The sequence below is a fragment of the Notamacropus eugenii genome, chromosome 3 (assembly GCF_028372415.1).
Source record: "Notamacropus eugenii isolate mMacEug1 chromosome 3, mMacEug1.pri_v2, whole genome shotgun sequence".
NCBI lineage: Eukaryota > Metazoa > Chordata > Mammalia > Diprotodontia > Macropodidae > Notamacropus > Notamacropus eugenii.
Genome location: NC_092874.1, coordinates 296,743,503 through 296,885,297, shown reverse-complemented (window position 1 = coordinate 296,885,297; position 141,795 = coordinate 296,743,503). Strand labels below are relative to the sequence as shown.

The 141,795-nt window shown below is 47.7% G+C and overlaps 3 protein-coding genes across 3 annotated transcripts; all 3 read left to right on the top strand.

Moving 5' to 3' along the window:
• Positions 1–10,869: 10,869 nt before the first annotated feature.
• On the top strand, positions 10,870–29,231 carry LOC140532069 (SUN domain-containing protein 2-like). Its single transcript, XM_072650617.1, has 17 exons — positions 10,870–11,000; positions 11,678–11,877; positions 12,434–12,568; positions 12,818–12,913; positions 13,184–13,277; positions 14,743–14,839; positions 15,484–15,579; positions 24,011–24,262; positions 24,417–24,494; positions 25,219–25,262; positions 25,614–25,779; positions 26,094–26,315; positions 26,497–26,581; positions 26,791–26,906; positions 27,058–27,225; positions 28,045–28,137; positions 28,381–29,231. The coding sequence occupies exons 1-17, from the start codon at positions 10,870–10,872 to the stop codon at positions 28,492–28,494; spliced, it is 2,187 nt and encodes a 728-aa protein (XP_072506718.1). The 3' UTR covers positions 28,495–29,231.
• A 48,503-nt stretch (positions 29,232–77,734) lies between these two features.
• LOC140532068 (SUN domain-containing protein 2-like) lies at positions 77,735–96,102 on the top strand. Its single transcript, XM_072650616.1, has 17 exons — positions 77,735–77,865; positions 78,543–78,742; positions 79,299–79,433; positions 79,683–79,778; positions 80,049–80,142; positions 81,608–81,704; positions 82,349–82,444; positions 90,883–91,134; positions 91,289–91,366; positions 92,091–92,134; positions 92,486–92,651; positions 92,966–93,187; positions 93,369–93,453; positions 93,660–93,775; positions 93,927–94,094; positions 94,914–95,006; positions 95,250–96,102. The coding sequence occupies exons 1-17, from the start codon at positions 77,735–77,737 to the stop codon at positions 95,361–95,363; spliced, it is 2,187 nt and encodes a 728-aa protein (XP_072506717.1). The 3' UTR covers positions 95,364–96,102.
• A 16,612-nt stretch (positions 96,103–112,714) lies between these two features.
• LOC140532067 (SUN domain-containing protein 2-like) lies at positions 112,715–127,529 on the top strand. Its single transcript, XM_072650615.1, has 13 exons — positions 112,715–112,862; positions 113,112–113,207; positions 113,478–113,571; positions 115,037–115,133; positions 115,778–115,873; positions 124,306–124,557; positions 124,712–124,789; positions 125,511–125,554; positions 125,906–126,071; positions 126,386–126,607; positions 126,789–126,873; positions 127,083–127,198; positions 127,350–127,529. The coding sequence occupies exons 1-13, from the start codon at positions 112,715–112,717 to the stop codon at positions 127,527–127,529; spliced, it is 1,674 nt and encodes a 557-aa protein (XP_072506716.1).
• The last annotated feature ends 14,266 nt before the right edge of the window (positions 127,530–141,795 follow it).

Sequence of the window (141,795 nt, the reverse complement as noted above, 5' to 3'; positions counted from 1 at the left end):
GGATGCTTAGTGGCCATCTTGTGGCCAGCATGCTGGGCACTCGCCTCAGGGATCTTAGCCCTAAGAAGTTTGACCTCGAAGGCCTTGGTGGCTTCATGGCTTCTGCTTGGACCTTGGGAATTGTTTGGTTTTTTTGGTTTACATCTTCTTCAGCTCCTTCTTGTGTTTCTTGGCAAAGCATGTGTTTCTCAGAAACTTGGAGTTGACCCATCTCAGAGACATGTATCACCGTGACTTAGGTTTCCTGATGCCATTTCTGTGCCATTTTTGTGATTGGTTGTGGCTGGTATGGTTCTTAGACTTAGCCATCTTTACACAACAACCTTCACTAACAGGCATTCCACCCACTAGAAGAAGTCAAAGCTAGAGACAGGAAAGGTCATGCCTGCACTACTGCAGTATTTCCCGGTGGATGTGCCTCCCTCAAGTCTCTCCCTCCTCCTTCCAGTTGTCAAACTGATTTTCCTGAGGTGCAGGTCTATGCCACTCAACTCCTCAATAAACCTGTGACTCTCTATTGCCTCCAGGATCAAATACAGAATCCTCTCTGAACGAGAGTTCAAAACCCTCCCTAACCTAGCCCTCTCCTGCCTTTCCACTCGTCTCCCACTTCACTCCCCACTTCTTCAATCCAGTGACACTGGCCTCCTGACTCTTCCTTGCACATGACCGTCCATCTTCCATGCTGGGAATGTTGTCCCTCCTTTTCTCTGCTTCCCTAGCTCCCTTCAAGCACCAGTTAAAATCTTACCTTCTACAAGAAGCCTCCCCCAACTCGCCTTCATTCTGTCTTCTGCTGACTTTTTCCTCTTTTTCAGTACATTCTTTGTACTCATATTTTGCACGTTGTCTCTCTCATCAGATTGTGAGGCCCTTGAGGGCAGGCACCCTGTTTTTGTCTTTCTTTCTATTCCTACCTTTTAACACACCTGGTGCATGATAAGTATTTAATAAATATTTATTGACTGAATGATCCTATTAAAAGCTGCAGAGCGATGGATGGAGGATGAGGACTGAGAGAGGACTGAGAGAGGATCGGACAGTCAAGAAGTCACCAGTTTGGGTGGAATAATGAGGTTGGAGGCCAGACTACAGAGGGTAAAGAGAGTGAAAGAAAGGAAGTGAATGTGCCTCTTGTAGACAATGTACCCAATCAATAAACATTCCTCAATCCGGCAGAGTACATGAGGGACAGAAACATCCAAATGTGGTCAATGGTAACCTCATTTCTTACAGAAACACCAACACATCTGTTGCATTTTTAGTATTTTTGTTGTCTCCTTGGCAGTTTCGTTTTTGATATATACTCTCAGGGTGGTTCAATCTCACACCTAGATTGCTGGAAATTTAGCTTTTCCTTCCACAATTTTTCTCCGTTTTTATAAAGGCAGAGGGGATCTTTCTTCATGATCTTCCATCGCCCTAATTCAGGTTTTGGGAACGAGGTCATGTTCTAAACCTGTGTTGCCCTTGGTTGCCACATTTCTCTATTTGATAATGGGATCAGGTGGTGCTTGGCTAAATATTTTCTAGGATATTTTGACCTCCTCTAGGTGGCAATTGCTTTATGTTGATTCAATTTCTGCCCTTTCCTTCCTCTGTTTCCTACTTTTCACCACTTTTCACTTACTTGAGTGGGTCAAGTTGAAGCTATTTGGATTGCATGCCATCTTATCTTTCTCTCTAATTTGGGGGTTTTGTCCTCTGCTTTAACAAGATGATTTGACTGCAAAGATTATTCAGAAATGATTCCCACATCGATAACCAATCATTTCTTATCCATTAAGATACATTTTAGGCTGAGATTGTTTGGCATTTGCCACATCCAGGGATTTCCTACACTCATGTTTTTTGTTTTTGTGTTTTAAATTAATTTATTTATTTAACTTTTAACATTCATTTTCACAAAATTTTGGGTTCCAAATTTTCTCCCCATTTCTCCCCTTCCCCCTAAAACGCCAAGCATTCTAATTGCCCCAATCACCAGTCTGCCCTCTCTTCTTGCCCTTCCCTTGTCCCCATCTTCTCTTTTGTCCTGTAGGGCCAGATAACTTTCTATACCCCATTACCTGTATTTCTTATTTCCTAGTAGCAAGAAAAATACTTGACAGTTGTTCCTAAAACTTTGAATTCCAACTTCTCTTCATCCCTCCCTCCCCAACCATTCCCTTTGGGAAGGCAAGCAATTCAATATAGGCCATATCTGTGTAGTTTTGCAAGTGACTTCCATAATAGTCGTGTTGTGTAAGACTAACTATATTTCCCTCCATCCTATCCTGCCCCGCATTGCTTCTATTCTCTCTTTTGATCCTGTCCCTCCCTAAGTGTTGACTTCAAATTGCTCCCTCCTTCCACTGCCCTCCCTTCTACCATCCCTCCCACCCTGCTGATTCCATTCTCCCCCACTTTCCTGTATTGTAGGATAGGTTTTCATACCAAAACGAGTGTGCATTTTATTCCTTCCTTTAGTCGAATGTGATGAGAGTAAGCTTCATGTTTTTCTCTCTCCTCCTCTCTTTTTCCCTCCACTGAAAAGTCTTTTGCTTGCCTCTTTTATGAGAAATAATTTGCCCCATTCCATTTCTCCCTTTCTCCTCCCAATATATTTCTCTCTTGCTGCTTAATTTCATTTCTTTAAGATATGATCCCATCCTATTTAATTCACTCTGTGCTCTGTGTGTGTGTGCGTGCATGTGTCTGTGTGTGTGTGTGTGTGTGTGTGTAATCCTACCAACTCCCCAAATACTGAAAAGTTTCAAGAGTTACAAATATTGTCTTTCCATGTAGGAATGTAAACAGTTCAACTTTAGTAAGTCCCTTTGACTTCTCTTTGCTGTTTACCTTTTCATGCTTCTCTTCATTCTTGTGTTTGAAAGTCAGATTTTCTTTTCAGCTCTGGTCTTTTCATCAAGAATGCTTGAAAGTCCTCTATTTTGTTGAAAGACCATTGTTTCCCCTGAAGTATTATACTCAGTTTTGCTGGGTAGGTGATTCTTGGTTTTGGTCCTACTTCCTTTGACTTTGGGAATATCATATTCCACGCCCTTTGATCCCTTAATGTAGAAGCTGCTAGATCTTGTGTTATCCTGATTGTATTGCCACAATATTTGAATTGTTTCTTTCCAGCTGCTTGCAATATTTTCTCCTTGACCTGGGAACTCTGGAATTTGGCCACAATGTTCCTAGGAGTTTCTCTTTTTGGATGTCTTTCAGGTGGTGATGGGTGGATTCTTTCAATATTTATTTTGCCCTCTCATTCGAGAATATCAGGGCAGTTTTCCTTGATAATTTCATGAAAGATGATGTCCAGGCTCTTGTTTTGATCACGGCTTTCAGGTAGTCCCATAATTTTTAAATTGTCTCTCCTGGATCTATTTTCTAGGTCAGTGTTTTTCCAATGAGGTATTTCATGTTATCTTCCATTTGTTCATTCTTTTGGTTTTGTTTTGTGATTTCTTGGTTTCTCATAAAGTCATTAGCCTCCATCTGTTCCATTCTAATTTTGAAAGAACTATTTTCTTCAGTGAGCTTTTGGACATCCTTTTCCATTTGACTGATTCTGCTTTTTCAAGCATTCTTCTCCTCATTGGCTTGTTGAACCTCTTTTGCCAATTGAGTTAGGCTATTTTTAAAGGTGTTATTTTCTTCAGCATCTTTTTGGGTCTCTTTTAGCAAGGTGTTGACCTGCTTTTCCTGTTTTTCTTGCATCTCTCTCATTTCTCTTCCCAGTTTTCCCTCCACCTCTCTAACTTGATTTTCAAAATCCTTTTTGAGCTCTTCCATGGCCTCAGCCCATTGAATGTTGATTTTGGATGTTTGGGATACAGAAGCCTTGACTTCTATGTCTTTCCCTGATGGTAAGCCTCGTTCTTCCTCATCTGAAAGGATGGGAAGAGATGTCTGTTCACCAAGAAAGTAACCTTCTCTGGTCTTATCTTTTTTTCCATTTTTTGGGCATTTTCCCAACCAGTTACTTGACTCTTGGGTCCTTTGTCAAGAGTAGGGTATACTTTGAGAATCTGTGAGATCTCAGTTGCTCCAAGGTGGCACGATCAAGCATGTGCTGCTCTGGACGCAGAAAGGGATTTTTATGTCCAGAATCTTAGCAATTACCTCTCCACAGCCACCTAGCCTCCAGTTCCATCAAGTCAGCACTGGGGGCTGATTTTCAGATAAGCTGTATGGGCAGGTGTAACGGGACGAGTTAGAGCCAACCCCTATCCATTTCAGGACGCCACACTGAGAGCCTGCCTAGATAACCTAGGGGCTTGTCAGTAGGGGTGGAACTAGATGGATTTCAGGAGGAAGGGTCTCGTCTTTGTTTGCAACGTGGCAGTTCTTTGTCCTGGCTCCGGATGTCCAGTGGAGAAGACACCCATATAAGGAAAGGTGATAGGTGATAGGTTCAATGTGAAAGGTGATAGCTGATAGGTTCAACGTAAGGCTTAGGAATGTTTTACATAAAGACTACATATGCATGTGAATGAGATGAAATACACGGAGTCTTCACCACCTTTGTCTCCCGCCCCATTTCATTACTCACGAGATCAAGGCCTCTTGCTGGACAAGAGCCTTGGGTCGCGGTCAGGGGTTCCCGTAAATGGTCTAGGGGACCCCAACAGGCAGGGCCGCCATTCAGTGTGAGACAAAGACCAGCTAGGCCAGGTCCTCCACCCAGGGCTGAGGTAAGACTCAGCTCTTCAGTGCCCCCAGGGGTTTTTACGCTGTATGGGCTGCTGTGCACCCTCTGTGGCTGCTGCCTGCTGCTGGAGCTATAGGAAGGCCCTGCTCCCTTCCTGGCCAACTGAATAAACCACATCACAGATCTTTGGCGCCTGTGGGTTGAGGGATCTGAGAACCTGCTGCTGCAACTGGAGATTCCACAACTGGAAATTCCACTCCTGAGGTGTCCTCCTTCCAGAGTCTCATCATGTTGCTCCACGCCACATCAGGCGGGCAAGGCCAGGCTGGGCTCCACGCTCCGCTCAGCGTCCAGCATAAACGATGTTTCTGTGGGCCTTTCAGGTCACCGTCGGCTGAAAATCTCCTCCACTCTGTTGTTCTCCACTTCTGCTGCTCCATGATTTGTTGAGAGTCCCTCTCTACAGGTATTTTGTGGGCTGTGTGGGGAGACCCTACATAAGTGTGTTTTTCTAGTCCCCCATCTTGGCTCCGCCCCCCCACTCATGCGTTTTCATATTAACGAAAATCCATCTCTGGTCTCCCTTATCTATGGGAAAAAAAACCCTTATAATAAATATATACAATTCAAATTCCTGCAATTAAATTTTTTTCAATTCTTCTAACTCTTCCAGAAACAAGTATTTCTGCTACATAGATGACTGAACTCTTTCCTTTCCTAATCCTAGGTTACACTTCGCAATGTCTTTTTTGCCATTTTCTCTGCCCACCTTTGCACTGAAATCACCAAATATCAAGATGTATATTGACTTCATCTGGAGAAATCTACCGTTTTTTTTCATAGAATTTCTTGACCTCATCTTTTGCTTTGATGTTGACTCCAAAGCTCCAAGGAGGTTTCGGGAGCTGCTGTATTTGTGTTTGGCTAATGAGATCTGTAAAGTAAGTAGGCTGAATCACCTGAGTCACTTCTTGTTTGTTAGATCCAATGATATCAATCCTTTTCTTGATTTCTCAAAGAGCCTGTGAGCCATCCTTCCATTTCCTGATTTCTGTGGCTTCATTTATAGCAAAAATGTCAATATTGATACACATGCTATCCTCCAATGGAATGCTGAATAGGAATCAATGGAGAAGGATCTCACATTTAAGGAAGTGCAGTTCAACTGAAGTTCAAACTATACCCAAAGGACTATACAACTGTGTTATATGTACCCTTTGACCCAGCAATACCACTACTAGGTCTGTATTCCAAAGAGATCATAAAGAAGGGAAAGGACCCACATGCACAAAAATGTTTATAGCAGCTTTTTGTGAGAGCAAAGTATTGGAAATTGAAGGGATGCTCATCGATTGGGAAATGGCTGAACAAGCTGGGGTGTATGAATGGAGTGGAATACTACTGTGCTATGAGAGTCATGAGTAGGCTGATTTCAGAAAAACCTGGAAAGGCTCACATGAACTCATGCTGAGTGAAGTGAGCAGAACTACGAGAACATTGTACACAGTAACAGCCACTTTGTGTGATAAGTAACTTTGATAGACTTCGTTCTTCTGAGAAGTACAAGGCTCTAAGACAATTCCAAAAGACTCGTTGGAAGAAATGACATCGACCTCCAGACAAAGAACTGTGAAGTCTGACTGCAGATTTAAGAGCACTATTTTTCTCTGTTTTTCTTTCTCGTTTTTCCCTTTTCTTCTGATTCTTCTTTCACAACATGACTAATGTGGAAACGCGCATAATATGATTGTCCACATATAGCCTATATCAGAGCGTTTTCTGTCTTGGGGAAAGGGAAGGGGAGACGAAAGGAGAAAATGATTCTGGAACTCAAAACCTTATAAAAGTGAATGCTGAAAAGAAGTATTTTTTTAAATAGAAAAGAAAATGAGGTTCAAAGCTGCAATTTCATAGCCACCTTCTGCTTCCTTTTCTGACACTGTCTGTTATCACTGGAGTCCTGCAAGAGGGATGCCCACAAATTTTGTCTTTTTGTTTTAGGAATTGCCATGGCCAAAAGTCACCACCTGGTGGCGAGCCCATAGCTAAGACTGCTCAGGATCCTCATGCTCCTATCTCAGCAGCCTCCTCTTGTCCGATGCCTTCCCTGCCCCAGTTGTCAGGGTTCTCGCCATCCTCATACTGACTCATTCATGTACACGGAACAGAAGAGACGCTCTCTGAGGACAGAGGCCACTTCACTGCTCTTTCTGTATCTCAGTCCCTACAATGTAGCAAGAACTTCTCAGATTATACAGAGCTGAATGGACTTACCACCTTCACACTGATCTGGGGCTTCCATTCCCCATTATCCATTGTGGTGTCCGATCCTTCCTATCCCAAAGATCATTCTCCTCAAAAGAGAAAATAGAAGTAAAGGAGAAGATTGTATCAGCTCATTTATGCCAATCCCTTCCTTGTACTTTCTCTTACCTGCAACATAGCTTGCTTGCAATGCACTCGCACGCACGCACACACACACACACACACACACGCAGAAATTTACACTTGAATCTAAAATATTGAAGCGAGTTAGACCTAATTATGGGAAATCGAATGATTCCAACCATTCTCAAGTTATTTCCATTTTTTTAAGAGCTGGAGTGGGAGGATAAGAAGGTAGTCTAATCTGCACCCAAATAAAGGATGTTGAGAAATAAAACAGATATTAAGGTACTTGTGGAATTCACACACGAGGTTTACGTGGACCCACTCCCCGCGCGCGCCCCCGCCTCAGCTCGCCACCGCTTTGCCCCCGCGCCCCATTGTCCGCCCGCCCCACGTTCGCCCCGCGTTCCCCCAATGTTCCTCCCGCGTGTCCACGGTAGCGTCCGACGCGGACGCGATCGCGGCTGGCGGGCGGGGGAGGGTCGGAGCCGTTTCTGCAGGTACCTTCTCTGCATGTACCCGGGCGGGTCAGGGCCGGGAGAGGAGGGGGCGGGGGAGGGGCCAGGGCTCGGGCACGGTGCCCTCCTCTGTGCCAGGACACGGCCGCCCCCCCAAACCTGGGCACAGAGGCGGCCCCTCCCCTTGTCTGCCCCCCAAACCTGGGCACAGCTCTCCCGCCAGAGTTGCCCCTGGTGCAGCTGCCTCTGGTTCATCCCCTAACCTCTCCCCCAAATCCCCAGCATCCAGGGATGTCGGTAACTGAGTTGGGTCCCTCGGTGCCAGGCCTGCTTGCTCCCTTGCTTCCTCTCCCCACAAACAACCCCAAAATGGAGTTGCCCAGGCCCGGACTCACTTCCCAGTGCCAAGGCCTGGCATGCCTTTCCACCTCCCTCTGGGCCAAAGTTGTGTTGATTTTCCCAGTGAGTGTGTGCATACACGTGTCTGTGTGACTTGTGTGTATTTGGAGAGAGTGGGAGAGCTGGCAACAGTCCCGTGCCCAGACCTGATGCACCCTGTCCCCTGGCCCCAGATGCCCCCCTTGGCTGGCCAGACTGGGACTCATCACCCACTCTTTGCCTGGTCTTGGCCAGGCTCATCCTCCCAGTGCCAGAGGCCAGCTGCCCTCCAGCTTACCCTCTAACGTGGGGCATCCCCAGCCCGGGGATGATCCTCCCAGGATGAAGGCCCTGCTGCCCCTGGCTCACTGGGTGACCCTGCCAGAGCATCATGGCCCCCTTCCTAGTTCCTCCCTGAAGGAAATCCTCTCAGGCCACTGGCCACTTCCCTCCACTTCCCCTGAACTTTGCAGAGCTGAACCAAACTCAGACTCCCGGCACGTGCAAGTGATCCCTTTTCTTTGGGTTAGCAGCTCCTGAAAAGGACTGTGGAGGGTGTTGTGGGTCATCGCTGGGCAGATGAGAGAAGGCCAGGCTGCTCCACGCTGGAGCTATTGAAAAGTGTCAATGTTTGTGGATGAAACCTTGCCAATCCCCCAGGCCCTTTCTGGGCAGCCTGGAAGAGTCTGTCCATCTCTGGCCCTGCAAATTCTGTTCACAGTCTGGGCAGATCCTGTGTGCTCACCAGCCTGAGCCAACAGGAGTCCATCCCTGTGGGTCAGTGACTGCCAGAGCAAGACAGTAGGTGGCCTTCAGATGAAAGTCACTTGGCTGGGGAGGCATGTGAAGGTTCAAGGCAGGGGGATGGTAGCATCTTGGCCTGACAGTCCCCAGGAGACTGTGGGAGACTAGTGAGATTCTGCGTAAAATCAGCTCTCATTTGCACATAACAGGATGGAGTGGGGTGAGTCAGGATAAAGCAGAGGGATGTAGGGGGCAGGTGCCCCAGGTTCTAACACCACCCTGGCCCTGCTGGTGACCATGTGATGGCAGATGAGGCAGTATCTTTCTAAACTGGGCTTTTATCCTCTCACATGAAAACAAAGGACTCTTCTTGATGAGCGCCACCTTATTGGGGGCCAGTACTGTGACTGCCTCTGAAATCTCCAAGGGCCCTTTCAATACTCATATTCTATGGTTGTAGGTCAGCATAGGAAGTAGTAGCAGAGAGAGAGTTCTGCCTTTACTGGGCCTGCAACCATGCCTTGTGCTGTTCAAAACATGGGGGTTTTTTGAGGGGGGGAGGGCAGAGCAGGGATTAGATTATGATGACAGAGGGTAGGGTTGGCTTTTCCCTTTGACTGTAGAATTCAGAATAGTCAAGAGCTTAGATTCTCTGTCTTTATGATACTGGAATGCTGAAGATAAGGCTACCTGGCAGACCGGGGGCTTTCCTTGGCAATTTGGGGGGTGCCCATACAGCCTTTTCAGGCCTCCCCTGGGATGTGGTTAGGTTTGTATCCACAACAGCCTGACTACTAGCTGTACTGCTTTGTTTGAGGCCTCGGGCAAAGACTCCACCCAAGCATGGGGGAGGGAGGGTGAGAGCTGATGCTGATGCCCGAGTGGGTGGGCATTCAAAGACTCCAGTGGGGCAGACTTGATTACCATGTGGGGGTGGAAGCTAGCAAGGGACATCAGGCCAGCTGTCTGCCTTGGCTGCTGCCGATTTCCCTCTTCCTGTCCTTGCCAAGTGGGCACCCCATCTTCAGAGAAGCTCACGGGTCGACCAAATGGGCTTCCTTAGCCAGGGAGACATGTGGTTTCTTGCTTTTTAGGACAAGTCTAGTAGGAACTCTCCCTGCTAGCCAAACCAGGCCTTCTTGTTCTCCCAACTGGCAGAGACATCCATTGGGGTCTCTGTCCCACGACCCAAGCAAGCATCTTGGAAATGAAAGCAGTAACCCCCAGAATACAGCTTCTGGCAAAGGTCACAGGCCCTCCAAAATCAAGGTTGGGTATATTAGAGATGGTTTTATAGCATGGATAGACTAGGAAACCAAGCTGAGATCCCCTACAACCTGGTCTCGTCTGTAATCTGAGTTAGGGGTGGTCTAATTCATGTTCATGACATCCATGTCTCCTAAGGCTGGGACAGCCTCCCTTTTGTATCAGCCCTCTGTCACTGAAACTTTGCTTGTGCAATCCTTGACAATTCAGAAATCCCTGAGGAGGCAGTGAGGTTGGAGCTGAGGGAGCTGGGGGACAGGAAGGCCCAGGGCCTGCTTTGGAGGCTCTTCCTCCAAAGAGGTATGGGGACCCCTGGAGAATTTACCACTTGTCTGTTTACTCATTTGTAAAATGAGTTCAATAATCCAGTTGTCCATTGAGGGCTCTTACTAAAGAAACACATGACCTAAGGGGTGGGGTTAGTATCTGATGGTTAGCTTGGACCCCATCCACCCTCCAGAATGATCACAGAACTGGGTGCTGTTGGGGATGAGGGGAAACAAAGACATGGAAGGGAAAGCAGGCCTTTCCCTCAGAGTTAACAACTATGGCGAGAAGGAAATTGTGTGTGTGCGAAGCGACCTGAGAACAATCCCAAGGCAAGTGTCAAAACCCCAGATTCAGTAAAGACACCAAGGGAGACATTCCAAATGGAGGCTGGAGAGAGAGTGGGGGCAGCGCTTCACCAGGGAAGCCACCTGCAAGAAGATGTCACGGCCAGCTCAGGCACAAAGCTGGCAGGCTTGGCCCTGGTGAGCAGCCACCCTCAGCGTCTGGGAGACACTTCAGAAACTCTTTAGGAAAGCGCCTCTCTGTCCCAGTGCAGCCAGCTTTCCTTTTGGAGGAATCCATCCCTCCCCTTCAACGTCTCCCCCATCAGGCTCTTCTCAGGGGGTCCCAGAAAATCACACCTAGTCAGTCAGTAAGCACAGCTTCTCATTACTTTTTGCTTCTTCCAGGAATTTCTAGCACTTCTAGAGTGAGATTTTGATGATGTCTCGACGCAGTCAGCGCCTGAGCCATCGTTACCATGTTGATGATGATGGAGGCAGCAGCAGCAGCAGCAGTGGAGGAAGTTCCCTGGTGGCTGGTCAGCACACTGCCTTCAAGGACAGTCCCTTAAGGTAAGCCACTCCACAGCGACCCTAGGTCATCTTCCAGATCACAACCACTCAGGGCAGCCAAGGGCCTGGCCAGCTTCCATGTGCACCTTTCTTTCCTGCCCCCATCTTTGGTGGAAACATCACTCTAGTGCTTTCTTTCCCCACAAATGCGAGAATTTCCTGTCCCCAGCACCGTCTCTTCCCCTTCTACCCCAACCTGGGCTGCTGCTGCCTTCACTCTCTGAGAACAGGAACTAGGGAGGGGTGACTTTGAGCATTGAGAGGGCCAGAAACTGAGGCTTAAAGCTGGGCAGGGAACAACCACCCTGTGGCCCAGTACCCACGGTTTCTGGGGTGAGCTGCAGGGCCTAGCAAGAGCATAGGAAGCCATGGGGGTGATGGACCTGTGGGGGAGGAGACAGGTTCAGGTGGCTTTAGCTCCTCTTGTACCTCATCATGGTGGTTCCATTTGGAAAGAGGCCCTGCCTGGCCCATGGGAGCTGGGGATTTGTTCCAATGTTATAAAGGATTCATCTGTTGAAGGAATAAGAACAGAAGAGGGCTTTGGGGATCATTTCTTTTCATCCTAGAAGCTCCTTGAAAGTCTCTTCCTCCTCCAGGCCTTTCTCCCCCTGTTTTTCTCCTGCTTCATCTCCTTCACCCTCTTTCCTTTGCTCTTCATGCTTGGCGCCCCCCAGGACTCTGAAGAGGAAATCTGGCAGTGTGAAACGCCTCTCACCAGCCCCTCACCTGGGCCCTGCTTCCAATCCTCACACTACCTACTACAGTGAATCAGTGGTCAGCGAGTCCTACGTCAGGGGCCCCCGGGTCGCCTCGGTGGACAAAAGCTCCATCCTACAAGATCAGCTGGACAGCGATGTCTACTGGAGTGAACGTGGTGAGCTCTGGCCAGAGCTTGACAAACCCGAGGGCTTGGGCTGGGGAGAAGGAAGGAAGCTCCTCCCTGTCTTCTAAAGATTCCTAAGGAGGCTAGTGTCTGTTGGGAGTTACCTTACTCCTCCAGGTTGGCTCATCTCCCTGGATCCTCCCAGGTGGGAGATCCTTCCATTCTCCTGAAGCCCCTCAGTCCCATAGATGGCACTTTTCCAGATCTGGGTGACAATAACCATGCCTCCTAAGGCAGAAGGCCACCTGGTTTTGTGCAGCCAATGAGCTAAAAATCATCTTTACATGTTTCAGTAAAGTTCCATTACACTTAAAAACATAAAAAGTGTTCTTACCTCATACAGAAATAGGAAGGGGGCCAGATTTTGCCCTTGTGCAGAACTCCATTCCTGCCCTAAACCACATGGGGGGGGCTTCTGGGTTCAGACCCCCAAAGGGGTGGGAAGTCTGAATTCTGAAAAGTTCTGCCAGGTGTTCCACCTCTGGCAGCTGCTGTTGCTGGAAGCCTGAAGCTCCCTGCTTATCAGGCACCTCCATGCTCTGTGCAGGTGGGGACTTGGTGAGGAGGAGGAGAGGCCTGGGAGGTGCTGAGAAGAGTAAGATCAATGGACTGAATGAGGGCAAAGTCACCTATGATATCTATGGATCTTCCTCAGGATACTCCTCGGAGGATGACTCTGCAGGTAGGCAGCACTTCCTGCCTACTGGAACTCCATCCCCTGGACGCTGCCCCGTGTACTTTGAAGGGTGCCCCATCCAGGGGGGATGGGGAGAACATAGATTTCAGATAAAAGGAGAGAGAGCTCTGCAGTCTGGCTCCAGGTTGGGGTTTGGAGGTTGGGAGGGCCCAAGCCTCAGCATGGTAATGGGGATGCCTGAGGCCCACTTGTGTCTCCTTCTGGGTGGCTCCTCATGTCTTCACTTTCCTGCAGGGCACACACTTATGGACCAGCCTGGCTCAGCATCCTCATTAAGGAATGCTGCCTCCCAAGTTGGCGCTTTCTTGTGGGTGGCCATCACTTTTCCAGGTGGGTTCTGGGAGTGGGTGGGCACACTGCCCAGGGCAGTCCCTGCTGTGGGCCCATAAGAGCTTCCTCATTCCTATGCTGGGGCACACCAGGCCTGGGTGCTAACCCTAGGACAGTGTGTGGAGACAGGCTTTTATGGCAGGATCCCCAGGCACAGCTAGAAAGCCTTGGGAGATTCAAGGAGCAGCTGCAGAGTGGGCAGGCTGGGAGCAAGCTAACTCTGGGATAGGAGGGCGAAGCCTTTGAACCCCTCTGCTGGGACTTTTACAGGTTGGCTCTTTGGCCTGTTCTACTGGTGGCTGGGCACTACCTGCTACCGCCTGACCACAGCTGCCTCCCTGCTGGACGTCTTTGTCTTAACCAGGTCAGTGAGGCCTCCCTGGGCTCTGCCAGAACCAAAGAACCCATGCTTGAAAAAGCTTCACCACCCTTGAGCTCAGTTCAGCTTTTGAGACTTTTGTGCCATGAATCTTATGACAGAAGGTCAGGTCAGGGTCAGGGGTGTGCTGGAATCAGCTGGAACCAGCTTGAACCTGCTCCTGAGTGTCAGCTACCAGTCAGGGCTCCTCTGGGTATCTAGACTGAAGAAGAAGATGGGACAAGTTGTGTGTGCCTTCACCTCCTTCAGAACTGCTTGTTAACCCTTCCCCAGCACATGCCAATCCCCATGAGCACAGGTGCTGCTCTATTCCTGAGTATCTTGGAGGAGCTGTCCCCTCAGTAGTTCCTGCCTCTCATCTCCACTGACTCTGGTGGCTTCACCTTGGCCAGTTGGAAAGTCCTGAGCTCCCAGGGGTTGTAGTCTCTTCCCAGTCCTTCGGGTAGCCAGGCCATCCTTACAGTTTCTCTGTGGGGGGTCATGTCCAGGTTTCCAGGCAGCCTCCAGGGCTGTGTCCAGGAGCCTCTAGAGCAGGGGTAGGGAACCTGCGCTCTCCAGGCCACATGTAGCCTTCTAGGTCCTGGGGTGCAACCTTTGGACTGAGGCCAAGTTTTACAGAACAAATCCTTTTCTTAAGGAGATTTGTTCTTGGAAGTCTAGATTCAGTCAAAGGGCCACCCTTGAGGACCTCAAGTGCCACATGTGATCTCCAGGCTGCAGGTTCCCTATCTAGCTCTGGATTCTTGGGGCCACAGGCTAGGCCCAGGGAGACTAGCCAACCTTGTCAGGGCTTACTCCTTCCAAGTCCCAATTTGACAAGCACTGAAATGATTTAGCCAAAAGAAGCCTGCCCAATTCACTAGCATATAAGCACATTCCTGAGAGCCCTGGGAGGGAGATGCCTTCCACCAGCCCTGTCACCTTTCATAACAACATTCACACATTTGACCAAGGTCAAATTTTCTCCTTCCACTTGACCTCGAGGGCTGTCCATAAAAGCCCAGAGCTCCCCATCGTAGCTGTCCCAGGGTGGGGGCACACCCTTTGTTGGTTTCCTCAGCAGCTCAGGGAGGGTCGCACAGGAATCTGGTGGGGAAGACCAGGCACTAATGTCTCCTCCTTCATCCCCATGAAATCCAGGAGCTTTTCAACTCTGAAGAAGTTGTTTCTGCTTCTCTTGATGCTGTTGCTTCTGGCTTCGCTGGCTTACGGTGAGCCTTGCTGAGTCCCCAGGGCACCCTGCCAGCCCAGACAGACAAGGGCTTGGGGGCAGGGCTGCTGAACGCAAGTCTGGAAGACAGAGCTTTGAAGGGGAGCCTTTAGCCTTTAGGGGAAAAGGGACCCAGGCCTTGTATGGGAAAGTTCTTGTGCCTGAAATGGGATAGACGGCCTGTGTCTCCTCCTCTTGATCCAATCCCACAAGCCTTTCTTGTGCATCTTCTGTATGCAGGCCTCCCAGACTCATGCTGCATGCCTACTATGACAGTGCTGGCTTTACATGGGTGTTTGATCTGCCCCCTCAGTGGTCACTGTCAAGGCACTTGAGGGTGGGGGAACTGGTAGAAGAGCTGAGTCCACAATGAATGGGTTAGCTGGGCAGGACACAGCCAATGCCAGCTCTGGAGGCCTTTGCCCCTTCTCACTGGGGAGAATGGACAGGGTGGTCCTCCCTGGATGGTCCCAAAAGAGCTGTACTCTGTTCAGGAACCATGACATCACTTACCCCCTACTATGAGATGAAGCCCAGCTTGGGAATGGTGACACCACAAGCTGTCAGTTACCAGGACCTCTATTCAGCTGGCATCTCCTGAAAGCACTCTGATCCTCCAGAAGAGACAGGGCTGTATGTGGACCAGGCTTGGGACCAGGAGGCAGGACTTCTCCATGTCCTCTCCCCAGCTGCTTCTTGTCCCTCATTTTTCTCATAATCCAAAAGTGTGTAATGACTCCTGAAAGGATCATGAGAGATGCCTTTCCTGAAGGGTCTTGCCTTCCAGATCATGGGGCCCATAATGCATGCACCTTCCTTGGGCCAGGGTCTGAGCCCATGTGGATGTGACACTGCCAGACACAGTCCAGGTGTAGGTCCTCATCCTGGACATGTTTCCCTTCTGGTGCCTCAGCCTCTGCCTTCATTAGCCTTTCCTCCCATGTGCTAGGTGCTTGGTATTTTTACCCCTATGGACTACAGACATTCCACCCTGCTATGCTGTCCTGGTGGGCAGCAAAGGGCAGCAACAGGAGAGAGGAGGTGTGGGAAGCAGGAGAATCCACCCCATATTTCCAGGTGAGTGCCTGGGTGAGTGCCAGGAACACTTTGTGCAGGACAGGCAGACAGTCTGCTCACAACCAAGTCTGTTCCAATCAACCCCAGAATCACTCAGTCCACTACCATTTCTTAAGTGTGGCCTACTGTGTGTCAGGCACTGTGCTAAGGGATGGGAATTCAAAGAAAGAATTCAAACCCAAACAAACAAGCCCACAGTCCCTGCCCTGAAGGAGTCCCCGAGTCATGAGGAAACAACTAGGTACAATGGAGATCTACCAGGACAGATGGGAGTGAAGCAGTAGAGGGAGTTGGCTATGCTGTTTCTTCTATGGCAGCCATACAGACTATTACCATACCATCTTTGAAGACAGTTCTGGCCTGGCAGGATCTTCCAGGTGGTGTCCTCTCCTAGCGCTGTCTTTGAAACAGCTCTGCAGCACTATGAGGCATCAGAGGAGGGGGAAGCAGGATTAGCCAGAGGAAGCTGCTTTTGTTTCCATTTTGTAATGAACAAAAGTCTGTTTTATTTCCCTTCTCCCTCTCCCACCCATTCAGAAAAATGAAAAGCAAACCACTTGTAACAAATGTGCAGAGTTAAGCAAACCAGTCCCTTTTTGGCCATGTCTAAAAGATCTATGTCTCCTTCTGCCTCCTGAGGCCATCTCTCCGTCAGAAGTTGGGTCATTTTCCAGAAAAGTACTTGGTCACTGCATCGATCAGAGTTCTAAAGTCTTTCAAAGTTGCTTCTTTGTGGTTCTTCTCACGCTGCTCTGCACCAGTTCATACAAAGTCTTCTCAGGTTTCTCTCAATACCACCTATTTCATTGTTTCTTAGAGCACGGTTGTATTCAATCCTTACACCATAATTTATTCAGCTCTTGCCCAGTTCGGGGGCAAGCCAGTAGTTTCCATTTCTTTGTCTTTGCTGTTTGGGTGCCAAGTGTGTGTCATGCAGAAGATAGGTCATTCATCTCAGTGGTGACAGTCTCTTCTTAATGGTCTGTGCTGTGGGGCAAGAGATGAGAATATAAATCCAGGCTATAATGAAGCCTTCATTTAGTAACCTCGATTTATCCATGGATTTCCATCTCCAAACTCATCAATCTTTGCACCAGGGCCACTCACAAGCAGCATTAGGAGACTCTCTCACCTTGGATATGCAGATCCCTGGGGAGCCAGGGTCAGAAAACCTGGGCTCAAGTTTGAGCTTTGCCACTTGCTAGCTTTGGGACCTGGGGCAGTTCAATGCCAACCTCTCAAGACTCAGCCTCCCGCGTTCCCCCGCTGCCTTCAACTGAAATCATAGTTGCCTCCCCCAAAAGGCCTTCCCTAACACCTTGTCACACAGTGAAGTGATTCTGGAGGGGGGGGGGGGTCTCCAGAAATTGGTAGCAGAGCCCAGACTATCAGAGTTGATCAAGCTGGGAAGACTTGAAGGCTGTGTGCAGATCCTGGTGTCTGCCCACCAGAAGCTTGGCCACCAGGTGATTGGATTTGGGGAGTCATGATGACTTGGGAAGCAGATAAAAAGACCAAACAACCTTTGCCTTCTGCAGCCACCTTCTGTTTGTGGACAGAGGTCAGGGGACCTCAGAGAAGGACAAAGAGTACTTGGTCTCCCTCAGTCCTCACACAGTCCAACCACAGTCTAAGTGGTTGACATTATTCCTGTGTAATCTGAGGGGTGACATGGAGTGGTGGGATAAAGGACATGGCTCTAGAAACAGCAACAGATGAGGTGCTGGATGTCAGATGCACAATGAGGTCCACGATTTTGGACACAGCCAGTGTCAGAATTTGATTTGTCTGACTTCTCATGTCAGCTGCAAGGAGTTTTTTTTTCAGATGTGGGGGGGAAACAATCAGTGGAATGATCACTCACAGGCAGAAGAATTTGGAGGAGGCAAATCAGCCTCAAGGATTAGATTTCATCACATTTTTAAAGGCAACTAAAAAACCCCATAGTTGCTATTCCAAATGAGCATAAGGCAACAGAGGGCAAAGGAAGTCCAGGAGGAAGCTGAGAAGATCATTTTGTCCTTGTGACCCCAACACTCGGCATAGCCTGTTACACTTAGTGGGAGTGTATCAGTGTTTGTTGGCTGTCATTGTACTAAGTCCACAAAACAACGTGCAAGGGAAGAAGACACAACTATTATTTGTCAGTAAGAAAGTCCCCAGGCACAGGATACATGATCAGCACCAAAAGATGTCACAACGAAACCAAAGGACCATCTTCACGGAATGAGAAATGCTGGTTACACGAATCATTTCAGCATCAAGGACCAGATCAGTGACTGGGCCCCACAAAGGTCAAAATCCAGCAAGTTAGAAGAAAGGGGGACAAAAGGGGAAAAAACATACCGTACAGCTCCAACAGCTCCAGTCCTTCCTCTTCAGATGTGTCAACCACTCAGGCACGGCAAAAGGAACACTGACTCATAGCATCGTTTCCTAAGGATGTTTGACTGCTGCCCCAAAACATCACATTCCAGTGAGAAGGCCAGCAATCCTAGAGGCTGCCTCCCTCAGAGACCAGCGGCTCTTGGCAAGCAAAGAAACCAAAGGCAACACTGGATCTGAAAATAGGCCACTGGCGCAAGAGAAGAAGAGGGTGGTGACTAAAGGATACAAACAGTGGCCCCGTGAAACGGCAAACATCAGGAAGGGCCCTCAGCCTCCCTCTTCAGCTCACTCCTGAGAGTGGAGGCCCCCAAATTCTTGAGGCAGCTCCTTCCCCTCTCAGTGACTCACCTTGTTAGGAAGCTGTTCCTGCCTCTGAAATGTGCCACAACTTCGACCTTGCCAGGACAAGCAAAGCAACTCTAACCCTGTCCATGTCCACAAAGTCTGAAAACCATTTTCATGTCTCCTCATCGTGTTGTGTGTTTCCAAAAGTTTTCTTGATATCATTGGTTTTTACTTAACCTACCTTTCCCAGTGTGTCTTCTCAGAAAGAGAAGCAAGGAATTTGGAAAAACCCTGCAAAGCTTGTGTGATCTACTAGTGAAAATCATTTTGAATTAGGTACATCTTTACACACACACACACACACACACACACACACACACACACACGCACACACATCCCACTGACTTTGAAGACTTGTCTCTAGCTTTTGCTTTCATGTGACCCACCTTGCTCAGTGTATCCTTCCCATTTTGCCCTCCCACAGAGCCAGCCCTTAAGCAAAAGAATAAACCAAAAAGGGGAAGAAAAGTTCAGCAGAACACAGCAGGCGAGCCCAGCATTAGATGCAGGTTCCCTGCCAGTATTTCCCACCCTAGCCAGGACGGGAAGGGAAGAAGATCCTCATGTGTCATCTCTGTTCTTTCCATTTCCATGGTTGTCTGTGGTGCTTGTTTTCTTGTTCTCCTCATTCATTTATTCCACTTTTCCCCAGTTCATGTAAGTCTTCTAATTAAGCAGAGTTGTGGCTTCGTACAGCATAGTCATATTTCCTTGTATCCATAAGCCACTCCTCTGTCAATGAGTTCTTTGCTACCAAAGAACTTTCTTAGTGGTTCAGTTGGTATGGCACTGAATAAGTTAATTTAGGTAGTTTTATCATTTTTATGCTACTGGCTTGACCTACCCACGAGGAGTGAGTACATCTCCAACTGTTGAGATCTCTACGTATGAAGAATGTTTTGTAATTGTGTTCATATAGTTCCTGTGTGTGTCTTGGCAGGCAAACTCTCAGGTTGTATACAGTATACAATTGTATACAGTTATTTTCAATGGAATTTCTCTTTCTATCTCTTCCTGCTGGATTTTCTTGATTAATATATAGAAATGCTGATGGTTTTGATGGGCTTCCAACTTTCTTTAAGTAATTGTTTGAACTGGTTTTGTTTTAAACTGGTTTTTTAGATGACTCTCTAGGGTTCTCTTGGTAAACCATTGTATCATCTACCAAAAGAGATAGTTTTGGTTCCTCATTGCAGTTTTTTCCCTTCAGTTTCTTTTCTGCCTTATTGCTATATCTAGCAGTTGCTGTAACTGGTACAACACTGAATAGCAATGGTTGGCAATGGACTTTCTTCCTTTACCGTGATCTTACTGGGAAGGCTTATCCCCATTACATATCATGCTTGCTCTTGGTTTCAGTTAGATAATACTTATTTTAAAGAAGACTCCATTTATTCCTGTGCTTTCTAGTGTTTTTCAACAGGGATGAGGCATTTTGTCAAAAGCTTTGTCTGCACCTGTTGAAATCATATAAATTTGTTGTTTATGTTATTGATATAATCAGTTACATTTATAGTTTTCCTAATAATTGACCCAGGCCCAACTTCTTGGTATCAATCCAGCTTGGTCACAGTGTCACAATATATCTTTGTGATATATTCCTGTAATCTCCTTTCTTAGCATTTAATATTTTTCATCAATATTCATTAAGGAAATTGATCTATAGTTCCCTTTCTTGGGGAGACGTGACTCTCCTTGGTTTGGGTATCAAGATTATATTTTTGTCATAGAAAGAATTTGATAAGATTCTATCTTTACCTGTTTTTCAAATCGTTTATTTAGTGTTGGAATTGATTACTTTTTAATCATTTGGAAAAATTTGATTTAGTCCTGGGGTTTTTTCTTAGAGAGATCATTTATAGCTTGTTTCGTTCCTTTTTCTAAGATGGGGTTATTTAAGGGCTCTGTTAAACAGGACTATTTATATTTGTAAAATTCATTTCATTTAGATTTTCATTTTTATTATTGGCATGTAGTTGGGCAACAAAGCTCCTAGTAATTACTTTTATTTTCTCTTCATAGATTGTAAATTCACTGTTTTCATTTTCTGATGTAATAATTTGGTTTTCTTTTGTAAAAATTAAATTAGCCAAGGATTTATCTATTTAATTGTTTTTCTCACAGCTTATAGTTTTATTTATTAGTTCATTGGGGTTTTGTTCTTTCAATTTCGTTCATCTTTCTATCGATTCAAGATTTTAATTTTGGTGTTTAATTGGGAAGGGATTAATCTGTTGGTTTTCTAAATATTTTAGTTGCATGTCTAATTCTTTAATCTGTTTCTTTGTCTCTTTGATTGATGTAAGCATTTGAAAATATACATTTCCCTCTAAGTCCTGCATTGACTGCATCCCCAAAATTTAGTTATGTCATTGTCACCATGAAATTGTTAACCATTTCTATGATTTGTTCTTTGACTCATCCATTCTTTAGGATCCATTCTGTAAGATCCATTCTTTTTCTCCAACTCCTCTATTTGTGTATCTTTCTGTTTCAAGCATATTTCTTGTAAATAACATATTGTTGGATTCTGGTTTCTAATCCATTCAACTGTATTCTTCCATTTTATGAGTGAGTTCATCCCATTCCCATTCACAGTTGTGTTCATTAAATGTATATTTTTTTCCATGCTATTCTTTTACACTCATCCTTTTGTTTTTTACTCTGTCCCTTCTTCAGTAGTCTTTTGTTTCTGACCTTTGCCTCCCTTAATCTATCCCGTCATTCTTCCCTCCCCCTCACCTTTCTCTTAGACGCTTTTCCTCCTACTTCTCCTTGGGTAAAATGAATCTCTCCATCTCATTGTGTGTGTATGTGTATTCTTCCCTCTTTCAACCAGTTCAGATGAGAATAAGGTTCGTGTTGCCTGTTCCCCTCTTCTGTCCCTCCCATTGTATAAACTCTTTCTAGTGCACCCCATTTATGAGATAACTTTCCCCATTCTTTCTCTCCTTCCCCACAACCTTCCAGTGCATTTCTCTTCTCCACCCTTCCATTCTTTTGAGATCCTCACAACATAATACAGTCATTCAGGTCGCTATCTATTTAGACTGCTTCTAGGACCCGTGGTGATCATAAAATTCTGAAGTGGTTACATGTATCATCTTGCCACACAAGGGATCTAAACAATTTGCCCTTTTTTAGTGACTTGTGATTTCTCACTCATGTTCACCTTATTATTCTTCTCCTGAGTTCTGTGTTTGAATGTCAAATTTTCTATTCTGTTCTGGTCTTTTCATCAGGAATGCTTGAAAGTTCTCTATTTCAGGAAGGGTCCTTATTCCCCTGTAGGACGATACACAGTTTTGCTGGGTAGTTTAATCTTATTGTGGGCTCTAATCCTAGATCTTTTCCACTCCAGAATATGATATCCCAAGCCCTGTACTCCTTTAATGTGGAAGCTTCTAAATCTCATGTGTCCTGACAGTACTGGATTATTTCTCTCTGGCTATTTGCAGAATTTTCTCCTTGACCTGGCAGTTCTGGATTTAGAACAGTTGCTGGGAGTTTTCATGTAGGGGTTTCTTTCAGGAAATGATTTGTGGTTTCAAGTTCTACTTTGCCCTCTGATTCTAACACATCTGGGCATTTTCCTTTGTAATATCTTAAAATATTATGTTGAGCTCCTTTTTTGTTCCTGGCTTTTGGATAGACAAATGACTCTCCAATTCTCTCTCCTCAATCCATTTCTAGGTCATTGGAGTTTTGTATGAGATCCTATACATTTTCTCTTGAATTGATTTTATTTTTTGTTGTTGTCTCCTAGAGTTATTAGCTTCTATTTGCTCAGTTCTAATTTTTAAGGAATTCAGTATTTTTGTGCCTCTTTTACTAATTATTCATTCTTTTCTCATATCTTTCTTGTACCGCTTTTTAAAAATTTTTCCTCTTCCACTCTTAAAATCACTTTTTGTTCATTTTTATCTCATTCTTTAACTCTTCTAGGAATTCTTGTTCAACTCTTATCCAATCTACCCTTTTTCTTGGAGGATTTGCTTAAAGATATCTTCAAGTCATTGGCTTCTTCTGTCTTTCTGTCTTGAGCCATAGTAGCCCTTTGTGGTCAGGTTCAGTTTTGTTTACTCATTCTTCCAGCCTATTTCTTGACTATGAACTTGATGTTGGCATTGGGCTCAGCTCACCTCTGGGCTTTCTTAGTTCAGTCCGCAAACTTTCAGTGCTTCCATAGTGGTGATATCTGTTCACTGCTATTCTTGTCTGAGTTGTGCAAGTTCCTGACTCAGGTTTAGGTCTTCTGGCTTGCGGGTGCTGGAGTTTCTGTAGAATGTTATTGGACTCAGTCATTGTTAGCACACTTTGAGGTTCTGCAGGTTCAGAGGGACCGAACTTATTGACTCTTCTTGCGTCTGGGTCTCCTACCCGAGGTATCCCACTGCAGGACTAAAAGTGAACATTGAGTCCCCAGCTGTGCTCTGGGGCTCAGGTCCAGAACCTCTTTGCAGAACCCCTTTCTTGATCAGTGCTCAGCTAGGGCCTCGCTCACTCATAACTGCTCCTCTCAGCCCTACGTCTGTAGCCTAGAAGAGTCATTTGGCCCCCTTCATGCTCCCAGGATAGCCTGGGATCTGCTCCTGCTCAGGGATTCAGTTCTAGCCCTTTTACCATCCTTGGGCAATGAAATGCTTCCCACTGTCCTGGCTGCCATTATGTTGGGCTCCTGGCCAGCCCCCACCTCAGTGTCCACAGCTCTCTTATTTCTTAAGCTTCCCTGGGCTGGAGAAATGACGCACAGGGATGTTTTCTTGGCTTTCCTCATGAGAATGTGGTCTGGCACATTATCTAGATGGTTAGAGAGGAGGTGGGCTGGGCTCATCAAAAATGCCCACCCTCCCTCTGTTCTCTTGGTTCTGCCCCTGTGCTGTGTGGTTGGTGGGGAGGGGACCTTCTGCATGCTTAGCCTCCTTTGTACCTCTTGGGGAGGTCTCTGACCTGGCTTTTTGCCCTGAGCTCTCTCAGCTTCTTCGACATTTCGACCCTGGTGACCCTGGCCCTCCCTCATCACTCTCCTGGCTCACTGCCGCAGTGTCCTGAGTGGCCTCCCTGCCTCCAGTCTGTTCTGCACTCTGCTCTCAAAGGAACTTTCCTTAAGAACAGAGCAGACCAAGTGACTTCCCTCCTCAGTCAATGGCAGGGCCTCCCCTTTGCCCCCCAGAGGAAAACAGCCCCACCCTGTCTTTCCAGCCTTAGCCTCATTGGTCTTCTGTACTCCTTTCACACTCGGTGACCCTACCCAAATGGCTGCCCCCATGCTGAGAATTCATTCTGGTGCTCTTTCTTCCAGTCAGCCTGTCAACCCACATGTATTTATTAAGCACTTCCTCAGTGCCGGGTCCCGGCCTAGGGGACACAGGTACCCAAAATGAAACCATTCCCATTGACCAGGAACTTCCATTCTCAGGCGGAGACCAACAATGCTTACGTTTTTGTAAATAGCGTAAGTGTGAAATGAAGAAATCTGCCGACAGCAGTTAAACGACCTGGTGGCTTTTAATGTCCTTGTCTCCTCCATTCAAATGGAAGTTCTTCGTACACAAGAAAGGTTTCCTTCTTGGTCCTTGTGTTCTCAGCACTCAGCCCCACCTCGGGCACACAGTGGTGCTTAACAAATGCCCAGTGCTCCTTGTTCCTCCTCCTAAGAGACTTTTCATCTTTGTGTGTTTTCCTCCTTGTTCCCAAGGCTGAACAGCATGTCCTGTCCAAGGTTCATGCCCTAGAAAGGCGGCTGGAAACTCTGGCTTCTGAATACTCTGCACGTTGGCAGAAGGAGGCCATCAGGCTGGAGTTGCTGGAGCTGCAGGGGGCCAGTGGGAATGGAGGTGGAAAAAGCCTGAGCCACGAGGATATTTCAACTCTCCTGGAGGGCCTGATGAGCCAATGGGAACCCACCCTGAAGAAGGACTTCCGTAGGGACACCACTGCCCACATCCAGGTGAGGAGAACGCTCTGCTAAGAAGACCAGGTCGGCAAGCCCAGCTAGTGGAAGGCATAGAGGTCTTGAGGTGAGGCAGCACTCTGGGCTTGGCAGGACCTGCCAAGTTCTCTGGGTCTTGTTGAACGCCTGTCTCCTTTTTTGTGGTCTCCAGGAAGCACTCACCACCCTCAGGGCAGAACATCGGCAAGATTTGGATAATGTTCTAAAGAAGATTTCTCAGGCATCCCAGGTAATCCAGAAGCTCTGACGCTTCTGGAGGCAGAGACACAGGGGATGGAGGGCGGGGGGGGGGGGGGGGGGAAAGGGTGCGGGGAGGGGGGGAGAGGGGGCAGAGACGTCTTGGGGGAGGTCACTTGTAGCTGGAAATGTTGGTGCTGCTGTCAGTAGACCTAACACTTGCTTACAGGTTTCTGGCCAGATTCCATACTTGTATGGGAGCATATTCGATTGACTCATTGTCCCTGAGAGCTCCTGTCTGAGGACTCTGGATCCCCTTGTCCGAAGGATAAGCAGAGAGCTTACTGATCTAAAGCAACCTAAGCCTCCTCCTGTAGCTCCTTTCTGGAACCCCTTTCCTGTACTGAGCACATCCATGCATGAAGACTAGGGAGGGATAAGATTGTCAATGAGAAGACTGTAACTCAACAGCTGAGTTTGAAACTCTTTTCAGGGACTGAGAAGTGACCTCACCACTCTAGGGAAAGTGGTTCATGCCTAATCTCAGCTGAGTTGGGGTCTCTGTCAGATGCCTCCTCTTGGTGGGATGATAAGAGAGGAGTCCAGTCTTTGAAAGGTCTAGCCCAAACTCAAGGTCAAGATTTCTGGAGCCCAACAGTTTTCAGAGACTCAGATCCTCCTTAGCAGACAGAGGGTCCACCCAGAGGAGACAATGAGTCCCCAGAGTGTGGTTTGGTGTTTTCATCAGTCTCATTGTGCCATCATCTTCCTTACAGGAGCTGGAAAGCTGGGTGCTCCAGCTAAAATCTGAATGGCAGAGGTAAGGCCCCAAACTAACTGGCAAAGAGAAGAGGAGGGAAGGAAGGCTAGAAAACTAGACCAGAGAAAGCACCACTGAGATTCTCTGGGGGGGTGTCAGTAGAGCCAGAATACTTGGGTTAGCATGTCCATAGGATTAATCCCAGCTGGTAAGGACCTCAGAGAGCAGATGAGGGTCCTGAGGCCTGGGAGGGAAATGACTTGCCCAGGGTCACACAGGGAGTAAATGTCAGGGAAGACTTGCACCCAGATCTCTGGTTCTGTTCTTTCCCTTTGATAGTGGTTCTGCTTGACTCTATCCTGTGTCACTAGCCAGTGGCTGCCCTTCCCTTTTCCTTTTGTCACTGTCTAGTTTGGCCCAAGAAGCCCTCCAGGAAAACATATTAAAGGCTATGGGTCCACTGGAGGCCCAGCTGGCTGGCCTGAGACAGGAACTGGCAGCCCTGAGCCAGAGACAGGCTGCAGCGGCAGAGGAAGTAGACCTTTGGCCACAGAAGATGGCAGCCCTGCGCAGTGATGTGAGTCCTCCAGTCCACCACTTAGACCACATGTGCCCCTCTCTCCAAGGTGGGCTGCCTGAGCATCTGCCCAGGGAGACCCAACCCTCTAAGGTGTCCACTGGGGTCCAATGAGATCTTTTTTGGTAGACCTGAAAGCAGTGGAAAAATGCCAGTCACTTGGTTCACAACCGTCCCTTCCCTGGCACCAGGAAGACATGCATAGGCTCTGAGCTCTCAGAGTCTTTCTAGACACCCCCTCCCCAGGTCCCCTGTCCCGGCCCTCTTTCTTCCTTACCTCTACTGTTTTGTGGATGGTCTCTGGTGGTTTCTAGGTGGAGTCTCAGTTCCCAGCCTGGATCAGTCAGTACCTTCTTCGAGACAAGGGCGCTAAGGCTGGGCTTCTTCAGCTGGAGGAGGTACAGGCCCAACTTCGGGACCTGGAGCACAGAATCCTCACTCAGGTGGCAGAAGGGCAGGTCAAATCTGCCAGTGAAGCTGCTGCCAGCCTGAGGCTGACCCTTCACAAGGAAGGAGTGACTGGGGTCACAGAGGAGGTGAGGCCTGCCCCATTCCCTGTCTGCCTGTCGGAGGTCATGGGTTTGCCCTGAGAGGAGCCTCCAGGGAAGGAAGGGGAAGCCCTGGCAGAGCAGGTAGCACACGTGGCCCTCTGGTGAAAGGGCTGGGCCAGTTCTGCAGGCAGCTAGGCCCATGAGTCCATCCATGCCTGTCTTTTAGGATGTGCACCAGATTGTGAATGAGGCCCTGAAGAGATACAGTGAAGACCGCATTGGGCTAGTGGATTATGCCCTGGAGTCCTCAGGTAGGTAGCCTGTAGAAAGCCAGAGGGCTGGGGACATGATGGTTGCCCATTAAGGGACAGCAGGAATTAAAAACTCATGATGCCCCTTATGGGACGGGGCAGTTGAAGGGCTGATGCCCTGGCAGTGACCCCTCATCTTCAGGACTACCTCTGTGTCCTGCCAGCCCTCAGCTGCCCCCACCTCACTTCTCTCCCTCTTGTTCTTTCAGGGGCCAGCATCATCAGTAGCCGCTGCTCAGAGACCTATGATACCAAGACGGCCCTTCTCAGTCTGTTTGGCATCCCCTTGTGGTACTATTTCCAGTCCCCAAGAGCCATCCTCCAGGTATGACAGAACAAAGGGCCCCCAGCTTGGCTCTCTGCCATCTCCCACCTTCTGTGGGGGCTGGGCTCTCAAGGTGGGAGGATTACACAATGGAAATCTATTCCATTGGCTGCCCACCTGACTTGTCACCTGACTTGTCTTCTGCCCACAGCCAGATGTTTACCCTGGCAACTGCTGGGCATTCCGGGGCCCCCAGGGCTTTGCTGTGGTTCGATTATCTGCCCGCATCCACCTCACTGCTGTCACCTTGGAGCATGTACCCAAAGCCCTGTCTCCCATCAGCAACATCCCTAGCGCCCCCAAGGATTTTGTCATCTTGGTGAGTATCTGAGCCTTGCAGCTCTCCATTCCAGTATGCCTGACAGCCATTTCTTAACAGCAGCATTGTGAGGTGAGGAATGGAAGGATGTGCCCATTTTACAGCTGGGATATTGAGGCTGGTCTCTGGACTCCACAACCAGCCCTTTCCCTGCTCCCCCTCTTCTTAGAGAGAAGCCAGAAGAGGACAGCTGACAGCAGTCAAGATTTCAATGCTGTCTCAGGGTCCTTTTATACAACTCCTTTATACATGGGTGCCTCCATGGCCAGGTGTCCCATGGGGGAGCTGAGTGGGGATGATGAGCACCATTCCCTACAGTCACCTCCTTAGGGCAGAGTTGGAATGTCCTCATAAGGAGGATGTGGGTGAAAAAAGTGGAGCCAGAGGAGAAGAAGAAACGTGTAGGGGAACAGGATGCTTCAGGACCTAAATCCTGATAGATGAAGAAACTGAGGCACCTACAATTAAATTGTGTATCCCAAGCCATTCAGCAGCTTAGGGGAAGAGGCAGAGAAGGAGGCCAGGGGCTTGGAGGGAAAAGGATCTGTCTACTGAGTTAGTGAGAGATGCTGGAAGGTGAGGGGACCAAAGAAGGAAACATCATGGTGGCTTTTGCTTTCTCCCCTTTACTCTCCCCAATGTATCCCCCCCTACACCCCCTTCCTCCTCCTCTTCCACCTCCTCCTCCACAACCTCCCCTTCCTTTGCCTCCCTGGATAGATCTGGATTCATGTCCTAACAGCATGACCTTTCCTCTAACCCCCTCCCATCCATCCATCCATCCATCCATCCCTTCCCTTTGCTTTTCCTTCTCTGTAGGGGCTAAATGAAGATTCACAGTCGGAAGGGGTGGCCCTCGGGCACTTTACCTATGATAATGCTGGGGAGTCCATTCAGACCTTCCACTTTCAGGTATGGAGGGCTGGCCCCACAGTGTCCCAGGGAGGCTGGTGCTCTTGAAGGCTAGTTCACCAGCCATGGGGATGCTGTGGCTTTGCTAGGAGCTGCAGTTTGAGCCAGGACCCCATGGTTCTGATAGCAACCTGAGGGATAACATTCAGCCACTGAAGAAGGCCTGGGGGGGACGGGCTCTGGGGTCAGGATGTCCACCAAGGGATCACGAGCCTTCCTGACCCCAGTCTCCTCTTCCCACAGGGCAATGACACAGCCCCATACCAGGTGGTCGAACTTCGGATCTTAAGCAACTGGGGTCACCCTGAGTACACCTGCATTTACCGCTTCCGGGTCCATGGGAAGCCTGCCAATTAGCCTCTCCCCCCCAGGGCCTTTCCCCTCTTTCCCCCTTCAGCCCCTCCCCTCCCCCAGCAAGCACTTCATCCCACTTTCTCGCCCTCTCCCACACTTCATCCCTTATGGCCACTGTGGCTTCTGGGAGAGATACAAGGTGGGAGCCTACCACCATGGAGCAGTTTGGCCCCACCCTGCCCTCTCTGATGGAGAGGAGATCACCAGCTCAGCTATTTGTTTCACTCCCCATCCTCTTGAGGGTCAGGTGGCCCAGCTCCCTACCAGGCCCTGCCTGCCCTCAGGAGGTGTATACACAGCTATGTATGATATCTTGAAGGTGTGAGTCAAGACATCATGAGGGCCTTATTATGCTCAGCAGCACTCAGAACCACAGCTTAGGCCACCTTAGCTTACCTTGCCCAAGAGTCTAGGTCAAAGAACTTGGTTTATTGAGGGCATGACAACTTGGGCAGTTCCAAAGGGCAGACTGGTAGACAGTCTGTCTTGGGCATGCCCCAGCAGGTGGCTAAAGCTCCCGTCCATGGTAGCATGCATAGTTCTCTTTACCATGGGGCATGATGGGGGCAGTCTTTGAAATCTGAAGTATCTGGGACTGGCCACAATTCCCTGGTGTTAAGTTTATTGGGATAGAGTTGGGGTTAGTTTTTTGGAGTTAAGGCTGGGATGGGAGGGGAAGGGCAAATTCTTTGGCCCTGCGGGCCCATTGTATTATGTATATAGATAGATATTTATATTTATACATAGATCTCTTTGTTCTTTGTTATCAGACAGAAAAGCTACGGGCTTCATTTCTGGCTTCCTCCCCCTGGGGCCCAGGGTGATATTCACTCCAGCTCCAGCTTGGGCTGGGGGGCAGGCTGTCAGGCACGGATCCTCACAGTGACATTGCCATCCTTCCTGCCTTTTACTGTAGGAGGGAAGGCAGGCCTTCACACCACAGGGCTGGCCACTGGTCCCTGAAGCAAGCAGGGGCACTCACTCATCTGCAGGCTTTGGGGGTCACCAGCAGACAGTGGCAGGCTGACCCTAGCTGGCCCTCAACCCAGTTTGCTCCCTCTGCTTCTGTTCGCTTACCAGGAAGCTGGCGTCTGAGCAGCCCTGCATAGGAACCTACAGATGGGGTCTTAGTTCTTCCCCATCACAAAGGCTACTGTTTAATTCTTTACTTTGATTTTTTAATCAACAAATTCTAATTTATGCCTATGCAAATATAAATTTTCCCTGGGATCTGTGGCTTCTCCTTGTCCACCTGTTGCTCTTGAGGCCAATTTGGAGTAGTGGGGAAAAGAAGGTGGTATTCTGGTAGAAACTCCCTGGTTAAAGGGCGGCTTCCTTGCTGCTGAGTGAGGCCTGGGAGGGATTGTCCTGGGCATCGAGAGGGAGCTAAGCCCAGGCCTGGGCTGGGAGAAGCAAAGCTGGGTAAGGGAACCAGAGGAGGCTTTCTCATTTCTGCCTGCTCCTTTAAAGCTCACCCAAGGCCTCTCCTGGTCTTAATCCTCCCTCAGTGCGCCCAAATTGATGTTTTATACTTCCTTGTGTGTGTCTGCATATCCATACATAAACACACACCTATCCAGACAGACATTCCTCTGTGTGCCTGCTCCATCTTTCAGGAGCAGGACAGCTTTCTAAGGAAAAGAGCTTTGTGTCTGCCTTGGTCTCCCCCATAGCTAGCACAAGGCCTGCCACCCAGCAGACACTTTATCTGAGCATTGCTATTCACTTCAACTCAGGTGTAAAGAAAGAATATACTCTACAGCCTTCTCAACAAGGGGTCACCAGCATGCCTTTGACAGCCTCCAGCAAGGGTTAAACACGTCACAAACTGCCAGCCGTCCTCTTCCACTTTCAGACAGCTCAAGTTGTTGGGAAATTTGTCCTGAAATCAGGCTGAAATCTATCTTTGGGCATCTTCCACCCACTATTCCTCGTTCTTTCATCCTGGGTCAAGCAGAACACGCTAATCCCCCTTCCACATCACTTTTCAAATAGTAGCATTAGAGAGTGGCTACTGCGTGCCAGCCACTGTGCCGAGCACTTTACAAATATCTCCTTTGATCCACACAACAACCCTGTGAGGTAGGCACCATTTCTAGACCCATTTTGCAGATGAGGAAATGTAGGCACAGAGGTGAAATGACTTGTCCAGGGTCACACAGCTGGTAAGTATCTGAGGGAGAATTTGAACTTGGATCTTCCTGCTTCCAGGTGCAGAGTTCCATCTCCTGTGCCACCTGAAGACAGTTCTCATGGTCCTCTGACAGCTTCTCAAGGGCCTTACACCATGTTCTTGGAGCCCTTCATCCTTCTGTTCACCCTTCTCTGAATGCACCTCATCTTGGTCATTTCTTTCCCACACTGTGATGCTCAGGCCTGAACACTGCCCTCTAGCTGTGGTCTCCTCAGGACAGACTTGGGCTGACCTATTACTGACCCCCCTTCCTAGATCGTAGGCCTCTCCATGCCCCTCAGGAAGGCACTGGTCATTCCAACCATCAAGTTTAACTAGTGATTCACACAGACACTGCTATCCCCTAAAATCCCCAAATCCTTTAACAGGAGCCATGGCTGCATCACCCTCCCCCACTCATTGGTTTTTCTTTTCTAATTCTTGTTGAGGACTCTGCTTTTACCTCCACTGGATATTTTCATTTGGATAGAATCCTAAATTTTAGCTAGCTGAAACCTCCTCCATCCTATCAGTCATGTGACATCTCCACCCCTCCCTCCCAGCTCTAGCATTGGCACATTTGGACAAGCACACCTTGTGCTATTTCACTGAAGTCGTTGATAAAAATGCTGAACAAGCACGGAGAAAAGGGGAGATCCCTGGGGCAATCAGGACAATTCCCCTGAGACCTCCCAGGGAGCTGGCATCAGCTCATTAGCCAGCACTCGACAGGTAGGGCAATGTAACCCGTTAACCCTTTCCAAATCCACCTGTCATCTGAGATTCAGACTGTGCTAAAATCTGACTGCACTTTGCAGAATTGCTCTGATCCAAGCAAAGACTAGCAGCTCATCAGACACCATTTTACAAGGGATCTGGGATCTTGGCAGCGTAGGCAGGAAATGCACATTTTTATCCTGTGCAGTTCTGCCCTCCTGTCACGAAAACAAACTGCTTCGTGGACCAAAGGAGAGATAGTGCTCAGAGTCTGAAAAAGTGCTTGTTCAACTGAGGTTGGAAATGGCTTTCTTGATGGAGCAGTTCCCACCTGCTTGATGAACTCAGGCACCTTATATAAAGCAGTGAACAGGAAGGGAGAGTTCAGGATTCTCTGTCCAGAGTCACTTGCCCATAATGTCTCATTGAGGCACAAAGCACAAATGGGGCAAGAACATAAAATCAGGGTTACCTAAGGGACATTTAGAATAGGCTGGAGCTCACCTTGAGATGGGAGAGAAGGGAGAGTGAGGTTAATAAACCTTTGCCTCTATGCTTCTAACTTAAGGGGGGAGTGGTGGGGGGGAAGAGTTTAAAAAGGAAAGTAAGTTAATCTGGGTCCTACAATTACCTAAAGGTAACCTGTCCAATCCAGTAGGCAGAGATGCAGAGATTTTACAGAGCTCTAGGGAGCCCAGCCTCTTAACAGGCATGACCTGGATGAAGATCACGACCAGGAGACTGAGAAAGGGCAGTCAAACATGAAGGAAGAAAAACAGGTGAGGTTGGACTCATGAAAACCTGGAGAGAAAAGAGTGGGAAGGAGAAGAAGACCCTGGATTCAATCCTGGGTCCGTTACTCTTCTCTCTTCATTCTACTTCACTCAGTGATCTCATCAGCTGTCATGGATTGAATCACCCTCTCCATGCTCATGATTTCTCAAATCTACCTATTCTGCCTAAAACCCTGTGCTGACCTCCAGTCTTTCATCTCTCGTTGCTTTGTTGATGCCACAAATTGGATGTCGTGTAGACATTTTCAACTCAACATGTCCAAAACAGAACTCTTCATCTTCCCCCTATTCTTTCCCCTCCTACCTTCCCTATTACTGTAGAGGGCACCACCATCTTCCAGGCTCCTAACCTTGGCATCATCTTCAAATCCTAACTTCTGTCCAAGGGATTGCCAAAGATTGTCCAATTTACCTCTGCAACATCTCTTGTGGATTTCAGCTTTGCAGCACCTCTCATCAGTTTCACCTCTCCAACATCCCTTGCAGATTTCACCCTTCAACATCTCTCAGATTTCATCTTTGCAGCATCTCTGATCAGTTTTACCTCTCCAACATCTCTTGTCCATTTCAGCTTTGCAACATTTGTCATCAATTTCACCTCTCCAACATCTCTTGTCCATTTCAGCTTTGCAGCACCTCTCATCAATTTCACCTCTCCAATATCTCTCACAGATTTCATCTTTACAGCATCTCTCATCGGTTTCACCTCTCCAATATGTCATGCAGATTTCACCCTTCAACGTCTCTTGCAGATTTCACCTTGGCACCATCTCTCCTCAGGCTCACCTCTGCAGCATCTTTCAAAAACAGAACTTTCTTCTCTGATGCTGCCCCTACCCTAGTCCAGGCCTCATCTCCTGTGCACTGTTGTTTTCTTATGACTCACCATTTATTTTATTTGTACAAAGTAGTGAAGAATCATACCATGGCTGGGGGAAAATGATGTTTTAGGATTTAAACAAGTTCTTTCATTTTGAAACATCTCTTTTGAAGGCTTGGGACTAGCAATTTTAGCTCCAGCATCTTTGGGTTTGGACTCAGCAGGCTTCCCAGCCTTGGAATCACTGGGCTCTGTGTCCTTAGAATCAGACTTGGCTGCCGTGGGATCAGACTTGGTGACCTTGATGGCAGACTTGGTGACCTTAAGGTCAGTGCGCGTTGGAGCCTTAGAGTCAGGCTTCATGATCCTGAAGCCTGGACGTTTGGTGGCAACCCTAGGGCCTGGATGCTTAGTGGCCATCTTGTGGCCAGCATGCTGGGCACTCGCCTCAGAGATCTTAGCCCTAAGAAGTTTGACCTCGAAGGCCTTGGTGGCTTCATGGCTTCTGCTTGGACCTTGGGAATTGTTTGGTTTTTTTGGTTTACATCTTCTTCAGCTCCTTCTTGTGTTTCTTGGCAAAGCATGTGTTTCTCAGAAACTTGGAGTTGACCCATCTCAGAGACATGTATCACCGTGACTTAGGTTTCCTGATGCCATTTCTGTGCCATTTTTGTGATTGGTTGTGGCTGGTATGGTTCTTAGACTTAGCCATCTTTACACAACAACCTTCACTAACAGGCATTCCACCCACTAGAAGAAGTCAAAGCTAGAGACAGGAAAGGTCATGCCTGCACTACTGCAGTATTTCCTGGTGGATGTGCCTCCTTCAAGTCTCTCCCTCCTCCTTCCAGTTGTCAAACTGATTTTCCTGAGGTGCAGGTCTATGCCACTCAACTCCTCAATAAACCTGTGACTCTCTATTGCCTCCAGGATCAAATACAGAATCCTCTCTGAACGAGAGTTCAAAACCCTCCCTAACCTAGCCCTCTCCTGCCTTTCCACTCGTCTCCCACTTCACTCCCCACTTCTTCAATCCAGTGACACTGGCCTCCTGACTCTTCCTTGCACATGACCGTCCATCTTCCATGCTGGGAATGTTGTCCCTCCTTTTCTCTGCTTCCCTAGCTCCCTTCAAGCACCAGTTAAAATCTTACCTTCTACAAGAAACCTCCCCCAACTCGCCTTCATTCTGTCTTCTGCTGACTTTTTCCTCTTTTTCAGTACATTCTTTGTACTCATTTTTTGCACATTGTCTCTCTCATCAGATTGTGAGGCCCTTGAGGGCAGGCACCCTGTTTTTGTCTTTCTTTCTATTCCTACCTTTTAACACACCTGGTGCATGATAAGTATTTAATAAATATTTATTGACTGAATGATCCTATTAAAAGCTGCAGAGTGATGGATGGAGGATGAGGACTGAGAGAGGACTGAGAGAGGATCGGACAGTCAAGAAGTCACCAGTTTGGGTGGAATAATGAGGTTGGAGGCCAGACTACAGAGGGTAAAGAGAGTGAAAGAAAGGAAGTGAATGTGCCTCTTGTAGACAATGTACCCAATCAATAAACATTCCTCAATCCAGCAGAGGACATGAGGGACAGAAACATCCAAATGTGGTCAATGGTAACCTCATTTCTTACAGAAACACCAATACATCTGTTGCATTTTTAGTATTTTTGTTGTCTCCTTGGCAGTTTCGTTTTTGATATATACTCTCGGGGTGGTTCAATCTCACACCTAGATTGCTGGAAATTTAGCTTTTCCTTCCACAATTTTTCTCCGTTTTTATAAAGGCAGAGGGGATCTTTCTTCATGATCTTCCATCGCCCTAATTCAGGTTTTGGGAACGAGGTCATGTTCTAAACCTGTGTTGCCCTTGGTTGCCACATTTCTCTATTTGATAATGGGATCAGGTGGTGCTTGGCTAAATATTTTCTAGGATATTTTGACCTCCTCTAGGTGGCAATTGCTTTATGTTGATTCAATTTCTGCCCTTTCCTTCCTCTGTTTCCTACTTTTCACCACTTTTCACTTACTTGAGTGGGTCAAGTTGAAGCTATTTGGATTGCATGCCATCTTATCTTTCTCTCTAATTTGGGGGTTTTGTCCTCTGCTTTAACAAGATGATTTGACTGCAAAGATTATTCAGAAATGATTCCCACATCGATAACCAATCATTTCTTATCCATTAAGATACATTTTAGGCTGAGATTGTTTGGCATTTGCCACATCCAGGGATTTCCTACACTCATGTTTTTTGTTTTTGTGTTTTAAATTAATTTATTTATTTAACTTTTAACATTCATTTTCACAAAATTTTGGGTTCCAAATTTTCTCCCCATTTCTCCCCTTCCCCCTAAAACGCCAAGCATTCTAATTGCCCCAATCACCAGTCTGCCCTCTCTTCTTGCCCTTCCCTTGTCCCCATCTTCTCTTTTGTCCTGTAGGGCCAGATAACTTTCTATACCCCATTACCTGTATTTCTTATTTCCTAGTAGCAAGAAAAATACTTGACAGTTGTTCCTAAAACTTTGAATTCCAACTTCTCTTCATCCCTCCCTCCCCAACCATTCCCTTTGGGAAGGCAAGCAATTCACTATAGGCCATATCTGTGTAGTTTTGCAAGTGACTTCCATAATAGTCGTGTTGTGTAAGACTAACTATATTTCCCTCCATCCTATCCTGCCCCGCATTGCTTCTATTCTCTCTTTTGATCCTGTCCCTCCCTAAGTGTTGACTTCAAATTGCTCCCTCCTTCCACTGCCCTCCCTTCTATCATCCCTCCCACCCTGCTGATCCCATTCTCCCCCACTTTCCTGTATTGTAGGATAGGTTTTCATACCAAAACGAGTGTGCATTTTATTCCTTCCTTTAGTCGAATGTGATGAGAGTAAGCTTCATGTTTTTCTCTCTCCTCCCCTCTTTTTCCCTCCACTGAAAAGTCTTTTGCTTGCCTCTTTTATGAGAAATAATTTGCCCCATTCCATTTCTCCCTTTCTCCTCCCAATATATTTCTCTCTTGCTGCTTAATTTCATTTCTTTAAGATATGATCCCATCCTATTTAATTCACTCTGTGCTCTGTGTGTGTGTGCGTGCGTGTGTCTGTGTGTGTGTGTCTGTGTGTGTGTGTGTGTGTGTGTGTGTGTGTGTGTAATCCTACCAACTCCCCAAATACTGAAAAGTTTCAAGAGTTACAAATATTGTCTTTCCATGTAGGAATGTAAACAGTTCAACTTTAGTAAGTCCCTTTGACTTCTCTTTGCTGTTTACCTTTTCATGCTTCTCTTCATTCTTGTGTTTGAAAGTCAGATTTTCTTTTCAGCTCTGGTCTTTTCATCAAGAATGCTTGAAAGTCCTCTATTTTGTTGAAAGACCATTGTTTCCCCTGAAGTATTATACTCAGTTTTGCTGGGTAGGTGATTCTTGGTTATTTTCCTACTTCCTTTGACTTTGGGAATATCATATTCCACGCCCTTTGATCCCTTAATGTAGAGGCTGCTAGATCTTGTGTTATCCTGATTGTATTGCCACAATATTTGAATTGTTTCTTTCCAGCTGCTTGCAATATTTTCTCCTTGACCTGGGAACTCTGGAATTTGGCCACAATGTTCCTAGGAGTTTCTCTTTTTGGATGTCTTTCAGGTGGTGATGGGTGGATTCTTTCAATATTTATTTTGCCCTCTCATTCTAGAATATCAGGGCAGTTTTCCTTGATAATTTCATGAAAGATGATGTCCAGGCTCTTGTTTTGATCACGGCTTTCAGGTAGTCCCATAATTTTTAAATTGTCTCTCCTGGATCTATTTTCTAGGTCAGTGTTTTTCCAATGAGGTATTTCATGTTATCTTCCATTTGTTCATTCTTCTGGTTTTGTTTTGTGATTTCTTGGTTTCTCATAAAGTCATTAGCCTCCATCTGTTCCATTCTAATTTTGAAAGAACTATTTTCTTCAGTGAGCTTTTGGACATCCTTTTCCATTTGACTGATTCTGCTTTTTCAAGCATTCTTCTCCTCATTGGCTTGTTGAACCTCTTTTGCCAATTGAGTTAGGCTATTTTTAAAGGTGTTATTTTCTTCAGCATCTTTTTGGGTCTCTTTTAGCAAGGTGTTGACCTGCTTTTCTTGTTTTTCTTGCATCTCTCTCATTTCTCTTCCCAGTTTTCCCTCCACCTCTCTAACTTGATTTTCAAAATCCTTTTTGAGCTCTTCCATGGCCTCAGCCCATTGAATGTTGATTTTGGATGTTTGGGATACAGAAGCCTTGACTTCTATGTCTTTCCCTGATGGTAAGCCTCGTTCTTCCTCATCTGAAAGGATGGGAAGAGATATCTGTTCACCAAGAAAGTAACCTTCTCTGGTCTTATTTTTTTTCCATTTTTTGAGCATTTTCCCAACCAGTTACTTGACTCTTGGGTCCTTTGTCAAGAGTAGGGTATACTTTGAGAATCTGTGAGATCTCAGTTGCTCCAAGGTGGCACGATCAAGCATGTGCTGCTCTGGACGCAGAAAGGGATTTTTATGTCCAGAATCTTAGCAATTACCTCTCCACAGCCACCTAACCTCCAGTTCCATCAAGTCAGCACTGGGGGCTGATTTTCAGATAAGCTGTATGGGCAGGTGTAACGGGACGAGTTAGAGCCAACCCCTATCCATTTCAGGACGCCACACTGAGAGCCTGCCTAGATAACCTAGGGGCTTGTCAGTAGGGGTGGAACTAGATGGATTTCAGGAGGAAGGGTCTCGTCTTTGTTTGCAACGTGGCAGTTCTTTGTCCTGGCTCCGGATGTCCAGTGGAGAAGACACCCATATAAGGAAAGGTGATAGGTGATAGGTTCAATGTGAAAGGTGATAGCTGATAGGTTCAATGTAAGGCTTAGGAATGTTTTACATAAAGACTACATATGCATGTGAATGAGATGAAATAAACGGAGTCTTCACCACCTTCGTCTCCCGCCCCATTTCATTACTCACGAGATCAAGGCCTCTTGCTGGACAAGAGCCTTGGGTCGCGGTCAGGGGTTCCCGTAAATGGTCTAGGGGACCCCAACAGGCAGGGCCGCCATTCAGTGTGAGACAAAGACCAGCTAGGCCAGGTCCTCCACCCAGGGCTGAGGTAAGACTCAGCTCTTCAGTGCCCCCAGGGGTTTTTACGCTGTATGGGCTGCTGTGCACCCTCTGTGGCTGCTGCCTGCTGCTGGAGCTATAGGAAGGCCCTGCTCCCTTCCTGGCCAACTGAATAAACCACATCACAGATCTTTGGCGCCTGTGGGTTGAGGGATCTGAGAACCTGCTGCTGCAACTGGAGATTCCACAACTGGAAATTCCACTCCTGAGGTGTCCTCCTTCCAGAGTCTCATCATGTTGCTCCACGCCACATCAGGCGGGCAAGGCCAGGCTGGGCTCCACGCTCCGCTCAGCGTCCAGCTAAAACGATGTTTCTGTGGGCCTTTCAGGTCACCGTCGGCTGAAAATCTCCTCCACTCTGTTGTTCTCCACTTCTGCTGCTCCATGATTTGTTGAGAGTCCCTCTCTACAGGTATTTTGTGGGCTGTGTGGGGAGACCCTACATAAGTGTGTTTTTCTAGTCCCCCATCTTGGCTCCGCCACCCCACTCATGTTTTTTCATTTTAACGAAAATCCACCTCTGGTCTCCCTTATTTATGGGAAAAAAAAACCCTTATAATAAATATATACGATTCAAATTCCTGCAATTAAATTTTTTTCAATTCTTCTAACTCTTCCTGAAAGAAGTATTTCTGCTACATAGATGACTGAACTCTTTCCTTTCCTAATCCTAGGTTACACTTTGCAATGTCTTTTTTGCCATTTTCTCTGCCCACCTTTGCACTGAAATCACCAAATATCAAGGTGTATATTGACTTCATCTGGAGAAATCTACCGTTTATTTTCATAGAATTTCTTGACCTCATCTTTTGCTCTGATGTTGACTACAAAGCTCCAAGGAGGTTTCGGGAGCTGCTTTATTTGTGTTTGGCTAATGAGATCTGTAAAGTAAGTAGGCTGAATCACCTGAGTCACTTCTTGTTTGTTAGATCCAATGATATCAATCCTTTTCTTGATTTCTCAAAGAGCCTGTGAGCCATCCTTCCATTTCCTGATTTCTGTGGCTTCATTTATAGCAAAAATGTCAATATTGATACACATGCTATCCTCCAATGGAATGCTGAATAGGAATCAATGGAGAAGGATCTCACATTTAAGGAAGTGCAGTTCAACTGAAGTTCAAACTATACCCAAAGGACTATACAACTGTGTTATATGTACCCTTTGACCCAGCAATACCACTACTAGGTCTGTATTCCAAAGAGATCATAAAGAAGGGAAAGGACCCACATGCACAAAAATGTTTATAGCAGCTTTTTGTGAGAGCAAAGTATTGGAAATTGAAGGGATGCTCATCGATTGGGAAATGGCTGAACAAGCTGGGGTGTATGAATGGAGTGGAATACTACTGTGCTATGAGAGTCATGAGTAGGCTGATTTCAGAAAAACCTGGAAAGGCTCACATGAACTCATGCTGAGTGAAGTGAGCAGAACTACGAGAACATTGTACACAGTAACAGCCACTTTGTGTGATAAGTAACTTTGATAGACTTCGTTCTTCTGAGAAGTACAAGGCTCTAAGACAATTCCAAAAGACTCGTTGGAAGAAATGACATCGACCTCCAGACAAAGAACTGTGAAGTCTGACTGCAGATTTAAGAGCACTATTTTTCTCTGTTTTTCTTTCTCGTTTTTCCCTTTTCTTCTGATTCTTCTTTCACAACATGACTAATGTGGAAACGCGCGTAATATGATTGTCCACATATAGCCTATATCAGAGCGTTTTCTGTCTTGGGGAAAGGGAAGGGGAGACAAAAGGAGAAAATGATTCTGGAACTCAAAACCTTATAAAAGTGAATGCTGAAAAGAAGTATTTTTTTAAATAGAAAAGAAAATGAGGTTCAAAGCTGCAATTTCATAGCCACCTTCTGCTTCCTTTTCTGACACTGTCTGTTATCACTGGAGTCCTACAAGAGGGATGCCCACAAATTTTGTCTTTTTGTTTTAGGAATTGCCATGGCCAAAAGTCACCACCTGGTGGCGAGCCCATAGCTAAGACTGCTCAGGATCCTCATGCTCCTATCTCAGCAGCCTCCTCTTGTCCGATGCCTTCCCTGCCCCAGTTGTCAGGGTTCTCGCCATCCTCATACTGACTCATTCATGTACACGGAACAGAAGAGACGCTCTCTGAGGACAGAGGCCACTTCACTGCTCTTTCTGTATCTCAGTCCCTACAATGTAGCAAGAACTTCTCAGATTATACAGAGCTGAATGGACTTACCACCTCCACACTGATCTGGGGCTTCCATTCCCCATTATCCATTGTGGTGTCCGATCCTTCCTATCCCAGAGATCATTCTCCTCAAAAGAGAAAATAGAAGTAAAGGAGAAGATTGTATCAGCTCATTTATGCCAATCCCTTCCTTGTACTTTCTCTTACCTGCAACATAGCTTGCTTGCAATGCACTCGCACGCACGCACGCACACACACACACACACACACACACACACGCAGAAATTTACACTTGAATCTAAAATATTGAAGCGAGTTAGACCTAATTATGGGAAATCGAATGATTCCAACCATTCTCAAGTTATTTCCATTTTTTTAAGAGCTGGAGTGGGAGGATAAGAAGGTAGTCTAATCGGCACCCAAATAAAGGATGTTGAGAAATAAAACAGATATTAAGGTATTTGTGGAATTCACACACGAGGTTTACGTGGACCCACTCCCCGCGCGCGCCCCCGCCCCAGCTCGCCACCGCTTTGCCCCCGCGCCCCATTGTCCGCCCGCCCCACGTTCGCCCCGCGTTCCCCCAATGTTCCTCCCGCGTGTCCACGGTAGCGGCCGACGCGGACGCGATCGCGGCTGGCGGGCGGGGGAGGGTCGGAGCCGTTTCTGCAGGTACCTTCTCTGCATGTACCCGGGCGGGTCAGGGCCGGGAGAGGAGGGGGCGGGGGAGGGGCCAGGGCTCGGGCACGGTGCCCTCCTCTGTGCCAGGACACGGCCGCCCCCCCAAACCTGGGCACAGAGGCGGCCCCTCCCCTTGTCTGCCCCCCAAACCTGGGCACAGCTCTCCCGCCAGAGTTGCCCCTGGTGCAGCTGCCTCTGGTTCATCCCCTAACCTCTCCCCCAAATCCCCAGCATCCAGGGATGTCGGTAACTGAGTTGGGTCCCTCGGTGCCAGGCCTGCTTGCCCCCTTGCTTCCTCTCCCCAAAAACAACCCCAAAATGGAGTTGCCCAGGCCCGGACTCACTTCCCAGTGCCAAGGCCTGGCATGCCTTTCCACCTCCCTCTGGGCCAAAGTTGTGTTGATTTTCCCAGTGAGTGTGTGCATACACGTGTCTGTGTGACTTGTGTGTATTTGGAGAGGGTGGGAGAGCTGGCAACAGTCCCGTGCCCAGACCTGATGCACCCTGTCCCCTGGCCCCAGATGCCCCCCTTGGCTGGCCAGACTGGGACTCATCACCCACTCTTTGCCTGGTCTTGGCCAGGCTCATCCTCCCAGTGCCAGAGGCCAGCTGCCCTCCAGCTTACCCTCTAACGTGGGGCAACCCCAGCCCGGGGATGATCCTCCCAGGATGAAGGCCCTGCTGCCCCTGGCTCACTGGGTGACCCTGCCGGAGCATCATGGCCCCCTTCCTAGTTCCTCCCTGAAGGAAATCCTCTCAGGCCACTGGCCACTTCCCTCCACTTCCCCTGAACTTTGCAGAGCTGAACCAAACTCAGACTTGCGGCACGTGCAAGTGATCCCTTTTCGTTGGGTTAGCAGATCCTGAAAAGGACTGTGGAGGGTGTTGTGGGTCATCGCTGGGCAGATGAGAGAAGGCTGCTCCACGCTGGAGCTATTGAAAAGTGTCAATGTTTGTGGTTGAAACCTTACCAATCCCCCAGGCCCTTTCTGGGCAGCCTGGAAGAGTCTTTCCATCTCTGGCCCTGCAAATTCTGTTCACAGTCTGGGCAGATCCTGTGTGCTCACCAGCCTGAGCCAACAGGAGTCCATCCCTGTGGGTCAGTGACTGCCAGAGCAAGACAGTAGGTGGCCTTCAGATGAAAGTCACTTGGCTGGGGAGGCATGTGAAGGTTCAAGGCAGGGGGATGGTAGCATCTTGGCCTGACAGTCCCCAGGAGACTGTGGGAGACTAGTGAGATTCTGGGTAAAATCAGCTCTCATTTGCACATAACAGGATGGAGTGGGGTGAGTCAGGATAAAGCAGAGGGATGTAGGGGGCAGGTGCCCCAGGTTCTAACACCACCCTGGCCCTGCTGGTGACCATGTGATGGCAGATGAGGCAGTATCTTTCTAAACTGGGCTTTTATCCTCTCACATGAAAACAAAGGACTCTTCTTGATGAGCGCCACCTTATTGGGGGCCAGTACTGTGACTGCCTCTGAAATCTCCAAGGGCCCTTTCAATACTCATATTCTATGGTTGTAGGTCAGCATAGGAAGTAGTAGCAGAGAGAGAGTTCTGCCTTTACTGGGCCTGCAACCATGCCTTGTGCTGTTCAAAACATGGGGGTTTTTTGAGGGGGGGAGGGCAGAGCAGGGATTAGATTATGATGACAGAGGGTAGGGTTGGCTTTTCCCTTTGACTGTAGAATTCAGAATAGTCAAGAGCTTAGATTCTCTGTCTTTATGATACTGGAATGCTGAAGATAAGGCTACCTGGCAGACCGGGGGCTTTCCTTGGCAATTTGGGGGGTGCCCATACAGCCTTTTCAGGCCTCCCCTGGGATGTGGTTAGGTTTGTATCCACAACAGTCTGACTACTAGCTGTACTGCTTTGTTTGAGGCCTCGGGCAAAGACTCCACCCAAGCATGGGGGAGGGAGGGTGAGAGCTGATGCTGATGCCCGAGTGGGTGGGCATTCAAAGACTCCAGTGGGGCAGACTTGATTACCATGTGGGGGTGGAAGCTAGCAAGGGACATCAGGCCAGCTGTCTGCCTTGGCTGCTGCCGATTTCCCTCTTCCTGTCCTTGCCAAGTGGGCACCCTATCTTCAGAGAAGCTCACGGGTCGACCAAATGGGCTTCCTTAGCCAGGGAGACATGTGGTTTCTTGCTTTTTAGGACAAGTCTAGTAGGAACTCTCCCTGCTAGCCAAACCAGGCCTTCTTGTTCTCCCAACTGGCAGAGACATCCACTGGGGTCTCTGTCCCACGACCCAAGCAAGCATCTTGGAAATGAAAGCAGTAACCCCCAGAATACAGCTTCTGGCAAAGGTCACAGGCCCTCCAAAATCAAGGCTGGGTATATTAGAGATGGTTTTATAGCATGGATAGACTAGGAAACCAAGCTGAGATCCCCTACAACCTGGTCTCGTCTGTAATCTGAGTTAGGGGTGGTCTAATTCATGTTCATGACATCCATGTCTCCTAAGGCTGGGACAGCCTCCCTTTTGTGTCAGCCCTCTGTCACTGAAACTTTGCTTGTGCAATCCTTGACAATTCAGAAATCCCTGAGGAGGCAGTGAGGTTGGAGCTGAGGGAGCTGGGGGACAGGAAGGCCCAGGGCCTGCTTTGGAGGCTCTTCCTCCAAAGAGGTATGGGGACCCCTGGAGAATTTACCACTTGTCTGTTTACTCATTTGTAAAATGAGTTCAATAATCCAGTTGTCCATTGAGGGCTCTTACTAAAGAAACACATGACCTAAGGGGTGGGGTTAGTATCTGATGGTTAGCTTGGACCCCATCCACCCTCCAGAATGATCACAGAACTGGGTGCTGTTGGGGATGAGGGGAAACAAAGACATGGAAGGGAAAGCAGGCCTTTCCCTCAGAGTTAACAACTATGGCGAGAAGGAAATTGTGTGTGTGCGAAGCGACCTGAGAACAATCCCAAGGCAAGTGTCAAAACCCCAGATTCAGTAAAGACACCAAGGGAGACATTCCAAATGGAGGCTGGAGAGAGAGTGGGGGCAGCGCTTCACCAGGGAAGCCACCTGCAAGAAGATGTCACGGCCAGCTCAGGCACAAAGCTGGCAGGCTTGGCCCTGGTGAGCAGCCACCCTCAGCGTCTGGGAGACACTTCAGAAACTCTTTAGGAAAGCGCCTCTCTGTCCCAGTGCAGCCAGCTTTCCTTTTGGAGGAATCCATCCCTCCCCTTCAACGTCTCCCCCATCAGGCTCTTCTCAGGGGGTCCCAGAAAATCACACCTAGTCAGTCAGTAAGCACAGCTTCTCATTACTTTTTGCTTCTTCCAGGAATTTCTAGCACTTCTAGAGTGAGATTTTGATGATGTCTCGACGCAGTCAGCGCCTGAGCCATCGTTACCATGTTGATGATGATGGAGGCAGCAGCAGCAGCAGCAGTGGAGGAAGTTCCCTGGTGGCTGGTCAGCACACTGCCTTCAAGGACAGTCCCTTAAGGTAAGCCACTCCACAGCAGCCCTAGGTCATCTTCCAGATCACAACCACTCAGGGCAGCCAAGGGCCTGGCCAGCTTCCATGTGCACCTTTCTTTCCTGCCCCCATCTTTGGTGGAAACATCACTCTAGTGCTTTCTTTCCCCACAAATGCGAGAATTTCCTGTCCCCAGCACCGTCTCTTCCCCTTCTACCCCAACCTGGGCTGCTGCTGCCTTCACTCTCTGAGAACAGGAACTAGGGAGGGGTGACTTTGAGCATTGAGAGGGCCAGAAACTGAGGCTTAAAGCTGGGCAGGGAACAACCATCATGTGGCCCAGTACCCACGGTTTCTGGGGTGAGCTGCAGGGCCTAGCAAGAGCATAGGAAGCCATGGGGGTGATGGACCTGTGGGGGAGGAGACAGGTTCAGGTGGCTTTAGCTCCTCTTGTACCTCATCATGGTGGTTCCATTTGGAAAGAGGCCCTGCCTGGCCCATGGGAGCTGGGGATTTGTTCCAATGTTATAAAGGATTCATCTGTTGAAGGAATAAGAACAGAAGAGGGCTTTGGGGATCATTTCTTTTCATCCTAGAAGCTCCTTGAAAGTCTCTTCCTCCTCCAGGCCTTTCTCCCCCTGTTTTTCTCCTGCTTCATCTCCTTCACCCTCTTTCCTTTGCTCTTCATGCTTGGCGCCCCCCAGGACTCTGAAGAGGAAATCTGGCAGTGTGAAACGCCTCTCACCAGCCCCTCACCTGGGCCCTGCTTCCAATCCTCACACTACCTACTACAGTGAATCAGTGGTCAGCGAGTCCTACGTCAGGGGCCCCCGGGTCGCCTCGGTGGACAAAAGCTCCATCCTACAAGATCAGCTGCACAGCGATGTCTACTGGAGTGAACGTGGTGAGCTCTGGCCAGAGCTTGACAAACCCGAGGGCTTGGGCTGGGGAGAAGGAAGGGAGCTCCTCCCTGTCTTCTAAAGATTCCTAAGGAGGCTAGTGTCTGTTGGGAGTTACCTTACTCCTCCAGGTTGGCTCATCTCCCTGGATCCTCCCAGGTGGGAGATCCTTCCATTCTCCTGAAGCCCCTCAGTCCCATAGATGGCACTTTTCCAGATCTGGCTGACAATAACCATGCCTCCTAAGGCAGAAGGCCACCTGGTTTTGTGCAGCCAATGAGCTAAAAATCATCTTTACATGTTTCAGTAAAGTTCCATTACACTTAAAAACATAAAAAGTGTTCTTACCTCATACAGAAATAGGAAGGGGGCCGGATTTTGCCCTTGTGCAGAACTCCATTCCTGCCCTAAACCACATGGGGGGGGCTTCTGGGTTCAGACCCCCAAAGGGGTGGGAAGTCTGAATTCTGAAAAGTTCTGCCAGGTGTTCCACCTCTGGCAGCTGCTGTTGCTGGAAGCCTGAAGCTCCCTGCTTATCAGGCACCTCCATGCTCTGTGCAGGTGGGGACTTGGTGAGGAGGAGGAGAGGCCTGGGAGGTGCTGAGAAGAGTAAGATCAATGGACTGAATGAGGGCAAAGTCACCTATGATATCTATGGATCTTCCTCAGGATACTCCTCGGAGGATGACTCTGCAGGTAGGCAGCACTTCCTGCCTACTGGAACTCCATCCCCTGGACGCTGCCCCGTGTACTTTGAAGGGTGCCCCATCCAGGGGGGATGGGGAGAACATAGATTTCAGATAAAAGGATAGAGAACTCTGCAGTCTGGCTCCAGGTGGGGGTTTGGAGGTTGGGAGGGCCCAAGCCTCAGCATGGTAATGGGGATGCCTGAGGCCCACTTGTGTCTCCTTCTGGGTGGCTCCTCATGTCTTCACTTTCCTGCAGGGCACACACTTATGGACCAGCCTGGCTCAGCATCCTCATTAAGGAATGCTGCCTCCCAAGTTGGCGCTTTCTTGTGGGTGGCCATCACTTTTCCAGGTGGGTTCTGGGAGTGGGTGGGCACACTGCCCAGGGCAGTCCCTGCTGTGGGCCCATAAGAGCTTCCTCATTCCTATGCTGGGGCACACCAGGCCTGGGTGCTAACCCTAGGACAGTGTGTGGAGACAGGCTTTTATGGCAGGATCCCCAGGCACAGCTAGAAAGCCTTGGGAGATTCAAGGAGCAGCTGCAGAGTGGGCAGGCTGGGAGCAAGCTAACTCTGGGATAGGAGGGCGAAGCCTTTGAACCCCTCTGCTGGGACTTTTACAGGTTGGCTCTTTGGCCTGTTCTACTGGTGGCTGGGCACTACCTGCTACCGCCTGACCACAGCTGCCTCCCTGCTGGACGTCTTTGTCTTAACCAGGTCAGTGAGGCCTCCCTGGGCTCTGCCAGAACCAAAGAACCCATGCTTGAAAAAGCTTCACCACGCTTGAGCTCAGTTCAGCTTTTGAGACTTTTGTGCCATGAATCTTATGACAGAAGGTCAGGTCAGGGTCAGGGGTGTGCTGGAATCAGCTGGAACCAGCTTGAACCTGCTCCTGAGTGTCAGCTACCAGTCAGGGCTCCTCTGGGTATCTAGACTGAAGAAGAAGATGGGACAAGTTGTGTGTGCCTTCACCCCCTTCAGAACTGCTTGTTAACCCTTCCCCAGCACATGCCAATCCCCATGAGCACAGGTGCTGCTCTATTCCTGAGTATCTTGGAGGAGCTGTCCCCTCAGTAGTTCCTGCCTCTCATCTCCACTGACTCTGGTGGCTTCACCTTGGCCAGTTGGAAAGTCCTGAGCTCCCAGGGGTTGTAGTCTCTTCCCAGTCCTTCGGGTAGCCAGGCCATCCTTACAGTTTCTCTGTGGGGGGTCATGTCCAGGTTTCCAGGCAGCCTCCAGGGCTGTGTCCAGGAGCCTCTAGAGCAGGGGTAGGGAACCTGCGCTCTCCAGGCCACATGTAGCCTTCTAGGTCCTGGGGTGCAACCTTTGGACTGAGGCCAAGTTTTACAGAACAAATCCTTTTCTTAAGGAGATTTGTTCTTGGAAGTCTAGATTCAGTCAAAGGGCCACCCTTGAGGACCTCAAGTGCCACATGTGATCTCCAGGCTGCAGGTTCCCTATCTAGCTCTGGATTCTTGGGGCCACAGGCTAGGCCCAGGGAGACTAGCCAACCTTGTCAGGGCTTACTCCTTCCAAGTCCCAATTTGACAAGCACTGAAATGATTTAGCCAAAAGAAGCCTGCCCAATTCACTAGCATATAAGCACATTCCTGAGAGCCCTGGGAGGGAGATGCCTTCCACCAGCCCTGTCACCTTTCATAACAACATTCACACATTTGACCAAGGTCAAATTTTCTCCTTCCACTTGACCTCGAGGGCTGTCCATAAAAGCCCAGAGCTCCCCATCGTAGCTGTCCCAGGGTGGGGGCACACCCTTTGTTGGTTTCCTCAGCAGCTCAGGGAGGGTCGCACAGGAATCTGGTGGGGAAGACCAGGCACTAATGTCTCCTCCTTCATCCCCATGAAATCCAGGAGCTTTTCAACTCTGAAGAAGTTGTTTCTGCTTCTCTTGATGCTGTTGCTTCTGGCTTCGCTGGCTTACGGTGAGCCTTGCTGAGTCCCCAGGGCACCCTGCCAGCCCAGACAGACAAGGGCTTGGGGGCAGGGCTGCTGAACGCAAGTCTGGAAGACAGAGCTTTGAAGGGGAGCCTTTAGCCTTTAGGGGAAAAGGGACCCAGGCCTTGTATGGGAAAGTTCTTGTGCCTGAAATGGGATAGACGGCCTGTGTCTCCTCCTCTTGATCCAATCCCACAAGCCTTTCTTGTGCATCTTCTGTATGCAGGCCTCCCAGACTCATGCTGCATGCCTACTATGACAGTGCTGGCTTTACATGGGTGTTTGATCTGCCCCCTCAGTGGTCACTGTCAAGGCACTTGAGGGTGGGGGAACTGGTAGAAGAGCTGAGTCCACAATGAATGGGTTAGCTGGGCAGGACACAGCCAATGCCAGCTCTGGAGGCCTTTGCCCCTTCTCACTGGGGAGAATGGACAGGGTGGTCCTCCCTGGATGGTCCCAAAAGAGCTGTACTCTGTTCAGGAACCATGACATCACTTACCCCCTACTATGAGATGAAGCCCAGCTTGGGAATGGTGACACCACAAGCTGTCAGTTACCAGGACCTCTATTCAGCTGGCATCTCCTGAAAGCACTCTGATCCTCCAGAAGAGACAGGGCTGTATGTGGACCAGGCTTGGGACCAGGAGGCAGGACTTCTCCATGTCCTCTCCCCAGCTGCTTCTTGTCCCTCATTTTTCTCATAATCCAAAAGTGTGTAATGACTCCTGAAAGGATCATGAGAGATGCCTTTCCTGAAGGGTCTTGCCTTCCAGATCATGGGGCCCATAATGCATGCACCTTCCTTGGGCCAGGGTCTGAGCCCATGTGGATGTGACACTGCCAGACACAGTCCAGGTGTAGGTCCTCATCCTGGACATGTTTCCCTTCTGGTGCCTCAGCCTCTGCCTTCATTAGCCTTTCCTCCCATGTGCTAGGTGCTTGGTATTTTTACCCCTATGGACTACAGACATTCCACCCTGCTATGCTGTCCTGGTGGGCAGCAAAGGGCAGCAACAGGAGAGAGGAGGTGTGGGAAGCAGGAGAATCCACCCCATATTTCCAGGTGAGTGCCTGGGTGAGTGCCAGGAACACTTTGTGCAGGACAGGCAGACAGTCTGCTCACAACCAAGTCTGTTCCAATCAACCCCAGAATCACTCAGTCCACTACCATTTCTTAAGTGTGGCCTACTGTGTGTCAGGCACTGTGCTAAGGGATGGGAATTCAAAGAAAGAATTCAAACCCAAACAAACAAGCCCACAGTCCCTGCCCTGAAGGAGTCCCCGAGTCATGAGGAAACAACTAGGTACAATGGAGATCTACCAGGACAGATGGGAGTGAAGCAGTAGAGGGAGTTGGCTATGCTGTTTCTTCTATGGCAGCCATACAGACTATTACCATACCATCTTTGAAGACAGTTCTGGCCTGGCAGGATCTTCCAGGTGGTGTCCTCTCCTAGCGCTGTCTTTGAAACAGCTCTGCAGCACTATGAGGCATCAGAGGAGGGGGAAGCAGGATTAGCCAGAGGAAGCTGCTTTTGTTTCCATTTTGTAATGAACAAAAGTCTGTTTTATTTCCCTTCTCCCTCTCCCACCCATTCAGAAAAATGAAAAGCAAACCACTTGTAACAAATGTGCAGAGTTAAGCAAACCAGTCCCTTTTTGGCCATGTCTAAAAGATCTATGTCTCCTTCTGCCTCCTGAGGCCATCTCTCCGTCAGAAGTTGGGTCATTTTCCAGAAAAGTACTTGGTCACTGCATCGATCAGAGTTCTAAAGTCTTTCAAAGTTGCTTCTTTGTGGTTCTTCTCACTCTGCTCTGCACCAGTTCATACAAAGTCTTCTCAGGTTTCTCTCAATACCACCTATTTCATTGTTTCTTAGAGCACGGTTGTATTCAATCCTTACACCATAATTTATTCAGCTCTTGCCCAGTTCGGGGGCAAGCCAGTAGTTTCCATTTCTTTGTCTTTGCTGTTTGGGTGCCAAGTGTGTGTCATGCAGAAGATAGGTCATTCATCTCAGTGGTGACAGTCTCTTCTTAATGGTCTGTGCTGTGGGGCAAGAGATGAGAATATAAATCCAGGCTATAATGAAGCCTTCATTTAGTAACCTCGATTTATCCATGGATTTCCATCTCCAAACTCATCAATCTTTGCACCAGGGCCACTCACAAGCAGCATTAGGAGACTCTCTCACCTTGGATATGCAGATCCCTGGGGAGCCAGGGTCAGAAAACCTGGGCTCAAGTTTGAGCTTTGCCACTTGCTAGCTTTGGGACCTGGGGCAGTTCAATGCCAACCTCTCAAGACTCAGCATCCCGCGTTCCCCCGCTGCCTTCAACTGAAATCATAGTTGCCTCCCCCAAAAGGCCTTCCCTAACACCTTGTCACACAGTGAAGTGATTCTGGAGGGGGGGGGGTCTCCAGAAATTGGTAGCAGAGCCCAGACTATCAGAGTTGATCAAGCTGGGAAGACTTGAAGGCTGTGTGCAGATCCTGGTGTCTGCCCACCAGAAGCTTGGCCACCAGGTGATTGGATTTGGGGAGTCATGATGACTTGGGAAGCAGATAAAAAGACCAAACAACCTTTGCCTTCTGCAGCCACCTTCTGTTTGTGGACAGAGGTCAGGGGACCTCAGAGAAGGACAAAGAGTACTTGGTCTCCCTCAGTCCTCACACAGTCCAACCACAGTCTAAGTGGTTGACATTATTCCAGTGTAATCTGAGGGGTGACATGGAGTGGTGGGATAAAGGACATGGCTCTAGAAACAGCAACAGATGAGGTGCTGGATGTCAGATGCACAATGAGGTCCACGATTTTGGACACAGCCAGTGTCAGAATTTGATTTGTCTGACTTCTCATGTCAGCTGCAAGGAGTTTTTTTTTCAGATGTGGGGGGGAAAACAATCAGTGGAATGATCACTCACAGGCAGAAGAATTTGGAGGAGGCAAATCAGCCTCAAGGATTAGATTTCATCACATTTTTAAAGGCAACTAAAAAACCCCATAGTTGCTATCCCAAATGAGCATAAGGCAACAGAGGGCAAAGGAAGTCCAGGAGGAAGCTGAGAAGATCATTTTGTCCTTGTGACCCCAACACTCGGCATAGCCTGTTACACTTAGTGGGAGTGTATCAGTGTTTGTTGGCTGTCCTTGTACTAAGTCCACAAAACAACGTGCAAGGGAAGAAGACACAACTATTATTTGTCAGTAAGAAAGTCCCCAGGCACAGGATACATGATCAGCACCAAAAGATGTCACAACGAAACCAAAGGACCATCTTCACGGAATGAGAAATGCTGGTTACACGAATCATTTCAGCATCAAGGACCAGATCAGTGACTGGGCCCCACAAAGGTCAAAATCGAGCAAGTTAGAAGAAAGGGGGACAAAAGGGGAAAAAACATACCGTACAGCTCCAACAGCTCCAGTCCTTCCTCTTCAGATGTGTCAACCACTCAGGCACGGCAAAAGGAACACTGACTCATAGCATCGTTTCCTAAGGATGTTTGACTGCTGCCCCAAAACATCACATTCCAGTGAGAAGGCCAGCAATCCTAGAGGCTGCCTCCCTCAGAGACCAGCGGCTCTTGGCAAGCAAAGAAACCAAAGGCAACACTGGATCTGAAAATAGGCCACTGGCGCAAGAGAAGAAGAGGGTGGTGACTAAAGGATACAAACAGTGGCCCCGTGAAACGGCAAACATCAGGAAGGGCCCTCAGCCTCCCTCTTCAGCTCAGTCCTGAGAGTGGAGGCCCCCAAATTCTTGAGTCAGCTCCTTCCCCTTTCAGTGACTCACCTTGTTAGGAAGCTGTTCCTGCCTCTGAAATGTGCCACAACTTCTACCTTGCCAGGGCAAGCAAAGCAACTCTAACCCTGTCCATGTCCACAAAGTCTGAAAACCATTTTCATGTCTCCTCATCGTGTTGTGTGTTTCCAAAAGTTTTCTTGATATCATTGGTTTTTACTTAACCTACCTTTCCCAGTGTGTCTTCTCAGAAAGAGAAGCAAGGAATTTGGAAAAACCCTGCAAAGTTTGTGTGATCTACTAGTGAAAATCATTTTGAATTAGGTACATCTTTACACACACACACACACACACACACACACACACACACACACACACACACGCACACATCCCACTGACTTTGAAGACTTGTCTCTAGCTTTTGCTTTCATGTGACCCACCTTGCTCAGTGTATCCTTCCCATTTTGCCCTCCCACAGAGCCAGCCCTTAAGCAAAAGAATAAACCAAAAAGGGGAAGAAAAGTTCAGCAGAACACAGCAGGCGAGCCCAGCATTAGATGCAGGTTCCCTGCCAGTATTTCCCACCCTAGCCAGGACGGGAAGGGAAGAAGATCCTCATGTGTCATCTCTGTTCTTTCCATTTCCATGGTTGTCTGTGGTGCTTGTTTTCTTGTTCTCCTCATTCATTTATTCCACTTTTCCCCAGTTCATGTAAGTCTTCTAATTAAGCAGAGTTGTGGCTTCGTACAGCATAGTCATATTTCCTTGTATCCATAAGCCACTCCTCTGTCAATGAGTTCTTTGCTACCAAAGAACTTTCTTAGTGGTTCAGTTGGTATGGCACTGAATAAGTTAATTTAGGTAGTTTTATCATTTTTATGCTACTGGCTTGACCTACCCACGAGGAGTGAGTACATCTCCAACTGTTGAGATCTCTACGTATGAAGAATGTTTTGTAATTGTGTTCATATAGTTCCTGTGTGTGTCTTGGCAGGCAAACTCTCAGGTTGTATACAGTATACAATTGTATACAGTTATTTTCAATGGAATTTCTCTTTCTATCTCTTCCTGCTGGATTTTCTTGATTAATGTATAGAAATGCTGATGGTTTTGATGGGCTTCCAACTTTCTTTAAGTAATTGTTTGAACTGGTTTTGTTTTAAACTGGTTTTTTAGATGACTCTCTAGGGTTCTCTTGGTAAACCATTGTATCATCTACCAAAAGAGATAGTTTTGGTTCCTCATTGCAGTTTTTTCCCTTCAGTTTCTTTTCTGCCTTATTGCTATATCTAGCAGTTGCTGTAACTGGTACAACACTGAATAGCAATGGTTGGCAATGGACTTTCTTCCTTTACCGTGATCTTACTGGGAAGGCTTATCCCCATTACATATCATGCTTGCTCTTGGTTTTAGTTAGATAATACTTATTTTAAAGAAGACTCCATTTATTCCTGTGCTTTCTAGTGTTTTTCAACAGGGATGAGGCATTTTGTCAAAAGCTTTGTCTGCACCTGTTGAAATCATATAAATTTGTTGTTTATGTTATTGATATAATCAGTTACATTTATAGTTTTCCTAATAATTGACCCAGGCCCAACTTCTTGGTATCAATCCAGCTTGGTCACAGTGTCACAATATATCTTTGTGATATATTCCTGTAATCTCCTTTCTTAGCATTTAATATTTTTCATCAATATTCATTAATGAAATTGATCTATAGTTCCCTCTCTTGGGGAGACGTGACTCTCCTTGGTTTGGGTATCAAGATTATATTTTTGTCATAGAAAGAATTTGATAAGATTCTATCTTTACCTGTTTTTCAAATCGTTTATTTAGTGTTGGAATTGATTACTTTTTAATCATTTGGAAAAATTTGATTTAGTCCTGGGGTTTTTTCTTAGAGAGATCATTTATAGCTTGTTTCGTTCCTTTTTCTAAGATGGGGTTATTTAAGGGCTCTGTTAAACAGGACTATTTACATTTGTAAAATTCATTTCATTTAGATTTTCATTTTTATTATTGGCATGTAGTTGGGCAACAAAGCTCCTAGTAATTACTTTTATTTTCTCTTCATAGATTGTAAATTCACTGTTTTCATTTTCTGATGTAATAATTTGGTTTTCTTTTGTAAAAATTAAATTAGCCAAGGATTTATCTATTTAATTGTTTTTCTCAAAGCTTATAGTTTTATTTATTAGTTCATTGGGGTTTTGTTCTTTCAATTTCGTTCATCTTTCTATCGATTCAAGATTTTAATTTTGGTGTTTAATTGGGAAGGGATTAATCTGTTGGTTTTCTAAATATTTTAGTTGCATGTCTAATTCTTTAATCTGTTTCTTTGTCTCTTTGATTGATGTAAGCATTTGAAAATATACATTTCCCTCTAAGTCCTGCATTGACTACATCCCCAAAATTTAGTTATGTCATTGTCACCATGAAATTGTTAACCATTTCTATGATTTGTTCTTTGACTCATCCATTCTTTAGGATCCATTCTGTAAGATCCATTCTTTTTCTCCAACTCCTCTATTTGTGTATCTTTCTGTTTCAAGCATATTTCTTGTAAATAACATATTGTTGGATTCTGGTTTCTAATCCATTCAACTGTATTCTTCCATTTTATGAGTGAGTTCATCCCATTCCCATTCACAGTTGTGTTCATTAAATGTATATTTTTTTCCATGCTATTCTTTTACACTCATCCTTTTGTTTTTTACTCTGTCCCTTCTTCAGTAGTCTTTTGTTTCTGACCTTTGCCTCCCTTAATCTATCCCGTCATTCTTCCCTCCCCCTCACCTTTCTCTTAGACGCTTTTCCTCCTACTTCTCCTTGCGTAAAATGAATCTCTCCATCTCATTGTGTGTGTATGTGTATTCTTCCCTCTTTCAACCAGTTCAGATGAGAATAAGGTTCGTGTTGCCTGTTCCCCTCTTCTGTCCCTCCCATTGTATAAACTCTTTCTAGTGCACCCCATTTATGAGATAACTTTCCCCATTCTTTCTCTCCTTCCCCACAACCTTCCAGTGCATTTCTCTTCTCCACCCTTCCATTCTTTTGAGATCCTCACAACATAATACAGTCATTCAGGTCGCTATCTATTTAGACTGCTTCTAGGACCCGTGGTGATCATAAAATTCTGAAGTGGTTACATGTATCATCTTGCCACACAAGGGATCTAAACAATTTGCCCTTTTTTAGTGACTTGTGATTTCTCACTCATGTTCACCTTATTATTCTTCTCCTGAGTTCTGTGTTTGAATGTCAAATTTTCTATTCTGTTCTGGTCTTTTCATCAGGAATGCTTGAAAGTTCTCTATTTCAGGAAGGGTCCTTATTCCCCTGTAGGACGATACACAGTTTTGCTGGGTAGTTTAATCTTATTGTGGGCTCTAATCCTAGATCTTTTCCACTCCAGAATATGATATCCCAAGCCCTATACTCCTTTAATGTGGAAGCTTCTAAATCTCATGTGTCCTGACAGTACTGGATTATTTCTCTCTGGCTATTTGCAGAATTTTCTCCTTGACCTGGCAGTTCTGGATTTAGAACAGTTGCTGGGAGTTTTCATGTAGGGGTTTCTTTCAGGAAATGATTTGTGGTTTCAAGTTCTACTTTGCCCTCTGATTCTAACACATCTGGGCATTTTCCTTTGTAATATCTTAAAATATTATGTTGAGCTCCTTTTTTGTTCCTGGCTTTTGGATAGACAAATGACTCTCCAATTCTCTCTCCTCAATCCATTTCTAGGTCATTGGAGTTTTGTATGAGATCCTATACATTTTCTCTTGAATTGATTTTATTTTTTGTTGTTGTCTCCTAGAGTTATTAGCTTCTATTTGCTCAGTTCTAATTTTTAAGGAATTCAGTATTTTTGTGCCTCTTTTACTAATTATTCATTCTTTTCTCATATCTTTCTTGTACCGCTTTTTAAAAATTTTTCCTCTTCCACTCTTAAAATCACTTTTTGTTCATTTTTATCTCATTCTTTAACTCTTCTAGGAATTCTTGTTCAACTCTTATCCAATCTACCCTTTTTCTTGGAGGATTTGCTTAAAGATATCTTCAAGTCATTGCCTTCTTCTGTCTTTCTGTCTTGAGCCATAGTAGCCCTTTGTGGTCAGGTTCAGTTTTGTTTACTCATTCTTCCAGCCTATTTCTTGACTATGAACTTGATGTTGGCATTGGGCTCAGCTCACCTCTGGGCTTTCTTAGTTCAGTCCGCAAACTTTCAGTGCTTCCATAGTGGTGATATCTGTTCACTGCTATTCTTGTCTGAGTTGTGCAAGTTCCTGACTCAGGTTTAGGTCTTCTGGCTTGCGGGTGCTGGAGTTTCTGTAGAATGTTATTGGACTCAGTCATTGTTAGCACACTTTGAGGTTCTGCAGGTTCAGAGGGACCGAACTTATTGACTCTTCTTGCGTCTGGGTCTCCTACCCGAGGTATCCCACTGCAGGACTAAAAGTGAACATTGAGCCCCCAGCTGTGCTCTGGGGCTCAGGTCCAGAACCTCTTTGCAGAACCCCTTTCTTGATCAGTGCTCAGCTAGGGCCTCGCTCACTCATAACTGCTCCTCTCAGCCTAGAAGAGTCATTTGGCCCCCTTCATGCTCCCAGGATAGCCTGGGATCTGCTCCTGCTCAGGGATTCAGTTCTAGCCCTTTTACCATCCTTGGGCAATGAAATGCTTCCCACTGTCCTGGCTGCCATTATGTTGGGCTCCTGGCCAGCCCCCACCTCAGTGTCCACAGCTCTCTTATTTCTTAAGCTTCCCTGGGCTGGAGAAATGACACACAGGGATGTTTTCTTGGCTTTCCTCATGAGAATGTGGTCTGGCACATTATCTAGATGGTTAGAGAGGAGGTGGGCTGGGCTCATCAAAAATGCCCACCCTCCCTCTGTTCTCTTGGTTCTGCCCCTGTGCTGTGTGGTTGGTGGGGAGGGGACCTTCTGCATGCTTAGCCTCCTTTGTACCTCTTGGGGAGGTCTCTGACCTGGCTTTTTGCCCTGAGCTCTCCCAGCTTCTTTGCCATTTCGACCCTGGTGACCCTGGCCCTCCCTCATCACTCTCCTGGCTCACTGCCGCAGTGTCCTGAGTGGCCTCCCTGCCTCCAGTCTGTTCTGCACTCTGCTCTCAAAGGAACTTTCCTTAAGAACAGAGCAGACCAAGTGACTTCCCTCCTCAGTCAATGGCAGGGCCTCCCCTTTGCCCCCCAGAGGAAAACAGCCCCACCCTGTCTTTCCAGCCTTAGCCTCATTGGTCTTCTGTACTCCTTTCACACTCGGTGACCCTACCCAAATGGCTGCCCCCATGCTGAGAATTCATTCTGGTGCTCTTTCTTCCAGTCAGCCTGTCAACCCACATGTATTTATTAAGCACTTCCTCAGTGCCGGGTCCCGGCCTAGGGGACACAGGTACCCAAAATGAAACCATTCCCATTGACCAGGAACTTCCATTCTCAGGCGGAGACCAACAATGCTTACGTTTTTGTAAATAGCGTAAGTGTGAAATGAAGAAATCTGCCGACAGCAGTTAAACGACCTGGTGGCTTTTAATGTCCTTGTCTCCTCCATTCAAATGGAAGTTCTTCGTACACAAGAAAGGTTTCCTTCTTGGTCCTTGTGTTCTCAGCACTCAGCCCCACCTCGGGCACACAGTGGTGCTTAACAAATGCCCAGTGCTCCTTGTTCCTCCTCCTAAGAGACTTTTCATCTTTGTGTGTTTTCCTCCTTGTTCCCAAGGCTGAACAGCATGTCCTGTCCAAGGTTCATGCCCTAGAAAGGCGGCTGGAAACTCTGGCTTCTGAATACTCTGCACGTTGGCAGAAGGAGGCCATCAGGCTGGAGTTGCTGGAGCTGCAGGGGGCCAGTGGGAATGGAGGTGGAAAAAGCCTGAGCCACGAGGATATTTCAACTCTCCTGGAGGGCCTGTTGAGCCGATGGGAACCCACCCTGAAGAAGGACTTCCGTAGGGACACCACTGCCCACATCCAGGTGAGGAGAACGCTCTGCTAAGAAGACCAGGTCGGCAAGCCCAGCTAGTGGAAGGCATAGAGGTCTTGAGGTGAGGCAGCACTCTGGGCTTGGCAGGACCTGCCAAGTTCTCTGGGTCTTGTTGAACGCCTGTCTCCTTTTTTGTGGTCTCCAGGAAGCACTCACCACCCTCAGGGCAGAACATCAGCAAGATTTGGATAATGTTCTAAAGAAGATTTCTCAGGCATCCCAGGTAATCCAGAAGCTCTGACGCTTCTGGAGGCAGAGACACAGGGGATGGAGGGCGGGGGGGGGGGGGGGGGGGAATGAAGGGGGGCGGGGGGGGGAGAGGGGGCAGAGACGTCTTGGGGGAGGTCACTTGTAGCTGGAAATGTTGGTGCTGCTGTCAGTAGACCTAACACTTGCTTACAGGTTTCTGGCCAGATTCCATACTTGTATGGGAGCATATTCGATTGACTCATTGTCCCTGAGAGCTCCTGTCTGAGGACTCTGGATCCCCTTGTCCGAAGGATAAGCAGAGAGCTTACTGATCTAAAGCAACCTAAGCCTCCTCCTGTAGCTCCTTTCTGGAACCCCTTTCCTGTACTGAGCACATCCATGCATGAAGACTAGGGAGGGATAAGATTGTCAATGAGAAGACTGTAACTCAACAGCTGAGTTTGAAACTCTTTTCAGGGACTGAGAAGTGACCTCACCACTCTAGGGAAAGTGGTTCATGCCTAATCTCAGCTGAGTTGGGGTCTCTGTCAGATGCCTCCTCTTGGTGGGATGATAAGAGAGGAGTCCAGTCTTTGAAAGGTCTAGCCCAAACTCAAGGTCAAGATTTCTGGAGCCCAACAGTTTGCAGAGACTCAGATCCTCCTTAGCAGACAGAGGGTCCACCCAGAGGAGACAATGAGTCCCCAGAGTGTGGTTTGGTGTTTTCATCAGTCTCATTGTGCCATCATCTTCCTTACAGGAGCTGGAAAGCTGGGTGCTCCAGCTAAAATCTGAATGGCAGAGGTAAGGCCCCAAACTAACTGGCAAAGAGAAGAGGAGGGAAGGAAGGCTAGAAAACTAGACCAGAGAAAGCACCACTGAGATTCTCTGGGGGGGTGTCAGTAGAGCCAGAATACTTGGGTTAGCATGTCCATAGGATTAATCCCAGCTGGTAAGGACCTCAGAGAGCAGATGAGGGTCCTGAGGCCTGGGAGGGAAATGACTTGCCCAGGGTCACACAGGGAGTAAATGTCAGGGAAGACTTGCACCCAGATCTCTGGTTCTGTTCTTTCCCTTTGATAGTGGTTCTGCTTGACTCTATCCTGTGTCACTAGCCAGTGGCTGCCCTTCCCTTTTCCTTTTGTCACTGTCTAGTTTGGCCCAAGAAGCCCTCCAGGAAAACATATTAAAGGCTATGGGTCCACTGGAGGCCCAGCTGGCTGGCCTGAGACAGGAACTGGCAGCCCTGAGCCAGAGACAGGCTGCAGTGGCAGAGGAAGTAGACCTTTGGCCACAGAAGATGGCAGCCCTGCGCAGTGATGTGAGTCCTCCAGTCCACCACTTAGACCACATGTGCCCCTCTCTCCAAGGTGGGCTGCCTGAGCATCTGCCCAGGGAGACCCAACCCTCTAAGGTGTCCACTGGGGTCCAATGAGATCTTTTTTGGTAGACCTGAAAGCAGTGGAAAAATGCCAGTCACTTGGTTCACAGCCGTCCCTTCCCTGGCACCAGGAAGACATGCATAGGCTCTGAGCTCTCAGAGTCTTTCTAGACACCCCCTCCCCAGGTCCCCTGTCCCGGCCCTCTTTCTTCCTTACCTCTACTGTTTTGTGGATGGTCTCTGGTGGTTTCTAGGTGGAGTCTCAGTTCCCAGCCTGGATCAGTCAGTACCTTCTTCGAGACAAGGGCGCTAAGGCTGGGCTTCTTCAGCTGGAGGAGGTACAGGCCCAACTTCGGGACCTGGAGCACAGAATCCTCACTCAGGTGGCAGAAGGGCAGGTCAAATCTGCCAGTGAAGCTGCTGCCAGCCTGAGGCTGACCCTTCACAAGGAAGGAGTGACTGGGGTCACAGAGGAGGTGAGGCCTGCCCCATTCCCTGTCTGCCTGTCGGAGGTCATGGGTTTGCCCTGAGAGGAGCCTCCAGGGAAGGAAGGGGAAGCCCTGGCAGAGCAGGTAGCACACGTGGCCCTCTGGTGAAAGGGCTGGGCCAGTTCTGCAGGCAGCTAGGCCCATGAGTCCATCCATGCCTGTCTTTTAGGATGTGCACCAGATTGTGAATGAGGCCCTGAAGAGATACAGTGAAGACCGCATTGGGCTAGTGGATTATGCCCTGGAGTCCTCAGGTAGGTAGCCTGTAGAAAGCCAGAGGGCTGGGGACATGATGGTTGCCCATTAAGGGACAGCAGGAATTAAAAACTCATGATGCCCCTTATGGGACGGGGCAGTTGAAGGGCTGATGCCCTGGCAGTGACCCCTCATCTTCAGGACTACCTCTGTGTCCTGCCAGCCCTCAGCTGCCCCCACCTCACTTCTCTCCCTCTTGTTCTTTCAGGGGCCAGCATCATCAGTAGCCGCTGCTCAGAGACCTATGATACCAAGACGGCCCTTCTCAGTCTGTTTGGCATCCCCTTGTGGTACTATTTCCAGTCCCCAAGAGCCATCCTCCAGGTATGACAGAACAAAGGGCCCCCAGCTTGGCTCTCTGCCATCTCCCACCTTCTGTGGGGGCTGGGCTCTCAAGGTGGGAGGATTACACAATGGAAATCTATTCCATTGGCTGCCCACCTGACTTGTCACCTGACTTGTCTTCTGCCCACAGCCAGATGTTTACCCTGGCAACTGCTGGGCATTCCGGGGCCCCCAGGGCTTTGCTGTGGTTCGATTATCTGCCCGCATCCACCTCACTGCTGTCACCTTGGAGCATGTACCCAAAGCCCTGTCTCCCATCAGCAACATCCCTAGCGCCCCCAAGGATTTTGTCATCTTGGTGAGTATCTGAGCCTTGCAGCTCTCCATTCCAGTATGCCTGACAGCCATTTCTTAACAGCAGCATTGTGAGGTGAGGAATGGAAGGATGTGCCCATTTTACAGCTGGGATATTGAGGCTGGTCTCTGGACTCCACAACCAGCCCTTTCCCTGCTCCCCCTCTTCTTAGAGAGAAGCCAGAAGAGGACAGCTGACAGCAGTCAAGATTTCAATGCTGTCTCAGGGTCCTTTTATACAACTCCTTTATACATGGGTGCCTCCATGGCCAGGTGTCCCATGGGGGAGCTGAGTGGGGATGATGAGCACCATTCCCTACAGTCACCTCCTTAGGGCAGAGTTGGAATGTCCTCATAAGGAGGATGTGGGTGAAAAAAGTGGAGCCAGAGGAGAAGAAGAAACGTGTAGGGGAACAGGATGCTTCAGGACCTAAATCCTGATAGATGAAGAAACTGAGGCACCTACAATTAAATTGTGTGTCCCAAGCCATTCAGCAGCTTAGGGGAAGAGGCAGAGAAGGAGGCCAGGGGCTTGGAGGGAAAAGGATCTGTCTACTGAGTTAGTGAGAGATGCTGGAAGGTGAGGGGACCAAAGAAGGAAACATCATGGTGGCTTTTGCTTTCTCCCCTTTACTCTCCCCAATGTATCCCCCCCTACACCCCCTTCCTCCTCCTCTTCCACCTCCTCCTCCACAACCTCCCCTTCCTTTGCCTCCCTGGATTGATCTGGATTCATGTCCTAACAGCATGACCTTTCCTCTAACCCCCTCCCATCCATCCATCCATCCATCCATCCATCCATCCATCCATCCCTTCCCTTTGCTTTTCCTTCTCTGTAGGGGCTAAATGAAGATTCACAGTCGGAAGGGGTGGCCCTCGGGCACTTTACCTATGATAATGCTGGGGAGTCCATTCAGACCTTCCACTTTCAGGTATGGAGGGCTGGCCCCACAGTGTCCCAGGGAGGCTGGTGCTCTTGAAGGCTAGATCACCAGCCATGGGGATGCTGTGGCTTTGCTAGGAGCTGCAGTTTGAGCCAGGACCCCATGGTTCTGATAGCAACCTGAGGGATAACATTCAGCCACTGAAGAAGGCCTGGGGGGGACGGGCTCTGGGGTCAGGATGTCCACCAAGGGATCACGAGCCTTCCTGACCCCAGTCTCCTCTTCCCACAGGGCAATGACACAGCCCCATACCAGGTGGTCGAACTTCGGATCTTAAGCAACTGGGGTCACCCTGAGTACACCTGCATTTACCGCTTCCGGGTCCATGGGAAGCCTGCCAATTAGCCTCTCCCCCCCAGGGCCTTTCCCCTCTTTCCCCCTTCAGCCCCTCCCCTCCCCCAGCAAGCACTTCATCCCACTTTCTCGCCCTCTCCCACACTTCATCCCTTATGGCCACTGTGGCTTCTGGGAGAGATACAAGGTGGGAGCCTACCACCATGGAGCAGTTTGGCCCCACCCTGCCCTCTCTGATGGAGAGGAGATCACCAGCTCAGCTATTTGTTTCACTCCCCATCCTCTTGAGGGTCAGGTGGCCCAGCTCCCTACCAGGCCCTGCCTGCCCTCAGGAGGTGTATACACAGCTATGTATGATATCTTGAAGGTGTGAGTCAAGACATCATGAGGGCCTTATTATGCTCAGCAGCACTCAGAACCACAGCTTAGGCCACCTTAGCTTACCTTGCCCAAGAGTCTAGGTCAAAGAACTTGGTTTATTGAGGGCATGACAACTTGGGCAGTTCCAAAGGGCAGACTGGTAGACAGTCTGTCTTGGGCATGCCCCAGCAGGTGGCTAAAGCTCCCGTCCATGGTAGCATGCATAGTTCTCTTTACCATGGGGCATGATGGGGGCAGTCTTTGAAATCTGAAGTATCTGGGACTGGCCACAATTCCCTGGTGTTAAGTTTATTGGGATAGAGTTGGGGTTAGTTTTTTGGAGTTAAGGCTGGGATGGGAGGGGAAGGGCAAATTCTTTGGCCCTGCGGGCCCATTGTATTATGTATATAGATAGATATTTATATTTATACATAGATCTCTTTGTTCTTTGTTATCAAACAGAAAAGCTACGGGCTTCATTTCCGGCTTCCTCCCCCTGGGGCCCAGGGTGATATTCACTCCAGCTCCAGCTTGGGCTGGGGGGCAGGCTGTCAGGCACGGATCCTCACAGTGACATTGCCATCCTTCCTGCCTTTTACTGTAGGAGGGAAGGCAGGCCTTCACACCACAGGGCTGGCCACTGGTCCCTGAAGCAAGCAGGGGCACTCACTCATCTGCAGGCTTTGGGGGTCACCAGCAGACAGTGGCAGGCTGACCCTAGCTGGCCCTCAACCCAGTTTGCTCCCTCTGCTTCTGTTCGCTTACCAGGAAGCTGGCGTCTGAGCAGCCCTGCATAGGAACCTACAGATGGGGTCTTAGTTCTTCCCCATCACAAAGGCTACTGTTTAATTCTTTACTTTGATTTTTTAATCAACAAATTCTAATTTATGCCTATGCAAATATAAATTTTCCCTGGGATCTGTGGCTTCTCCTTGTCCACCTGTTGCTCTTGAGGCCAACTTGGAGTAGTGGGGAAAAGAAGGTGGTATTCTGGTAGAAACTCCCTGGTTAAAGGGCGGCTTCCTTGCTGCTGAGTGAGGCCTGGGAGGGATTGTCCTGGGCATCGAGAGGGAGCTAAGCCCAGGCCTGGGCTGGGAGAAGCAAAGCTGGGTAAGGGAACCAGAGGAGGCTTTCTCATTTCTGCCTGCTCCTTTAAAGCTCACCCAAGGCCTCTCCTGGTCTTAATCCTCCCTCAGTGCGCCCAAATTGATGTTTTATACTTCCTTGTGTGTGTCTGCATATCCATACATAAACACACACCTATCCAGACAGACATTCCTCTGTGTGCCTGCTCCATCTTTCAGGAGCAGGACAGCTTTCTAAGGAAAAGAGCTTTGTGTCTGCCTTGGTCTCCCCCATAGCTAGCACAAGGCCTGCCACCCAGCAGACACTTTATCTGAGCATTGCTATTCACTTCAACTCAGGTGTAAAGAAAGAATATACTCTACAGCCTTCTCAACAAGGGGTCACCAGCATGCCTTTGACAGCCTCCAGCAAGGGTTAAACACGTCACAAACTGCCAGCCGTCCTCTTCCACTTTCAGACAGCTCAAGTTGTTGGGAAATTTGTCCTGAAATCAGGCTGAAATCTATCTTTGGGCATCTTCCACCCACTATTCCTCGTTCTTTCATCCTGGGTCAAGCAGAACACGCTAATCCCCCTTCCACATCACTTTTCAAATAGTAGCATTAGAGAGTGGCTACTGCGTGCCAGCCACTGTGCCGAGCACTTTACAAATATCTCCTTTGATCCACACAACAACCCTGTGAGGTAGGCACCATTTCTAGACCCATTTTGCAGATGAGGAAATGTAGGCACAGAGGTGAAATGACTTGTCCAGGGTCACACAGCTGGTAAGTATCTGAGGGAGAATTTGAACTTGGATCTTCCTGCTTCCAGGTGCAGAGTTCCATCTCCTGTGCCACCTGAAGACAGTTCTCATGGTCCTCTGACAGCTTCTCAAGGGCCTTACACCATGTTCTTGGAGCCCTTCATCATTCTGTTCACCCTTCTCTGAATGCACCTCACCTTGGTCATTTCTTTCCCACACTGTGATGCTCAGGCCTGAACACTGCCCTCTAGCTGTGGTCTCCTCAGGACAGACTTGGGCTGACCTGTTACTGACCCCCCTTCCTAGATCGTAGGCCTCTCCATGCCCCTCAGGAAGGCACTGGTCATTCCAACCATCAAGTTTAACTAGTGATTCACACAGACACTGCTATCCCCTAAAATCCCCAAATCCTTTAACAGGAGCCATGGCTGCATCACCCTCCCCCACTCATTGGTTTTTCTTTTCTAATTCTTGTTGAGGACTCTGCTTTTACCTCCACTGGATATTTTCATTTGGATAGAATCCTAAATTTTAGCTAGCTGAAACCTCCTCCATCCTATCAGTCATGTGACATCTCCACCCCTCCCTCCCAGCTCTAGCATTGGCACATTTGGACAAGCACACCTTGTGCTATTTCACTGAAGTCGTTGATAAAAATGCTGAACAAGCACGGAGAAAAGGGGAGATCCCTGGGGCAATCAGGACAATTCCCCTGAGACCTCCCAGGGAGCTGGCATCAGCTCATTAGCCAGCACTCGACAGGTAGGGCAATGTAACCCGTTAACCCTTTCCAAATCCACCTGTCATCTGAGATTCAGACTTTGCTAAAATCTGACTGCACTTTGCAGAATTGCTCTGATCCAAGCAAAGACTAGCAGCTCATCAGACACCATTTTACAAGGGATCTGGGATCTTGGCAGCGTAGGCAGGAAATGCACATTTTTATCCCGTGCAGTTCTGCCCTCCTGTCACGAAAACAAACTGCTTCGTGGACCAAAGGAGAGATAGTGCTCAGAGTCTGAAAAAGTGCTTGTTCAACTGAGGTTGGAAATGGCTTTCTTGATGGAGCAGTTCCCACCTGCTTGATGAACTCAGGCACCTTATATAAAGCAGTGAACAGGAAGGGAGAGTTCAGGATTCTCTGTCCAGAGTCACTTGCCCATAATGTCTCATTGAGGCACAAAGCACAAATGGGGCAAGAACATAAAATCAGGGTTACCTAAGGGACATTTAGAATAGGCTGGAGCTCACCTTGAGATGGGAGAGAAGGGAGAGTGAGGTTAATAAACCTTTGCCTCTACGCTTCTAACTTAAGGGGGGAGTGGTGGGGGGGAAGAGTTTAAAAAGGAAAGTAAGTTAATCTGGGTCCTACAATTACCTAAAGGTAACCTGTCCAATCCAGTAGGCAGAGATGCAGAGATTTTACAGAGCTCTAGGGAGCCCAGCCTCTTAACAGGCATGACCTGGATGAAGATCCCGACCAGGAGACTGAGAAAGGGCAGTCAAACATGAAGGAAGAAAAACAGGTGAGGTTGGACCCATGAAAACCTGGAGAGAAAAGAGTGGGAAGGAGAAGAAGACCCTGGATTCAATCCTGGGTCCGTTACTCTTCTCTCTTCATTCTACTTCACTCAGTGATCTCATCAGCTGCCATGGATTGAATCACCCTCTCCATGCTCATGATTTCTCAAATCTACCTATTCTGCCTAAAACCCTTTGCTGACCTCCAGTCTTTCATCTCTCGTTGCTTTGTTGATGTCACAAATTGGATGTCGTGTAGATATTTTCAGCTCAACATGTCCAAAACAGAACTCTTCATCTTCCCCCTATTCTTTCCCCTCCTACCTTCCCTATTACTGTAGAGGGCACCACCATCTTCCAGGCTCCTAACCTTGGCATCATCTTCAAATCCTAACTTCTGTCCAAGGGATTGCCAAAGATTGTCCAATTTACCTCTGCAACATCTCTTGTGGATTTCAGCTTTGCAGCACCTCTCATCAGTTTCACCTCTCCAACATCCCTTGCAGATTTCACCCTTCAACATCTCTCAGATTTCATCTTTGCAGCATCTCTGATCAGTTTTACCTCTCCAACATCTCTTGTCCATTTCAGCTTTGCAACATTTGTCATCAATTTCACCTCTCCAACATCTCTTGTCCATTTCAGCTTTGCAGCACCTCTCATCAATTTCACCTCTCCAATATCTCTCACAGATTTCATCTTTACAGCATCTCTCATCGGTTTCACCTCTCCAATATGTCATGCAGATTTCACCCTTCAACGTCTCTTGCAGATTTCACCTTGGCACCATCTCTCCTCAGGCTCACCTCTGCAGCATCTTTCAAAAACAGAACTTTCTTCTCTGATGCTGCCCCTACCCTAGTCCAGGCCTCATCTCCTGTGCACTGTTGTTTTCTTATGACTCACCATTTATTTTATTTGTACAAAGTAGTGAAGAATCATACCATGGCTGGGGGAAAATGATGTTTTAGGATTTAAACAAGTTCTTTCATTTTGAAACATCTCTTTTGAAGGCTTGGGACTAGCAATTTTAGCTCCAGCATCTTTGGGTTTGGACTCAGCAGGCTTCCCAGCCTTGGAATCACTGGGCTCTGTGTCCTTAGAATCAGACTTGGCTGCCGTGGGATCAGACTTGGTGACCTTGATGGCAGACTTGGTGACCTTAAGGTCAGTGCGCGTTGGAGCCTTAGAGTCAGGCTTCATGATCCTGAAGCCTGGACGTTTGGTGGCAACCCTAGGGCCTGGATGCTTAGTGGCCATCTTGTGGCCAGCATGCTGGGCACTCGCCTCAGGGATCTTAGCCCTAAGAAGTTTGACCTCGAAGGCCTTGGTGGCTTCATGGCTTCTGCTTGGACCTTGGGAATTGTTTGGTTTTTTTGGTTTACATCTTCTTCAGCTCCTTCTTGTGTTTCTTGGCAAAGCATGTGTTTCTCAGAAACTTGGAGTTGACCCATCTCAGAGACATGTATCACCGTGACTTAGGTTTCCTGATGCCATTTCTGTGCCATTTTTGTGATTGGTTGTGGCTGGTATGGTTCTTAGACTTAGCCATCTTTATACAACAACCTTCACTAACAGGCATTCCACCCACTAGAAGAAGTCAAAGCTAGAGACAGGAAAGGTCATGCCTGCACTACTGCAGTATTTCCTGGTGGATGTGCCTCCCTCAAGTCTCTCCCTCCTCCTTCCAGTTGTCAAACTGATTTTCCTGAGGTGCAGGTCTATGCCACTCAACTCCTCAATAAACCTGTGACTCTCTATTGCCTCCAGGATCAAATACAGAATCCTCTCTGAACGAGAGTTCAAAACCCTCCCTAACCTAGCCCTCTCCTGCCTTTCCACTCGTCTCGCACTTCACTCCCCACTTCTTCAATCCAGTGACACTGGCCTCCTGACTCTTCCTTGCACATGACCGTCCATCTTCCATGCTGGGAATGTTGTCCCTCCTTTTCTCTGCTTCCCTAGCTCCCTTCAAGCACCAGTTAAAATCTTACCTTCTACAAGAAACCTCCCCCAACTCGCCTTCATTCTGTCTTCTGCTGACTTTTTCCTCTTTTTCAGTACATTCTTTGTACTCATTTTTTGCACGTTGTCTCTCTCATCAGATTGTGAGTCCCTTGAGGGCAGGCACCCTGTTTTTGTCTTTCTTTCTATTCCTACCTTTTAACACACCTGGTGCATGATAAGTATTTAATAAATATTTATTGACTGAATGATCCTATTAAAAGCTGCAGAGTGATGGATGGAGGATGAGGACTGAGAGAGGACTGAGAGAGGATCGGACAGTCAAGAAGTCACCAGTTTGGGTGGAATAATGAGGTTGGAGGCCAGACTACAGAGGGTAAAGAGAGTGAAAGAAAGGAAGTGAATGTGCCTCTTGTAGACAATGTACCCAATCAATAAACATTCCTCAATCCAGCAGAGGACATGAGGGACAGAAACATCCAAATGTGGTCAATGGTAACCTCATTTCTTACAGAAACACCAACACATCTGTTGCATTTTTAGTATTTTTGTTGTCTCCTTGGCAGTTTCGTTTTTGATATATACTCTCGGGGTGGTTCAATCTCACACCTAGATTGCTGGAAATTTAGCTTTTCCTTCCACAATTTTTCTCCGTTTTTATAAAGGCAGAGGGGATCTTTCTTCATGATCTTCCATCGCCCTAATTCAGGTTTTGGGAACGAGGTCATGTTCTAAACCTGTGTTGCCCTTGGTTGCCACATTTCTCTATTTGATAATGGGATCAGGTGGTGCTTGGCTAAATATTTTCTAGGATATTTTGACCTCCTCTAGGTGGCAATTGCTTTATGTTGATTCAATTTCTGCCCTTTCCTTCCTCTGTTTCCTACTTTTCACCACTTTTCACTTACTTGAGTGGGTCAAGTTGAAGCTATTTGGATTGCATGCCATCTTATCTTTCTCTCTAATTTGGGGGTTTTGTCCTCTGCTTTAACAAGATGATTTGACTGCAAAGATTATTCAGAAATGATTCCCACATCGATAACCAATCATTTCTTATCCATTAAGATACATTTTAGGCTGAGATTGTTTGGCATTTGCCACATCCAGGGATTTCCTACACTCATGTTTTTTGTTTTTGTGTTTTAAATTAATTTATTTATTTAACTTTTAACATTCATTTTCACAAAATTTTGGGTTCCAAATTTTCTCCCCATTTCTCCCCTTCCCCCTAAAACGCCAAGCATTCTAATTGCCCCAATCACCAGTCTGCCCTCTCTTCTTGCCCTTCCCTTGTCCCCATCTTCTCTTTTGTCCTGTAGGGCCAGATAACTTTCTATACCCCATTACCTGTATTTCTTATTTCCTAGTAGCAAGAAAAATACTTGACAGTTGTTCCTAAAACTTTGAATTCCAACTTCTCTTCATCCCTCCCTCCCCAACCATTCCCTTTGGGAAGGCAAGCAATTCAATATAGGCCATATCTGTGTAGTTTTGCAAGTGACTTCCATAATAGTCGTGTTGTGTAAGACTAACTATATTTCCCTCCATCCTATCCTGCCCCGCATTGCTTCTATTCTCTCTTTTGATCCTGTCCCTCCCTAAGTGTTGACTTCAAATTGCTCCCTCCTTCCACTGCCCTCCCTTCTATCATCCCTCCCACCCTGCTGATCCCATTCTCCCCCACTTTCCTGTATTGTAGGATAGGTTTTCATACCAAAACGAGTGTGCATTTTATTCCTTCCTTTAGTCGAATGTGATGAGAGTAAGCTTCATGTTTTTCTCTCTCCTCCCCTCTTTTTCCCTCCACTGAAAAGTCTTTTGCTTGCCTCTTTTATGAGAAATAATTTGCCCCATTCCATTTCTCCCTGTCTCCTCCCAATATATTTCTCTCTTGCTGCTTAATTTCATTTCTTTAAGATATGATCCCATCCTATTTAATTCACTCTGTGCTCTGTGTGTGTGTGCGTGCGTGTGTCTGTGTGTGTGTGTCTGTGTGTGTGTGCGTGTGTGTGTGTGTGTGTGTGTAATCCTACCAACTCCCCAAATACTGAAAAGTTTCAAGAGTTACAAATATTGTCTTTCCATGTAGGAATGTAAACAGTTCAACTTTAGTAAGTCCCTTTGACTTCTCTTTGCTGTTTACCTTTTCATGCTTCTCTTCATTCTTGTGTTTGAAAGTCAGATTTTCTTTTCAGCTCTGGTCTTTTCATCAAGAATGCTTGAAAGTCCTCTATTTTGTTGAAAGACCATTGTTTCCCCCGAAGTATTATACTCAGTTTTGCTGGGTAGGTGATTCTTGGTTTTGGTCCTACTTCCTTTGACTTTGGGAATATCATATTCCACGCCCTTTGATCCCTTAATGTAGAAGCTGCTAGATCTTGTGTTATCCTGATTGTATTGCCACAATATTTGAATTGTTTCTTTCCAGCTGCTTGCAATATTTTCTCCTTGACCTGGGAACTCTGGAATTTGGCCACAATGTTCCTAGGAGTTTCTCTTTTTGGATGTCTTTCAGGTGGTGATGGGTGGATTCTTTCAATATTTATTTTGCCCTCTCATTCGAGAATATCAGGGCAGTTTTCCTTGATAATTTCATGAAAGATGATGTCCAGGCTCTTGTTTTGATCACGGCTTTCAAGTAGTCCCATAATTTTTAAATTGTCTCTCCTGGATCTATTTTCTAGGTCAGTGTTTTTCCAATGAGGTATTTCATGTTATCTTCCATTTGTTCATTCTTTTGGTTTTGTTTTGTGATTTCTTGGTTTCTCATAAAGTCATTAGCCTCCATCTGTTCCATTCTAATTTTGAAAGAACTATTTTCTTCAGTGAGCTTTTGGACATCCTTTTCCATTTGACTGATTCTGCTTTTTCAAGCATTCTTCTCCTCATTGGCTTGTTGAACCTCTTTTGCCAATTGAGTTAGGCTATTTTTAAAGGTGTTATTTTCTTCAGCATCTTTTTGGGTCTCTTTTAGCAAGGTGTTGATCTGCTTTTCCTGTTTTTCTTGCATCTCTCTCATTTCTCTTCCCAGTTTTCCCTCCACCTCTCTAACTTGATTTTCAAAATCCTTTTTGAGCTCTTCCATGGCCTCAGCCCCTTGAATATTGATTTTGGACGTTTGGGATACAGAAGCCTTGACTTCTATGTCTTTCCCTGATGGTAAGCCTCGTTCTTCCTCATCTGAAAGGATGGGAAGAGATATCTGTTCACCAAGAAAGTAACCTTCTCTGGTCTTATTTTTTTTTCCATTTTTTGGGCATTTTCCCAACCAGTTACTTGACTCTTGGGTCCTTTGTCAAGAGTAGGGTATACTTTGAGAATCTGTGAGATCTCAGTTGCTCCAAGGTGGCACGATCAAGCATGTGCTGCTCTGGACGCAGAAAGGGATTTTTATGTCCAGAATCTTAGCAATTACCTCTCCACAGCCACCTAGCCTCCAGTTCCATCAAGTCAGCACTGGGGGCTGATTTTCAGATAAGCTGTATGGGCAGGTGTAACGGGACGAGTTAGAGCCAACCCCTATCCATTTCAGGACGCCACACTGAGAGCCTGCCTAGATAACCTAGGGGCTTGTCAGTAGGGGTGGAACTAGATGGATTTCAGGAGGAAGGGTCTCGTCTTTGTTTGCAACGTGGCAGTTCTTTGTCCTGGCTCCGGATGTCCAGTGGAGAAGACACCCATATAAGGAAAGGTGATAGGTGATAGGTTCAATGTGAAAGGTAATAGCTGATAGGTTCAACGTAAGGCTTAGGAATGTTTTACATAAAGACTACATATGCATGTGAATGAGATGAAATAAACGGAGTCTTCACTACCTTTGTCTCCCACCCCATTTCATTACTCACGAGATCAAGGCCTCTTGCTGGACAAGAGCCTTGGGTCGCGGTCAGGGGTTCCCGTAAATGGTCTAGGGGACCCCAACAGGCAGGGCCGCCATTCAGTGTGAGACAAAGACCAGCTAGGCCAGGTCCTCCACCCAGGGCTGAGGTAAGACTCAGCTCTTCAGTGCCCCCAGGGGTTTTTACGCTGTATGGGCTGCTGTGCACTCTCTGTGGCTGCTGCCTGCTGCTGGAGCTATAGGAAGGCCCTTCTCCCTTCCTGGCCAACTGAATAAACCACATCACAGATCTTTGGCGCCTGTGGGTTGAGGGATCTGAGAACCTGCTGCTGCAACTGGAGACTCCACAACTGGAAATTCCACTCCTGAGGTGTCCTCCTTCCAGAGTCTCATCGCGTTGCTCCACGCCACATCAGGCGGGCAAGGCCAGGCTGGGCTCCACGCTCCGCTCAGCGTCCAGCACAAACGATGTTTCTGTGGGCCTTTCAGGTCACCGTAGGCTGAAAATCTCCTCCAGTCTGTTGTTCTCCACTTCTGCTGCTCCACGATTTGTTGAGAGTCCCTCTCTACAGGTATTTTGTGGGCTGTGTGGGGAGACCCTACATAAGTGTGTTTTTCTAGTCCCCCATCTTGGCTCCGCCACCCCACTCATGTTTTTTCATTTTAACGAAAATCCACCTCTGGTCTCCCTTATCTATGGGAAAAAAAACCCTTATAATAAATATATACAATTCAAATTCCTGCAATTAAATTTTTTTCAATTCTTCTAACTCTTCCTGAAACAAGTATTTCTGCTACATAGATGACTGAACTCTTTCCTTTCCTAATCCTAGGTTACACTTTGCAATGTCTTTTTTGCCATTTTCTCTGCCCACCTTTGCACTGAAATCACCAAATATCAAGGTGTATATTGACTTCATCTGGAGAAATCTACCATTTTTTTCATAGAATTTCTTGACCTCATCTTTTGCTCTGATGTTGACTCCAAAGTTCCAAGGAGGTTTCGGGAGCTGCTGTATTTGCGTTTGGCTAATGAGATCTGTAAAGTAAGTAGGCTGAATCACCTGAGTCACTTCTTGTTTGTTAGATCCAATGATATCAATCCTTTTCTTGATTTCTCAAAGAGCCTGTGAGCCATCCTTCCATTTCCTGATTTCTGTGGCTTCATTTATAGCAAAAATGTCAATATTGATACACATGCTATCCTCCAATGGAATGCTGAATAGGAATCAATGGAGAAGGATCTCACATTTAAGGAAGTGCAGTTCAACTGAAGTTCAAACTATACCCAAAGGACTATACAACTGTGTTATATGTACCCTTTGACCCAGCAATACCACTACTAGGTCTGTATTCCAAAGAGATCATAAAGAAGGGAAAGGACCCACATGCACAAAAATGTTTATAGCAGCTTTTTGTGAGAGCAAAGTATTGGAAATTGAAGGGATGCTCATCGATAGGGAAATGGCTGAACAAGCTGGGGTGTATGAATGGAGTGGAATACTACTGTGCTATGAGAGTGATGAGTAGGCTGATTTCAGAAAAACCTGGAAAGGCTCACATGAACTCATGCTGAGTGAAGTGAGCAGAACTACGAGAACATTGTACACAGTAACAGCCACTTTGTGTGATAAGTAACTTTGATAGACTTCGTTCTTCTGAGAAGTACAAGGCTCTAAGACAATTCCAAAAGACTCGTTGGAAGAAATGACATCGACCTCCAGACAAAGAACTGTGAAGTCTGACTGCAGATTTAAGAGCACTATTTTTCTCTGTTTTTCTTTCTCGTTTTTCCCTTTTCTTCTGATTCTTCTTTCACAACATGACTAATGTGGAAACGCGCGTAATATGATTGTCCACATATAGCCTATATCAGAGCGTTTTCTGTCTTGGGGAAAGGGAAGGGGAGACGAAAGGAGAAAATGATTCTGGAACTCAAAACCTTATAAAAGTGAATGCTGAAAAGAAGTATTTTTTTAAATAGAAAAGAAAATGAGGTTCAAAGCTGCAATTTCATAGCCACCTTCTGCTTCCTTTTCTGACACTGTCTGTTATCACTGGAGTCCTGCAAGAGGGATGCCCACAAATTTTGTCTTTTTGTTTTAGGAATTGCCATGGCCAAAAGTCACCACCTGGTGGCGAGCCCATAGCTAAGACTGCTCAGGATCCTCATGCTCCTATCTCAGCAGCCTCCTCTTGTCCGATGCCTTCCCTGCCCCAGTTGTCAGGGTTCTCGCCATCCTCATACTGACTCATTCATGTACACGGAACAGAAGAGACGCTCTCTGAGGACAGAGGCCACTTCACTGCTCTTTCTGTATCTCAGTCCCTACAATGTAGCAAGAACTTCTCAGATTATACAGAGCTGAATGGACTTACCACCTCCACACTGATCTGGGGCTTCCATTCCCCATTATCCATTGTGGTGTCCGATCCTTCCTATCCCAGAGATCATTCTCCTCAAAAGAGAAAATAGAAGTAAAGGAGAAGATTGTATCAGCTCATTTATGCCAATCCCTTCCTTGTACTTTCTCTTACCTGCAACATAGCTTGCTTGCAATGCACTCGCACGCACGCACACACACACACACACACACACACACACGCAGAAATTTACACTTGAATCTAAAATATTGAAGCGAGTTAGACCTAATTATGGGAAATCGAATGATTCCAACCATTCTCAAGTTATTTCCATTTTTTTAAGAGCTGGAGTGGGAGGATAAGAAGGTAGTCTAATCGGCACCCAAATAAAGGATGTTGAGAAATAAAACAGATATTAAGGTACTTGTGGAATTCACACACGAGGTTTACGTGGACCCACTCCCCGCGCGCGCCCCCGCCTCAGCTCGCCCCCGCTTTGCCCCCGCGCCCCATTGTCCGCCCGCCCCACGTTCGCCCCGCGTTCCCCCAATGTTCCTCCCGCGTATCCACGGTAGCGGCCGACGCGGACGCGATCGCGGCTGGCGGGCGGGGGAGGGTCGGAGCCGTTTCTGCAGGTACCTTCTCTGCATGTACCCGGGCGGGTCAGGGCCGGGAGAGGAGGGGGCGGGGGAGGGGCCAGGGCTCGGGCACGGTGCCCTCCTCTGTGCCAGGACACGGCCGCCCCCCCAAACCTGGGCACAGAGGCGGCCCCTCCCCTTGTCTGCCCCCCAAACCTGGGCACAGCTCTCCCGCCAGAGTTGCCCCTGGTGCAGCTGCCTCTGGTTCATCCCCTAACCTCTCCCCCAAATCCCCAGCATCCAGGGATGTCGGTAACTGAGTTGGGTCCCTCGGTGCCAGGCCTGCTTGCCCCCTTGCTTCCTCTCCCCACAAACAACCCCAAAATGGAGTTGCCCAGGCCCGGACTCACTTCCCAGTGCCAAGGCCTAGCATGCCTTTCCACCTCCCTCTGGGCCAAAGTTGTGTTGATTTTCCCAGTGAGTGTGTGCATACACGTGTCTGTGTGACTTGTGTGTATTTGGAGAGGGTGGGAGAGCTGGCAACAGTCCCGTGCCCAGACCTGATGCACCCTGTCCCCTGGCCCCAGATGCCCCCCTTGGCTGGCCAGACTGGGACTCATCACCCACTCTTTGCCTGGTCTTGGCCAGGCTCATCCTCCCAGTGCCAGAGGCCAGCTGCCCTCCAGCTTACCCTCTAACGTGGGGCATCCCCAGCCCGGGGATGATCCTCCCAGGATGAAGGCCCTGCTGCCCCTGGCTCACTGGGTGACCCTGCCAGAGCATCATGGCCCCCTTCCTAGTTCCTCCCTGAAGGAAATCCTCTCAGGCCACTGGCCACTTCCCTCCACTTCCCCTGAACTTTGCAGAGCTGAACCAAACTCAGACTCCCGGCACGTGCAAGTGATCCCTTTTCGTTGGGTTAGCAGATCCTGAAAAGGACTGTGGAGGGTGTTGTGGGTCATCGCTGGGCAGATGAGAGAAGGCCAGGCTGCTCCACGCTGGAGCTATTGAAAAGTGTCAATGTTTGTGGATGAAACCTTGCCAATCCCCCAGGCCCTTTCTGGGCAGCCTGGAAGAGTCTGTCCATCTCTGGCCCTGTAAATTCTGTTCACAGTCTGGGCAGATCCTGTGTGCTCACCAGCCTGAGCCAACAGGAGTCCATCCCTGTGGGTCAGTGACTGCCAGAGCAAGACAGTAGGTGGCCTTCAGATGAAAGTCACTTGGCTGGGGAGGCATGTGAAGGTTCAAGTCAGGGGGATGGTAGCATCTTGGCCTGACAGTCCCCAGGAGACTGTGGGAGACTAGTGAGATTCTGGGTAAAATCAGCTCTCATTTGCACATAACAGGATGGAGTGGGGTGAGTCAGGATAAAGCAGAGGGATGTAGGGGGCAGGTGCCCCAGGTTCTAACACCACCCTGGCCCTGCTGGTGACCATGTGATGGCAGATGAGGCAGTATCTTTCTAAACTGGGCTTTTATCCTCTCACATGAAAACAAAGGACTCTTCTTGATGAGCGCCACCTTATTGGGGGCCAGTACTGTGACTGCCTCTGAAATCTCCAAGGGCCCTTTCAATACTAATATTCTATGGTTGTAGGTCAGCATAGGAAGTAGTAGCAGAGAGAGAGTTCTGCCTTTACTGGGCCTGCAACCATGCCTTGTGCTGTTCAAAACATGGGGGTTTTTTGAGGGGGGGAGGGCAGAGCAGGGATTAGATTATGATGACAGAGGGTAGGGTTGGCTTTTCCCTTTGACTGTAGAATTCAGAATAGTCAAGAGCTTAGATTCTCTGTCTTTATGATACTGGAATGCTGAAGATAAGGCTACCTGGCAGACCGGGGGCTTTCCTTGGCAATTTGGGGGGTGCCCATACAGCCTTTTCAGGCCTCCCCTGGGATGTGGTTAGGTTTGTATCCACAACAGCCTGACTACTAGCTGTACTGCTTTGTTTGAGGCCTCGGGCAAAGACTCCACCCAAGCATGGGGGAGGGAGGGTGAGAGCTGATGCTGATGCCCGAGTGGGTGGGCATTCAAAGACTCCAGTGGGGCAGACTTGATTACCATGTGGGGGTGGAAGCTAGCAAGGGACATCAGGCCAGCTGTCTGCCTTGGCTGCTGCCAATTTCCCTCTTCCTGTCCTTGCCAAGTGGGCACCCCATCTTCAGAGAAGCTCACGGGTCGACCAAATGGGCTTCCTTAGCCAGGGAGACATGTGGTTTCTTGCTTTTTAGGACAAGTCTAGTAGGAACTCTCCCTGCTAGCCAAACCAGGCCTTCTTGTTCTCCCAACTGGCAGAGACATCCATTGGGGTCTCTGTCCCACGACCCAAGCAAGCATCTTGGAAATGAAAGCAGTAACCCCCAGAATACAGCTTCTGGCAAAGGTCACAGGCCCTCCAAAATCAAGGTTGGGTATATTAGAGATGGTTTTATAGCATGGATAGACTAGGAAACCAAGCTGAGATCCCCTACAACCTGGTCTCGTCTGTAATCTGAGTTAGGGGTGGTCTAATTCATGTTCATGACATCCATGTCTCCTAAGGCTGGGACAGCCTCCCTTTTGTATCAGCCCTCTGTCACTGAAACTTTGCTTGTGCAATCCTTGACAATTCAGAAATCCCTGAGGAGGCAGTGAGGTTGGAGCTGAGGGAGCTGGGGGACAGGAAGGCCCAGGGCCTGCTTTGGAGGCTCTTCCTCCAAAGAGGTATGGGGACCCCTGGAGAATTTACCACTTGTCTGTTTACTCATTTGTAAAATGAGTTCAATAATCCAGTTGTCCATTGAGGGCTCTTACTAAAGAAACACATGACCTAAGGGGTGGGGTTAGTATCTGATGGTTAGCTTGGACCCCATCCACCCTCCAGAATGATCACAGAACTGGGTGCTGTTGGGGATGAGGGGAAACAAAGACATGGAAGGGAAAGCAGGCCTTTCCCTCAGAGTTAACAACTATGGCGAGAAGGAAATTGTGTGTGTGTGTGAAGCGACCTGAGAACAATCCCAAGGCAAGTGTCAAAACCCCAGATTCAGTAAAGACACCAAGGGAGACATTCCAAATGGAGGTTGGAGAGAGAGTGAGGGCAGCGCTTCACCAGGGAAGCCACCTGCAAGAAGATGTCACGGCCAGCTCAGGCACAAAGCTGGCAGGCTTGGCCCTGGTGAGCAGCCACCCTCAGCGTCTGGGAGACACTTCAGAAACTCTTTAGGAAAGCGCCTCTCTGTCCCAGTGCAGCCAGCTTTCCTTTTGGAGGAATCCATCCCTCCCCTTCAACGTCTCCCCCATCAGGCTCTTCTCAGGGGGTCCCAGAAAATCACACCTAGTCAGTCAGTAAGCACAGCTTCTCATTACTTTTTGCTTCTTCCAGGAATTTCTAGCACTTCTAGAGTGAGATTTTGATGATGTCTCGACGCAGTCAGCGCCTGAGCCATCGTTACCATGTTGATGATGATGGAGGCAGCAGCAGCAGCAGCAGTGGAGGAAGTTCCCTGGTGGCTGGTCAGCACACTGCCTTCAAGGACAGTCCCTTAAGGTAAGCCACTCCACAGCGGCCCTAGGTCATCTTCCAGATCACAACCACTCAGGGCAGCCAAGGGCCTGGCCAGCTTCCATGTGCACCTTTCTTTCCTGCCCCCATCTTTGGTGGAAACATCACTCTAGTGCTTTCTTTCCCCACAAATGCGAGAATTTCCTGTCCCCAGCACCGTCTCTTCCCCTTCTACCCCAACCTGGGCTGCTGCTGCCTTCACTCTCTGAGAACAGGAACTAGGGAGGGGTGACTTTGAGCATTGAGAGGGCCAGAAACTGAGGCTTAAAGCTGGGCAGGGAACAACCATCATGTGGCCCAGTACCCACGGTTTCTGGGGTGAGCTGCAGGGCCTAGCAAGAGCATAGGAAGCCATGGGGGTGATGGACCTGTGGGGGAGGAGACAGGTTCAGGTGGCTTTAGCTCCTCTTGTACCTCATCATGGTGGTTCCATTTGGAAAGAGGCCCTGCCTGGCCCATGGGAGCTGGGGATTTGTTCCAATGTTATAAAGGATTCATCTGTTGAAGGAATAAGAACAGAAGAGGGCTTTGGGGATCATTTCTTTTCATCCTAGAAGCTCCTTGAAAGTCTCTTCCTCCTCCAGGCCTTTCTCCCCCTGTTTTTCTCCTGCTTCATCTCCTTCACCCTCTTTCCTTTGCTCTTCATGCTTGGCGCCCCCCAGGACTCTGAAGAGGAAATCTGGCAGTGTGAAACGCCTCTCACCAGCCCCTCACCTGGGCCCTGCTTCCAATCCTCACACTACCTACTACAGTGAATCAGTGGTCAGCGAGTCCTACGTCAGGGGCCCCCGGGTCGCCTCGGTGGACAAAAGCTCCATCCTACAAGATCAGCTGGACAGCGATGTCTACTGGAGTGAACGTGGTGAGCTCTGGCCAGAGCTTGACAAACCCGAGGGCTTGGGCTGGGGAGAAGGAAGGAAGCTCCTCCCTGTCTTCTAAAGATTCCTAAGGAGGCTAGTGTCTGTTGGGAGTTACCTTACTCCTCCAGGTTGGCTCATCTCCCTGGATCCTCCCAGGTGGGAGATCCTTCCATTCTCCTGAAGCCCCTCAGTCCCATAGATGGCACTTTTCCAGATCTGGGTGACAATAACCATGCCTCCTAAGGCAGAAGGCCACCTGGTTTTGTGCAGCCAATGAGCTAAAAATCATCTTTACATGTTTCAGTAAAGTTCCATTACACTTAAAAACATAAAAAGTGTTCTTACCTCATACAGAAATAGGAAGGGGGCCGGATTTTGCCCTTGTGCAGAACTCCATTCCTGCCCTAAACCACATGGGGGGGGCTTCTGGGTTCAGACCCCCAAAGGGGTGGGAAGTCTGAATTCTGAAAAGTTCTGCCAGGTGTTCCACCTCTGGCAGCTGCTGTTGCTGGAAGCCTGAAGCTCCCTGCTTATCAGGCACCTCCATGCTCTGTGCAGGTGGGGACTTGGTGAGGAGGAGGAGAGGCCTGGGAGGTGCTGAGAAGAGTAAGATCAATGGACTGAATGAGGGCAAAGTCACCTATGATATCTATGGATCTTCCTCAGGATACTCCTCGGAGGATGACTCTGCAGGTAGGCAGCACTTCCTGCCTACTGGAACTCCATCCCCTGGACGCTGCCCCGTGTACTTTGAAGGGTGCCCCATCCAGGGGGGATGGGGAGAACATAGATTTCAGATAAAAGGATAGAGAACTCTGCAGTCTGGCTCCAGGTGGGGGTTTGGAGGTTGGGAGGGCCCAAGCCTCAGCATGGTAATGGGGATGCCTGAGGCCCACTTGTGTCTCCTTCTGGGTGGCTCCTCATGTCTTCACTTTCCTGCAGGGCACACACTTATGGACCAGCCTGGCTCAGCATCCTCATTAAGGAATGCTGCCTCCCAAGTTGGCGCTTTCTTGTGGGTGGCCATCACTTTTCCAGGTGGGTTCTGGGAGTGGGTGGGCACACTGCCCAGGGCAGTCCCTGCTGTGGGCCCATAAGAGCTTCCTCATTCCTATGCTGGGGCACACCAGGCCTGGGTGCTAACCCTAGGACAGTGTGTGGAGACAGGCTTTTATGGCAGGATCCCCAGGCACAGCTAGAAAGCCTTGGGAGATTCAAGGAGCAGCTGCAGAGTGGGCAGGCTGGGAGCAAGCTAACTCTGGGATAGGAGGGCGAAGCCTTTGAACCCCTCTGCTGGGACTTTTACAGGTTGGCTCTTTGGCCTGTTCTACTGGTGGCTGGGCACTACCTGCTACCGCCTGACCACAGCTGCCTCCCTGCTGGACGTCTTTGTCTTAACCAGGTCAGTGAGGCCTCCCTGGGCTCTGCCAGAACCAAAGAACCCATGCTTGAAAAAGCTTCACCACGCTTGAGCTCAGTTCAGCTTTTGAGACTTTTGTGCCATGAATCTTATGACAGAAGGTCAGGTCAGGGTCAGGGGTGTGCTGGAATCAGCTGGAACCAGCTTGAACCTGCTCCTGAGTGTCAGCTACCAGTCAGGGCTCCTCTGGGTATCTAGACTGAAGAAGAAGATGGGACAAGTTGTGTGTGCCTTCACCCCCTTCAGAACTGCTTGTTAACCCTTCCCCAGCACATGCCAATCCCCATGAGCACAGGTGCTGCTCTATTCCTGAGTATCTTGGAGGAGCTGTCCCCTCAGTAGTTCCTGCCTCTCATCTCCACTGACTCTGGTGGCTTCACCTTGGCCAGTTGGAAAGTCCTGAGCTCCCAGGGGTTGTAGTCTCTTCCCAGTCCTTCGGGTAGCCAGGCCATCCTTACAGTTTCTCTGTGGGGGGTCATGTCCAGGTTTCCAGGCAGCCTCCAGGGCTGTGTCCAGGAGCCTCTAGAGCAGGGGTAGGGAACCTGCGCTCTCCAGGCCACATGTAGCCTTCTAGGTCCTGGGGTGCAACCTTTGGACTGAGGCCAAGTTTTACAGAACAAATCCTTTTCTTAAGGAGATTTGTTCTTGGAAGTCTAGATTCAGTCAAAGGGCCACCCTTGAGGACCTCAAGTGCCACATGTGATCTCCAGGCTGCAGGTTCCCTATCTAGCTCTGGATTCTTGGGGCCACAGGCTAGGCCCAGGGAGACTAGCCAAACTTGTCAGGGCTTACTCCTTCCAAGTCCCAATTTGACAAGCACTGAAATGATTTAGCCAAAAGAAGCCTGCCCAATTCACTAGCATATAAGCACATTCCTGAGAGCCCTGGGAGGGAGATGCCTTCCACCAGCCCTGTCACCTTTCATAACAACATTCACACATTTGACCAAGGTCAAATTTTCTCCTTCCACTTGACCTCGAGGGCTGTCCATAAAAGCCCAGAGCTCCCCATCGTAGCTGTCCCAGGGTGGGGGCACACCCTTTGTTGGTTTCCTCAGCAGCTCAGGGAGGGTCGCACAGGAATCTGGTGGGGAAGACCAGGCACTAATGTCTCCTCCTTCATCCCCATGAAATCCAGGAGCTTTTCAACTCTGAAGAAGTTGTTTCTGCTTCTCTTGATGCTGTTGCTTCTGGCTTCGCTGGCTTACGGTGAGCCTTGCTGAGTCCCCAGGGCACCCTGCCAGCCCAGACAGACAAGGGCTTGGGGGCAGGGCTGCTGAACGCAAGTCTGGAAGACAGAGCTTTGAAGGGGAGCCTTTAGCCTTTAGGGGAAAAGGGACCCAGGCCTTGTATGGGAAAGTTCTTGTGCCTGAAATGGGATAGACGGCCTGTGTCTCCTCCTCTTGATCCAATCCCACAAGCCTTTCTTGTGCATCTTCTGTATGCAGGCCTCCCAGACTCATGCTGCATGCCTACTATGACAGTGCTGGCTTTACATGGGTGTTTGATCTGCCCCCTCAGTGGTCACTGTCAAGGCACTTGAGGGTGGGGGAACTGGTAGAAGAGCTGAGTCCACAATGAATGGGTTAGCTGGGCAGGACACAGCCAATGCCAGCTCTGGAGGCCTTTGCCCCTTCTCACTGGGGAGAATGGACAGGGTGGTCCTCCCTGGATGGTCCCAAAAGAGCTGTACTCTGTTCAGGAACCATGACATCACTTACCCCCTACTATGAGATGAAGCCCAGCTTGGGAATGGTGACACCACAAGCTGTCAGTTACCAGGACCTCTATTCAGCTGGCATCTCCTGAAAGCACTCTGATCCTCCAGAAGAGACAGGGCTGTATGTGGACCAGGCTTGGGACCAGGAGGCAGGACTTCTCCATGTCCTCTCCCCAGCTGCTTCTTGTCCCTCATTTTTCTCATAATCCAAAAGTGTGTAATGACTCCTGAAAGGATCATGAGAGATGCCTTTCCTGAAGGGTCTTGCCTTCCAGATCATGGGGCCCATAATGCATGCACCTTCCTTGGGCCAGGGTCTGAGCCCATGTGGATGTGACACTGCCAGACACAGTCCAGGTGTAGGTCCTCATCCTGGACATGTTTCCCTTCTGGTGCCTCAGCCTCTGCCTTCATTAGCCTTTCCTCCCATGTGCTAGGTGCTTGGTATTTTTACCCCTATGGACTACAGACATTCCACCCTGCTATGCTGTCCTGGTGGGCAGCAAAGGGCAGCAACAGGAGAGAGGAGGTGTGGGAAGCAGGAGAATCCACCCCATATTTCCAGGTGAGTGCCTGGGTGAGTGCCAGGAACACTTTGTGCAGGACAGGCAGACAGTCTGCTCACAACCAAGTCTGTTCCAATCAACCCCAGAATCACTCAGTCCACTACCATTTCTTAAGTGTGGCCTACTGTGTGTCAGGCACTGTGCTAAGGGATGGGAATTCAAAGAAAGAATTCAAACCCAAACAAACAAGCCCACAGTCCCTGCCCTGAAGGAGTCCCCGAGTCATGAGGAAACAACTAGGTACAATGGAGATCTACCAGGACAGATGGGAGTGAAGCAGTAGAGGGAGTTGGCTATGCTGTTTCTTCTATGGCAGCCATACAGACTATTACCATACCATCTTTGAAGACAGTTCTGGCCTGGCAGGATCTTCCAGGTGGTGTCCTCTCCTAGCGCTGTCTTTGAAACAGCTCTGCAGCACTATGAGGCATCAGAGGAGGGGGAAGCAGGATTAGCCAGAGGAAGCTGCTTTTGTTTCCATTTTGTAATGAACAAAAGTCTGTTTTATTTCCCTTCTCCCTCTCCCACCCATTCAGAAAAATGAAAAGCAAACCACTTGTAACAAATGTGCAGAGTTAAGCAAACCAGTCCCTTTTTGGCCATGTCTAAAAGATCTATGTCTCCTTCTGCCTCCTGAGGCCATCTCTCCGTCAGAAGTTGGGTCATTTTCCAGAAAAGTACTTGGTCACTGCATCGATCAGAGTTCTAAAGTCTTTCAAAGTTGCTTCTTTGTGGTTCTTCTCACGCTGCTCTGCACCAGTTCATACAAAGTCTTCTCAGGTTTCTCTCAATACCACCTATTTCATTGTTTCTTAGAGCACGGTTGTATTCAATCCTTACACCATAATTTATTCAGCTCTTGCCCAGTTCGGGGGCAAGCCAGTAGTTTCCATTTCTTTGTCTTTGCTGTTTGGGTGCCAAGTGTGTGTCATGCAGAAGATAGGTCATTCATCTCAGTGGTGACAGTCTCTTCTTAATGGTCTGTGCTGTGGGGCAAGAGATGAGAATATAAATCCAGGCTATAATGAAGCCTTCATTTAGTAACCTCGATTTATCCATGGATTTCCATCTCCAAACTCATCAATCTTTGCACCAGGGCCACTCACAAGCAGCATTAGGAGACTCTCTCACCTTGGATATGCAGATCCCTGGGGAGCCAGGGTCAGAAAACCTGGGCTCAAGTTTGAGCTTTGCCACTTGCTAGCTTTGGGACCTGGGGCAGTTCAATGCCAACCTCTCAAGACTCAGCCTCCCGCGTTCCCCCGCTGCCTTCAACTGAAATCATAGTTGCCTCCCCCAAAAGGCCTTCCCTAACACCTTGTCACACAGTGAAGTGATTCTGGAGGGGGGGGGGGGTCTCCAGAAATTGGTAGCAGAGCCCAGACTATCAGAGTTGATCAAGCTGGGAAGACTTGAAGGCTGTGTGCAGATCCTGGTGTCTGCCCACCAGAAGCTTGGCCACCAGGTGATTGGATTTGGGGAGTCATGATGACTTGGGAAGCAGATAAAAAGACCAAACAACCTTTGCCTTCTGCAGCCACCTTCTGTTTGTGGACAGAGGTCAGGGGACCTCAGAGAAGGACAAAGAGTACTTGGTCTCCCTCAGTCCTCACACAGTCCAACCACAGTCTAAGTGGTTGACATTATTCCAGTGTAATCTGAGGGGTGACATGGAGTGGTGGGATAAAGGACATGGCTCTAGAAACAGCAACAGATGAGGTGCTGGATGTCAGATGCACAATGAGGTCCACGATTTTGGACACAGCCAGTGTCAGAATTTGATTTGTCTGACTTCTCATGTCAGCTGCAAGGAGTTTTTTTTTCAGATGTGGGGGGGAAAACAATCAGTGGAATGATCACTCACAGGCAGAAGAATTTGGAGGAGGCAAATCAGCCTCAAGGATTAGATTTCATCACATTTTTAAAGGCAACTAAAAAACCCCATAGTTGCTATTCCAAATGAGCATAAGGCAACAGAGGGCAAAGGAAGTCCAGGAGGAAGCTGAGAAGATCATTTTGTCCTTGTGACCCCAACACTCGGCATAGCCTGTTACACTTAGTGGGAGTGTATGAGTGTTTGTTGGCTGTCATTGTACTAAGTCCACAAAACAACGTGCAAGGGAAGAAGACACAACTATTATTTGTCAGTAAGAAAGTCCCCAGGCACAGGATACATGATCAGCACCAAAAGATGTCACAACGAAACCAAAGGACCATCTTCACGGAATGAGAAATGCTGGTTACACGAATCATTTCAGCATCAAGGACCAGATCAGTGACTGGGCCCCACAAAGGTCAAAATCGAGCAAGTTAGAAGAAAGGGGGACAAAAGGGGAAAAAACATACCGTACAGCTCCAACAGCTCCAGTCCTTCCTCTTCAGATGTGTCAACCACTCAGGCACGGCAAAAGGAACACTGACTCATAGCATCGTTTCCTAAGGATGTTTGACTGCTGCCCCAAAACATCACATTCCAGTGAGAAGGCCAGCAATCCTAGAGGCTGCCTCCCTCAGAGACCAGCGGCTCTTGGCAAGCAAAGAAACCAAAGGCAACACTGGATCTGAAAATAGGCCACTGGCGCAAGAGAAGAAGAGGGTGGTGACTAAAGGATACAAACAGTGGCCCCGTGAAACGGCAAACATCAGGAAGGGCCCTCAGCCTCCCTCTTCAGCTCAGTCCTGAGAGTGGAGGCCCCCAAATTCTTGAGGCAGCTCCTTCCCCTCTCAGTGACTCACCTTGTTAGGAAGCTGTTCCTGCCTCTGAAATGTGCCACAACTTCGACCTTGCCAGGACAAGCAAAGCAACTCTAACCCTGTCCATGTCCACAAAGTCTGAAAACCATTTTCACGTCTCCTCATCGTGTTGTGTGTTTCCAAAAGTTTTCTTGATATCATTGGTTTTTACTTAACCTACCTTTCCCAGTGTGTCTTCTCAGAAAGAGAAGCAAGGAATTTGGAAAAACCCTGCAAAGCTTGTGTGATCTACTAGTGAAAATCATTTTGAATTAGGTACATCTTTACACACACACACACACACACACACACACACACACACACACACACACACGCACACATCCCACTGACTTTGAAGACTTGTCTCTAGCTTTTGCTTTCATGTGACCCACCTTGCTCAGTGTATCCTTCCCATTTTGCCCTCCCACAGAGCCAGCCCTTAAGCAAAAGAATAAACCAAAAAGGGGAAGAAAAGTTCAGCAGAACACAGCAGGCGAGCCCAGCATTAGATGCAGGTTCCCTGCCAGTATTTCCCACCCTAGCCAGGACGGGAAGGGAAGAAGATCCTCATGGGTCATCTCTGTTCTTTCCATTTCCATGGTTGTCTGTGGTGCTTGTTTTCTTGTTCTCCTCATTCATTTATTCCACTTTTCCCCAGTTCATGTAAGTCTTCTAATTAAGCAGAGTTGTGGCTTCGTACAGCATAGTCATATTTCCTTGTATCCATAAGCCACTCCTCTGTCAATGAGTTCTTTGCTACCAAAGAACTTTCTTAGTGGTTCAGTTGGTATGGCACTGAATAAGTTAATTTAGGTAGTTTTATCATTTTTATGCTACTGGCTTGACCTACCCACGAGGAGTGAGTACATCTCCAACTGTTGAGATCTCTACGTATGAAGAATGTTTTGTAATTGTGTTCATATAGTTCCTGTGTGTGTCTTGGCAGGCAAACTCTCAGGTTGTATACAGTATACAATTGTATACAGTTATTTTCAATGGAATTTCTCTTTCTATCTCTTCCTGCTGGATTTTCTTGATTAATATATAGAAATGCTGATGGTTTTGATGGGCTTCCAACTTTCTTTAAGTAATTGTTTGAACTGGTTTTGTTTTAAACTGGTTTTTTAGATGACTCTCTAGGGTTCTCTTGGTAAACCATTGTATCATCTACCAAAAGAGATAGTTTTGGTTCCTCATTGCAGTTTTTTCCCTTCAGTTTCTTTTCTGCCTTATTGCTATATCTAGCAGTTGCTGTAACTGGTACAACACTGAATAGCAATGGTTGGCAATGGACTTTCTTCCTTTACCGTGATCTTACTGGGAAGGCTTATCCCCATTACATATCATGCTTGCTCTTGGTTTTAGTTAGATAATACTTATTTTAAAGAAGACTCCATTTATTCCTGTGCTTTCTAGTGTTTTTCAACAGGGATGAGGCATTTTGTCAAAAGCTTTGTCTGCACCTGTTGAAATCATATAAATTTGTTGTTTATGTTATTGATATAATCAGTTACATTTATAGTTTTCCTAATAATTGACCCAGGCCCAACTTCTTGGTATCAATCCAGCTTGGTCACAGTGTCACAATATATCTTTGTGATATATTCCTGTAATCTCCTTTCTTAGCATTTAATATTTTTCATCAATATTCATTAAGGAAATTGATCTATAGTTCCCTTTCTTGGGGAGACGTGACTCTCCTTGGTTTGGGTATCAAGATTATATTTTTGTCATAGAAAGAATTTGATAAGATTCTATCTTTACCTGTTTTTCAAATCGTTTATTTAGTGTTGGAATTGATTACTTTTTAATCATTTGGAAAAATTTGATTTAGTCCTGGGGTTTTTTCTTAGAGAGATCATTTATAGCTTGTTTCGTTCCTTTTTCTAAGATGGGGTTATTTAAGGGCTCTGTTAAACAGGACTATTTATATTTGAAAAATTCATTTCATTTAGATTTTCATTTTTATTATTGGCATGTAGTTGGGCAACAAAGCTCCTAGTAATTACTTTTATTTTCTCTTCATAGATTGTAAATTCACTGTTTTCATTTTCTGATGTAATAATTTGGTTTTCTTTTGTAAAAATTAAATTAGCCAAGGATTTATCTATTTAATTGTTTTTCTCACAGCTTATAGTTTTATTTATTAGTTCATTGGGGTTTTGTTCTTTCAATTTCGTTCATCTTTCTATCGATTCAAGATTTTAATTTTGGTGTTTAATTGGGAAGGGATTAATCTGTTGGTTTTCTAAATATTTTAGTTGCATGTCTAATTCTTTAATCTGTTTCTTTGTCTCTTTGATTGATGTAAGCATTTGAAAATATACATTTCCCTCTAAGTCCTGCATTGACTGCATCCCCAAAATTTAGTTATGTCATTGTCACCATGAAATTGTTAACCATTTCTATGATTTGTTCTTTGACTCATCCATTCTTTAGGATCCATTCTGTAAGATCCATTCTTTTTCTCCAACTCCTCTATTTGTGTATCTTTCTGTTTCAAGCATATTTCTTGTAAATAACATATTGTTGGATTCTGGTTTCTAATCCATTCAACTGTATTCTTCCATTTTATGAGTGAGTTCATCCCATTCCCATTCTCAGTTGTGTTCATTAAATGTATATTTTTTTCCATGCTATTCTTTTACACTCATCCTTTTGTTTTTTACTCTGTCCCTTCTTCAGTAGTCTTTTGTTTCTGACCTTTGCCTCCCTTAATCTATCCCGTCATTCTTCCCTCCCCCTCACCTTTCTCTTAGACGCTTTTCCTCCTACTTCTCCTTGCGTAAAATGAATCTCTCCATCTCATTGTGTGTGTATGTGTATTCTTCCCTCTTTCAACCAGTTCAGATGAGAATAAGGTTCGTGTTGCCTGTTCCCCTCTTCTGTCCCTCCCATTGTATAAACTCTTTCTAGTGCACCCCATTTATGAGATAACTTTCCCCATTCTTTCTCTCCTTCCCCACAACCTTCCAGTGCATTTCTCTTCTCCACCCTTACATTCTTTTGAGATCCTCACAACATAATACAGTCATTCAGGTCGCTATCTATTTAGACTGCTTCTAGGACCCGTGGTGATCATAAAATTCTGAAGTGGTTACATGTATCATCTTGCCACACAAGGGATCTAAACAATTTGCCCTTTTTTAGTGACTTGTGATTTCTCACTCATGTTCACCTTATTATTCTTCTCCTGAGTTCTGTGTTTGAATGTCAAATTTTCTATTCTGTTCTGGTCTTTTCATCAGGAATGCTTGAAAGTTCTCTATTTCAGGAAGGGTCCTTATTCCCCTGTAGGACGATACACAGTTTTGCTGGGTAGTTTAATCTTATTGTGGGCTCTAATCCTAGATCTTTTCCACTCCAGAATATGATATCCCAAGCCCTGTACTCCTTTAATGTGGAAGCTTCTAAATCTCATGTGTCCTGACAGTACTGGATTATTTCTCTCTGGCTATTTGCAGAATTTTCTCCTTGACCTGGCAGTTCTGGATTTAGAACAGTTGCTGGGAGTTTTCATGTAGGGGTTTCTTTCAGGAAATGATTTGTGGTTTCAAGTTCTACTTTGCCCTCTGATTCTAACACATCTGGGCATTTTCCTTTGTAATATCTTAAAATATTATGTTGAGCTCCTTTTTTGTTCCTGGCTTTTGGATAGACAAATGACTCTCCAATTCTCTCTCCTCAATCCATTTCTAGGTCATTGGAGTTTTGTATGAGATCCTATACATTTTCTCTTGAATTGATTTTATTTTTTGTTGTTGTCTCCTAGAGTTATTAGCTTCTATTTGCTCAGTTCTAATTTTTAAGGAATTCAGTATTTTTGTGCCTCTTTTACTAATTATTCATTCTTTTCTCATATCTTTCTTGTACCGCTTTTTAAAAATTTTTCCTCTTCCACTCTTAAAATCACTTTTTGTTCATTTTTATCTCATTCTTTAACTCTTCTAGGAATTCTTGTTCAACTCTTATCCAATCTACCCTTTTTCTTGGAGGATTTGCTTAAAGATATCTTCAAGTCATTGGCTTCTTCTGTCTTTCTGTCTTGAGCCATAGTAGCCCTTTGTGGTCAGGTTCAGTTTTGTTTACTCATTCTTCCAGCCTATTTCTTGACTATGAACTTGATGTTGGCATTGGGCTCAGCTCACCTCTGGGCTTTCTTAGTTCAGTCCGCAAACTTTCAGTGCTTCCATAGTGGTGATATCTGTTCACTGCTATTCTTGTCTGAGTTGTGCAAGTTCCTGACTCAGGTTTAGGTCTTCTGGCTTGCGGGTGCTGGAGTTTCTGTAGAATGTTATTGGACTCAGTCATTGTTAGCACACTTTGAGGTTCTGCAGGTTCAGAGGGACCGAACTTATTGACTCTTCTTGCGTCTGGGTCTCCTACCCGAGGTATCCCACTGAAGGACTAAAAGTGAACATTGAGTCCCCAGCTGTGCTCTGGGGCTCAGGTCCAGAACCTCTTTGCAGAACCCCTTTCTTGATCAGTGCTCAGCTAGGGCCTCGCTCACTCATAACTGCTCCTCTCAGCCCTACGTCTGTAGCCTAGAAGAGTCATTTGGCCCCCTTCATGCTCCCAGGATAGCCTGGGATCTGCTCCTGCTCAGGGATTCAGTTCTAGCCCTTTTACCATCCTTGGGCAATGAAATGCTTCCCACTGTCCTGGCTGCCATTATGTTGGGCTCCTGGCCAGCCCCCACCTCAGTGTCCACAGCTCTCTTATTTCTTAAGCTTCCCTGGGCTGGAGAAATGACGCACAGGGATGTTTTCTTGGCTTTCCTCATGAGAATGTGGTCTGGCACATTATCTAGATGGTTAGAGAGGAGGTGGGCTGGGCTCATCAAAAATGCCCACCCTCCCTCTGTTCTCTTGGTTCTGCCCCTGTGCTGTGTGGTTGGTGGGGAGGGGACCTTCTGCATGCTTAGCCTCCTTTGTACCTCTTGGGGAGGTCTCTGACCTGGCTTTTTGCCCTGAGCTCTCTCAGCTTCTTCGACATTTCGACCCTGGTGACCCTGGCCCTCCCTCATCACTCTCCTGGCTCACTGCAGCAGTGTCCTGAGTGGCCTCCCTGCCTCCAGTCTGTTCTGCACTCTGCTCTCAAAGGAACTTTCCTTAAGAACAGAGCAGACCAAGTGACTTCCCTCCTCAGTCAATGGCAGGGCCTCCCCTTTGCCCCCCAGAGGAAAACAGCCCCACCCTGTCTTTCCAGCCTTAGCCTCATTGGTCTTCTGTACTCCTTTCACACTCGGTGACCCTACCCAAATGGCTGCCCCCATGCTGAGAATTCATTCTGGTGCTCTTTCTTCCAGTCAGCCTGTCAACCCACATGTATTTATTAAGCACTTCCTCAGTGCCGGGTCCCGGCCTAGGGGACACAGGTACACAAAATGAAACCATTCCCATTGACCAGGAACTTCCATTCTCAGGCGGAGACCAACAATGCTTACGTTTTTGTAAATAGCGTAAGTGTGAAATGAAGAAATCTGCCGACAGCAGTTAAACGACCTGGTGGCTTTTAATGTCCTTGTCTCCTCCATTCAAATGGAAGTTCTTCGTACACAAGAAAGGTTTCCTTCTTGGTCCTTGTGTTCTCAGCACTCAGCCCCACCTCGGGCACACAGTGGTGCTTAACAAATGCCCAGTGCTCCTTGTTCCTCCTCCTAAGAGACTTTTCATCTTTGTGTGTTTTCCTCCTTGTTCCCAAGGCTGAACAGCATGTCCTGTCCAAGGTTCATGCCCTAGAAAGGCGGCTGGAAACTCTGGCTTCTGAATACTCTGCACGTTGGCAGAAGGAGGCCATCAGGCTGGAGTTGCTGGAGCTGCAGGGGGCCAGTGGGAATGGAGGTGGAAAAAGCCTGAGCCACGAGGATATTTCAACTCTCCTGGAGGGCCTGATGAGCCAATGGGAACCCACCCTGAAGAAGGACTTCCGTAGGGACACCACTGCCCACATCCAGGTGAGGAGAACGCTCTGCTAAGAAGACCAGGTCGGCAAGCCCAGCTAGTGGAAGGCATAGAGGTCTTGAGGTGAGGCAGCACTCTGGGCTTGGCAGGACCTGCCAAGTTCTCTGGGTCTTGTTGAACGCCTGTCTCCTTTTTTGTGGTCTCCAGGAAGCACTCACCACCCTCAGGGCAGAACATCGGCAAGATTTGGATAATGTTCTAAAGAAGATTTCTCAGGCATCCCAGGTAATCCAGAAGCTCTGACGCTTCTGGAGGCAGAGACACAGGGGATGGAGGGCGGGGGGGGGGGTCGCGGGGGGAGTGGGGCGGAGGGGTGGAGAGGGGGCAGAGACGTCTTGGGGGAGGTCACTTGTAGCTGGAAATGTTGGTGCTGCTGTCAGTAGACCTAACACTTGCTTACAGGTTTCTGGCCAGATTCCATACTTGTATGGGAGCATATTCGATTGACTCATTGTCCCTGAGAGCTCCTGTCTGAGGACTCTGGATCCCCTTGTCCGAAGGATAAGCAGAGAGCTTACTGATCTAAAGCAACCTAAGCCTCCTCCTGTAGCTCCTTTCTGGAACCCCTTTCCTGTACTGAGCACATCCATGCATGAAGACTAGGGAGGGATAAGATTGTCAATGAGAAGACTGTAACTCAACAGCTGAGTTTGAAACTCTTTTCAGGGACTGAGAAGTGACCTCACCTCTCTAGGGAAAGTGGTTCATGCCTAATCTCAGCTGAGTTGGGGTCTCTGTCAGATGCCTCCTCTTGGTGGGATGATAAGAGAGGAGTCCAGTCTTTGAAAGGTCTAGCCCAAACTCAAGGTCAAGATTTCTGGAGCCCAACAGTTTGCAGAGACTCAGATCCTCCTTAGCAGACAGAGGGTCCACCCAGAGGACACAATGAGTCCCCAGAGTGTGGTTTGGTGTTTTCATCAGTCTCATTGTGCCATCATCTTCCTTACAGGAGCTGGAAAGCTGGGTGCTCCAGCTAAAATCTGAATGGCAGAGGTAAGGCCCCAAACTAACTGGCAAAGAGAAGAGGAGGGAAGGAAGGCTAGAAAACTAGACCAGAGAAAGCACCACTGAGATTCTCTGGGGGGGTGTCAGTAGAGCCAGAATACTTGGGTTAGCATGTCCATAGGATTAATCCCAGCTGGTAAGGACCTCAGAGAGCAGATGAGGGTCCTGAGGCCTGGGAGGGAAATGACTTGCCCAGGGTCACACAGGGAGTAAATGTCAGGGAAGACTTGCACCCAGATCTCTGGTTCTGTTCTTTCCCTTTGATAGTGGTTCTGCTTGACTCTATCCTGTGTCACTAGCCAGTGGCTGCCCTTCCCTTTTCCTTTTGTCACTGTCTAGTTTGGCCCAAGAAGCCCTCCAGGAAAACATATTAAAGGCTATGGGTCCACTGGAGGCCCAGCTGGCTGGCCTGAGACAGGAACTGGCAGCCCTGAGCCAGAGACAGGCTGCAGCGGCAGAGGAAGTAGACCTTTGGCCACAGAAGATGGCAGCCCTGCGCAGTGATGTGAGTCCTCCAGTCCACCACTTAGACCACATGTGCCCCTCTCTCCAAGGTGGGCTGCCTGAGCATCTGCCCAGGGAGACCCAACCCTCTAAGGTGTCCACTGGGGTCCAATGAGATCTTTTTTGGTAGACCTGAAAGCAGTGGAAAAATGCCAGTCACTTGGTTCACAACCGTCCCTTCCCTGGCACCAGGAAGACATGCATAGGCTCTGAGCTCTCAGAGTCTTTCTAGACACCCCCTCCCCAGGTCCCCTGTCCCGGCCCTCTTTCTTCCTTACCTCTACTGTTTTGTGGATGGTCTCTGGTGGTTTCTAGGTGGAGTCTCAGTTCCCAGCCTGGATCAGTCAGTACCTTCTTCGAGACAAGGGCGCTAAGGCTGGGCTTCTTCAGCTGGAGGAGGTACAGGCCCAACTTCGGGACCTGGAGCACAGAATCCTCACTCAGGTGGCAGAAGGGCAGGTCAAATCTGCCAGTGAAGCTGCTGCCAGCCTGAGGCTGACCCTTCACAAGGAAGGAGTGACTGGGGTCACAGAGGAGGTGAGGCCTGCCCCATTCCCTGTCTGCCTGTCGGAGGTCATGGGTTTGCCCTGAGAGGAGCCTCCAGGGAAGGAAGGGGAAGCCCTGGCAGAGCAGGTAGCACACGTGGCCCTCTGGTGAAAGGGCTGGGCCAGTTCTGCAGGCAGCTAGGCCCATGAGTCCATCCATGCCTGTCTTTTAGGATGTGCACCAGATTGTGAATGAGGCCCTGAAGAGATACAGTGAAGACCGCATTGGGCTAGTGGATTATGCCCTGGAGTCCTCAGGTAGGTAGCCTGTAGAAAGCCAGAGGGCTGGGGACATGATGGTTGCCCATTAAGGGACAGCAGGAATTAAAAACTCATGATGCCCCTTATGGGACGGGGCAGTTGAAGGGCTGCCCTGGCAGTGACCCCTCATCTTCAGGACTACCTCTGTGTCCTGCCAGCCCTCAGCTGCCCCCACCTCACTTCTCTCCCTCTTGTTCTTTCAGGGGCCAGCATCATCAGTAGCCGCTGCTCAGAGACCTATGATACCAAGACGGCCCTTCTCAGTCTGTTTGGCATCCCCTTGTGGTACTATTTCCAGTCCCCAAGAGCCATCCTCCAGGTATGACAGAACAAAGGGCCCCCAGCTTGGCTCTCTGCCATCTCCCACCTTCTGTGGGGGCTGGGCTCTCAAGGTGGGAGGATTACACAATGGAAATCTATTCCATTGGCTGCCCACCTGACTTGTCACCTGACTTGTCTTCTGCCCACAGCCAGATGTTTACCCTGGCAACTGCTGGGCATTCCGGGGCCCCCAGGGCTTTGCTGTGGTTCGATTATCTGCCCGCATCCACCTCACTGCTGTCACCTTGGAGCATGTACCCAAAGCCCTGTCTCCCATCAGCAACATCCCTAGCGCCCCCAAGGATTTTGTCATCTTGGTGAGTATCTGAGCCTTGCAGCTCTCCATTCCAGTATGCCTGACAGCCATTTCTTAACAGCAGCATTGTGAGGTGAGGAATGGAAGGATGTGCCCATTTTACAGCTGGGATATTGAGGCTGGTCTCTGGACTCCACAACCAGCCCTTTCCCTGCTCCCCCTCTTCTTAGAGAGAAGCCAGAAGAGGACAGCTGACAGCAGTCAAGATTTCAATGCTGTCTCAGGGTCCTTTTATACAACTCCTTTATACATGGGTGCCTCCATGGCCAGGTGTCCCATGGGGGAGCTGAGTGGGGATGATGAGCACCATTCCCTACAGTCACCTCCTTAGGGCAGAGTTGGAATGTCCTCATAAGGAGGATGTGGGTGAAAAAAGTGGAGCCAGAGGAGAAGAAGAAACGTGTAGGGGAACAGGATGCTTCAGGACCTAAATCCTGATAGATGAAGAAACTGAGGCACCTACAATTAAATTGTGTGTCCCAAGCCATTCAGCAGCTTAGGGGAAGAGGCAGAGAAGGAGGCCAGGGGCTTGGAGGGAAAAGGATCTGTCTACTGAGTTAGTGAGAGATGCTGGAAGGTGAGGGGACCAAAGAAGGAAACATCATGGTGGCTTTTCCTTTCTCCCCTTTACTCTCCCCAATGTATCCCCCCCTACACCCCCTTCCTCCTCCTCTTCCACCTCCTCCTCCACAACCTCCCCTTCCTTTGCCTCCCTGGATAGATCTGGATTCATGTCCTAACAGCATGACCTTTCCTCTAACCCCCTCCCATCCATCCATCCATCCATCCATCCCTTCCCTTTGCTTTTCCTTCTCTGTAGGGGCTAAATGAAGATTCACAGTCGGAAGGGGTGGCCCTCGGGCACTTTACCTATGATAATGCTGGGGAGTCCATTCAGACCTTCCACTTTCAGGTATGGAGGGCTGGCCCCACAGTGTCCCAGGGAGGCTGGTGCTCTTGAAGGCTAGTTCACCAGCCATGGGGATGCTGTGGCTTTGCTAGGAGCTGCAGTTTGAGCCAGGACCCCATGGTTCTGATAGCAACCTGAGGGATAACATTCAGCCACTGAAGAAGGCCTGGGGGGGACGGGCTCTGGGGTCAGGATGTCCACCAAGGGATCACGAGCCTTCCTGACCCCAGTCTCCTCTTCCCACAGGGCAATGACACAGCCCCATACCAGGTGGTCGAACTTCGGATCTTAAGCAACTGGGGTCACCCTGAGTACACCTGCATTTACCGCTTCCGGGTCCATGGGAAGCCTGCCAATTAGCCTCTCCCCCCCAGGGCCTTTCCCCTCTTTCCCCCTTCAGCCCCTCCCCTCCCCCAGCAAGCACTTCATCCCACTTTCTCGCCCTCTCCCACACTTCATCCCTTATGGCCACTGTGGCTTCTGGGAGAGATACAAGGTGGGAGCCTACCACCATGGAGCAGTTTGGCCCCACCCTGCCCTCTCTGATGGAGAGGAGATCACCAGCTCAGCTATTTGTTTCACTCCCCATCCTCTTGAGGGTCAGGTGGCCCAGCTCCCTACCAGGCCCTGCCTGCCCTCAGGAGGTGTATACACAGCTATGTATGATATCTTGAAGGTGTGAGTCAAGACATCATGAGGGCCTTATTATGCTCAGCAGCACTCAGAACCACAGCTTAGGCCACCTTAGCTTACCTTGCCCAAGAGTCTAGGTCAAAGAACTTGGTTTATTGAGGGCATGACAACTTGGGCAGTTCCAAAGGGCAGACTGGTAGACAGTCTGTCTTGGGCATGCCCCAGCAGGTGGCTAAAGCTCCCGTCCATGGTAGCATGCATAGTTCTCTTTACCATGGGGCATGATGGGGGCAGTCTTTGAAATCTGAAGTATCTGGGACTGGCCACAATTCCCTGGTGTTAAGTTTATTGGGATAGAGTTGGGGTTAGTTTTTTGGAGTTAAGGCTGGGATGGGAGGGGAAGGGCAAATTCTTTGGCCCTGCGGGCCCATTGTATTATGTATATAGATAGATATTTATATTTATACATAGATCTCTTTGTTCTTTGTTATCAGACAGAAAAGCTACGGGCTTCATTTCTGGCTTCCTCCCCCTGGGGCCCAGGGTGATATTCACTCCAGCTCCAGCTTGGGCTGGGGGGCAGGCTGTCAGGCACGGATCCTCACAGTGACATTGCCATCCTTCCTGCCTTTTACTGTAGGAGGGAAGGCAGGCCTTCACACCACAGGGCTGGCCACTGGTCCCTGAAGCAAGCAGGGGCACTCACTCATCTGCAGGCTTTGGGGGTCACCAGCAGACAGTGGCAGGCTGACCCTAGCTGGCCCTCAACCCAGTTTGCTCCCTCTGCTTCTGTTCGCTTACCAGGAAGCTGGCGTCTGAGCAGCCCTGCATAGGAACCTACAGATGGGGTCTTAGTTCTTCCCCATCACAAAGGCTACTGTTTAATTCTTTACTTTGATTTTTTAATCAACAAATTCTAATTTATGCCTATGCAAATATAAATTTTCCCTGGGATCTGTGGCTTCTCCTTGTCCACCTGTTGCTCTTGAGGCCAATTTGGAGTAGTGGGGAAAAGAAGGTGGTATTCTGGTAGAAACTCCCTGGTTAAAGGGCGGCTTCCTTGCTGCTGAGTGAGGCCTGGGAGGGATTGTCCTGGGCATCGAGAGGGAGCTAAGCCCAGGCCTGGGCTGGGAGAAGCAAAGCTGGGTAAGGGAACCAGAGGAGGCTTTCTCATTTCTGCCTGCTCCTTTAAAGCTCACCCAAGGCCTCTCCTGGTCTTAATCCTCCCTCAGTGCGCCCAAATTGATGTTTTATACTTCCTTGTGTGTGTCTGCATATCCATACATAAACACACACCTATCCAGACAGACATTCCTCTGTGTGCCTGCTCCATCTTTCAGGAGCAGGACAGCTTTCTAAGGAAAAGAGCTTTGTGTCTGCCTTGGTCTCCCCCATAGCTAGCACAAGGCCTGCCACCCAGCAGACACTTTATCTGAGCATTGCTATTCACTTCAACTCAGGTGTAAAGAAAGAATATACTCTACAGCCTTCTCAACAAGGGGTCACCAGCATGCCTTTGACAGCCTCCAGCAAGGGTTAAACACGTCACAAACTGCCAGCCGTCCTCTTCCACTTTCAGACAGCTCAAGTTGTTGGGAAATTTGTCCTGAAATCAGGCTGAAATCTATCTTTGGGCATCTTCCACCCACTATTCCTCGTTCTTTCATCCTGGGTCAAGCAGAACACGCTAATCCCCCTTCCACATCACTTTTCAAATAGTAGCATTAGAGAGTGGCTACTGCGTGCCAGCCACTGTGCCGAGCACTTTACAAATATCTCCTTTGATCCACACAACAACCCTGTGAGGTAGGCACCATTTCTAGACCCATTTTGCAGATGAGGAAATGTAGGCACAGAGGTGAAATGACTTGTCCAGGGTCACACAGCTGGTAAGTATCTGAGGGAGAATTTGAACTTGGATCTTCCTGCTTCCAGGTGCAGAGTTCCATCTCCTGTGCCACCTGAAGACAGTTCTCATGGTCCTCTGACAGCTTCTCAAGGGCCTTACACCATGTTCTTGGAGCCCTTCATCCTTCTGTTCACCCTTCTCTGAATGCACCTCACCTTGGTCATTTCTTTCCCACACTGTGATGCTCAGGCCTGAACACTGCCCTCTGGCTGTGGTCTCCTCAGGACAGACTTGGGCTGACCTATTACTGACCCCCCTTCCTAGATCGTAGGCCTCTCCATGCCCCTCAGGAAGGCACTGGTCATTCCAACCATCAAGTTTAACTAGTGATTCACACAGACACTGCTATCCCCTAAAATCCCCAAATCCTTTAACAGGAGCCATGGCTGCATCACCCTCCCCCACTCATTGGTTTTTCTTTTCTAATTCTTGTTGAGGACTCTGCTTTTACCTCCACTGGATATTTTCATTTGGATAGAATCCTAAATTTTAGCTAGCTGAAACCTCCTCCATCCTATCAGTCATGTGACATCTCCACCCCTCCCTCCCAGCTCTAGCATTGGCACATTTGGACAAGCACACCTTGTGCTATTTCACTGAAGTCGTTGATAAAAATGCTGAACAAGCACGGAGAAAAGGGGAGATCCCTGGGGCAATCAGGACAATTCCCCTGAGACCTCCCAGGGAGCTGGCATCAGCTCATTAGCCAGCACTCGACAGGTAGGGCAATGTAACCCGTTAACCCTTTCCAAATCCACCTGTCATCTGAGATTCAGACTGTGCTAAAATCTGACTGCACTTTGCAGAATTGCTCTGATCCAAGCAAAGACTAGCAGCTCATCAGACACCATTTTACAAGGGATCTGGGATCTTGGCAGCGTAGGCAGGAAATGCACATTTTTATCCTGTGCAGTTCTGCCCTCCTGTCATGAAAACAAACTGCTTCGTGGACCAAAGGAGAGATAGTGCTCAGAGTCTGAAAAAGTTCTTGTTCAACTGAGGTTGGAAATGGCTTTCTTGATGGAGCAGTTCCCACCTGCTTGATGAACTCAGGCACCTTATATAAAGCAGTGAACAGGAAGGGAGAGTTCAGGATTCTCTGTCCAGAGTCACTTGCCCATAATGTCTCATTGAGGCACAAAGCACAAATGGGGCAAGAACATAAAATCAGGGTTACCTAAGGGACATTTAGAATAGGCTGGAGCTCACCTTGAGATGGGAGAGAAGGGAGAGTGAGGTTAATAAACCTTTGCCTCTATGCTTCTAACTTAAGGGGGGAGTGGTGGGGGGGAAGAGTTTAAAAAGGAAAGTAAGTTAATCTGGGTCCTACAATTACCTAAAGGTAACCTGTCCAATCCAGTAGGCAGAGATGCAGAGATTTTACAGAGCTCTAGGGAGCCCAGCCTCTTAACAGGCATGACCTGGATGAAGATCACGACCAGGAGACTGAGAAAGGGCAGTCAAACATGAAGGAAGAAAAACAGGTGAGGTTGGACTCATGAAAACCTGGAGAGAAAAGAGTGGGAAGGAGAAGAAGACCCTGGATTCAATCCTGGGTCCGTTACTCTTCTCTCTTCATTCTACTTCACTCAGTGATCTCATCAGCTGTCATGGATTGAATCACCCTCTCCATGCTCATGATTTCTCAAATCTACCTATTCTGCCTAAAACCCTGTGCTGACCTCCAGTCTTTCATCTCTCGTTGCTTTGTTGATGCCACAAATTGGATGTCGTGTAGACATTTTCAACTCAACATGTCCAAAACAGAACTCTTCATCTTCCCCCTATTCTTTCCCCTCCTACCTTCCCTATTACTGTAGAGGGCACCACCATCTTCCAGGCTCCTAACCTTGGCATCATCTTCAAATCCTAACTTCTGTCCAAGGGATTGCCAAAGATTGTCCAATTTACCTCTGCAACATCTCTTGTGGATTTCAGCTTTGCAGCACCTCTCATCAGTTTCACCTCTCCAACATCCCTTGCAGATTTCACCCTTCAACATCTCTCAGATTTCATCTTTGCAGCATCTCTGATCAGTTTTACCTCTCCAACATCTCTTGTCCATTTCAGCTTTGCAACATTTGTCATCAATTTCACCTCTCCAACATCTCTTGTCCATTTCAGCTTTGCAGCACCTCTCATCAATTTCACCTCTCCAATATCTCTCACAGATTTCATCTTTACAGCATCTCTCATCGGTTTCACCTCTCCAATATGTCATGCAGATTTCACCCTTCAACGTCTCTTGCAGATTTCACCTTGGCACCATCTCTCCTCAGGCTCACCTCTGCAGCATCTTTCAAAAACAGAACTTTCTTCTCTGATGCTGCCCCTACCCTAGTCCAGGCCTCATCTCCTGTGCACTGTTGTTTTCTTATGACTCACCATTTATTTTATTTGTACAAAGTAGTGAAGAATCATACCATGGCTGGGGGAAAATGATGTTTTAGGATTTAAACAAGTTCTTTCATTTTGAAACATCTCTTTTGAAGGCTTGGGACTAGCAATTTTAGCTCCAGCATCTTTGGGTTTGGACTCAGCAGGCTTCCCAGCCTTGGAATCACTGGGCTCTGTGTCCTTAGAATCAGACTTGGCTGCCGTGGGATCAGACTTGGTGACCTTGATGGCAGACTTGGTGACCTTAAGGTCAGTGCGCGTTGGAGCCTTAGAGTCAGGCTTCATGATCCTGAAGCCTGGACGTTTGGTGGCAACCCTAGGGCCTGGATGCTTAGTGGCCATCTTGTGGCCAGCATGCTGGGCACTCGCCTCAGAGATCTTAGCCCTAAGAAGTTTGACCTCGAAGGCCTTGGTGGCTTCATGGCTTCTGCTTGGACCTTGGGAATTGTTTGGTTTTTTTGGTTTACATCTTCTTCAGCTCCTTCTTGTGTTTCTTGGCAAAGCATGTGTTTCTCAGAAACTTGGAGTTGACCCATCTCAGAGACATGTATCACCGTGACTTAGGTTTCCTGATGCCATTTCTGTGCCATTTTTGTGATTGGTTGTGGCTGGTATGGTTCTTAGACTTAGCCATCTTTACACAACAACCTTCACTAACAGGCATTCCACCCACTAGAAGAAGTCAAAGCTAGAGACAGGAAAGGTCATGCCTGCACTACTGCAGTATTTCCTGGTGGATGTGCCTCCCTCAAGTCTCTCCCTCCTCCTTCCAGTTGTCAAACTGATTTTCCTGAGGTGCAGGTCTATGCCACTCAACTCCTCAATAAACCTGTGACTCTCTATTGCCTCCAGGATCAAATACAGAATCCTCTCTGAACGAGAGTTCAAAACCCTCCCTAACCTAGCCCTCTCCTGCCTTTCCACTCGTCTCCCACTTCACTCCCCACTTCTTCAATCCAGTGACACTGGCCTCCTGACTCTTCCTTGCACATGACCGTCCATCTTCCATGCTGGGAATGTTGTCCCTCCTTTTCTCTGCTTCCCTAGCTCCCTTCAAGCACCAGTTAAAATCTTACCTTCTACAAGAAACCTCCCCCAACTCGCCTTCATTCTGTCTTCTGCTGACTTTTTCCTCTTTCTCAGTACATTCTTTGTACTCATTTTTTGCACATTGTCTCTCTCATCAGATTGTGAGGCCCTTGAGGGCAGGCACCCTGTTTTTGTCTTTCTTTCTATTCCTACCTTTTAACACACCTGGTGCATGATAAGTATTTAATAAATATTTATTGACTGAATGATCCTATTAAAAGCTGCAGAGTGATGGATGGAGGATGAGGACTGAGAGAGGACTGAGAGAGGATCGGACAGTCAAGAAGTCACCAGTTTGGGTGGAATAATGAGGTTGGAGGCCAGACTACAGAGGGTAAAGAGAGTGAAAGAAAGGAAGTGAATGTGCCTCTTGTAGACAATGTACCCAATCAATAAACATTCCTCAATCCAGCAGAGGACATGAGGGACAGAAACATCCAAATGTGGTCAATGGTAACCTCATTTCTTACAGAAACACCAATACATCTGTTGCATTTTTAGTATTTTTGTTGTCTCCTTGGCAGTTTCGTTTTTGATATATACTCTCGGGGTGGTTCAATCTCACACCTAGATTGCTGGAAATTTAGCTTTTCCTTCCACAATTTTTCTCCGTTTTTATAAAGGCAGAGGGGATCTTTCTTCATGATCTTCCATCGCCCTAATTCAGGTTTTGGGAACGAGGTCATGTTCTAAACCTGTGTTGCCCTTGGTTGCCACATTTCTCTATTTGATAATGGGATCAGGTGGTGCTTGGCTAAATATTTTCTAGGATATTTTGACCTCCTCTAGGTGGCAATTGCTTTATGTTGATTCAATTTCTGCCCTTTCCTTCCTCTGTTTCCTACTTTTCACCACTTTTCACTTACTTGAGTGGGTCAAGTTGAAGCTATTTGGATTGCATGCCATCTTATCTTTCTCTCTAATTTGGGGGTTTTGTCCTCTGCTTTAACAAGATGATTTGACTGCAAAGATTATTCAGAAATGATTCCCACATCGATAACCAATCATTTCTTATCCATTAAGATACATTTTAGGCTGAGATTGTTTGGCATTTGCCACATCCAGGGATTTCCTACACTCATGTTTTTTGTTTTTGTGTTTTAAATTAATTTATTTATTTAACTTTTAACATTCATTTTCACAAAATTTTGGGTTCCAAATTTTCTCCCCATTTCTCCCCTTCCCCCTAAAACGCCAAGCATTCTAATTGCCCCAATCACCAGTCTGCCCTCTCTTCTTGCCCTTCCCTTGTCCCCATCTTCTCTTTTGTCCTGTAGGGCCAGATAACTTTCTATACCCCATTACCTGTATTTCTTATTTCCTAGTAGCAAGTAAAATACTTGACAGTTGTTCCTAAAACTTTGAATTCCAACTTCTCTTCATCCCTCCCTCCCCAACCATTCCCTTTGGGAAGGCAAGCAATTCAATATAGGCCATATCTGTGTAGTTTTGCAAGTGACTTCCATAATAGTCGTGTTGTGTAAGACTAACTATATTTCCCTCCATCCTATCCTGCCCCGCATTGCTTCTATTCTCTCTTTTGATCCTGTCCCTCCCTAAGTGTTGACTTCAAATTGCTCCCTCCTTCCACTGCCCTCCCTTCTATCATCCCTCCCACCCTGCTGATCCCATTCTCCCCCACTTTCCTGTATTGTAGGATAGGTTTTCATACCAAAACGAGTGTGCATTTTATTCCTTCCTTTAGTCGAATGTGATGAGAGTAAGCTTCATGTTTTTCTCTCTCCTCCCCTCTTTTTCCCTCCACTGAAAAGTCTTTTGCTTGCCTCTTTTATGAGAAATAATTTGCCCCATTCCATTTCTCCCTTTCTCCTCCCAATATATTTCTCTCTTGCTGCTTAATTTCATTTCTTTAAGATATGATCCCATCCTATTTAATTCACTCTGTGCTCTGTGTGTGTGTGCGTGCGTGTGTCTGTGTGTGTGTGTCTGTGTGTGTGTGTGTGTGTGTGTGTGTGTGTAATCCTACCAACTCCCCAAATACTGAAAAGTTTCAAGAGTTACAAATATTGTCTTTCCATGTAGGAATGTAAACAGTTCAACTTTAGTAAGTCCCTTTGACTTCTCTTTGCTGTTTACCTTTTCATGCTTCTCTTCATTCTTGTGTTTGAAAGTCAGATTTTCTTTTCAGCTCTGGTCTTTTCATCAAGAATGCTTGAAAGTCCTCTATTTTGTTGAAAGACCATTGTTTCCCCTGAAGTATTATACTCAGTTTTGCTGGGTAGGTGATTCTTGGTTATTTTCCTACTTCCTTTGACTTTGGGAATATCATATTCCACGCCCTTTGATCCCTTAATGTAGAGGCTGCTAGATCTTGTGTTATCCTGATTGTATTGCCACAATATTTGAATTGTTTCTTTCCAGCTGCTTGCAATATTTTCTCCTTGACCTGGGAACTCTGGAATTTGGCCACAATGTTCCTAGGAGTTTCTCTTTTTGGATGTCTTTCAGGTGGTGATGGGTGGATTCTTTCAATATTTATTTTGCCCTCTCATTCGAGAATATCAGGGCAGTTTTCCTTGATAATTTCATGAAAGATGATGTCCAGGCTCTTGTTTTGATCACGGCTTTCAGGTAGTCCCATAATTTTTAAACTGTCTCTCCTGGATCTATTTTCTAGGTCAGTGTTTTTCCAATGAGGTATTTCATGTTATCTTCCATTTGTTAATTCTTTTGGTTTTGTTTTGTGATTTCTTGGTTTCTCATAAAGTCATTAGCCTCCATCTGTTCCATTCTAATTTTGAAAGAACTATTTTCTTCAGTGAGCTTTTGGACATCCTTTTCCATTTGACTGATTCTGCTTTTTCAAGCATTCTTCTCCTCATTGGCTTTTTGAACCTCTTTTGCCAATTGACTTAGGCTATTTTTAAAGGTGTTATTTTCTTCAGCATCTTTTTGGGTCTCTTTTAGCAAGGTGTTGACCTGCTTTTCTTGTTTTTCTTGCATCTCTCTCATTTCTCTTCCCAGTTTTCCCTCCACCTCTCTAACTTGATTTTCAAAATGCTTTTTGAGCTCTTCCATGGCCTCAGCCCATTGAATGTTGATTTTGGATGTTTGGGATACAGAAGCCTTGACTTCTATGTCTTTCCCTGATGGTAAGCCTCGTTCTTCCTCATCTGAAAGGATGGGAAGAGATATCTGTTCACCAAGAAAGTAACCTTCTCTGGTCTTATTTTTTTTCCATTTTTTGAGCATTTTCCCAACCAGTTACTTGACTCTTGGGTCCTTTGTCAAGAGTAGGGTATACTTTGAGAATCTGTGAGATCTCAGTTGCTCCAAGGTGGCACGATCAAGCATGTGCTGCTCTGGACGCAGAAAGGGATTTTTATGTCCAGAATCTTAGCAATTACCTCTCCACAGCCACCTAGCCTCCAGTTCCATCAAGTCAGCACTGGGGGCTGATTTTCAGATAAGCTGTATGGGCAGGTGTAACGGGACGAGTTAGAGCCAACCCCTATCCATTTCAGGACGCCACACTGAGAGCCTGCCTAGATAACCTAGGGGCTTGTCAGTAGGGGTGGAACTAGATGGATTTCAGGAGGAAGGGTCTCGTCTTTGTTTGCAACGTGGCAGTTCTTTGTCCTGGCTCCAGATGTCCAGTGGAGAAGACACCCATATAAGGAAAGGTGATAGGTGATAGGTTCAATGTGAAAGGTGATAGCTGATAGGTTCAACGTAAGGCTTAGGAATGTTTTACATAAAGACTACATATGCATGTGAATGAGATGAAATAAACGGAGTCTTCACCACCTTCGTCTCCCGCCCCATTTCATTACTCACGAGATCAAGGCCTCTTGCTGGACAAGAGCCTTGGGTCGCGGTCAGGGGTTCCCGTAAATGGTCTAGGGGACCCCAACAGGCAGGGCCGCCATTCAGTGTGAGACAAAGACCAGCTAGGCCAGGTCCTCCACCCAGGGCTGAGGTAAGACTCAGCTCTTCAGTGCCCCCAGGGGTTTTTACGCTGTATGGGCTGCTGTGCACCCTCTGTGGCTGCTGCCTGCTGCTGGAGCTATAGGAAGGCCCTGCTCCCTTCCTGGCCAACTGAATAAACCACATCACAGATCTTTGGCGCCTGTGGGTTGAGGGATCTGAGAACCTGCTGCTGCAACTGGAGATTCCACAACTGGAAATTCCACTCCTGAGGTGTCCTCCTTCCAGAGTCTCATCATGTTGCTCCACGCCACATCAGGCGGGCAAGGCCAGGCTGGGCTCCACGCTCCGCTCAGCGTCCAGCTAAAACGATGTTTCTGTGGGCCTTTCAGGTCACCGTCGGCTGAAAATCTCCTCCACTCTGTTGTTCTCCACTTCTGCTGCTCCATGATTTGTTGAGAGTCCCTCTCTACAGGTATTTTGTGGGCTGTGTGGGGAGACCCTACATAAGTGTGTTTTTCTAGTCCCCCATCTTGGCTCCGCCACCCCACTCATGTTTTTTCATTTTAACGAAAATCCACCTCTGGTCTCCCTTATTTATGGGAAAAAAAAACCCTTATAATAAATATATGCGATCCAAATTCCTGCAATTAAATTTTTTTCAATTCTTCTAACTCTTCCTGAAAGAAGTATTTCTGCTACATAGATGACTGAACTCTTTCCTTTCCTAATCCTAGGTTACACTTTGCAATGTCTTTTTTGCCATTTTCTCTGCCCACCTTTGCACTGAAATCACCAAATATCAAGGTGTATATTGACTTCATCTGGAGAAATCTACCATTTTTTTCATAGAATTTCTTGACCTCATCTTTTGCTCTGATGTTGACTCCAAAGTTCCAAGGAGGTTTCGGGAGCTGCTGTATTTGCGTTTGGCTAATGAGATCTGTAAAGTAAGTAGGCTGAATCACCTGAGTCACTTCTTGTTTGTTAGATCCAATGATATCAATCCTTTTCTTGATTTCTCAAAGAGCCTGTGAGCCATCCTTCCATTTCCTGATTTCTGTGGCTTCATTTATAGCAAAAATGTCAATATTGATACACATGCTATCCTCCAATGGAATGCTGAATAGGAATCAATGGAGAAGGATCTCACATTTAAGGAAGTGCAGTTCAACTGAAGTTCAAACTATACCCAAAGGACTATACAACTGTGTTATATGTACCCTTTGACCCAGCAATACCACTACTAGGTCTGTATTCCAAAGAGATCATAAAGAAGGGAAAGGACCCACATGCACAAAAATGTTTATAGCAGCTTTTTGTGAGAGCAAAGTATTGGAAATTGAAGGGATGCTCATCGATTGGGAAATGGCTGAACAAGCTGGGGTGTATGAATGGAGTGGAATACTACTGTGCTATGAGAGTCATGAGTAGGCTGATTTCAGAAAAACCTGGAAAGGCTCACATGAACTCATGCTGAGTGAAGTGAGCAGAACTACGAGAACATTGTACACAGTAACAGCCACTTTGTGTGATAAGTAACTTTGATAGACTTCGTTCTTCTGAGAAGTACAAGGCTCTAAGACAATTCCAAAAGACTCGTTGGAAGAAATGACATCGACCTCCAGACAAAGAACTGTGAAGTCTGACTGCAGATTTAAGAGCACTATTTTTCTCTGTTTTTCTTTCTCGTTTTTCCCTTTTCTTCTGATTCTTCTTTCACAACATGACTAATGTGGAAACGCGCGTAATATGATTGTCCACATATAGCCTATATCAGAGCGTTTTCTGTCTTGGGGAAAGGGAAGGGGAGACAAAAGGAGAAAATGATTCTGGAACTCAAAACCTTATAAAAGTGAATGCTGAAAAGAAGTATTTTTTTAAATAGAAAAGAAAATGAGGTTCAAAGCTGCAATTTCATAGCCACCTTCTGCTTCCTTTTCTGACACTGTCTGTTATCACTGGAGTCCTGCAAGAGGGATGCCCACAAATTTTGTCTTTTTGTTTTAGGAATTGCCATGGCCAAAAGTCACCACCTGGTGGCGAGCCCATAGCTAAGACTGCTCAGGATCCTCATGCTCCTATCTCAGCAGCCTCCTCTTGTCCGATGCCTTCCCTGCCCCAGTTGTCAGGGTTCTCGCCATCCTCATACTGACTCATTCATGTACACGGAACAGAAGAGACGCTCTCTGAGGACAGAGGCCACTTCACTGCTCTTTCTGTATCTCAGTCCCTACAATGTAGCAAGAACTTCTCAGATTATACAGAGCTGAATGGACTTACCACCTCCACACTGATCTGGGGCTTCCATTCCCCATTATCCATTGTGGTGTCCGATCCTTCCTATCCCAGAGATCATTCTCCTCAAAAGAGAAAATAGAAGTAAAGGAGAAGATTGTATCAGCTCATTTATGCCAATCCCTTCCTTGTACTTTCTCTTACCTGCAACATAGCTTGCTTGCAATGCACTCGCACGCACGCACACACACACACACACACACACACACACACGCAGAAATTTACACTTGAATCTAAAATATTGAAGCGAGTTAGACCTAATTATGGGAAATCGAATGATTCCAACCATTCTCAAGTTATTTCCATTTTTTTAAGAGCTGGAGTGGGAGGATAAGAAGGTAGTCTAATCGGCACCCAAATAAAGGATGTTGAGAAATAAAACAGATATTAAGGTATTTGTGGAATTCACACACGAGGTTTACGTGGACCCACTCCCCGCGCGCGCCCCCGCCCCAGCTCGCCACCGCTTTGCCCCCGCGCCCCATTGTCCGCCCGCCCCACGTTCGCCCCGCGTTCCCCCAATGTTCCTCCCGCGTGTCCACGGTAGCGTCCGACGCGGACGCGATCGCGGCTGGCGGGCGGGGGAGGGTCGGAGCCGTTTCTGCAGGTACCTTCTCTGCATGTACCCGGGCGGGTCAGGGCCGGGAGAGGAGGGGGCGGGGGAGGGGCCAGGGCTCGGGCACGGTGCCCTCCTCTGTGCCAGGACACGGCCGCCCCCCCAAACCTGGGCACAGAGGCGGCCCCTCCCCTTGTCTGCCCCCCAAACCTGGGCACAGCTCTCCCGCCAGAGTTGCCCCTGGTGCAGCTGCCTCTGGTTCATCCCCTAACCTCTCCCCCAAATCCCCAGCATCCAGGGATGTCGGTAACTGAGTTGGGTCCCTCGGTGCCAGGCCTGCTTGCCCCCTTGCTTCCTCTCCCCACAAACAACCCCAAAATGGAGTTGCCCAGGCCCGGACTCACTTCCCAGTGCCAAGGCCTGGCATGCCTTTCCACCTCCCTCTGGGCCAAAGTTGTGTTGATTTTCCCAGTGAGTGTGTGCATACACGTGTCTGTGTGACTTGTGTGTATTTGGAGAGGGTGGGAGAGCTGGCAACAGTCCCGTGCCCAGACCTGATGCACCCTGTCCCCTGGCCCCAGATGCCCCCCTTGGCTGGCCAGACTGGGACTCATCACCCACTCTTTGCCTGGTCTTGGCCAGGCTCATCCTCCCAGTGCCAGAGGCCAGCTGCCCTCCAGCTTACCCTCTAACGTGGGGCATCCCCAGCCCGGGGATGATCCTCCCAGGATGAAGGCCCTGCTGCCCCTGGCTCACTGGGTGACCCTGCCAGAGCATCATGGCCCCCTTCCTAGTTCCTCCCTGAAGGAAATCCTCTCAGGCCACTGGCCACTTCCCTCCACTTCCCCTGAACTTTGCAGAGCTGAACCAAACTCAGACTCCCGGCACGTGCAAGTGATCCCTTTTCGTTGGGTTAGCAGATCCTGAAAAGGACTGTGGAGGGTGTTGTGGGTCATCGCTGGGCAGATGAGAGAAGGCCAGGCTGCTCCACGCTGGAGCTATTGAAAAGTGTCAATGTTTGTGGATGAAACCTTGCCAATCCCCCAGGCCCTTTCTGGGCAGCCTGGAAGAGTCTGTCCATCTCTGGCCCTGTAAATTCTGTTCACAGTCTGGGCAGATCCTGTGTGCTCACCAGCCTGAGCCAACAGGAGTCCATCCCTGTGGGTCAGTGACTGCCAGAGCAAGACAGTAGGTGGCCTTCAGATGAAAGTCACTTGGCTGGGGAGGCATGTGAAGGTTCAAGGCAGGGGGATGGTAGCATCTTGGCCTGACAGTCCCCAGGAGACTGTGGGAGACTAGTGAGATTCTGGGTAAAATCAGCTCTCATTTGCACATAACAGGATGGAGTGGGGTGAGTCAGGATAAAGCAGAGGGATGTAGGGGGCAGGTGCCCCAGGTTCTAACACCACCCTGGCCCTGCTGGTGACCATGTGATGGCAGATGAGGCAGTATCTTTCTAAACTGGGCTTTTATCCTCTCACATGAAAACAAAGGACTCTTCTTGATGAGCGCCACCTTATTGGGGGCCAGTACTGTGACTGCCTCTGAAATCTCCAAGGGCCCTTTCAATACTCATATTCTATGGTTGTAGGTCAGCATAGGAAGTAGTAGCAGAGAGAGAGTTCTGCCTTTACTGGGCCTGCAACCATGCCTTGTGCTGTTCAAAACATGGGGGTTTTTTGAGGGGGGGAGGGCAGAGCAGGGATTAGATTATGATGACAGAGGGTAGGGTTGGCTTTTCCCTTTGACTGTAGAATTCAGAATAGTCAAGAGCTTAGATTCTCTGTCTTTATGATACTGGAATGCTGAAGATAAGGCTACCTGGCAGACCGGGGGCTTTCCTTGGCAATTTGGGGGGTGCCCATACAGCCTTTTCAGGCCTCCCCTGGGATGTGGTTAGGTTTGTATCCACAACAGCCTGACTACTAGCTGTACTGCTTTGTTTGAGGCCTCGGGCAAAGACTCCACCCAAGCATGGGGGAGGGAGGGTGAGAGCTGATGCTGATGCCCGAGTGGGTGGGCATTCAAAGACTCCAGTGGGGCAGACTTGATTACCATGTGGGGGTGGAAGCTAGCAAGGGACATCAGGCCAGCTGTCTGCCTTGGCTGCTGCCGATTTCCCTCTTCCTGTCCTTGCCAAGTGGGCACCCCATCTTCAGAGAAGCTCACGGGTCGACCAAATGGGCTTCCTTAGCCAGGGAGACATGTGGTTTCTTGCTTTTTAGGACAAGTCTAGTAGGAACTCTCCCTGCTAGCCAAACCAGGCCTTCTTGTTCTCCCAACTGGCAGAGACATCCATTGGGGTCTCTGTCCCACGACCCAAGCAAGCATCTTGGAAATGAAAGCAGTAACCCCCAGAATACAGCTTCTGGCAAAGGTCACAGGCCCTCCAAAATCAAGGTTGGGTATATTAGAGATGGTTTTATAGCATGGATAGACTAGGAAACCAAGCTGAGATCCCCTACAACCTGGTCTCGTCTGTAATCTGAGTTAGGGGTGGTCTAATTCATGTTCATGACATCCATGTCTCCTAAGGCTGGGACAGCCTCCCTTTTGTATCAGCCCTCTGTCACTGAAACTTTGCTTGTGCAATCCTTGACAATTCAGAAATCCCTGAGGAGGCAGTGAGGTTGGAGCTGAGGGAGCTGGGGGACAGGAAGGCCCAGGGCCTGCTTTGGAGGCTCTTCCTCCAAAGAGGTATGGGGACCCCTGGAGAATTTACCACTTGTCTGTTTACTCATTTGTAAAATGAGTTCAATAATCCAGTTGTCCATTGAGGGCTCTTACTAAAGAAACACATGACCTAAGGGGTGGGGTTAGTATCTGATGGTTAGCTTGGACCCCATCCACCCTCCAGAATGATCACAGAACTGGGTGCTGTTGGGGATGAGGGGAAACAAAGACATGGAAGGGAAAGCAGGCCTTTCCCTCAGAGTTAACAACTATGGCGAGAAGGAAATTGTGTGTGTGCGAAGCGACCTGAGAACAATCCCAAGGCAAGTGTCAAAACCCCAGATTCAGTAAAGACACCAAGGGAGACATTCCAAATGGAGGTTGGAGAGAGAGTGAGGGCAGCGCTTCACCAGGGAAGCCACCTGCAAGAAGATGTCACGGCCAGCTCAGGCACAAAGCTGGCAGGCTTGGCCCTGGTGAGCAGCCACCCTCAGCGTCTGGGAGACACTTCAGAAACTCTTTAGGAAAGCGCCTCTCTGTCCCAGTGCAGCCAGCTTTCCTTTTGGAGGAATCCATCCCTCCCCTTCAACGTCTCCCCCATCAGGCTCTTCTCAGGGGGTCCCAGAAAATCACACCTAGTCAGTCAGTAAGCACAGCTTCTCATTACTTTTTGCTTCTTCCAGGAATTTCTAGCACTTCTAGAGTGAGATTTTGATGATGTCTCGACGCAGTCAGCGCCTGAGCCATCGTTACCATGTTGATGATGATGGAGGCAGCAGCAGCAGCAGCAGTGGAGGAAGTTCCCTGGTGGCTGGTCAGCACACTGCCTTCAAGGACAGTCCCTTAAGGTAAGCCACTCCACAGCGGCCCTAGGTCATCTTCCAGATCACAACCACTCAGGGCAGCCAAGGGCCTGGCCAGCTTCCATGTGCACCTTTCTTTCCTGCCCCCATCTTTGGTGGAAACATCACTCTAGTGCTTTCTTTCCCCACAAATGCGAGAATTTCCTGTCCCCAGCACCGTCTCTTCCCCTTCTACCCCAACCTGGGCTGCTGCTGCCTTCACTCTCTGAGAACAGGAACTAGGGAGGGGTGACTTTGAGCATTGAGAGGGCCAGAAACTGAGGCTTAAAGCTGGGCAGGGAACAACCATCATGTGGCCCAGTACCCACGGTTTCTGGGGTGAGCTGCAGGGCCTAGCAAGAGCATAGGAAGCCATGGGGGTGATGGACCTGTGGGGGAGGAGACAGGTTCAGGTGGCTTTAGCTCCTCTTGTACCTCATCATGGTGGTTCCATTTGGAAAGAGGCCCTGCCTGGCCCATGGGAGCTGGGGATTTGTTCCAATGTTATAAAGGATTCATCTGTTGAAGGAATAAGAACAGAAGAGGGCTTTGGGGATCATTTCTTTTCATCCTAGAAGCTCCTTGAAAGTCTCTTCCTCCTCCAGGCCTTTCTCCCCCTGTTTTTCTCCTGCTTCATCTCCTTCACCCTCTTTCCTTTGCTCTTCATGCTTGGCGCCCCCCAGGACTCTGAAGAGGAAATCTGGCAGTGTGAAACGCCTCTCACCAGCCCCTCACCTGGGCCCTGCTTCCAATCCTCACACTACCTACTACAGTGAATCAGTGGTCAGCGAGTCCTACGTCAGGGGCCCCCGGGTCGCCTCGGTGGACAAAAGCTCCATCCTACAAGATCAGCTGGACAGCGATGTCTACTGAAGTGAACGTGGTGAGCTCTGGCCAGAGCTTGACAAACCCGAGGGCTTGGGCTGGGGAGAAGGAAGGAAGCTCCTCCCTGTCTTCTAAAGATTCCTAAGGAGGCTAGTGTCTGTTGGGAGTTACCTTACTCCTCCAGGTTGGCTCATCTCCCTGGATCCTCCCAGGTGGGAGATCCTTCCATTCTCCTGAAGCCCCTCAGTCCCATAGATGGCACTTTTCCAGATCTGGGTGACAATAACCATGCCTCCTAAGGCAGAAGGCCACCTGGTTTTGTGCAGCCAATGAGCTAAAAATCATCTTTACATGTTTCAGTAAAGTTCCATTACACTTAAAAACATAAAAAGTGTTCTTACCTCATACAGAAATAGGAAGGGGGCCGGATTTTGCCCTTGTGCAGAACTCCATTCCTGCCCTAAACCACATGGGGGGGGCTTCTGGGTTCAGACCCCCAAAGGGGTGGGAAGTCTGAATTCTGAAAAGTTCTGCCAGGTGTTCCACCTCTGGCAGCTGCTGTTGCTGGAAGCCTGAAGCTCCCTGCTTATCAGGCACCTCCATGCTCTGTGCAGGTGGGGACTTGGTGAGGAGGAGGAGAGGCCTGGGAGGTGCTGAGAAGAGTAAGATCAATGGACTGAATGAGGGCAAAGTCACCTATGATATCTATGGATCTTCCTCAGGATACTCCTCGGAGGATGACTCTGCAGGTAGGCAGCACTTCCTGCCTACTGGAACTCCATCCCCTGGACGCTGCCCCGTGTACTTTGAAGGGTGCCCCATCCAGGGGGGATGGGGAGAACATAGATTTCAGATAAAAGGATAGAGAACTCTGCAGTCTGGCTCCAGGTGGGGGTTTGGAGGTTGGGAGGGCCCAAGCCTCAGCATGGTAATGGGGATGCCTGAGGCCCACTTGTGTCTCCTTCTGGGTGGCTCCTCATGTCTTCACTTTCCTGCAGGGCACACACTTATGGACCAGCCTGGCTCAGCATCCTCATTAAGGAATGCTGCCTCCCAAGTTGGCGCTTTCTTGTGGGTGGCCATCACTTTTCCAGGTGGGTTCTGGGAGTGGGTGGGCACACTGCCCAGGGCAGTCCCTGCTGTGGGCCCATAAGAGCTTCCTCATTCCTATGCTGGGGCACACCAGGCCTGGGTGCTAACCCTAGGACAGTGTGTGGAGACAGGCTTTTATGGCAGGATCCCCAGGCACAGCTAGAAAGCCTTGGGAGATTCAAGGAGCAGCTGCAGAGTGGGCAGGCTGGGAGCAAGCTAACTCTGGGATAGGAGGGCGAAGCCTTTGAACCCCTCTGCTGGGACTTTTACAGGTTGGCTCTTTGGCCTGTTCTACTGGTGGCTGGGCACTACCTGCTACCGCCTGACCACAGCTGCCTCCCTGCTGGACGTCTTTGTCTTAACCAGGTCAGTGAGGCCTCCCTGGGCTCTGCCAGAACCAAAGAACCCATGCTTGAAAAAGCTTCACCACGCTTGAGCTCAGTTCAGCTTTTGAGACTTTTGTGCCATGAATCTTATGACAGAAGGTCAGGTCAGGGTCAGGGGTGTGCTGGAATCAGCTGGAACCAGCTTGAACCTGCTCCTGAGTGTCAGCTACCAGTCAGGGCTCCTCTGGGTATCTAGACTGAAGAAGAAGATGGGACAAGTTGTGTGTGCCTTCACCCCCTTCAGAACTGCTTGTTAACCCTTCCCCAGCACATGCCAATCCCCATGAGCACAGGTGCTGCTCTATTCCTGAGTATCTTGGAGGAGCTGTCCCCTCAGTAGTTCCTGCCTCTCATCTCCACTGACTCTGGTGGCTTCACCTTGGCCAGTTGGAAAGTCCTGAGCTCCCAGGGGTTGTAGTCTCTTCCCAGTCCTTCGGGTAGCCAGGCCATCCTTACAGTTTCTCTGTGGGGGGTCATGTCCAGGTTTCCAGGCAGCCTCCAGGGCTGTGTCCAGGAGCCTCTAGAGCAGGGGTAGGGAACCTGCGCTCTCCAGGCCACATGTAGCCTTCTAGGTCCTGGGGTGCAACCTTTGGACTGAGGCCAAGTTTTACAGAACAAATCCTTTTCTTAAGGAGATTTGTTCTTGGAAGTCTAGATTCAGTCAAAGGGCCACCCTTGAGGACCTCAAGTGCCACATGTGATCTCCAGGCTGCAGGTTCCCTATCTAGCTCTGGATTCTTGGGGCCACAGGCTAGGCCCAGGGAGACTAGCCAACCTTGTCAGGGCTTACTCCTTCCAAGTCCCAATTTGACAAGCACTGAAATGATTTAGCCAAAAGAAGCCTGCCCAATTCACTAGCATATAAGCACATTCCTGAGAGCCCTGGGAGGGAGATGCCTTCCACCAGCCCTGTCACCTTTCATAACAACATTCACACATTTGACCAAGGTCAAATTTTCTCCTTCCACTTGACCTCGAGGGCTGTCCATAAAAGCCCAGAGCTCCCCATCGTAGCTGTCCCAGGGTGGGGGCACACCCTTTGTTGGTTTCCTCAGCAGCTCAGGGAGGGTCGCACAGGAATCTGGTGGGGAAGACCAGGCACTAATGTCTCCTCCTTCATCCCCATGAAATCCAGGAGCTTTTCAACTCTGAAGAAGTTGTTTCTGCTTCTCTTGATGCTGTTGCTTCTGGCTTCGCTGGCTTACGGTGAGCCTTGCTGAGTCCCCAGGGCACCCTGCCAGCCCAGACAGACAAGGGCTTGGGGGCAGGGCTGCTGAACGCAAGTCTGGAAGACAGAGCTTTGAAGGGGAGCCTTTAGCCTTTAGGGGAAAAGGGACCCAGGCCTTGTATGGGAAAGTTCTTGTGCCTGAAATGGGATAGACGGCCTGTGTCTCCTCCTCTTGATCCAATCCCACAAGCCTTTCTTGTGCATCTTCTGTATGCAGGCCTCCCAGACTCATGCTGCATGCCTACTATGACAGTGCTGGCTTTACATGGGTGTTTGATCTGCCCCCTCAGTGGTCACTGTCAAGGCACTTGAGGGTGGGGGAACTGGTAGAAGAGCTGAGTCCACAATGAATGGGTTAGCTGGGCAGGACACAGCCAATGCCAGCTCTGGAGGCCTTTGCCCCTTCTCACTGGGGAGAATGGACAGGGTGGTCCTCCCTGGATGGTCCCAAAAGAGCTGTACTCTGTTCAGGAACCATGACATCACTTACCCCCTACTATGAGATGAAGCCCAGCTTGGGAATGGTGACACCACAAGCTGTCAGTTACCAGGACCTCTATTCAGCTGGCATCTCCTGAAAGCACTCTGATCCTCCAGAAGAGACAGGGCTGTATGTGGACCAGGCTTGGGACCAGGAGGCAGGACTTCTCCATGTCCTCTCCCCAGCTGCTTCTTGTCCCTCATTTTTCTCATAATCCAAAAGTGTGTAATGACTCCTGAAAGGATCATGAGAGATGCCTTTCCTGAAGGGTCTTGCCTTCCAGATCATGGGGCCCATAATGCATGCACCTTCCTTGGGCCAGGGTCTGAGCCCATGTGGATGTGACACTGCCAGACACAGTCCAGGTGTAGGTCCTCATCCTGGACATGTTTCCCTTCTGGTGCCTCAGCCTCTGCCTTCATTAGCCTTTCCTCCCATGTGCTAGGTGCTTGGTATTTTTACCCCTATGGACTACAGACATTCCACCCTGCTATGCTGTCCTGGTGGGCAGCAAAGGGCAGCAACAGGAGAGAGGAGGTGTGGGAAGCAGGAGAATCCACCCCATATTTCCAGGTGAGTGCCTGGGTGAGTGCCAGGAACACTTTGTGCAGGACAGGCAGACAGTCTGCTCACAACCAAGTCTGTTCCAATCAACCCCAGAATCACTCAGTCCACTACCATTTCTTAAGTGTGGCCTACTGTGTGTCAGGCACTGTGCTAAGGGATGGGAATTCAAAGAAAGAATTCAAACCCAAACAAACAAGCCCACAGTCCCTGCCCTGAAGGAGTCCCCGAGTCATGAGGAAACAACTAGGTACAATGGAGATCTACCAGGACAGATGGGAGTGAAGCAGTAGAGGGAGTTGGCTATGCTGTTTCTTCTATGGCAGCCATACAGACTATTACCATACCATCTTTGAAGACAGTTCTGGCCTGGCAGGATCTTCCAGGTGGTGTCCTCTCCTAGCGCTGTCTTTGAAACAGCTCTGCAGCACTATGAGGCATCAGAGGAGGGGGAAGCAGGATTAGCCAGAGGAAGCTGCTTTTGTTTCCATTTTGTAATGAACAAAAGTCTGTTTTATTTCCCTTCTCCCTCTCCCACCCATTCAGAAAAATGAAAAGCAAACCACTTGTAACAAATGTGCAGAGTTAAGCAAACCAGTCCCTTTTTGGCCATGTCTAAAAGATCTATGTCTCCTTCTGCCTCCTGAGGCCATCTCTCCGTCAGAAGTTGGGTCATTTTCCAGAAAAGTACTTGGTCACTGCATCGATCAGAGTTCTAAAGTCTTTCAAAGTTGCTTCTTTGTGGTTCTTCTCACTCTGCTCTGCACCAGTTCATACAAAGTCTTCTCAGGTTTCTCTCAATACCACCTATTTCATTGTTTCTTAGAGCACGGTTGTATTCAATCCTTACACCATAATTTATTCAGCTCTTGCCCAGTTCGGGGGCAAGCCAGTAGTTTCCATTTCTTTGTCTTTGCTGTTTGGGTGCCAAGTGTGTGTCATGCAGAAGATAGGTCATTCATCTCAGTGGTGACAGTCTCTTCTTAATGGTCTGTGCTGTGGGGCAAGAGATGAGAATATAAATCCAGGCTATAATGAAGCCTTCATTTAGTAACCTCGATTTATCCATGGATTTCCATCTCCAAACTCATCAATCTTTGCACCAGGGCCACTCACAAGCAGCATTAGGAGACTCTCTCACCTTGGATATGCAGATCCCTGGGGAGCCAGGGTCAGAAAACCTGGGCTCAAGTTTGAGCTTTGCCACTTGCTAGCTTTGGGACCTGGGGCAGTTCAATGCCAACCTCTCAAGACTCAGCATCCCGCGTTCCCCCGCTGCCTTCAACTGAAATCATAGTTGCCTCCCCCAAAAGGCCTTCCCTAACACCTTGTCACACAGTGAAGTGATTCTGGAGGGGGGGGGGTCTCCAGAAATTGGTAGCAGAGCCCAGACTATCAGAGTTGATCAAGCTGGGAAGACTTGAAGGCTGTGTGCAGATCCTGGTGTCTGCCCACCAGAAGCTTGGCCACCAGGTGATTGGATTTGGGGAGTCATGATGACTTGGGAAGCAGATAAAAAGACCAAACAACCTTTGCCTTCTGCAGCCACCTTCTGGTTGTGGACAGAGGTCAGGGGACCTCAGAGAAGGACAAAGAGTACTTGGTCTCCCTCAGTCCTCACACAGTCCAACCACAGTCTAAGTGGTTGACATTATTCCAGTGTAATCTGAGGGGTGACATGGAGTGGTGGGATAAAGGACATGGCTCTAGAAACAGCAACAGATGAGGTGCTGGATGTCAGATGCACAATGAGGTCCACGATTTTGGACACAGCCAGTGTCAGAATTTGATTTGTCTGACTTCTCATGTCAGCTGCAAGGAGTTTTTTTTTCAGATGTGGGGGGGAAAACAATCAGTGGAATGATCACTCACAGGCAGAAGAATTTGGAGGAGGCAAATCAGCCTCAAGGATTAGATTTCATCACATTTTTAAAGGCAACTAAAAAACCCCATAGTTGCTATTCCAAATGAGCATAAGGCAACAGAGGGCAAAGGAAGTCCAGGAGGAAGCTGAGAAGATCATTTTGTCCTTGTGACCCCAACACTCGGCATAGCCTGTTACACTTAGTGGGAGTGTATCAGTGTTTGTTGGCTGTCCTTGTACTAAGTCCACAAAACAACGTGCAAGGGAAGAAGACACAACTATTATTTGTCAGTAAGAAAGTCCCCAGGCACAGGATACATGATCAGCACCAAAAGATGTCACAACGAAACCAAAGGACCATCTTCACGGAATGAGAAATGCTGGTTACACGAATCATTTCAGCATCAAGGACCAGATCAGTGACTGGGCCCCACAAAGGTCAAAATCCAGCAAGTTAGAAGAAAGGGGGACAAAAGGGGAAAAAACATACCGTACAGCTCCAACAGCTCCAGTCCTTCCTCTTCAGATGTGTCAACCACTCAGGCACGGCAAAAGGAACACTGACTCATAGCATCGTTTCCTAAGGATGTTTGACTGCTGCCCCAAAACATCACATTCCAGTGAGAAGGCCAGCAATCCTAGAGGCTGCCTCCCTCAGAGACGAGCGGCTCTTGGCAAGCAAAGAAACCAAAGGCAACACTGGATCTGAAAATAGGCCACTGGCGCAAGAGAAGAAGAGGGTGGTGACTAAAGGATACAAACAGTGGCCCCGTGAAACGGCAAACATCAGGAAGGGCCCTCAGCCTCCCTCTTCAGCTCAGTCCTGAGAGTGGAGGCCCCCAAATTCTTGAGTCAGCTCCTTCCCCTTTCAGTGACTCACCTTGTTAGGAAGCTGTTCCTGCCTCTGAAATGTGCCACAACTTCTACCTTGCCAGGGCAAGCAAAGCAACTCTAACCCTGTCCATGTCCACAAAGTCTGAAAACCATTTTCATGTCTCCTCATCGTGTTGTGTGTTTCCAAAAGTTTTCTTGATATCATTGGTTTTTACTTAACCTACCTTTCCCAGTGTGTCTTCTCAGAAAGAGAAGCAGGGAATTTGGAAAAACCCTGCAAAGCTTGTGTGATCTACTAGTGAAAATCATTTTGAATTAGGTACATCTTTACACACACACACACACACACACACACACACACACACACACACACGCACACATCCCACTGACTTTGAAGACTTGTCTCTAGCTTTTGCTTTCATGTGACCCACCTTGCTCAGTGTATCCTTCCCATTTTGCCCTCCCACAGAGCCAGCCCTTAAGCAAAAGAATAAACCAAAAAGGGGAAGAAAAGTTCAGCAGAACACAGCAGGCGAGCCCAGCATTAGATGCAGGTTCCCTGCCAGTATTTCCCACCCTAGCCAGGACGGGAAGGGAAGAAGATCCTCATGTGTCATCTCTGTTCTTTCCATTTCCATGGTTGTCTGTGGTGCTTGTTTTCTTGTTCTCCTCATTCATTTATTCCACTTTTCCCCAGTTCATGTAAGTCTTCTAATTAAGCAGAGTTGTGGCTTCGTACAGCATAGTCATATTTCCTTGTATCCATAAGCCACTCCTCTGTCAATGAGTTCTTTGCTACCAAAGAACTTTCTTAGTGGTTCAGTTGGTATGGCACTGAATAAGTTAATTTAGGTAGTTTTATCATTTTTATGCTACTGGCTTGACCTACCCACGAGGAGTGAGTACATCTCCAACTGTTGAGATCTCTACGTATGAAGAATGTTTTGTAATTGTGTTCATATAGTTCCTGTGTGTGTCTTGGCAGGCAAACTCTCAGGTTGTATACAGTATACAATTGTATACAGTTATTTTCAATGGAATTTCTCTTTCTATCTCTTCCTGCTGGATTTTCTTGATTAATGTATAGAAATGCTGATGGTTTTGATGGGCTTCCAACTTTCTTTAAGTAATTGTTTGAACTGGTTTTGTTTTAAACTGGTTTTTTAGATGACTCTCTAGGGTTCTCTTGGTAAACCATTGTATCATCTACCAAAAGAGATAGTTTTGGTTCCTCATTGCAGTTTTTTCCCTTCAGTTTCTTTTCTGCCTTATTGCTATATCTAGCAGTTGCTGTAACTGGTACAACACTGAATAGCAATGGTTGGCAATGGACTTTCTTCCTTTACCGTGATCTTACTGGGAAGGCTTATCCCCATTACATATCATGCTTGCTCTTGGTTTGAGTTAGATAATACTTATTTTAAAGAAGACTCCATTTATTCCTGTGCTTTCTAGTGTTTTTCAACAGGGATGAGGCATTTTGTCAAAAGCTTTGTCTGCACCTGTTGAAATCATATAAATTTGTTGTTTATGTTATTGATATAATCAGTTACATTTATAGTTTTCCTAATAATTGACCCAGGCCCAACTTCTTGGTATCAATCCAGCTTGGTCACAGTGTCACAATATATCTTTGTGATATATTCCTGTAATCTCCTTTCTTAGCATTTAATATTTTTCATCAATATTCATTAATGAAATTGATCTATAGTTCCCTCTCTTGGGGAGACGTGACTCTCCTTGGTTTGGGTATCAAGATTATATTTTTGTCATAGAAAGAATTTGATAAGATTCTATCTTTACCTGTTTTTCAAATCGTTTATTTAGTGTTGGAATTGATTACTTTTTAATCATTTGGAAAAATTTGATTTAGTCCTGGGGTTTTTTCTTAGAGAGATCATTTATAGCTTGTTTCGTTCCTTTTTCTAAGATGGGGTTATTTAAGGGCTCTGTTAAACAGGACTATTTACATTTGTAAAATTCATTTCATTTAGATTTTCATTTTTATTATTGGCATGTAGTTGGGCAACAAAGCTCCTAGTAATTACTTTTATTTTCTCTTCATAGATTGTAAATTCACTGTTTTCATTTTCTGATGTAATAATTTGGTTTTCTTTTGTAAAAATTAAATTAGCCAAGGATTTATCTATTTAATTGTTTTTCTCAAAGCTTATAGTTTTATTTATTAGTTCATTGGGGTTTTGTTCTTTCAATTTCGTTCATCTTTCTATCGATTCAAGATTTTAATTTTGGTGTTTAATTGGGAAGGGATTAATCTGTTGGTTTTCTAAATATTTTAGTTGCATGTCTAATTCTTTAATCTGTTTCTTTGTCTCTTTGATTGATGTAAGCATTTGAAAATATACATTTCCCTCTAAGTCCTGCATTGACTGCATCCCCAAAATTTAGTTATGTCATTGTCACCATGAAATTGTTAACCATTTCTATGATTTGTTCTTTGACTCATCCATTCTTTAGGATCCATTCTGTAAGATCCATTCTTTTTCTCCAACTCCTCTATTTGTGTATCTTTCTGTTTCAAGCATATTTCTTGTAAATAACATATTGTTGGATTCTGGTTTCTAATCCATTCAACTGTATTCTTCCATTTTATGAGTGAGTTCATCCCATTCCCATTCACAGTTGTGTTCATTAAATGTATATTTTTTTCCATGCTATTCTTTTACACTCATCCTTTTGTTTTTTACTCTGTCCCTTCTTCAGTAGTCTTTTGTTTCTGACCTTTGCCTCCCTTAATCTATCCCGTCATTCTTCCCTCCCCCTCACCTTTCTCTTAGACGCTTTTCCTCCTACTTCTCCTTGCGTAAAATGAATCTCTCCATCTCATTGTGTGTGTATGTGTATTCTTCCCTCTTTCAACCAGTTCAGATGAGAATAAGGTTCGTGTTGCCTGTTCCCCTCTTCTGTCCCTCCCATTGTATAAACTCTTTCTAGTGCACCCCATTTATGAGATAACTTTCCCCATTCTTTCTCTCCTTCCCCACAACCTTCCAGTGCATTTCTCTTCTCCACCCTTCCATTCTTTTGAGATCCTCACAACATAATACAGTCATTCAGGTCGCTATCTATTTAGACTGCTTCTAGGACCCGTGGTGATCATAAAATTCTGAAGTGGTTACATGTATCATCTTGCCACACAAGGGATCTAAACAATTTGCCCTTTTTTAGTGACTTGTGATTTCTCACTCATGTTCACCTTATTATTCTTCTCCTGAGTTCTGTGTTTGAATGTCAAATTTTCTATTCTGTTCTGGTCTTTTCATCAGGAATGCTTGAAAGTTCTCTATTTCAGGAAGGGTCCTTATTCCCCTGTAGGACGATACACAGTTTTGCTGGGTAGTTTAATCTTATTGTGGGCTCTAATCCTAGATCTTTTCCACTCCAGAATATGATATCCCAAGCCCTGTACTCCTTTAATGTGGAAGCTTCTAAATCTCATGTGTCCTGACAGTACTGGATTATTTCTCTCTGGCTATTTGCAGAATTTTCTCCTTGACCTGGCAGTTCTGGATTTAGAACAGTTGCTGGGAGTTTTCATGTAGGGGTTTCTTTCAGGAAATGATTTGTGGTTTCAAGTTCTACTTTGCCCTCTGATTCTAACACATCTGGGCATTTTCCTTTGTAATATCTTAAAATATTATGTTGAGCTCCTTTTTTGTTCCTGGCTTTTGGATAGACAAATGACTCTCCAATTCTCTCTCCTCAATCCATTTCTAGGTCATTGGAGTTTTGTATGAGATCCTATACATTTTCTCTTGAATTGATTTTATTTTTTGTTGTTGTCTCCTAGAGTTATTAGCTTCTATTTGCTCAGTTCTAATTTTTAAGGAATTCAGTATTTTTGTGCCTCTTTTACTAATTATTCATTCTTTTCTCATATCTTTCTTGTACCGCTTTTTAAAAATTTTTCCTCTTCCACTCTTAAAATCACTTTTTGTTCATTTTTATCTCATTCTTTAACTCTTCTAGGAATTCTTGTTCAACTCTTATCCAATCTACCCTTTTTCTTGGAGGATTTGCTTAAAGATATCTTCAAGTCATTGCCTTCTTCTGTCTTTCTGTCTTGAGCCATAGTAGCCCTTTGTGGTCAGGTTCAGTTTTGTTTACTCATTCTTCCAGCCTATTTCTTGACTATGAACTTGATGTTGGCATTGGGCTCAGCTCACCTCTGGGCTTTCTTAGTTCAGTCCGCAAACTTTCAGTGCTTCCATAGTGGTGATATCTGTTCACTGCTATTCTTGTCTGAGTTGTGCAAGTTCCTGACTCAGGTTTAGGTCTTCTGGCTTGCGGGTGCTGGAGTTTCTGTAGAATGTTATTGGACTCAGTCATTGTTAGCACACTTTGAGGTTCTGCAGGTTCAGAGGGACCGAACTTATTGACTCTTCTTGCGTCTGGGTCTCCTACCCGAGGTATCCCACTGCAGGACTAAAAGTGAACATTGAGCCCCCAGCTGTGCTCTGGGGCTCAGGTCCAGAACCTCTTTGCAGAACCCCTTTCTTGATCAGTGCTCAGCTAGGGCCTCGCTCACTCATAACTGCTCCTCTCAGCCCTACGTCTGTAGCCTAGAAGAGTCATTTGGCCCCCTTCATGCTCCCAGGATAGCCTGGGATCTGCTCCTGCTCAGGGATTCAGTTCTAGCCCTTTTACCATCCTTGGGCAATGAAATGCTTCCCACTGTCCTGGCTGCCATTATGTTGGGCTCCTGGCCAGCCCCCACCTCAGTGTCCACAGCTCTCTTATTTCTTAAGCTTCCCTGGGCTGGAGAAATGACGCACAGGGATGTTTTCTTGGCTTTCCTCATGAGAATGTGGTCTGGCACATTATCTAGATGGTTAGAGAGGAGGTGGGCTGGGCTCATCAAAAATGCCCACCCTCCCTCTGTTCTCTTGGTTCTGCCCCTGTGCTGTGTGGTTGGTGGGGAGGGGACCTTCTGCATGCTTAGCCTCCTTTGTACCTCTTGGGGAGGTCTCTGACCTGGCTTTTTGCCCTGAGCTCTCTCAGCTTCTTTGCCATTTCGACCCTGGTGACCCTGGCCCTCCCTCATCACTCTCCTGGCTCACTGCCGCAGTGTCCTGAGTGGCCTCCCTGCCTCCAGTCTGTTCTGCACTCTGCTCTCAAAGGAACTTTCCTTAAGAACAGAGCAGACCAAGTGACTTCCCTCCTCAGTCAATGGCAGGGCCTCCCCTTTGCCCCCCAGAGGAAAACAGCCCCACCCTGTCTTTCCAGCCTTAGCCTCATTGGTCTTCTGTACTCCTTTCACACTCGGTGACCCTACCCAAATGGCTGCCCCCATGCTGAGAATTCATTCTGGTGCTCTTTCTTCCAGTCAGCCTGTCAACCCACATGTATTTATTAAGCACTTCCTCAGTGCCGGGTCCCGGCCTAGGGGACACAGGTACCCAAAATGAAACCATTCCCATTGACCAGGAACTTCCATTCTCAGGCGGAGACCAACAATGCTTACGTTTTTGTAAATAGCGTAAGTGTGAAATGAAGAAATCTGCCGACAGCAGTTAAACGACCTGGTGGCTTTTAATGTCCTTGTCTCCTCCATTCAAATGGAAGTTCTTCGTACACAAGAAAGGTTTCCTTCTTGGTCCTTGTGTTCTCAGCACTCAGCCCCACCTCGGGCACACAGTGGTGCTTAACAAATGCCCAGTGCTCCTTGTTCCTCCTCCTAAGAGACTTTTCATCTTTGTGTGTTTTCCTCCTTGTTCCCAAGGCTGAACAGCATGTCCTGTCCAAGGTTCATGCCCTAGAAAGGCGGCTGGAAACTCTGGCTTCTGAATACTCTGCACGTTGGCAGAAGGAGGCCATCAGGCTGGAGTTGCTGGAGCTGCAGGGGGCCAGTGGGAATGGAGGTGGAAAAAGCCTGAGCCACGAGGATATTTCAACTCTCCTGGAGGGCCTGTTGAGCCGATGGGAACCCACCCTGAAGAAGGACTTCTGTAGGGACACCACTGCCCACATCCAGGTGAGGAGAACGCTCTGCTAAGAAGACCAGGTCGGCAAGCCCAGCTAGTGGAAGGCATAGAGGTCTTGAGGTGAGGCAGCACTCTGGGCTTGGCAGGACCTGCCAAGTTCTCTGGGTCTTGTTGAACGCCTGTCTCCTTTTTTGTGGTCTCCAGGAAGCACTCACCACCCTCAGGGCAGAACATCAGCAAGATTTGGATAATGTTCTAAAGAAGATTTCTCAGGCATCCCAGGTAATCCAGAAGCTCTGACGCTTCTGGAGGCAGAGACACAGGGGATGGAGGGCGGGGGGGGGGGGGGATGAAGGGGGGCGGGGCGGGGGAGAGGGGGCAGAGACGTCTTGGGGGAGGTCACTTGTAGCTGGAAATGTTGGTGCTGCTGTCAGTAGACCTAACACTTGCTTACAGGTTTCTGGCCAGATTCCATACTTGTATGGGAGCATATTCGATTGACTCATTGTCCCTGAGAGCTCCTGTCTGAGGACTCTGGATCCCCTTGTCCGAAGGATAAGCAGAGAGCTTACTGATCTAAAGCAACCTAAGCCTCCTCCTGTAGCTCCTTTCTGGAACCCCTTTCCTGTACTGAGCACATCCATGCATGAAGACTAGGGAGGGATAAGATTGTCAATGAGAAGACTGTAACTCAACAGCTGAGTTTGAAACTCTTTTCAGGGACTGAGAAGTGACCTCACCACTCTAGGGAAAGTGGTTCATGCCTAATCTCAGCTGAGTTGGGGTCTCTGTCAGATGCCTCCTCTTGGTGGGATGATAAGAGAGGAGTCCAGTCTTTGAAAGGTCTAGCCCAAACTCAAGGTCAAGATTTCTGGAGCCCAACAGTTTGCAGAGACTCAGATCCTCCTTAGCAGACAGAGGGTCCACCCAGAGGAGACAATGAGTCCCCAGAGTGTGGTTTGGTGTTTTCATCAGTCTCATTGTGCCATCATCTTCCTTACAGGAGCTGGAAAGCTGGGTGCTCCAGCTAAAATCTGAATGGCAGAGGTAAGGCCCCAAACTAACTGGCAAAGAGAAGAGGAGGGAAGGAAGGCTAGAAAACTAGACCAGAGAAAGCACCACTGAGATTCTCTGGGGGGGTGTCAGTAGAGCCAGAATACTTGGGTTAGCATGTCCATAGGATTAATCCCAGCTGGTAAGGACCTCAGAGAGCAGATGAGGGTCCTGAGGCCTGGGAGGGAAATGACTTGCCCAGGGTCACACAGGGAGTAAATGTCAGGGAAGACTTGCACCCAGATCTCTGGTTCTGTTCTTTCCCTTTGATAGTGGTTCTGCTTGACTCTATCCTGTGTCACTAGCCAGTGGCTGCCCTTCCCTTTTCCTTTTGTCACTGTCTAGTTTGGCCCAAGAAGCCCTCCAGGAAAACATATTAAAGGCTATGGGTCCACTGGAGGCCCAGCTGGCTGGCCTGAGACAGGAACTGGCAGCCCTGAGCCAGAGACAGGCTGCAGCGGCAGAGGAAGTAGACCTTTGGCCACAGAAGATGGCAGCCCTGCGCAGTGATGTGAGTCCTCCAGTCCACCACTTAGACCACATGTGCCCCTCTCTCCAAGGTGGGCTGCCTGAGCATCTGCCCAGGGAGACCCAACCCTCTAAGGTGTCCACTGGGGTCCAATGAGATCTTTTTTGGTAGACCTGAAAGCAGTGGAAAAATGCCAGTCACTTGGTTCACAACCGTCCCTTCCCTGGCACCAGGAAGACATGCATAGGCTCTGAGCTCTCAGAGTCTTTCTAGACACCCCCTCCCCAGGTCCCCTGTCCCAGCCCTCTTTCTTCCTTACCTCTACTGTTTTGTGGATGGTCTCTGGTGGTTTCTAGGTGGAGTCTCAGTTCCCAGCCTGGATCAGTCAGTACCTTCTTCGAGACAAGGGCGCTAAGGCTGGGCTTCTTCAGCTGGAGGAGGTACAGGCCCAACTTCGGGACCTGGAGCACAGAATCCTCACTCAGGTGGCAGAAGGGCAGGTCAAATCTGCCAGTGAAGCTGCTGCCAGCCTGAGGCTGACCCTTCACAAGGAAGGAGTGACTGGGGTCACAGAGGAGGTGAGGCCTGCCCCATTCCCTGTCTGCCTGTCGGAGGTCATGGGTTTGCCCTGAGAGGAGCCTCCAGGGAAGGAAGGGGAAGCCCTGGCAGAGCAGGTAGCACACGTGGCCCTCTGGTGAAAGGGCTGGGCCAGTTCTGCAGGCAGCTAGGCCCATGAGTCCATCCATGCCTGTCTTTTAGGATGTGCACCAGATTGTGAATGAGGCCCTGAAGAGATACAGTGAAGACCGCATTGGGCTAGTGGATTATGCCCTGGAGTCCTCAGGTAGGTAGCCTGTAGAAAGCCAGAGGGCTGGGGACATGATGGTTGCCCATTAAGGGACAGCAGGAATTAAAAACTCATGATGCCCCTTATGGGACGGGGCAGTTGAAGGGCTGATGCCCTGGCAGTGACCCCTCATCTTCAGGACTACCTCTGTGTCCTGCCAGCCCTCAGCTGCCCCCACCTCACTTCTCTCCCTCTTGTTCTTTCAGGGGCCAGCATCATCAGTAGCCGCTGCTCAGAGACCTATGATACCAAGACGGCCCTTCTCAGTCTGTTTGGCATCCCCTTGTGGTACTATTTCCAGTCCCCAAGAGCCATCCTCCAGGTATGACAGAACAAAGGGCCCCCAGCTTGGCTCTCTGCCATCTCCCACCTTCTGTGGGGGCTGGGCTCTCAAGGTGGGAGGATTACACAATGGAAATCTATTCCATTGGCTGCCCACCTGACTTGTCACCTGACTTGTCTTCTGCCCACAGCCAGATGTTTACCCTGGCAACTGCTGGGCATTCCGGGGCCCCCAGGGCTTTGCTGTGGTTCGATTATCTGCCCGCATCCACCTCACTGCTGTCACCTTGGAGCATGTACCCAAAGCCCTGTCTCCCATCAGCAACATCCCTAGCGCCCCCAAGGATTTTGTCATCTTGGTGAGTATCTGAGCCTTGCAGCTCTCCATTCCAGTATGCCTGACAGCCATTTCTTAACAGCAGCATTGTGAGGTGAGGAATGGAAGGATGTGCCCATTTTACAGCTGGGATATTGAGGCTGGTCTCTGGACTCCACAACCAGCCCTTTCCCTGCTCCCCCTCTTCTTAGAGAGAAGCCAGAAGAGGACAGCTGACAGCAGTCAAGATTTCAATGCTGTCTCAGGGTCCTTTTATACAACTCCTTTATACATGGGTGCCTCCATGGCCAGGTGTCCCATGGGGGAGCTGAGTGGGGATGATGAGCACCATTCCCTACAGTCACCTCCTTAGGGCAGAGTTGGAATGTCCTCATAAGGAGGATGTGGGTGAAAAAAGTGGAGCCAGAGGAGAAGAAGAAACGTGTAGGGGAACAGGATGCTTCAGGACCTAAATCCTGATAGATGAAGAAACTGAGGCACCTACAATTAAATTGTGTGTCCCAAGCCATTCAGCAGCTTAGGGGAAGAGGCAGAGAAGGAGGCCAGGGGCTTGGAGGGAAAAGGATCTGTCTACTGAGTTAGTGAGAGATGCTGGAAGGTGAGGGGACCAAAGAAGGAAACATCATGGTGGCTTTTCCTTTCTCCCCTTTACTCTCCCCAATGTATCCCCCCCTACACCCCCTTCCTCCTCCTCTTCCACCTCCTCCTCCACAACCTCCCCTTCCTTTGCCTCCCTGGATAGATCTGGATTCATGTCCTAACAGCATGACCTTTCCTCTAACCCCCTCCCATCCATCCATCCATCCATCCATCCCTTCCCTTTGCTTTTCCTTCTCTGTAGGGGCTAAATGAAGATTCACAGTCGGAAGGGGTGGCCCTCGGGCACTTTACCTATGATAATGCTGGGGAGTCCATTCAGACCTTCCACTTTCAGGTATGGAGGGCTGGCCCCACAGTGTCCCAGGGAGGCTGGTGCTCTTGAAGGCTAGATCACCAGCCATGGGGATGCTGTGGCTTTGCTAGGAGCTGCAGTTTGAGCCAGGACCCCATGGTTCTGATAGCAACCTGAGGGATAACATTCAGCCACTGAAGAAGGCCTGGGGGGGACGGGCTCTGGGGTCAGGATGTCCACCAAGGGATCACGAGCCTTCCTGACCCCAGTCTCCTCTTCCCACAGGGCAATGACACAGCCCCATACCAGGTGGTCGAACTTCGGATCTTAAGCAACTGGGGTCACCCTGAGTACACCTGCATTTACCGCTTCCGGGTCCATGGGAAGCCTGCCAATTAGCCTCTCCCCCCCAGGGCCTTTCCCCTCTTTCCCCCTTCAGCCCCTCCCCTCCCCCAGCAAGCACTTCATCCCACTTTCTCGCCCTCTCCCACACTTCATCCCTTATGGCCACTGTGGCTTCTGGGAGAGATACAAGGTGGGAGCCTACCACCATGGAGCAGTTTGGCCCCACCCTGCCCTCTCTGATGGAGAGGAGATCACCAGCTCAGCTATTTGTTTCACTCCCCATCCTCTTGAGGGTCAGGTGGCCCAGCTCCCTACCAGGCCCTGCCTGCCCTCAGGAGGTGTATACACAGCTATGTATGATATCTTGAAGGTGTGAGTCAAGACATCATGAGGGCCTTATTATGCTCAGCAGCACTCAGAACCACAGCTTAGGCCACCTTAGCTTACCTTGCCCAAGAGTCTAGGTCAAAGAACTTGGTTTATTGAGGGCATGACAACTTGGGCAGTTCCAAAGGGCAGACTGGTAGACAGTCTGTCTTGGGCATGCCCCAGCAGGTGGCTAAAGCTCCCGTCCATGGTAGCATGCATAGTTCTCTTTACCATGGGGCATGATGGGGGCAGTCTTTGAAATCTGAAGTATCTGGGACTGGCCACAATTCCCTGGTGTTAAGTTTATTGGGATAGAGTTGGGGTTAGTTTTTTGGAGTTAAGGCTGGGATGGGAGGGGAAGGGCAAATTCTTTGGCCCTGCGGGCCCATTGTATTATGTATATAGATAGATATTTATATTTATACATAGATCTCTTTGTTCTTTGTTATCAGACAGAAAAGCTACGGGCTTCATTTCCGGCTTCCTCCCCCTGGGGCCCAGGGTGATATTCACTCCAGCTCCAGCTTGGGGTGGGGGGCAGGCTGTCAGGCACGGATCCTCACAGTGACATTGCCATCCTTCCTGCCTTTTACTGTAGGAGGGAAGGCAGGCCTTCACACCACAGGGCTGGCCACTGGTCCCTGAAGCAAGCAGGGGCACTCACTCATCTGCAGGCTTTGGGGGTCACCAGCAGACAGTGGCAGGCTGACCCTAGCTGGCCCTCAACCCAGTTTGCTCCCTCTGCTTCTGTTCGCTTACCAGGAAGCTGGCGTCTGAGCAGCCCTGCATAGGAACCTACAGATGGGGTCTTAGTTCTTCCCCATCACAAAGGCTACTGTTTAATTCTTTACTTTGATTTTTTAATCAACAAATTCTAATTTATGCCTATGCAAATATAAATTTTCCCTGGGATCTGTGGCTTCTCCTTCTCCACCTGTTGCTCTTGAGGCCAACTTGGAGTAGTGGGGAAAAGAAGGTGGTATTCTGGTAGAAACTCCCTGGTTAAAGGGCGGCTTCCTTGCTGCTGAGTGAGGCCTGGGAGGGATTGTCCTGGGCATCGAGAGGGAGCTAAGCCCAGGCCTGGGCTGGGAGAAGCAAAGCTGGGTAAGGGAACCAGAGGAGGCTTTCTCATTTCTGCCTGCTCCTTTAAAGCTCACCCAAGGCCTCTCCTGGTCTTAATCCTCCCTCAGTGCGCCCAAATTGATGTTTTATACTTCCTTGTGTGTGTCTGCATATCCATACATAAACACACACCTATCCAGACAGACATTCCTCTGTGTGCCTGCTCCATCTTTCAGGAGCAGGACAGCTTTCTAAGGAAAAGAGCTTTGTGTCTGCCTTGGTCTCCCCCATAGCTAGCACAAGGCCTGCCACCCAGCAGACACTTTATCTGAGCATTGCTATTCACTTCAACTCAGGTGTAAAGAAAGAATAGGGATAAAGGCCTCATTTCTAGAATATATAGAGAACTGACCCAAATGTATAATCATACAAGTCATTCCCCAATTGATAAATGGTCAAAGGATATGAACAGGCAATTTTCAGAGGAAGAAATTAAAGCTATCTATAATCATATGAAAAAATGCTCTAAATCACTATTGGTTAGAGAGATGCAAATCAAAACAACTCTGAGGTACCACATCACACCTATAAGATTGGCAAACATGACAGAACAAGAAAATGATAAATGCTGGAGAGGATGTGGGAGAGTTGGAACACTAATTCATTGTTGGTGGAGCTGTGAGCGCATCCAACCATTCTGGAGAGCAATTTGGAACTATGCCCAAAGGGCTACAAAAATGTGCATACCCTTTGACCCAGCAATATCGCTACTAGGACTATATCCCCAAGAGATCATAAAAATGGGAAAGGGTCCCACATGTACAAAAATATTTATAGCAGCACTCTATGTAGTTGCCAAAAACTGGAAGTCAAGGGGATGTCCATCAATTGGGGAATGGCTGAATAAATTATGGTATATGAATGTAATGGAGTACTATTGTGCTATAAGAAATGATGAACAAGAAGACTTCAGAGAGGCCTGGAAGGACTTATATGACCTGATGCTGAGTGAAAGGAGCAGAACCAGGAGAACTTTATGCACAGCAACAACCACAGTGTGTGAGAGTTTTTTCTGGTAGACTTAGATTTTTGTAATAACACAAGAACTTCTGAAAAAAAAAAAAATCCCAATGGTGGACCTCAAGGCAAAATGCCTTTCACACTCAGAGAGAGAAATATGGAAGTCACTCACATAAAGTAGCAGATCATGTTTGTGTATGTGTATCTGTTTGTGTATCATGTTCTGATTTGTTATACGGATTCTTTCATTTATCTTAGTCTGACTACATAGCATGACTATAGTGAAAATATACTCAATAGGAAAGTATATGTAGAATCTATACAGAATTGTATGCAGTCGTGGGGAGGGAGGGAGGTAGTGGGGGGTGGGTGGGGAGGGATAAAATCGCAATTGTATGGCAGTGATTGTTAAACATTAAAAAAATTAAAAAATTAAAAAAAAAAAAAAAAAAAAAAGAAAGAATATACTCTACAGCCTTCTCAACAAGGGGTCACCAGCATGCCTTTGACAGCCTCCAGCAAGGGTTAAACACGTCACAAACTGCCAGCCGTCCTCTTCCACTTTCAGACAGCTCAAGTTGTTGGGAAATTTGTCCTGAAATCAGGCTGAAATCTATCTTTGGGCATCTTCCACCCACTATTCCTCGTTCTTTCATCCTGGGTCAAGCAGAACACGCTAATCCCCCTTCCACATCACTTTTCAAATAGTAGCATTAGAGAGTGGCTACTGCGTGCCAGCCACTGTGCCGAGCACTTTACAAATATCTCCTTTGATCCACACAACAACCCTGTGAGGTAGGCACCATTTCTAGACCCATTTTGCAGATGAGGAAATGTAGGCACAGAGGTGAAATGACTTGTCCAGGGTCACACAGCTGGTAAGTATCTGAGGGAGAATTTGAACTTGGATCTTCCTGCTTCCAGGTGCAGAGTTCCATCTCCTGTGCCACCTGAAGACAGTTCTCATGGTCCTCTGACAGCTTCTCAAGGGCCTTACACCATGTTCTTGGAGCCCTTCATCCTTCTGTTCACCCTTCTCTGAATGCACCTCACCTTGGTCATTTCTTTCCCACACTGTGATGCTCAGGCCTGAACACTGCCCTCTGGCTGTGGTCTCCTCAGGACAGACTTGGGCTGACCTATTACTGACCCCCCTTCCTAGATCGTAGGCCTCTCCATGCCCCTCAGGAAGGCACTGGTCATTCCAACCATCAAGTTTAACTAGTGATTCACACAGACACTGCTATCCCCTAAAATCCCCAAATCCTTTAACAGGAGCCATGGCTGCATCACCCTCCCCCACTCATTGGTTTTTCTTTTCTAATTCTTGTTGAGGACTCTGCTTTTACCTCCACTGGATATTTTCATTTGGATAGAATCCTAAATTTTAGCTAGCTGAAACCTCCTCCATCCTATCAGTCATGTGACATCTCCACCCCTCCCTCCCAGCTCTAGCATTGGCACATTTGGACAAGCACACCTTGTGCTATTTCACTGAAGTCGTTGATAAAAATGCTGAACAAGCACGGAGAAAAGGGGAGATCCCTGGGGCAATCAGGACAATTCCCCTGAGACCTCCCAGGGAGCTGGCATCAGCTCATTAGCCAGCACTCGACAGGTAGGGCAATGTAACCCGTTAACCCTTTCCAAATCCACCTGTCATCTGAGATTCAGACTTTGCTAAAATCTGACTGCACTTTGCAGAATTGCTCTGATCCAAGCAAAGACTAGCAGCTCATCAGGCACCATTTTACAAGGGATCTGGGATCTTGGCAGCGTAGGCAGGAAATGCACATTTTTATCCCGTGCAGTTCTGCCCTCCTGTCACGAAAACAAACTGCTTCGTGGACCAAAGGAGAGATAGTGCTCAGAGTCTGATAAAGTGCTTGTTCAACTGAGGTTGGAAATGGCTTTCTTGATGGAGCAGTTCCCACCTGCTTGATGAACTCATGCACCTTATATAAAGCAGTGAACAGGAAGGGAGAGTTCAGGATTCTCTGTCCAGAGTCACTTGCCCATAATGTCTCATTGAGGCACAAAGCACAAATGGGGCAAGAACATAAAATCAGGGTTACCTAAGGGACATTTAGAATAGGCTGGAGCTCACCTTGAGATGGGAGAGAAGGGAGAGTGAGGTTAATAAACCTTTGCCTCTATGCTTCTAACTTAAGGGGGGAGTGGTGGGGGGGAAGAGTTTAAAAAGGAAAGTAAGTTAATCTGGGTCCTACAATTACCTAAAGGTAACCTGTCCAATCCAGTAGGCAGAGATGCAGAGATTTTACAGAGCTCTAGGGAGCCCAGCCTCTTAACAGGCATGACCTGGATGAAGATCCCGACCAGGAGACTGAGAAAGGGCAGTCAAACATGAAGGAAGAAAAACAGGTGAGGTTGGACTCATGAAAACCTGGAGAGAAAAGAGTGGGAAGGAGAAGAAGACCCTGGATTCAATCCTGGGTCCGTTACTCTTCTCTCTTCATTCTACTTCACTCAGTGATCTCATCAGCTGCCATGGATTGAATCACCCTCTCCATGCTCATGATTTCTCAAATCTACCTATTCTGCCTAAAACCCTGTGCTGACCTCCAGTCTTTCATCTCTCGTTGCTTTGTTGATGCCACAAATTGGATGTCGTGTAGACATTTTCAACTCAACATGTCCAAAACAGAACTCTTCATATTCCCCCTGTTCTTTCCCCTCCTACCTTCCCTATTACTGTAGAGGGCACCACCATCTTCCAGGCTCCTAACCTTGGCATCATCTTCAAATCCTAACTTCTGTCCAAGGGATTGCCAAAGATTGTCCAATTTACCTCTGCAGCATCTCTTGTGGATTTCAGCTTTGCAGCACCTCTCATCAGTTTCACCTCTCCAACATCCCTTGCAGATTTCACCCTTCAACATCTCTCAGATTTCATCTTTGCAGCATCTCTGATCAGTTTTACCTCTCCAACATCTCTTGTCCATTTCAGCTTTGCAACATTTGTCATCAATTTCACCTCTCCAACATCTCTTGTCCATTTCAGCTTTGCAGCACCTCTCATCAATTTCACCTCTCCAATATCTCTCACAGATTTCATCTTTACAGCATCTCTCATCGGTTTCACCTCTCCAATATGTCATGCAGATTTCACCCTTCAACGTCTCTTGCAGATTTCACCTTGGCACCATCTCTCCTCAGGCTCACCTCTGCAGCATCTTTCAAAAACAGAACTTTCTTCTCTGATGCTGCCCCTACCCTAGTCCAGGCCTCATCTCCTGTGCACTGTTGTTTTCTTATGACTCACCATTTATTTTATTTGTACAAAGTAGTGAAGAATCATACCATGGCTGGGGGAAAATGATGTTTTAGGATTTAAACAAGTTCTTTCATTTTGAAACATCTCTATTGAAGGCTTGGGACTAGCAATCTTAGCTCCAGCATCTTTGGGTTTGGACTCAGCAGGCTTCCCAGCCTTGGAATCACTGGGCTCTGTGTCCTTAGAATCAGACTTGGCTGCCGTGGGATCAGACTTGGTGACCTTGATGGCAGACTTGGTGACCTTAAGGTCAGTGCGCTTTGGAGCCTTAGAGTCAGGCTTCATGATCCTGAAGCCTGGACGTTTGGTGGCAACCCTAGGACCTGGATGCTTAGTGGCCACCTTGTGGCCAGCATGCTGGGCACTTGCCTCAGGGATCTTAGCCCTAAGAAGTTTGACCTCGAAGGCCTTGGTGGCTTCATGGCTTCTGCTTGGACCTTGGGAATTGTTTGGTTTCTTTGGTTTACATCTTCTTCAGCTCCTTCTTGTGTTTCTTGGCAAAGCATGTGTTTCTCAGAAACTTGGAGTTGACCCATCTCAGAGACATGTATCACCGTGACTTAGGTTTCCTGATGCCATTTCTGTGCCATTTTTGTGATTGGTTGTGGCTAGTATGGTTCTTAGACTTAGCCATCTTTACACAACAACCTTCACTAACAGGCATTCCACCCACTAGAAGAAGTCAAAGCTAGAGACAGGAAAGGTCATGCCTGCACTACTGCAGTATTTCCTGGTGGATGTGCCTCCCTCAAGTCTCTCCCTCCTCCTTCCAGTTGTCAAACTGATTTTCCTGAGGTGCAGGTCTATGCCACTCAACTCCTCAATAAACCTGTGACTCTCTATTGCCTCCAGGATCAAATACAGAATCCTCTCTGAACGAGAGTTCAAAACCCTCCCTAACCTAGCCCTCTCCTGCCTTTCCACTCGTCTCCCACTTCACTCCCCACTTCTTCAATCCAGTGACACTGGCCTCCTGACTCTTCCTTGCACATGACCGTCCATCTTCCATGCTGGGAATGTTGTCCCTCCTTTTCTCTGCTTCCCTAGCTCCCTTCAAGCACCAGTTAAAATCTTACCTTCTACAAGAAGCCTCCCCCAACTCGCCTTCATTCTGTCTTCTGCTGACTTTTTCCTCTTTTTCAGTACATTCTTTGTACTCATTTTTTGCACATTGTCTCTCTCATCAGATTGTGAGGCCCTTGAGGGCAGGCACCCTGTTTTTGTCTTTCTTTCTATTCCTACCTTTTAACACACCTGGTGCATGATAAGTATTTAATAAATATTTATTGACTGAATGATCCTATTAAAAGCTGCAGAGCGATGGATGGAGGATAAGGACTGAGAGAGGACTGAGAGAGGATCGGACAGTCAAGAAGTCACCAGTTTGGGTGGAATAATGAGGTTGGAGGCCAGACTACAGAGGGTAAAGAGAGTGAAAGAAAGGAAGTGAATGTGCCTCTTGTAGACAATGTACCCAATCAATAAACATTCCTCAATCCAGCAGAGGACATGAGGGACAGAAACATCCAAATGTGGTCAATGGTAACCTCATTTCTTACAGAAACACCAACACATCTGCTGCATTTTTAGTATTTTTGTTGTCTCCTTGGCAGTTTCGTTTTTGATATATACTCTCGGGGTGGTTCAATCTCACACCTAGATTGCTGGAAATTTAGCTTTTCCTTCCACAATTTTTTTCCGTTTTTATAAAGGCAGAGGGGATCTTTCTTCATGATCTTCCATCGCCCTAATTCAGGTTTTGGGAACGAGGTCATGTTCTAAACCTGTGTTGCCCTTGGTTGCCACATTTCTCTATTTGATAATGGGATCAGGTGGTGCTTGGCTAAATATTTTCTAGGATATTTTGACCTCCTCTAGGTGGCAATTGCTTTATGTTGATTCAATTTCTGCCCTTTCCTTCCTCTGTTTCCTACTTTTCACCACTTTTCACTTACTTGAGTGGGTCAAGTTGAAGCTATTTGGATTGCATGCCATCTTATCTTTCTCTCTAATTTGGGGGTTTTGTCCTCTGCTTTAACAAGATGATTTGACTGCAAAGATTATTCAGAAATGATTCCCACATCGATAACCAATCATTTCTTATCCATTAAGATACATTTTAGGCTGAGATTGTTTGGCATTTGACACACCCAGGGATTTCCTACACTCATGTTTTTTGTTTTTGTTTTTTAAATTGATTTATTTATTTAACTTTTAACATTCATTTTCACAAAATTTTGGGTTCCAAATTTTCTCCCCATTTCTCCCCTTCCCCCTAAAACGCCAAGCATTCTAATTGCCCCAATCACCAGTCTGCCCTCTCTTCTTGCCCTTCCCTTGTCCCCATCTTCTCTTTTGTCCTGTAGGGCCAGATAACTTTCTATACCCCATTACCTGTATTTCTTATTTCCTAGTAGCAAGAAAAATACTTGACAGTTGTTCCTAAAACTTTGAATTCCAACTTCTCTTCATCCCTCCCTCCCCAACCATTCCCTTTGGGAAGGCAAGCAATTCACTATAGGCCATATCTGTGTAGTTTTGCAAGTGACTTCCATAATAGTCGTGTTGTGTAAGACTAACTATATTTCCCTCCATCCTATCCTGCCCCGCATTGCTTCTATTCTCTCTTTTGATCCTGTCCCTCCCTAAGTGTTGACTTCAAATTGCTCCCTCCTTCCACTGCCCTCCATTCTGTCATCCCTCCCACCCTGCTGATCCCATTCTCCCCCACTTTCCTGTATTGTAGGATAGGTTTTCATACCAAAACGAGTGTGCATTTTATTCCTTCCTTTAGTCGAATGTGATGAGAGTAAGCTTCATGTTTTTCTCTCTCCTCCCCTCTTTTTCCCTCCACTGAAAAGTCTTTTGCTTGCCTCTTTTATGAGAAATAATTTGCCCCATTCCATTTCTCCCTTTCTCCTCCCAATACATTTCTCTCTTGCTGCTTAATTTCATTTCTTTAAGATATGATCTCATCCTATTTAATTCACTCTGTGCTCTGTGTGTGTGTGCGTGTGTGTGTGTATGTGTAACCCTACCAACTACCCAAATACTGAAAAGTTTCAAGAGTTACAAATATTGTCTTTCCATGTAGGAATGTAAACAGTTCAACTTTAGTAAGTCCCTTTGACTTCTCTTTGCTGTTTACCTTTTCATGCTTCTCTTCATTCTTGTGTTTGAAAGTGAGATTTTCTTTTCAGCTCTGGTCTTTTCATCAAGAATGCTTAAAAGTCCTCTATTTTATTGAATGACCATTGTTTCCCCTGAAGTATTATACTCAGTTTTGCTGGGTAGGTGATTCTTGGTTTTGGTCCTACTTCCTTTGACTTTGGGAATATCATATTCCACGCCCTTAGCTCCCTTAATGTAGAAGCTGCTAGATCTTGTGTTATCCTGATTGTATTGCCACAATATTTGAATTGTTTCTTTCCAGCTGCTTGCAATATTTTCTCCTTGACCTGGGAACTCTGGAATTTGGCCACAATGTTCCTAGGAGTTTCTCTTTTTGGATGTCTTTCAGGTGGTGATGGGTGGATTCTTTCAATATTTATTTTGCCCTCTCATTCGAGAATATCAGGGCAGTTTTCCTTGACAATTTCATGAAAGATGATGTCCAGGCTCTTGTTTTGATCACGGCTTTCAGGTAGTCCCATAATTTTTAAATTGTCTCTCCTGGATCTATTTTCTAGGTCAGTGTTTTTCCAATGAGGTATTTCATGTTATCTTCCATTTGTTCATTCTTTTGGTTTTGTTTTGTGATTTCTTGGTTTCTCATAAAGTCATTAGCCTCCACCTGTTCCATTCTAATTTTGAAAGAACTATTTTCTTCAGTGAGCTTTTGGACATCCTTTTCCATTTGACTGATTCTGCTTTTTCAAGCATTCTTCTCCTCATTGGCTTTTTGAACCTCTTTTGCCAATTGAGTTAGCCTATTTTTAAAGGTGTTATTTTCTTCAGCATCTTTTTGGGTCTCTTTTAGCAAGGTGTTGACCTGCTTTTCCTGTTTTTCTTGCATCTCTCTCATTTCTCTTCCCAGTTTTCCCTCCACCTCTCTAACTTGATTTCCAAAATCCTTTTTGAGCTCTTCCATGGCCTCAGCCCATTGAATGTTGATTTTGGATGTTTGGGATACAGAAGCCTTGACTTCTATGTCTTTCCCTGATGGTAAGCCTCGTTCATCCTCATCTGAAACGATGGGAAGAGATGTCTGTTCACCAAGAAAGTAACCTTCTCTGGTCTTATTTTTTTTTCCATTTTTTGGGCATTTTCCCAACCAGTTACTTGACTCTTGGGTCCTTTGTCAAGAGTAGGGTATACTTTGAGAATCTGTGAGATCTCAGTTGCTCCAAGGTGGCACGATCAAGCATGTGCTGCTCTGGACGCAGAAAGGGATTTTTATGTCCAGAATCTTAGCAATTACCTCTCCACAGCCACCTAGCCTCCAGTTCCATCAAGTCAGCACTGGGGGCTGATTTTCAGATAAGCTGTATGGGCAGGTGTAACGGGACGAGTTAGAGCCAACCCCTATCCATTTCAGGACGCCATACTGAGAGCCTGCCTAGATAACCTAGGGGCTTGTCAGTAGGGGTGGAACTAGATGGATTTCAGGAGGAAGGGTCTCGTCTTTGTTTGCAACGTGGCAGTTCTTTGTCCTGGCTCCGGATGTCCAGTGGAGAAGACACCCATATAAGGAAAGGTGATAGGTGATAGGTTCAATGTGAAAGGTGATAGCTGATAGGTTCAACGTAAGGCTTAGGAATGTTTTACATAAAGACTACATATGCATGTGAATGAGATGAAATAAACGGAGTCTTCACCACCTTTGTCTCCCGCCCCATTTCATTACTCACGAGATCAAGGCCTCTTGCTGGACAAGAGCCTTGGGTCGCGGTCAGGGGTTCCCGTAAATGGTCTAGGGGACCCCAACAGGCAGGGCCGCCATTCAGTGTGAGACAAAGACCAGCTAGGCCAGGTCCTCCACCCAGGGCTGAGGTAAGACTCAGCTCTTCAGTGCCCCCAGGGGTTTTTACGCTGTATGGGCTGCTGTGCACTCTCTGTGGCTGCTGCCTGCTGCTGGAGCTATAGGAAGGCCCTTCTCCCTTCCTGGCCAACTGAATAAACCACATCACAGATCTTTGGCGCCTGTGGGTTGAGGGATCTGAGAACCTGCTGCTGCAACTGGAGACTCCACAACTGGAAATTCCACTCCTGAGGTGTCCTCCTTCCAGAGTCTCATCGCGTTGCTCCACGCCACATCAGGCGGGCAAGGCCAGGCTGGGCTCCACGCTCCGCTCAGCGTCCAGCACAAACGATGTTTCTGTGGGCCTTTCAGGTCACCGTCGGCTGAAAATCTCCTCCACTCTGTTGTTCTCCGCTTCTGCTGCTCCACGATTTGTTGAGAGTCCCTCTCTACAGGTATTTTGTGGGCTGTGTGGGGAGACCCTACATAAGTGTGTTTTTCTAGTCCCCCATCTTGGCTCCGCCCCCCCACTCATGTTTTTTCATATTAACGAAAATCCACCTCTGGTCTCCCTTATCTATGGAAAAAAAACCCCTTATAATAAATATATACAATTCAAATTCCTGCAATTAAATTTTTTTCAATTCTTCTAACTCTTCCTGAAAGAAGTATTTCTGCTACATAGATGACTGAACTCTTTCCTTTCCTAATCCTAGGTTACACTTTGCAATGTCTTTTTTGCCATTTTCTCTGCCCACCTTTGCACTGAAATCACCAAATATCAAGGTGTATATTGACTTCATCTGGAGAAATCTACCGTTTTTTTTCATAGAATTTCTTGACCTCATCTTTTGCTCTGATGTTGACTCCAAAGCTCCAAGGAGGTTTCGGGAGCTGCTTTATTTGTGTTTGGCTAATGAGATCTGTAAAGTAAGTAGGCTGAATCACCTGAGTCACTTCTTGTTTGTTAGATCCAATGATATCAATCCTTTTCTTGATTTCTCAAAGAGCCTGTGAGCCATCCTTCCATTTCCTGATTTCTGTGGCTTCATTTATAGCAAAAATGTCAATATTGATACACATGCTATCCTCCAATGGAATGCTGAATAGGAATCAATGGAGAAGGATCTCACATTTAAGGAAGTGCAGTTCAACTGAAGTTCAAACTATACCCAAAGGACTATACAACTGTGTTATATGTACCCTTTGACCCAGCAATACCACTACTAGGTCTGTATTCCAAAGAGATCATAAAGAAGGGAAAGGACCCACATGCACAAAAATGTTTATAGCAGCTTTTTGTGAGAGCAAAGTATTGGAAATTGAAGGGATGCTCATCGATTGGGAAATGGCTGAACAAGCTGGGGTGTATGAATGGAGTGGAATACTACTGTGCTATGAGAGTCATGAGTAGGCTGATTTCAGAAAAACCTGGAAAGGCTCACATGAACTCATGCTGAGTGAAGTGAGCAGAACTACGAGAACATTGTACACAGTAACAGCCACTTTGTGTGATAAGTAACTTTGATAGACTTCGTTCTTCTGAGAAGTACAAGGCTCTAAGACAATTCCAAAAGACTCGTTGGAAGAAATGACATCGACCTCCAGACAAAGAACTGTGAAGTCTGACTGCAGATTTAAGAGCACTATTTTTCTCTGTTTTTCTTTCTCGTTTTTCCCTTTTCTTCTGATTCTTCTTTCACAACATGACTAATGTGGAAACGCGCGTAATATGATTGTCCACATATAGCCTATATCAGAGCGTTTTCTGTCTTGGGGAAAGGGAAGGGGAGACGAAAGGAGAAAATGATTCTGGAACTCAAAACCTTATAAAAGTGAATGCTGAAAAGAAGTATTTTTTTAAATAGAAAAGAAAATGAGGTTCAAAGCTGCAATTTCATAGCCACCTTCTGCTTCCTTTTCTGACACTGTCTGTTATCACTGGAGTCCTACAAGAGGGATGCCCACAAATTTTGTCTTTTTGTTTTAGGAATTGCCATGGCCAAAAGTCACCACCTGGTGGCGAGCCCATAGCTAAGACTGCTCAGGATCCTCATGCTCCTATCTCAGCAGCCTCCTCTTGTCCGATGCCTTCCCTGCCCCAGTTGTCAGGGTTCTCGCCATCCTCATACTGACTCATTCATGTACACGGAACAGAAGAGACGCTCTCTGAGGACAGAGGCCACTTCACTGCTCTTTCTGTATCTCAGTCCCTACAATGTAGCAAGAACTTCTCAGATTATACAGAGCTGAATGGACTTACCACCTCCACACTGATCTGGGGCTTCCATTCCCCATTATCCATTGTGGTGTCCGATCCTTCCTATCCCAGAGATCATTCTCCTCAAAAGAGAAAA

Coding starts and splice junctions, on each gene's coding strand:
- LOC140532067 (XM_072650615.1), top strand. CDS start 112,715: ATGCTCTGTGCAGGTGGGGACTTGGTGAGGAGGAGGAGAGGCCTGGGA. Junction 112,863..113,111: donor CTCGGAGGATGACTCTGCAG/GTAGGCAGCACT, acceptor ACTTTCCTGCAG/GGCACACACTTATGGACCAG. Junction 124,790..125,510: donor AGATTTCTCAGGCATCCCAG/GTAATCCAGAAG, acceptor TCTTCCTTACAG/GAGCTGGAAAGCTGGGTGCT.
- LOC140532069 (XM_072650617.1), top strand. CDS start 10,870: ATGTCTCGACGCAGTCAGCGCCTGAGCCATCGTTACCATGTTGATGAT. Junction 12,914..13,183: donor GGTGGCCATCACTTTTCCAG/GTGGGTTCTGGG, acceptor GGACTTTTACAG/GTTGGCTCTTTGGCCTGTTC. Junction 26,907..27,057: donor CCCCAAGAGCCATCCTCCAG/GTATGACAGAAC, acceptor TTCTGCCCACAG/CCAGATGTTTACCCTGGCAA.
- LOC140532068 (XM_072650616.1), top strand. CDS start 77,735: ATGTCTCGACGCAGTCAGCGCCTGAGCCATCGTTACCATGTTGATGAT. Junction 79,434..79,682: donor CTCGGAGGATGACTCTGCAG/GTAGGCAGCACT, acceptor ACTTTCCTGCAG/GGCACACACTTATGGACCAG. Junction 92,135..92,485: donor CTAAAATCTGAATGGCAGAG/GTAAGGCCCCAA, acceptor GTCACTGTCTAG/TTTGGCCCAAGAAGCCCTCC.